The sequence below is a fragment of the Lepidochelys olivacea genome (genome assembly GCF_965140295.1).
Source record: "Lepidochelys olivacea isolate rLepOli2 genome assembly, chromosome: 10".
In the NCBI taxonomy this organism is placed as follows: Eukaryota; Metazoa; Chordata; order Testudines; family Cheloniidae; genus Lepidochelys; species Lepidochelys olivacea.
Window position 1 is genome coordinate 35253819 of NC_140420.1, and position 123516 is coordinate 35377334.

Genomic DNA, 123516 nt, shown 5'->3' on the forward strand with positions numbered 1-123516 from the left:
CATTCAATAAATTTTAAAGTTGTAAACTTTTAAAGTGCTGTGCTTAAAGTGCTGTGTGGCATTTTCCTTCCCTCCTCCACCACCCCTCCTGTGATACCTTGGTAGTCATCTCCCTATTTGTGTGATGAATGAATAACAAATGCATGACTGTGAAGCAGCAATGACTTTATTGCCTCTGCAAGCGGTGATTAAAGGGAGGAGGGGAGGGTGGTTAGCTTACAGGGAAGTAGAGTGAACCAAGGGGTGGGGGGTTTCATCAAGGAGAAACAAACAGAACTTTCACACCGTAGCCTGGCCAGTCATGAAACTGGTTTTCAAAGCTTCTCTGATGCGTACCGCGCCCTCCTGTGCTCTTCTAACCGCCCTGGTGTCTGGCTGCGCGTAACCAGCAGCTAGGCGATTTGCCTCAGCCTCCCACCCCGCCATAAACGTCTCCCCCTTACTCTCACAGATATTGTGGAGCACACAGCAAGCAGTAATAACAGTGGGAATATTGGTTTCGCTGAGGTCTAAGCGAGTCAGTAAACTGCGCCAGCGCGCCTTTAAACGTCCAAATGCACATTCTACCACCATTCTGCACTTGCTCAGCCTGTAGTTGAACAGCTCCTGACTACTGTCCAGGCTGCCTGTGTACGGCTTCATGAGCCATGGCATTAAGGGGTAGGCCGGGTCCCCAAGGATACATATAGGCATTTCAACATCCCCAACAGTTATTTTCTGGTCTGGGAATAAAGTCCCTTCCTGCAGCTTTTGAAACAGACCAGAGTTCCTGAAGATGCGAGCATCATGCACCTTTCCCGGCCATCCCACGTTGATGTTGGTGAAACATCCCTTGTGATCCACTAGAGCTTGCAGCACTATCGAAAAGTACCCCTTGCGGTTTATGTACTCGGCGGCTTGGTGCTCCGGTGCCAAGATAGGGATATGGGTTCCGTCTATAGCCCCACCACAGTTAGGGAATCCCATTGCAGCAAAGCCATCCACTATGACCTGCACATTTCCCAGGGTCACTACCCTTGATATCAGCAGATCTTTGATTGCGTGAGCTACTTGCATAACAGCAGCCCCCACAGTAGATTTGCCCACTCCAAATTGATTCCCAACTGACCGGTAGCTGTCTGGCGTTGCAAGCTTCCACAGGGCTATAGCCACTCGCTTCTCAACTGTGAGGGCTGCTCTCATCCTGGTATTCATGCGCTTCAGGGCAGGGGAAAGCAAGTCACAAAGTTCCATGAAAGTGCCCTTACGCATGCGAAAGTTTCGCAGCCACTGGGAATCGTCCCAGACCTGCAACACTATGCGGTCCCACCAGTCTGTGCTTGTTTCCCAAGCCCAGAATCGGCGTTCCACAGCATGAACCTGCCCCATTAGCACCATGATGCATGCATTGTCAGGGCCCATGCTTTCAGAGAAATCTGTGTCCATGTCCTGATCACTCACGGGACCGCGCTGACGTCGCCTCCTCGCCCGGTATCGCGTTGCCATGTTCTGGTGCTGCATATACTGCTGGATAATGCGTGTGGTGGTTGATGTGCTCCTAATTGCCAAAATGAGCTCAGCGGCCTCCATGCTTGCCTTGGTATGGCGTCCGCACAGAAAAAAGGCGCGGAACGATTGTCTGCCGTTGCTCTGACGGAGGGAGGGGCGACTGACGACACGGCTTACAGGGTTGGCTTCAGGGAGCTAAAATCAACAAAGGGTGTGCCTGTACATCAAGGAGTATTTCAGGCAGGACTGCACGAAGGGTTCCAATAAGAAATGGTGCACCTAAGTTATCGTTGTTATTGGAACAAGGAGGTTAGCCTGGCCTCTGATTGATACATGGTTAGATTTACCTCGCTGCACCTTCTCTGTGACTGCAGTGTGATCTAGACAGGGGAGGAGGCAAATGAGTACAAAACAAATCTGGTCTATTTCTTGTTCTGACCCACTCCATCTATCTTTTACATCTTTGGCTGGCAGCAGACGGTGCAGAAGGACTGCATGCCATCCACATCTCATGGCTGCTTGGCAGAAGATGGTACAGTACGACTGCTAGCCATCTTCATCTCTTGCCTGCCTGGCATAAGATGGTACAATACAACTGCTAGCAATCCTCATCTCTTGCCTGCCTGGCAGAAGATGGTACAGTACGACTGCTAGCAGTCCGTATCGCCTGCCCGCTCACCATAAGACGGTTCAATAGGACTGCAGGACTAAAGAGAATGACCTGGTCAAGTCACTCCAAATTTAGTCCCTGCGCCCATGTCTGCCCAGGCGCTCCCAGCCGACGTGGCCAGGAGCACCTCGGACACGACGAGGACGACTACCAGTCGTATTGCACCGTCTGCTGCCAGAAGGCAATGGGTTGCTGCTACTGTGCAGCAAAGCCGTACCGCGTCTGCCAGCACCCAGGAGACATAGGGTGACGGTTACCTGAGCTGGCTCCATGCTTGCCGTGGTATGGTGTCTGCACAGGTAACTCATGAAAAAAGGCGCGAAACGATTGTCTGCCCTTGCTTTCACGGAGGGAGGGAGGGAACGGGGGCCTGACGACACGTACCCAGAACCACCCGCGACAATGTTTTAGCCCCATCAGAGTGCTCCATTGTGAGTGCTCTGGACAGCACTCTCAGATGCCCGATTGTTTGCCATTGCTCTGACGCTGGGAGGGGCGCTTACAGGGAGCTAAAATCAACAAAGGGGGTGGCTTTACATCAAGGAGTATTTCAGGCAGGACTTCACGGAGGGTTCCAATAAGAAATGGTGCACCTAAGTTATTGTCGTTATTGGAACAAGAAGGTTAGCCTGGCCTCTGATTGATACATGGCTAGATTTACCTCGCTGCACCTTCTCTGTAAGTGACTGCAGTGTGATCTAGAAGAATGAGTCCCCTAGACAGGGGAGGGGGGGAAGCAAATCTGGTCTATTTCTTGTTTTGATCCACTCCATCTATCTTTTACATCTTTGGCTGGCAGCAGACGGTGCAGAAGGACTGCATGCCATCCACATCTCATGGCTGCTCGGCAGAAGATGGTACAAGACTGCTAGCAGTCCGTATCGCCTGCCCGCTCACCATAAGATGGTTCAATAGGACTGACTGCAGGACTAAAGAGAATGACCTGCTCAAGTCACTCCAAATTTAGTCCCTGCGCCCATGTCTGCCCAGGCGCTCCTGATCAACCTCACAGAGGCGACCAGGAGCACCTCAGACATGACGATGACGGCTACCAGTCGTACTGTACCGTCTGCTGCCACAAGGCAAGGGGTTGCTGCTACTGTGTAGCAATGCCGTACCGCGTCTGCCAGCACCCAGGAGACATAGGGTGACGGTTACCTGAGCGGGCTCCATGCTTGCCGTGGTATGGCGTCTGCACAGGTAACTCAGGAAAAAAGGCGCGAAATGATTGTCTGCCCTTGCTTTCATGGGGGGAGGGAGGGAACGGGGGCCTGACGATATGTACCCAGAACCACCCGCGACAATGTTTTAGCCCCATCAGGCATTGGGATATCAACCCAGAATTCCAATGGGCAGCGGAGACTGCGGGAACTGTGGGATAGCTACCCACAGTGCAACGCTCCGGAAGTCGACGCTTGCCTCGGTACTGTGGAAGCGCTCCGCCGAGTTAATGCACTTAATGCACTTAGAGCATTTTCTGTGGGGACACACACACTCGAATATATAAAACCGATTTCTAAAAAACCGACTTCTATAAATTCGACCTAATTTCGTAGTGTAGACATACCCTTAGAGACTAACCAATTTATTTGAGCATAAGCTGTAGCTCACGAAAGCTTATGCTCAAATAAATTGGTTAGTCTCTAAGGTGCCACAAGTACTCCTTTTCTTATTATCTTTGGAGTTCATTATAGTAAATGTAAAAGTTACATATTATTGTGGGCCAGGATGGTCCTATATTGAACAATACGGCAGACAAGAATAATTTTTTAGACAAATATGTGCAAGTTGGATTTCCTGGGAACTAGCTAGGAGGAGGTGAATGGAAATTCCACAGTTCTCCTCACCCCAGTTATGCAAAAATCCAGCCATTTGAAGCTATGCCCTAAAGAACAGACTGTTGTCTTCTGATTACCTGTTCCTGGAATCTGAAGATCAAAGGCTCAGGTCTGTAAGATGGAAAAACTAACCTGTGCATGGATGTGCTTGTCCTGAACTGAAGGTATTATGAGCTTGTATGAGCCTGGAGGACTGACTCCTACCAGAGACCCTGCTGGAGTTGGAGTGGTCTCTGGTAAACTTATTAGCATGTGTGTAGGTTCTCTTATTATTTTTAATGTTTTCTCTGTAGTGCTTTCACATTAAGAATAAATGTGCTTACTTAGAGAGAGCTGTGTGATCATTTGTAACTGTGGTCAATTATGAAGAGAGCCAGAAAAATGTGGACGCTGGCCTGCTTAGGCCCTCTGGCTTGCTGGGAGTAATCGTGTAGACAGGGAACTGTGCAGCCTGGAAAAAACCTGTTCCGGAGAGAGAGAAACATGGCTCTCCCCCTTAGAGAAGTGACAGCAGAGGAGCCAGGAGTCCAGAGTTGGTTCCCTTGCAAGGCCACAAAGGGGGAATACAGGTGCAGTTGCTCTGAATTGTGACAAGGGGAGCTCCATCAGTCATGCCCTGCAGCAGGAGGGTTTATATCCCTTCTGTTTTGTTAAATCCTCTCATGTTACTGTGGGTGGTCTCATTATCAGTGTAAGTATACAGCCCTTCCTGGAGTCCTGCTAAGCTCTTGGCCTCAATTATATCTTGTGGCAGTGAGTTCCACTGACTAATTCTGCACAGTGAAATATTTGGGTACAGGTCACTCTAGCCAGCGGTAGCCAGCAGAACAGCCCCTATGGAAGCACCCAACTCGGGGGGGGGAGGGGCTGCCCCTTCACTTGGGGATGGGAAGTGACCACCCCAAGCAAAGGTGAGGTGGCAGCCCCCTTTAGCCCTGCAAAGGAAGGGGGGGAGGGATGGGTGATGGGAAAGGCGGGACTGAGCTCGCGTCACGCGCAGCTCGGGGAACTAGCCTCCCACGCAGCCCGCCCATGCACAGTGCCAGGTAATCGCCTCACTGTCCTTTACCAACATGGCGGTCGAGGCACACCGCCCGCACTCGTGCGCACTGCGTTACGCCCCGACCGGCGGTACCGCTTCCGCCCCTGTCGATTTCGGATTGGTCAGGCCGCCGGCAACCCGGCCAGCCTCGTTGTGAGTCCATAGGTCGCTTCCGGCGGGGAGGGGCGGAGGCTGCCGTGCCCCCAGAGGCGGAGAGGAAGCGAGGAGGAGGAAGGATGCGCCTGGTGCGGGAGCGGCGGTGACTGCGGGGCCAGGGGCAGCGGCAGCGAGGGGGGCTTCGTGCGGGGACAGCAGCGCGCATCGGTCGGGCAGAGAGGCGAGGGCCACCGGCACCGGGATACAGCCCCTAACCCCGGCCAGGGAGGGACACAGGCCTCCCCAACCCCGCTACAGCCCCCCAGCCGCAACTCAAGGGGCCAGGCCTCTCTCGCAGGCTACAAACCCTTCAGCCAGGGAGGGACACGGGCCTTCTCCCCTTACAGCCCACAACCGCCACTGAGGGGAACAGCCCCTCCCCCCGCCAGGGAGGGACACGAGCCTTTCCCTCCCCGGCCCCGGATACAGCCCCCGCCAGGAAGGGACACAGGCTCTCCCCCCAGGATACAGCCCCCCCCCCCCCCAACCGCCATTGAGGGAGCAGGCCCCCCGCCCCCGATACAGCTCCTCTCCCCTGCCAGGAAGGGACCGAGGCCTTTCCTTCTTCTGATACAGTCTCTACTGGGGGGGGTAATAGGCCTCCCCCAATACAGACCTCCCTGCCACTGCGGGGAACAGGCCTCTCCCTCCAGGTTACAGATCTCTCATCCAGGGAGGGACTCTGGCCTTTCCCCCCAGGAGGAGGAACACACTCCCACCTTCTTTATTGCACCCCCCCCCCCTTCCTTGACAGGGTCCTTCAACCACAGAAAGGGCTATAAGAACTGTATTCCTTCCCCACACACGCGCACAACCCTAGTAAGGGCACAGGTCTCCTTACATCACTGACTGCCCCCCTCTCTACAGAAAAAAAAACAACCTCAGGGTGGGCCTTGGGACATAGGACTTCCCCCTGCACCAACAAGAATAGGCAGGTCCCTACCCCAAGGCAAGGGCATTGGCCTCTGACTTGTTCTCTCCCAAAGAAAAAAGAAGACCAGGCTTTTAGGTGTCTCCCTCTTTTAATTTAATAATTGCTGTACTCCTGTGGAGGGGAGAACTTTTAATGATTCTGTAACTGGCTCTCTCGGGCTGATGGGTTGCTGAGGCTGTGTGTGGGACAAGAGAGGAAGTGTGGGTCTTAGTGTTATTTTTAGGGAGTACTAGGGGGTAGGTTATTTTTAGTTGAATGGGTGGGGAAGACCTGATAAAACTGCCTCTGACCATGACATGAACTGAGTGAGACAGCCATACCTAAGAACCAAATCACCTGAAACGCCTCCTAAATCACCATGGTAAGTGAGAGCAACATTGGCCAGTGTGAAACACAAATGCAAGGGGTGGGTGTATGGTTTGCCCTGTATGAGTACCCCAAGAGCGAGTGGGGTACTAGGTCCTGGGTGGCTGTGAATGGATTCAGGCAAAATGGAGGATAATGTACCTGTATGGGGATATGCATGTACCTGCCTGCAAGGGAATTAACTGCCACTGGCATGCTTGTGTTTCAAAGGGTGAGTATTGATACAGTCCACTGTCAAAAAGGCTCTTCTTGGGATGGAGAGGTGAAGTGTTTAAAATTGGGCTGTGTTAAAGGTGGAGCATGGATATAGGACACAACCAGAATAGTAGCCTGTAACAAAGAACCTTGTAAGGAGTGAGCACTATAGAAATGCCCCTTTTTTCTGCTTGATCAACTGATTCTAATATCAGTCCATTCTTACTGCAGGATGTCTTGTCGGTATACCAGATAAAATACTCTTTTCCCCGTGTGTGACACATGACTGCTAGGTGTGATGCTCTGTCCCCCTCGTGTGGCACTTAGACCACCTAAAGTATTGGTTCTCAACCTATTTACCATGGTGGGCCGCCTATGCAGCTCTTTCTGTTTTATGCCTGAGAATGTTGCATGGGCTGCAGCAATGTGCTAATTGGGCTGCAAGTTGGCCATGGGTTGAGAACGACTGACTTAGAGATTAATGAGCCTGCTAAGGCCTTAGCTAAAAGCCAAGTGGTTTTAGCTCCCTCAGTAGAAACTCATACACTAAACTTCAGAGGTCCCAGGTTTGATCCTGTCATTATTACATATGCACCTGCTAAAGTATTCAAAAATGCATTCTAAAAATAAACTAAACCATATGGTCTAAATTCGGCAATTGGGATCACACTAATAGATTCTTGTGACCACACAGAGCTTTGGGCTGTGCTGGTCTGAGGTCTATGCATGCAGATCCTGTTGCAGAATCAGCCTCAAGTTGGGATTTTTCTTGTAAGCAATTGCTCACAGATACTTAACGTTTGGCTTTTACTTTCAAAAGGACTGTATAAAAGCAGATTCTTCTTACTCAGCAAATCTAGCGTATATTCAGAATTGTACTGCTTTCTTTAGTGAAAACAATTATTCATTGCTTAGTTGTCAAACGCTATGGAAGAGTGAAATGGGTTCTTTCCTTCCCATACATCATAATGTAACAGAAATATTAACCAAGTTCCAGGTATTAGACTGCCATTGTTCTGCATTTTGCTTTGTCCCTGTGATAATCCTATAGCATTTAATGGCGCTGCAAAGGTATAACATAGTTTGACCTACAGGCCTTCGTTCCTGGTGATGTTGGGCAAAAACCGCCCAAAACCCAGCTTGAGTTTAAGCCTACAGTAAGTTTGTGAGGCTGGCTGTTAGGGGTAAAAATATTCTGTTCAAGTTCTTACATTGTCCTCATCACTGTGTTATTGAAATGGCTTCCAGTAGTGCATTAAATGACATTGCTGGCATCTATCATGGCTAGTTCTTTCGTTCCTCTCTCTGACAGAAAACTGCATGAGGACTTTTTTTAATGTATGGGGTGCTGTCATTGCGTTGCAAAGACAAGCTCAAAGAAGTATACCTTGAACTTACATGGTAAGTAGTGAGATTTGAGGTAGTTTTTTGATCCTATAGGGGTTCATTCAACTATCGTGGACCAGCTTCCGGGAAAGCTCTGTCTCTTGCACACAAGCTTTATCCTTGCTATAGGAAGTTCCACAGTGCCATAGGTGTGGAGTTCTCAACCACAGTTCTCCTCAAACTTTAGGCAATCTCTTAGACATCCTGAGTCCCATGTCTTTGAGTACCTTGAAGAAAAGACCTGAACTTTTGAATTAGATGTGATATTTTATGAGGAGATGGTGTAGTGAGCCCAGAACAGGTTTGATGTCTTTATTATAGCCTGGTTTTGCTGAGGAGGCTTGCTGCTGCTTCATTCTGCACTTGTTGTAGTTTACTGAGAACTGACTGTTTCATGCCCAAGTAAACTTCAACGCTGTACTCCCTTTGGGAGGTGACAAAGGTGTGTATTACCAAAGAAAGATCCTGATTCACCAGGATGGGAAGTGGTCTTCTAGCTAGCTGTACATGGTAGAACATGTTGCTTGTGGATGTGGCTCTATTAGTGCTTAGCATAAGTGAGGGGTACCGGAGCACTCCTAAACTGCAAACGGACGTGACCAGTTGTGGATGTACATTTTCAGCCAGAGGAGGATGCCCCGTGGCTGCAAACATCTCAAAATTGTTTTCCTGTGCCAACCAACATGACCTCAGTTTTGCTTGAGTTTAAGTTCAACCAACTATCCTTCATTCATAAGATGATCTCAGCCAAGCATTGGGATAGTGATGTGATAATAATGGAGTCATATGAATGGATAGATGTCACTTGTGTCTTGTTGACGTTTGAGCCCATGATGTTTCATCAGTTCTCCTGTTGATTCCGTGTAAATGAAGAATAGGACCAGAAAGAGAGTTGATCGTGCAACTTTGGAAGTGAGGGATCTGATGGCAGAGGATTCTACGTCACTGACATTTGTGTGCATCTCTCCAGGAAGAACTCTGATCTTTTCAGTACATTCCCCATGACCCTTGCCTCCTCTCTCAGGTGAAAGCAGTATTTCATGACTTTCTGCCTGACTTCAAGATGTCTACTTGTAAGCTGAGCACATGTAATCTGAGATCAGTAAGGCACCATAAACGTGGAACTCTACAATGTCATTTTTCAGAGTAGAACTGTCACTTAATAGGCGAACAAGTGGACTTGCCATTAAATTAATAGCTAAATACATCTGAAACAAACAAAGATAGTACTGCCCACAGTGGCTACCCAGCCTGGGGAAATCTCTGCTTCAGGAGGTTGGATAAATATCATAGCTGTATTTTTAAGAGGTGGAGTAGTCTTATGATCATTTACTTCTCTTAGCATGCATAACTACAGTTTTTCAGGTTTCATGCTTCAGGGTATAAACTAATCATCCCAGGTGTCAGAAGGGAATTCTCCCCTTCACATGCATGCGGAATTATGCATTTGACTAGATGTATTACAGCTTTGTTTTCCTTTTTTCTGAATCATCAAATATTTGCTGCTGCTGGGGGCAGGATACTTCTTATGAGGGTCATGATAAGGCGTGGTAAAGCCTGTTTATAACTATTAACTTTAAGATTTTCCTTACATTCCTACTTTGTGTATTATTTCATTTATGTAGTACTCACCTTTTGTATCACATCTATTCCCACCCAAAAAAAGGCCTTGAGAAAAGTGGTGGAGAGATGCTGTACCACATAATGGAAACAGACATAAATAAATATATTCCCCTGTTAACATACATCCTAATGAAAACAGGTTACTTAATTGAGGTTTAGTTGGATTGAAATTGAAGGAAATAGGGCCAAGAATGGTCATTCTTAAAGCTATTTTTCTCAAATGTGTTTTAATTTTTTTTTAAATGGGCAGGAATTATGGGAATTTCAAGGTGCAGAACAACTTCCACAGTGTAGTACCCTTCATAGCCAATGGGAGAAACTGAATTCATGCAGTCAGTTCAGAAATACTCTTCAAAGTCTCATAGAGCAAATGCTAACGTAGCTAGACCTAATTCTGTTAATGGCTTTAAAAACTAACGGTACCAATTTAAAGTAATTTTGCTATTTCATCGGTAACTCATCAGAGAGCAATGCTGCTGCATTCTGAACTGCAAGCGATAAAACAGCTCTACCAAGAGCTCTTTTAAACAACTAAAAAATAAAGCTGTTGTGGTAGTGGTGTGAGGTGGTCACAGGACAAACAAATGGGTAGAGCATATCACGTAACTTGAAAATAATTATTGTACCATAAGCTTTCATCCTTGAATGTTAATCCCACATCAGTGACACACAATTGTCCATCAGAACGAATTGATTTCTATCTTCTTTCCAGTTACACCAGCAAAGTCAGTTGATTGCTGAAATAGCAGTCAAAGTCAATTATATTAAAAGTAACTTGGGTCCAGCATGATAGAAACAGTCAGCTGAACCCAAACTAAAACCCGTGCAAGATCATTCATGATCCTGACAAGTGCAGTTTTAACTCAGGTTGGATCCAACCCAGGATCTTAGTGCATTTGTCTTAGAAAATACACTATTTTTTTTAGCATTTATTATGCATGAAACATCATAGTACTAGAACATCTCTTCAACCATCGAATTATGACATTCGACTGACCAAAAATGACAGTTTGGGCTGCTCTACTGGGCACTGCCCTATGATATACCAAAGTGTGATTCCTGGTCCTCTGCTTATGTGGGCAGGAGTGTAGAGGGGGATGTACCTTGGTGTTGTCTGGTAAGTGTATTTTGGTTTGTTTTAAGAACAAAACAGCGAAGGTGGGGGGACTTCCTCCCGGAAAACGTGTTTTCTCTTCCATCATCACCTGCTTTAAATACCTCACTTCAGCCCATCCTTTCAGTCAAAGGACTGGAGGAAGGTTGTCCAAAAATACATTGGTGCCAGTCCTTGTTTGCTTCAAAGTGACGTGAAGCACTCCCTCACTTTGGGCAGGTCTACACTAATGCTGTAAGTTGATCTAAGTTGCATTAGTTCAGGTACATAAGTTACATAACTGAAGTTGATGTAACTTAGGTCAACTTACAGTGGTGTCTACATTGCACTGTGTCGACGGGAGCCGCTCTTCCGCCAACATAGCTTCTGCCTCTCGGAGAGGCATGTCTTCACCAGACCCGCTAAATCGACACCACTGCATCCCTCGCAGCCGTGCTGATTTAGCTGATAGCGTAGCTATGGCATTCATTTTTGGAGCAGAGAACTAAGTTCTGTGCTGCTGCTACTAGACGCCAACAGGACATAGAGAAGTAGGAAGTATACAGTGCAAGCAGCATCAGCATGCAAGTAAACAAAGAATGCCTACATAAAACAGGGGTGCATAGGATAACATACCACAGCTTGTAGAAATCAAAATGGACACTGACTGCTTGAGCCTTTTTCCTAAGCTTTGCAGAGCAGGGATCTGTGTGTGTATTTGTGCATGCTATAAAATAACCTTCCAATTGTTTTTGCAACCATATGTGCTATCACTTCCTCCTTTTAAGTAAAAAACTTACTCTGCAGAAATTGGCTGTGACTTAAGCCCCACGTTTGCCAGGAGATGCTGCCTGATTGCCCCGACAAGTAAATGTTAAGTCCTGGGTATTTTGGTCCCTGTCCAGTCTTGCTGGCCAGCTATACGTTATTTTGTTATATAACTACCGAGGAAACCTGCTGCTGTACTGAGGTAGCCTACAATTGTTGCATAAACAGTGGGCTGCTTTCTGTGTCTTAAAATTTTTCATATTTTAAATCCCTTAGGTCATACATAACCTTAAAAAGAGAGCCTTTTTTTAAACCAGTCTAAGACAATGTGGTCTAGTGGATTGACCAAACAAGTCTAGGAGCTTTAGAGTTCTAGCCCCAGTTCTAAAGCGTTACTTCCTTTTTTGACCTTTGGCAATTCATTTAACTTTTTGTACCTCCATAGCCCCATTTTAACAGATGAGGGAAATACTCCATGAAGATTGAGACTTAACTAATTAATGGTTGTAAAGTGGTTTGTATATAAAGTTAAATTCCACTTACCTGACTAATTTATACCTGTTCAGTGTTGCAACAAGATTATCTTGTAGACGTGTCCCAGAATGCATCGTTCCATGATGCGACAGAACTGGCTAGCTGGCTATGTCTGATACAATGCAAACTTTGTCAAAATTCTGCCCTGGCATAGGATAAGGCTGTGAGTTTACAGGCACACAAGTTAATTTTGGAAAGTTAGAGGAAAAGAGGATCAGAACTGAGATTGCAATGGAAAATTAGCTTCAACCTTAACTAGCGGGTGGCACATTTATGTAAACTGAGCTTATTCATTGTATCGCTCCATTCCACCGCACAAGCTCACTGTCCTTTCCATCACCATCTATTTTAGAGACTCCCTGCAGCTTCCCCTAATCTTCCTCTGCCAGGGGTTCTGTGCACCCCTTGTTCCCCCTCCTCCTATACCAGGTTCCCCCATTCTTCTCCCATACCAGCTGCTCTGGTGCACTTCTATTCCCCTCTGTGACTCTCTCCCATTCCCCCATCTCCCATAGCAGGGTTTACCCCCATTCTGTCTGTTTTGTAATGTGGTATTTTTTGATTGTTTCATCTGATCAATTCCAGAATTCCAGGGAATATTCTAGGCATTAGTGGCTAGAACCCTATTGATTTGGGGGAAAATTAGTAAACCAAAAGGAGGGAAATGGAGGAAATGTGAAGCCCCTGCCATCTGTTTAGCACCACCACAACCTTAAAGCATCTCTGCATTTGAAATGCCCATCAAGTTAAGTATAAGGTCTTCACAAGCTCTGCCATCATTAAGAAGCTACCATCTCTTCATAATAAAAGCTTTTACTTTTAAAATAAGTTCACTATCTCTATAGTGCCATAGGCATGCTTTGTGAAAATGAAGCAAGGAGTCGAGTTCAATTGGCATGAGAAACATAATGCAAGTAAATGCTCAGTGTATAGAACAAGAAGCATGGTCAAAAAATTAGGAAAAAATACTTCAAACCGAGAGAGTAGTTTTAAAGTACTTTTATAATAATCATGATTAAGGCTAGTCATTTGTCATGTTCAGTTATATAAAAACTTATGGTTTGTTCATGAAAGGTCAGGGAAGAAGAGAACTGTTAATTTTAAGGAAAGCAGTCATGGTTATGTAGTCAAAGTTAAATATTCTTTATTTGGTATTCAACTAATAGTGTAATGTCACTTAAAATCAGTATCCCTGTTAAGCCAGCAGGTATCCTGCAACAGCAGCAGCAACCCCTGCAGATTAGTCCAAATGTGGATTTCTGTTCTCATTGCCTCAAGTACATCCCTGAGATTAGCTTGGCAGTTCTCTCTGTTCTCATAAATTAGTTCAGCTGTTTACCACCTCATCCACAGACCTCCTCTGCCAAAACAAAACTCTCAGAATGTCAGTTATACATCTGTTGTACTGAGAATTTTGCTTCATAACTTTTTTTAATGGTTTGCTGAATTGACCATTCCAACCAATGATGTGTTTTAAGAGTGTGGAGTTAGCAGTCTGGCTGAGAGAGAGACTCAAAAAAAAAAAAATGCTCATTCAGGTAATACCATCCAAGAAGCAACTTGGTCAGCTGTGCATGCTTTGCTATTTCTTTCTGCAAATTTGAGTTTGATGTTCAAGTGGGTCCTCAAATAAGAGACAGTCTGTTCTCTGAAACACCTGCACTGATGCAAATATCCTTCTCTTAGAATCCTTGAGTAGATGAGCATGTTAAATTTGTTAGGAAAGTGGATTCTACTCACAAGATACCTTTATTTCTCTCTCTTTTCTTTATGAGGTGCTGGGAAAGTGGGATTGTCTTAATTTTATTGCTTAATTTAAATAGGTTTTTATCCAAGTGTCTGATTCTCATTAATTATCCTTAAGGACGGGAAAGGAAGCCTTTTCTTCTCTCACTCCACCAAAAGTCTCTCCTATAGTCTCTTTGAACAGAGCCTCCACAAATTAAAGGTCCCCTTTTCAAGCCGCACAGGCACTTCTTTGTCTAAGAGCTTGTCTACACTACAGAGCTTTTGCTGGTATGCTGATGTAGCCCCTTTGTAGAGATGCAACATACACTGGCAGGCGGAGTTCTTTGGCTGGCCTAGCTAAACCGCCTCTCCAAAAGACATTAGCTTTGCTGACAGAAGCATTCTTCTGTCCGCGTAGTTGCACCTACCCCAGGTGTTATGCCAGCACAGCTAATGTCGGCTAAAGAGGTGATTAGTCAACACTGCTAGCTGACGTAGCTACACTGACAAAACTTTGTAGTATAGACTAACAATTTCTGTCTTTCAAAATTTTCTGAGACCTTTGACTTACGCTCCAATTCTGTGTTTCAACCTCCCCATATTTGTGGCAATATCTACATGTTCGTAGATGCCTGCATCCATTTTGGTGATTTGTTCTACTAGTTCTTCTATGTTTCTAAGATTTTTAATTGTGGCTTGAATTTCATTCTTCATGGATTTTAGTTCAGGAGCAACTTCTTTGTGTCACTTTTGTGGAAAGGGCATGTTTGTCTTTTTCCAATTGATTTTGTGTACTGGCTGATTAGAGAGCCAAATCCAAGTATTGGCAACAGGTGACTTCTGCATCTTATCAGAAAAGTTTTTAAATTTTGGAGGATCTGTCTGACACTTTACGTAGAACTTGTTTTTTTTTTTCTCCCCTTTTATTTATTTTTGCACCTTCTAAAATAAGAGTTTAACAGTCTAACAAAAGAAGAATGTCCCCTTTTGTTGTAGCAACATCAGAAGACAAGTAAATACTTTCTTCTTGTAGATTGAAGATGGCTTGGACAAAATTCAGCAAGGTTCTCTCTCCTTGAGCAGTCAGGCTCTGACAGAAGTGTTGAGAGCAACTTTTCCAGACCTTCAAAGCAGGTTCCTCAAAATACTGTTTTCCCTTTTTCCTTTTCCATTTCTTTGCTTGGGGGGTGGGGGAGAGGGGGTTTTCAGAGTTTTCAGCAGTTCCTGTTGCTAGGGGAAGGAGAATTGAGTTCTTTGCTGCTGCTGCTGCTCCATGATGTTTTGGGGTGAGGTAGAAATAACACGATCCAGTGGCTGAAAATTGAAGCTTAAGACATATTCAGACTGGAAATAAAGCATACACTTTTAATAGTGAAAGTAATTAACCATTGGAACAATTTATCAAGGGTCGTGGTGGGTTCTTGGTCACTGATTATTTTTAAATCAAAATTGGTTAGAATTATTTTGGGAAAGTTCTATGGGCCTGTGTTTATGCAGGAGGTCAGACAATGGTCGCTTCTCACCTTGGAATCTGAGTCTGAGATGCTCCATAGCAAGGACTCTCCTACTCTTATGACTGGAAGTCCCCAAGTTTCAAGCTCCCCTCTGTGGGCAGCTGCAGGATCAGGAGAGTGAGGTTGATCTCTGTGCTGGGGGAGAAAAAGGAAACTGCCTTGCAGGAGCTTTTCCCCAAGGCTCTGGCATCTGCTTGTTGCTTCTCAGTGGTGGTGATCAAGTGGTGGACTGGAGTGCATCAACTCAGGCTGATCCATACCTAGTCATATATTGGCCACTTTGTTATACTTCCTGTTCCTCTAGTTCAGGGGTTCTCAAACGGGGGTTGAGGTTATTACATGGGGGGTTGCAAGCTGTCAACTCCACACATGGTGGGGCTCAGGCTGACAGCCACAGCCCCTCCAGCCCAGCTCCACCCCCAACCCCCTTTGCCACCAGCATTTAAAATAGTGTTAAATATAAAAAAAAAAAAATTAATTTATAAGGAGGGTTGCACTTAGAGGCTTGCTGTGTTAAAGGGGTTGCCCATACAAAAAGTTTGAGAACCCTGTTCTAGTTGAAATGTGGGAGGATCAGCCCTTCACTTGTACATGCATTCTACACATAGTGGGTCCCATCTGCAACTGAAGGAGGATTCAGGTGAATGAGTCCTTCTGTATTTAAAGGGATATTTCCATGGCATTTTTTCTTTGCTTCATCAGTGGACTAGGTACTTACTCTGATTTTGCTGCTCTTGGAACAAATTTTTACAAAAAGAGGAAATAGACGTTTTCCTTGGTAGAGCTCCTTCCATAACGTGAGGTGGTAGCCATCTTGGGGCTTAATATTAGCCACCAACTCCCTGTATATCATCTCAAGACTCTTACTTGGGGCAGGAGTTAAATTAAACACCCTTAGCATTCCTTCATCCTTTCTCTGACACCCCTCCTCTGCAAAAACGTGGTACTGTAATAGTATTATTACTTATCTTGAACCAACTTCTTTAGAAATAAATTAAGTGCAGCCAACGTGTTTGTTGCTGTACAAGTCATAGAACTCTCAGTTCCTGCCCAGAGGATCTTATAATCTAAACATTCCAGTCTGTAGTTCTGTGCCAATAGTGCTCTGTGTGTGGCAGCATGACAAGAGCTTCTGCCCAAGGTGGTAGGTTTGACTCTTAACAGGAATGGATGCCAGAGAACTACCTGGAGAATGTGAAATTGGGATTCCCAGATGCAATTAAAGCTCCAGCATTCATTGCCTTTTGCAAGCTGAATTGATCAGATACTGGATTGTGCTTAAATTGGCAGTTCTCTTCAGGGGAATGTGCTGTACTGTCAGTTTCTTCTTCTATTCAATTTCCATTTGTATTAATGGAAAGCTTTATCAAGTAAATAGGTAGGTGTGTATTTTTAGGGCTCTGTAGGCTTGGATTACAATCAAATGCAAATTAGAGTCCTTGTTTGCTTGTTACTGTGAGAATTGTTTGTGTTGTGTGTTCAGCCAACTTATTTTTTGTCTGTGTAGCTCTCAGTTCAGATTTGTGTTTGCAAAATTGTAGGCTCTAAAGTGTTCAGACTCGTGCTCTTGAAAACGCACTAAAGCAGATTGTACAGTTTGGTACAGGTAGGCAAATGTGATACTGTTAACTCTTCTGCCACCCTCAGACTCTGAACAAAAGAGAGATGTAGCTACTACAGTAGAATAGCTCATTAGAGAGAATCTTCTTTAAAAGCAGTTTAAAATGTGATGTCTTTGTGCTGATGAGGAGGTGGAGCAGTGTTCTGTTTTGAATGTTCAGTCAAAAGCTTTACACACACAAAAATGCTCAGCTGCTGATGACTTTAAATACAAAGCTGGGAGAGTTTGTTTGTTGCGATTCCTCACCTAATTCACATTGTGTACTGTCACTCTGCATTGTTCATATAATCTTCTGTGCCAATCGTGGTGGTTCATCGGGAAAACAAAGATTCCAGACTTTACATTAAAAATCCTTTTTCAATGGCCAAAATATTGGCGATCTTCGGATACATGATGATCTTTGGATACTCTGAACCATTCTTCCCCTTTCTGTTGAATATGGTTTCCTGCCTCTGAGAACTTTCACTTATTTATTCACTCAAAATTCCAATGGACTTGATAAGCTAGAAATGGAAACTAGTTGTACACATTTGTTTGGCCTGTTGTGTGATCTTGTTTGTGCATTTTAGATGTGCTTATCTAGGTAAAGGGGAAATGATCTCAAGCTGTGGTGACTGACTTCTATCAGAGATTGACTTCCTATATTAACGTTTTATTTTTTTTATGGCACCCAGAAGTGTGCTCTGATGCTTTACAGGACTAATAGACAAGGTTCCTGTCTCCAGGATCTTTCCATTCTTATTTTAGGTCTGACACGATGATTTGGGGTAACAAGTAGTAGGGAGGATGTGCAATGAAGGGCAGAACTGCCAAGTTGTTTGATTTAGGCATATGAACTTCCAGATTTAATTAACAGGATTTTAATTGTTGAGTCACTATTCGCAGGTACTGAGGAAAAAGCAAGTCATCTGTGTAGTATCTCACCATCCATAAACTGGCAACTGGGTTAACCACACTGGGCAGGTATTTGGCTTTGTTCAGTGTCTGCTGAGCTCTAAAGAGCATACATCTATTTTACTTTTTCTTGGGTTAACTAATTTGATCCATGCCGTTCATCTGTGATAGCTAGAAAGAAGCAGTTCCACTTGTTGCAAAGAGCTCCTTATCCCATTTACACACTGAAGAAATGTGTAGTGGTTGGAGCTGGACTGTGGGTTCTAGTATTAACTCTATTTACTTTAACCTTGGGCAGGTCATGCAATCTCTGTGCCTCAGCTTATCTATAAAATGATATAGTACCAGGGTCTTCAATCTCTCATAGTGTAGAATACATCTTAATAGTGTTTGTCTTGGACACTTCCCCTCTCATTTAGGATCACACAACATCCTTGTGGCAGCTATAGCAATTGCTCACATGGGAAAGTAATGTATTTTATAATCCTCTCTTAATGCAGCTGGAATCAAGGAGGAAAGTCAGTATCCTGTAACCAGCCAGCACCCCACAGACCACCAAGGGCCTACAGCAGGGGTCGGCAACCTTTCAGAAGTGGTGTGCCGAGTCTTCATTTATTCACTCTAATTTAAGTTTTCACGTGCCAGTAAAGCATTTTAACGTTTTCGGAAGGTTTCTTTCTATAAGTCTTTAATATATAACTAAACTATTGTTGTATGTAAAGTAAATGTTTAAGAAGCTTCATTTAAAATTAAATTAAAATGCAAAGCTCCCTGGACCAGGGGCCAGGACCCGGGCAGTGTGAGTGCCACTGAAAATCAGCTTGCTTATCGCCTTTGGCACGGGTGCCATTGGTTGCCTACCCCTGGCCTACAGATCACAATCTGAGAATGGCTGATGTAAAACTCATTTCATAGGGGGGGTGGCTTATGCTTAATGTTTGTAAAGGTGCCATATAAAAACTTATTTTGTAAATCCATATGCCACTTAGTGTCATTATTCCAGCTCTTCTAGCTTCATTTGGCAGGTTTCTCGAAGAAAATGTGGACCCTGAATATAGCACTTTAGGTGGGGTCTATAAGCGAACACAGATGTTCTTAAAGAGCAATGCAAGGTTTACTGTGCCAGCACTGTTCAGATGGAGGAGGAGGAGCAGGCAACTCCCAAAAGGCAGCTGGATTGTATTTACCATTGGCCCTAATGCAATCATCAGTTAAGATAGAATTTGATCCTGAACATTTGAGCCTTTTTTTTTTTTTTCAAAACATGGCTTTAGGTTTAATTAACTGTGTTTCCAACTATGTCTGTACAGGAAGGTTTGAAAAACATGACACCCCCGCCACACACACACACACACACACACACACACCCCGCCCCTGGTCAGGGGTAGTTAAGATGCTTTTGAATGGACTGTGAAATCTTTATTTATTTATTACCATTATTATTATTGCCACGTGAAAAATGTTTCTCTGGAGTCTGAACCTTGACTATACCTTGGCCAAGAAATTTGGGCCTTGACAAAAAATAATTGATTACCCTAGATATTTTAAAAGCTGGTCGTGCTGGCTTGAGCACTTATGCGTATCAGAAGATGGTATTTTTTTACTTAATAGTGACAAATTTCTTGCATGTGAGAGAGATTTCCATAGCACAGTCCACTCCAGAAGTGGTCAGTCTGTGGCCACTTTTATTCCTTAGGTGACTGCTAAGAAAATGTGTGTTTGTTTTTTTTTAACAGAAAATGAGCTGTGCCCTGGGACTTTTAAATGGAAGTGGTGTTAAATTCCTGGAGCAATTCTAATATGACAGAGCATTCCAAATAGCTGCTGTGTGGCTGCTTAGCAGCTCACATGCTGGCCATCTTGCTATGTCGCAGGTTGGGAGGGAGAAGAGAGTAGCTCTGTTTGCTCCTTCCTCACCTGATGTGTTTAACTTTTGTTGTTGTGAGATACAGGAATAGTTCTTCATAATTTTCTGCAGTGGGTTTTGTCTTAAATAATGGTGTGGAGATAAGTCAGTTTTGCAGATGGGGTGCCATGCTGATGAATTGCTGAAGCTCTGGCTGTTAACATGAATGGAGCAGATCACCAGATTGTGTTTGCAGTCTGCTCATCTATTCAGATATACCGTGCGTGTTAGCTGTTTCTGAACATAAAATGAAGCTTCCTCTAGTTTCGATTCGTTAAACCACAAAGTGCTTGAAGTACAAAAAGGAAATTCAGAATGAAGCCTGAAGAACTCCTTTAATTTGCCAATAGTACATCAGTAATTTAGTACATATAATATAGGGATTATTCTGCTGGTGTATGCACTTGTAACAGGAGACTTGCATTTGAGCATTGTAGATATTTCTCCCACTGTTAAGGAGACCCTTTCAGCATAGTGTCAGCGTCTAGTATTGCATTGTAGACCCATACTGTCTAATGGTATTAGTCATTCCAAAAATGACTAAAAGGTAACATCTAAGTGCCGATTTTAATACTGGTTGTTCCTCTTACAATTCTGCCTCCATGTAGTGCATTTTGACCTTTCTAGAGATGGGGAATTTGGTGCGTAAGAATTTTGCATGCTTGTTACGCTTCATGATCCTACCTTTCATCAATAAATGGTGCAAATTCAGGGGCTATGCTTTAGTTGTATCACAAATTACTGTTTAAAACTGCCATTATCAATAAACTTGCTTCATAATTTGCTCAACTGCATCTAGGGAACTAAAAGTCTGTGAGGGTTTGGCTGGGTTATTAACAAACCTTAACACTAAAGGTCACCTGAGGAAAGTTTATTTAAAAGATGAGATTAAAGTGACCCTTCTAATTTTTTCTGGTTCTAATAGCTTCTTTGGAGTTGTTCATATCCTTGTATTGCCTTCAAGTTCTAAAGGGATCACCTGAAGATTTCCCACCAGTTCTTAATATAAATTGGTTGAGGTGAATAATTTTCATGGTATTTTAATACATTCGATATTTACCTTCAATTGAGTATTCTTAAAAGTGAGCTGCAAAGTGGGTGGTCAGTTGTTGTTGTCTTTTAAATAGCTGTAACATTCAATAAGGAGAAATAATATGGCTGTTAAAATGTATGAGAAATCAGAGCTGTGGCCGTCCTGGTTTCTCCACTAGTGGGTGATGTCTCAAACACCAAAAATGCTATTTTAATAAATAAAATTGATAAATGTTTAAGTTGCATTCATTACATAGTACCCAAAGGCCCAGGCCAACATCAGGGCCCCATTGTGGCTGGTGCTGTCCAAACCCCACAGAAGGCACTCTCTGTGTTGAAGAACTTAATCTAGTTTGTGTGACCATTGGAAAGAAAACTGAAAAGATGGAGAGGGTGATGGGTAAGAAAATGCTTTTACATAGGCTTGGAATAGTTCCATGGTTCTGAATCACTGTTTTAAAAAATCAGCAGTCCCCAGTGGCTTTCTGTGTGGCCATTATCAATTTACTTCTTATGGGCAGTACAGAAATAGATGTTGGGGAGGAATTTGGAGGAGACGGTAGTGCTTCACAAGCTGTTTCACTTCAGTGTTCCATATATAAGGGGGCTGTGTGGAAGAATGCGCAAAGGAGAGAAATGAGGCAGCCAGTGGTTCAGGCTGGCACAATTGTATAAAGTCGAATGCATGCGTCCACACTAAACACATTAATTCGGCGGTGTGCGTCCACAGTACTGTGGCATGCGTCGACATTCCGAGTGGTGCACTGTGGGTAGCTATCCCACAGTTCCCGCAGTCCCCACTGTCCTTTGGAATTCTGGGCTGAGCTCCCATGTCTGATGGGGCCAAATGTTTGTCGTGGGTGGTTATGGGCAAATGTCATCAGTCAACCTTTCCTCCCTCTGTGAAAGCAACGGCAGATAATCATTTCATGCCCTTTTCCCTGGATTGCCCGAGCAGACGCCATAGCACAGCAAGCATGGAGCCCGTTCAGCTCATGGCAGCAGTTATGACCATTGTAAACACCTCGCATGTGATTGTGAAGTTTATGCACAACAATCACCTGAAAAACCAGGTGAGGAGGCGACAGCAGCGCGGTGATGAGGACATGAACGCAAATTTCTCTAAAACCACGGTCCCCAGCAATTTGGAGATCATGGTGTTACTGGGGCAGGCTCATGCTGTGGAACGCCGATTCTGGGCCCGGGAAACAAGCACAGTGTGGTGGGACCGCATAGTGTTGCAGGTTTGGGATGATTCCTAGTGGCTCCGAAACTTTCGCATGCGTATGGGCACTTTCATGGAACTTTGACTTGCTTTCCCCTGCCCTGAAGCGCAAGAATACCAAGATGAGAGCAGCCCTCACAGTTCACAAGTAAGTGGCAATAGTCCTGTGGAAGCTTGCAATGCCAGACAGCTACTGGTCAGTCGGTAATCAGTTTGGAGCAGGCAAATCTACTGTGGGGGTTGCTGTGCTGCAAGTAGCCAATGCAATCATTGAGCTGCCTCTATCAAAGGTAGTGACTCTGGGAAATGTGCAGGTCATACTAGATGGCTTTGCTGCAATGGGATTCCCTGACTGTGGAACCACCAGGGCAGCCAGTACATAAACCGCAAAGGGTACTCTTCAATGGTGCTGCAAGCACTGATGGATCACAAGGGACGTTACACCAACATCAACGTGGGATGGCCGGGAAAGGTTCATGACGCTAGTGTCTTCAGGAACTCTGGTCTGTTTAAACGGCTGCAGGAAGGGATTTGCTTCCCAGTCCAGAAAATAACCATTGGGGATGTTGAAATGCCTATAGTTATCCTTGGGGACCCAGCCTACCCCTTAATATCCTGGCTCATGAAGCCGTACACAGGCACTCTGGACAGTAGTAAGGAGCTATTCAACTATAGGCTGAGCAAGTGCAGAATGGTGGTAGAGTGTGCATTTGGATGTTTAAAGGATCGGTGGCGCAGTTTACTGACTCGCTCAGACCTCAGCGAAACCAATATTCTCATTGTTATTGCTGCTTGCTGTGTCTCCACAATCTCTGTGAGAGTAAGGGGGAGACGTTTATGGCGGGGGGGAGGTTGATGCAAATGGCCTGGCCGCTGAATACGCGCAGCCAGACACCAGGGCGGTTAGAAGAGCACAGCAGGAAGCACTGTGCATCAGAGAAGCTTTGAAAACCAGTTTCATGACTGGCCAGGGTACTGTGTGACACTTCTGTTTGTTTCTCCTTCATGAAAACCCGCCCCCTTGTTGCCTCTAAATTCCCTGTAAGCCACCCGCCCTCCCCCCTTCGATCACGGCTTGCTTGCAAAGGAAGTAAAGTCACTATCGTTTAAAAAATGTGTTCTTTATTAATTGATTATAAAAAGAGGGAGATAACTCACAAGGTAGCCCGGGTGGGGTGTGGGAGGAGGGAAGGAAAAGGCCACTTTAAAATTGTTGAATGACAGCCTTCTGTTCCTTGGGCTGTCCACTGGGGTAGAGTGGTTGGATGCCCGGAGCCTCCCCCCACCCCGCATTCTTGGGTCTCTGGGTGAGGAGGCTATGGAATATGGGGAGGAGGGCGGGCGGGCGGGCAGTTAAACAGGGGCTGCAGAGGCAGTCTGTGATCCTGCTGTTGTTCATGAACCTCCACCAGACGCCGGAGCATGTCCGTTTGATCCCGCAATAGCCCTGGCTTTGCATCATGCCTCCTCTGATCTTCCTGCCGCCACCTCTCCTTACGTTCATTGGCCGCTTTCCTGTAGTCTGCTGTTGTGTCCCTCCACACGTTCTGCTGAGCTCTGTCAGTGCCGGACAACTGCATGAGGTCAGAGAACATTTCATTGCGCGTGCGTTTTTTTTTTGCCACCTTATCTGAGGTAGCCTTTAGGACGGAGGAGGGAGGCTTGAAACATTTGCAGGTGGAGGAAAAAAAGAGAGTGAAGTATTTAAAAGGTACGTTTTACAGAAAAATGGCTATACTCTTTCATGGTGAACAACACTATTCACATTACATAGCACATGTGATTTTTGGTACAAGGTCACATTTTGCATCTTATATTGAGTGCCTGCGGCTTTGGTGTTAGATTACACACTCAGTGCTGGCAACAGAATTCGGCTTGCAGGCGGCCATGGTAAGCCATAGTCTTTCGGTTTCTGCAACCTTCATAACAGCAGCGCCCTCCTCTCCCATACCAAGCAAAGCACATTGAGTGGGCCATTTAGTGCTGCGGTTTTCCTGTTAATGTGCAGCAGCAGAAACAAACTACCTCCCACCCCCCCACCCCCCCCATTCTCTGGGATGATCGCTTTACCCCTCACCCCGCCGCGTGGCTGGTATCAGGGAACATTCTTGCTAGCCAAACGCAAACAGCTCAGCACCAATGCCCCCACCCCCACCACGGTGGCTAACTGCAGGGAGGATTTCTTTTCTGCCATAGGCAAACAGCCCAGTAGGAACGGCCACCACCTCTGAATGCCAGCAAACATCAGGACTGTACGCTGCCAAGCTTTGTCATACAATGATACCAGATTATTTGCTACTAGCATGGTGTGGTAAAGTGTCCTACCATGGTAGGACACAATAAGGCTGCTCTCCCCAGAAACCTTCTGCAAAGGCTTTTAGAGTACCTCCAGGAGAGCTTCATGGAAATGTTCCTGGAGGATTTCTGCTCCATCCCCAGACATGTTAACAGACTTTTCCAGTAGCTGTACTGGCCACGAATTCATCCCAAGTCCTCATGGCTACTTAATCATTAAAAAACGCTTGCTTTTATAACATGTATTATATTTAAAAAGGTCCACTCACCAGAGGTCCCTTCTCCAGCTTGGTTGGGTCGGGAGGGTATTTCAGTCAGGGTGATAAAAAGATCTTGGCTGTCGGGGAAAACGGTGTGCTCTCCTCAAGCTCGTCCTCCCCCTCCTCATCTTCCCCATCCACAAAATCCTCAGCCATGGTGGAGAGTCCACAGAGTCCATCGGAGTCCACGGATGGGGTGGGGTAGCGGTGGCTGCCCCCGCTAGAATTGTATGCAGCTCAGCGTAGAAGCGGCATGTATGGGGCTCTGTCCCAGAGCATCTGTTTGATTCTTTGGTTTTCTGGGACGCTTTTCTGAGCTCCTCTAAGTTTCACGCAGCACTGTGTTGCATCCCTGCTGTAGCCTCTGTCCCTCATGGCCTTGGAGATTTTTTTGAAATGTTTTTGGCATTTCATCTTTTGGAACGTAGTTCTGATAGCACGGATTTCTCTCCCCATACAGCGATCAGGTTTGGTCCATGCTGGAGCTCTTTTTCGATTCTGGGACTGCATGGTCGCCTGTGCTGATGAGCTTGCCTGGCCACACAGGAAATGAGATTCAGAAGTTCCCGGGGCTTTTTCTGTACACCTGGCCAGTGCATCAGAGTTCGGAGTGCTGTCCAAAGCAGTCACAATGGTGCACAGTGGGATAGCTCCTGGAGGCCAATACCTTCGAATTGCGTCCACACTAACCCTAATTCGAAACAGCAATGTCAGTTTCAGTGCTAATCCACTCCTTGGGGAGGAGTACAGAAATCAGTTTTAAGAGCCATTTATGTCAACAAAAATGGCTTCGTTGTGTGGATGGGTGCAGGGTTAATTCGATTTAATGCTGCTAAACCTGACATAAACTTGTAGTGTAGACCAGGTCCAAGGGGGGGGGGGCAGGAGGGAGGTGACATAAGAATGATGTCCAAGATCCTAGTGGTTGCATTTTTAATACACTGGGTTTAGTCCTCTGACTAGTAGGTGGCTAAAATTTCTCAATGCTTGTTAATTTACAGTATATGGTGCGGCCATTTACCCAACACTCACTAGCCCAAGGAATAAGTCTAGTGGCCTCTGAAAAATATCTCTGCTGTCATAACCTCTCAACACATGATGGTATTAAACAAGGCTGGAAGAGTCAAAACAAAGGAATGGGTGTTTGGATTCAAAATGTGACTAGAGTAGGGGTAGGGGCAGATTACTTAACGAGAGATTTTGTCCTTTAGCTTCATTTTGAGAGGGAAGATACCATCAGTATTGTGCCACAAAACACTGGATGAACTGTAACATTCAAGGTGTGTGATTTGCAGGGTATAAAACCATTCTCAAATGTCAGAGGAAACTGCCCCAGCTCTGTCTGACACACAGCTGAAGTTGTATTTGTGGATGCAGTTAATATTTTGTAAGAACACTTAGCTTTTAGTAGGTTTATCTGTTTTTTTTTCTTACCGGGATATGCATGTTTTCAAATTCATACCTAAGGAAAGCAACAAGAGACACCAGCTTCCTCTTAAAAATGTTTGGCATCAGCTTGTAGGCACCGTATTTAGTGCATAGTTCTTGTCCTGATCAATATTCTATCCTGAGCTGTTAATAGCAAACATTAAAAGGTTAACAGCTTGTGTTAGTATGGGAAATCATTAGAGACAAGCTTTTAAAAATATTCACTTCCTTTTAAAAAGCATTAAATCTTGAGAGCAAAACCTGAATAATTCAGTCATCTCTATAGGAACAATGTTTTTTGGGGTAGAGGAACTGAAAGCCTAATATCTAGGTTTAGTTTCGAATTTGTGAAAATTTAGTTAAGCTTTTTACAATGTGAAATGAAGGAAGAAGGTGATACTGGGGAAACAAAACCCAAAAACATTTAGAATGGAAAAGCCTCCCGGGGAACACTTTAAATTGTTTATAGAGTAATAAGTAGTTTCTAATTTTTTCTCAGCCACCGTAGTTTCTTTACTTGGGGAAATAAAAGGGTACTCTCTATCTTGATTGCATCTGAAACAAACTCATATTTAGGATAAATCTGATTCTTTCAAATTCTAAAGCTTTAGACCTTTTTAAGTGGATTCATGCAATGTTGTTGTAGCCATGTTCATCCCAGGATTTTAGAGAGACAAGGTGGGTGAGGTAATATCTTATATCGGAATAACTTGTATTACTGAGAGAGACAAGCTTTTGAGACTACACCAGGGGTCGGCTACCTTCTGCACACGGCCCATCAGAGTAAGCTGCGAGACATTTTGTTTACGTTGATCATCTGCAGGCACGGCCCCTCCACAGCCCCCTGTGGCCATGGTTCACCTTTCCCAGGCCATGTGCTGAGGGTTGCCAACCCCTGGCCTACACAAAGCTCAGCTTCAGGTCTGGGAAACATACTTAGTGTCTCTGACTAACAGCAACTGGTCCAATGAAAGCTATCATGTCACTCACCTTGTCTGCTTAATTGAATATAGGCAGTTTTTGGTGTTCCACTGGATGGTGGTGTAATTCAAATATGAAGGCTCAAATGTTTGCCTGTATTTCGCATCTTGGCATACTTTACTGAAAATGCTGTAAACAGTTTGATTCATAATTAGTTGTCAGTCCCACACTGTCTGTAGCTTTAACCTATAATAATTCATATTATTACTAAAACAATACACTATATATTGCAGTAAAATACCGAATGTGGCTTTTAAATATTAAAAATGTCAGTGACATTATAAGCTACAATAAATCAGGGTTTACAAAATCTGAGCTGTCAATTTTTGGCAAATCTTAATCCTCTGTTGACCTAGAAAATAACTAGAGGTTGGATATGCAGTTAATTGCTGTCAAGCCTTAAAATAAAATGAAAGAATGATAGCGCTGAAATTAGCCTACATACCTAGTTTACTTGAATGCCTGGAAGCTTTTGCGGATGGATGGTCAGTGTTCTAGACTTCACAACTACTTGGTGCCAAACTATAACTTTTATTTCTTTGAAGTAAAGGAGGGAATTATGCTTTTCTGTAACTATGAATCAGTTGTTTTCTAGTCATATAGGTTGAAGACTTTGGATTAGCAGATAACTAGTCTGCGTAAATATCTACACACCTCTAAAAAAATCCTTATAAAACTATCTATGGTAAACTTCATAAGATAATGAAAAGGGAAGGGAGTAGGAATTAAAGAAATGATTCACATTCTTATCACATTTTAATATGGTGTTTTAAGAGGTGTTCTAAATAGGGCTGTCAAATGATTAAAAAAATTAATCGCGCTGTTAAACAATAGAATACCATTTATTTAAATATTTTGGATGTTTTCTACGTTTTCAAATATATTGAATTCTGTTACAACAAAATACAAACTATACATTCAATTTATTTTTGAGTACAAATATTTGCACTGTAAACAAAATAAATTGTATTTTTCAATTCTACCATTACAAGTAGTGTAGTACAATCTCTCATCATGAAAGCTGAATTTACAAATGTAGAATTATGTGCAAAAAAACCCCTGCATTCAAAAAATAAAACCATGTAAAACTTTAGAGCCTACAAATCCACTCAGTCCTATTTCTTATTCAGCCAATTGCTCAGACAAACAAGTTTGTTTACATTTGCATGATGTTTACATTTGTGATGCTGTTTACATTTGTGATACTGCTGCTCTCTTCTTTTTTACAATATTACCTGAAAGGGAGAACAGGCTTTCTTATGGCACTGTCATACCCAGTGTCGCAAGATATTTACTTGCCAGATGGGCTAAAGATTCATATGTCCCTTCATGCTTCAACCACCATTCCAGAGGACATGCATCCATGCTGATGATGGGTTCTGCTTGATAACTATCCAAAACAGTGCGAACCAGTGCATGTTCATTTCATCATCTGAGTCAGATGCCACCAGCAGCAGATTGATTTTCTTTTTTGGTGGTTCAGGTTCTGTAGTTTCTGCATCGGAGTGTTGCTCTTTTAAGACATCTGAAAGCATGCTCCACACCTTGTCCCTCTCAGATTTTGGAAGGTACCTCAGGTTCTTAAACCTTAAGTAGAGTGCTGTAGCTATCTTTAGAAATCTCACGTTGGTACCTTCTTTGCATTTTGTCAAATCTTCAGTGAAAGTATTCTTAAAAATGAACAACATGTGCTGAGTCATCATCTGAGACAGCTATAACATGAAATATATGACAGAATGTGCGTAAAGCAAGAGCCGGAGACATAATTCTCCCCGAAGGAGTTCAGTCACAAATTTAATTCACGTATTACTTTTTAAATGAGCATCATCAGTGTGGAAGCATGTTCTCTGGAATGGTGGCCGAAGCATGAAGGGGCATATGAATATTTAGCATATCTGGCACATAAATCCTTGCAGTGCCAGATACAAAAGTGCCATGTGAACGTCTGTTCTCACTTTCAGGTGATGAAATAAGAAGCGGGCAGCATTATCTCCCATAAATGTAAACAAACTTGTTTGTCTTAGCGGTTGGCTGGACAAGAAGTAGGACTGAGTGGACTTGTAGGCGCTAAAGTTTTATGTTTGTTTTTGTTTTTGAGAGCAGTTATGTAACACACAAATTCTACATTTGTAAATTGCACTTTCATGATAAAGATTGCACTCCAGTACTTGTATGAGGTGAACTGAAAAATACTACTTTTATCATTTTTAAAGTGCACATATTTGTAATAAAAAATAAAGTGAGCACTGTACACTTTGTATTCTGTGTAATTGAAGTCAATATATTTTAAAATGTAGAAAAACATCTAAAATATTTAATAAATTTCAGTTGGGATTCTATTGATCATTGTGATAAATTGCAATTAATTTTTTTAATCACAATTAAATTTTTTTAGTTAATCGCATGAGTTAACTGCAATTAATCGACAGCCCTAGTTCTAAACACTCTCCTTCTAACTTGTATTGCTCAACACTATTATAGTCTGATTACTACTACCCCACAAAGTAGTCAAGGTGGACCAGCTGTGACGAACCTCTCCATAAGACGTGGATCCTACTAGATTCAAACGTTCTCTGGGATCAGTGTGTGGATGTCATGGTGAGATACAGCAATCTGTTTGACTACCAGTGTCCTTGTTCCTAAACACCTCTTGTCAATTGTCCTTTCAGGGCACCATTGTTAACTGGTCAGCTACAATTTATGAAGCAGGGGAATAGGGGGATGAAACATCTTTTGCAAAAAGTTTGGTGTGCTGAATCTGCCTGCCCACCTTATAAATAATTTGTGTACTCCTATGCTGTGGTGAGGCTGAGGCTGGTCACACCTCTGTTGTAGTATCTGGGAAGTTCCAACCAATGGAACTATCTTGGGTGTTCTGTATGCTTTGCAAACAGGATTGATTGGATGTCGAACTTTTTTCCCCCCGGACTGAGATTGCAGGAGGGAACAAGTGTTCTTCCCTAAAAGTTCTAACCAGTTTCTCAATTAGAGATATCTGATACACTGTGGAAGCGTAAGGCTCTTATCCCCTTTGCAGTTAGTGAAAGTGCGTGAGGAATACTTTGGTTCTTTATTGATGGGGATTTTTAATGCCTCCCCCATGGTAAAGTGAATTGCCAGCTTCTACAGAGAATAACTGGAAATCTTGCCAGTTGCAGCCCAGTCTCAAGTCTTTCTGGGGAAGGTCATCGAGGTGAGAGTTGGAGGCTATCTTCAGGAGCACCTGGTGGTCTCTAGTTGTTTGGGGTTCAAACAACAAGACCAGACAAAAGTATGGCAAGGAAATTAGTTTCAGCAGTTTGTCTCCTCAGGGCAGTGCCCAGATTCCATTACTCAGCCTTGAGAAGGGAGTGTATTCTTTCTTATGTCTTGGTGACCCATGTGTGGAAATCATTGCAGCACACTATGTGGAGCTAACCTTGAAAGATACCCAGAAACATTAGCAAATGCAGAATACTGCTGCCCACTTAAGTAGACCTGACTGGCAAGGGTGAATTACACTTGTACTGTCTACCTACTGACAGCTCACTTCTGGAGAAATTCAGGATGCTGGTTTCTGTCTGCAAAGCCCTTAATGGTCTAGGTTCCAGTTAACCTAGGCCATTTCTGCCATGCCACCTTCCTTTGAGAGAAACTTTGAGCTTTGTGTATCTTTCAAGCTGGGGAGTATAACAGTCACGCTGGGGGGTCCTTGTTTTTTTCTGTCCCAAATGTATCTTAGTCTGAGTAACTTTAGAGCACACTTTGAAGTAAATGTTTGTTGGGACTTTCCATAAAATGCAATTCTGAGGAGCCTTGTTGTCCAGTGTGTGGCACTTGCAGGAAGGGAAGATTTTGAGGGGGATACTGCATTGTTTGTTCCTGGTTTGTCCTGTACTATTTCAAACCTATGAATAGAGTACCCATATCCTATAGCAACTGTCCACATGATGAATACATAGATAGCCATGGATGGGATTGCTAAAACTAGCTTTCTCAAAACAAATGTTAACACTAAATCTGTGTTGTATTCTTCAGGTTTTTTATAATGAAAGCATAGATTGAGATTTAAAGAAGGAAAACAAAAAAAGGTGCAGAGAGTTAAGCTCTTGAATATGTGAACTGACTTTCCAAAACTGCAAAGTGCCCAGTATCCCCCATTAGTCATTGGATAAGCTGCCAAGTCCTCAGTACTTTAAAAAAAAAAAAAAAAAAAAAAAAAAGTAACTAGGAGCCTAACTTCAAGCATCTGTTTTCTTAAATTGTCCATTGTGCATTAACAATTCTTAAGACGGGAAGAGCTATCAAGAAGCTTGAAAAGCGTAGAATTGATTGTACCAAAACAATGCAAGTCCTGATGCTCCTGGATGAATATTAGCACTTTTGTGGGTGGGTGGATGCAGTGTAATCTTCTTGTGAGAGACCTTCCTTATTCATTTGGGCAGTGGGATAGGAAGAAAAACACTTCTGCTGTGGAGGAAATTGGCTGCTTCATATTGCTGTGGTCAGAGTTTGACAACTCACAATTCATTCTTCCCTATTTGACATCTGAAGCAGGTATTGAGATGTAAAGTTTGCCCTTCAGTAGCAAGGGATGAATTGCAAGAGTGTACACTAAAGTGCTGAATTTGTACATTCAAATCTAATCGGGTAGCACGTAGGAGAGGGAAGAATATAAAACACTCTACAGAGAGAAAGGAATGTGTGGAAATGTCATTGTGGATATATTATGTAATCAACTTTGATTATTTTCAAAAAAAAAAAAAGAAAAGGAGTACTTGTGGCACCTTAGAGACTAACCAATTTATTTGAGCATAAGCTTTCGTGAGCTACAGCTCACTTCATCAGATGCATGCCAGTGAAGTGAGCTGTAGCTCACAAAAGCTTAAGCTCAAATAAATTAGTTTCTAAGGTGCCACAAGTACTCCTTTTCTTTTTGCCGATACAAAATACTAACATGGCTGCTACTCTGAAACCTTTGATTATTGTGGAATTTTTAAAAAATTGAATCCTCAGACTGAGACTTTATGCCAGGGTGGATTTGATTTAATTTAATGGGGGGAGGGATAGCTCAGTGGTTTGAGCATTGGTGTGCTAAACCCAGGGTTGTGAGTTCAATCCTTGAGGGGGCCATTTAGGGATCTGGGGCAAAAATTGGGGATTAGTCCTGCTTTGAGCAGGGGGTTGGACTAGATGACCTCCTGAGGTCCCTTCCAACCCTGATATTCTATGATTCTGTGAAATCATGATTTAAATCACTAGTCAGGAAGACTCAATTTAATCATGGATTTCTACATAAAAGTGCATTCTTGTTGGTTATTATAACCTTAATCCATATTCTTCACAACTCAGATAGATGTAGATTTCATTTTTAGAAGGTACACATTATACATTTTTAAAGTGATTTATTTTGAAAACTTTTCAGACTAGTTTTACAGCTATATCGGAAAATGAATAATTGTTTGGTTATTTCATTTACTGAAGGTAATTGAAGCAGATATTTATGAAGTCATTGGGAGGTGAACTATCTCCAGTTCAACATGTTAATTATTAATATTTGGAGGATTTTCTTGCCATGTTGTAGTAGGAGGAGAACATCACCAGACAGACATTTAATTTGTTTTATTTAACTAAAACAACAACGTTGTATATTCTGGATTTTTTTCTTCAACAGCAAACATACAATATTTTAACAAAACAAGCATATGAATTTTTGAATTTAGTTAAACATTCAAGTTTTTTAAAATCAGGTTTGTTTTTGTTAAAATTGTTTTTAACTAAAATAGTTAAATGAAATATTAAAAAAAACAACAACAACAACCCAACTATGTCAGCCAGGTCAACTTAAAATATTTGCTTCTGCAGCTAACTCATTTGTCTTCACCTTCATTTTCCTGTTTGTTCATAATCTGGAAAAGAAAAAGAAGCTTTCTTGCTTTGTCAGGTCCCAAACAGTTTCTCAATTTGGAATGAATTAGTCCAAAGGAAGAAAATATTCTTTGTACGCTGCAGAAGAAGCTACTGCTGTTAAAAGTGAGATTATCACTTCAACAGTCTCTGAATCCAAGTGCTTAAGTGACTTCCACCAGTTCACTGGTGTGACTTTCTTTAAAACATCATCAGCAAACATATATTTCTTGAATGGTTCACCCTTAGCTCTCTGAAGTTTATTATAGTTGGCATTATGGAGGGATGATTGCTCGATGTCCATGTCGTAGCCAATTCCTCTTCTTCAGCACTTAAGGTTTGACCCTGGTACCGAATATTGAGAATATTTGCAAGAAAATGAGCTGGAGATAGTGCTTGTCCCAAATGAGCTGGAGATAGTGCTTGTCCCACTCTTTTTTTAAATGCTTGTAATTTAACTCTGTCATTGCATATTTCTCTTTAAGATCTCACTCGGTTCCTTCCAAATTTCAACAGCGTCAGAAATAAAACAGCTGTTTCCCTGCAATTTGTTCAAGGCTACAGAAATAGGCTTCAGGGTGCTCAGCATGTGTTCAACCTTTCTCTTAAGCTCCATGTTGAGAACTTCGTCTGTGACAGTGCCATCTATTTTTTGACGATTTTGTTCACAAACTGTCATCAGATTAGGCCAGTTCTTGATCTAGTGCTCAAAACAGTCCACTACTGAGTTCCATCGCACATCTTGTGGGAGAGTTAGCTTGGTTCCTCCCACTTTTTCAGAGCAGCTACTGCAAAGTAGTTGTTACTGAAGTATTTTGCAATTTCAACAACATTAGCCTTTATTTCTGGAACACTGAAGTCTTTGGCTAGGAGGTGCATCAAATGAGCACTGCAACCGTATGTTATTAGCTTGGGACTCTCTTCTAAATTTCTTCTCATCTTGGATACATTTGCAGCATTGCCTGTCACCAAGCTGCGTACTAGACATTTGATTTTATTTTATCAGTTTGTTATAGCTTTTACTGCTGCTACTTGTAAGTATTCTGCTGTGTGTGCATTTCCTGACGTTATCAGGTGTTTCTGTAAGGAAGACATCCCCTTCTGTTGTCACATAAGCACATACAACAGGATCATTCTGGACCTTGCTGCACCCATCAAGACTCAGATAAACAATTTTACCCTCTAGACCTTTTGCACACTGCTCAGTTTCTTTCATACACTTGATCCAGCAATTTGCCTGTGACGTGTGTGCTCTGTTGGGTGGACTGTATCCTGGTCTTAATGACTGATGAAAAAATTGCCTGGCTTGTTTATGCAACAAACTCTCCTTTCCATATGTTTGAAAACCCACGCTTCATTAACATGGTTCAAGTACCTCTTTTTGTAATCTGCTGGTTCTTATCACAAACTTATCTATGGTTGTTTCTGGATGATGGAGATTTTTTTTTTCTTTTTGCTACAGGTGATAGCCATATATATGTGACATACATGATGTGACAAACACTATCCTTGGCAGATAACTCTGAAACTATAGAAAATGATGGTGAACTTGAAGGTGGATAGTCTTCAGAATCCTGTATGTTGAGGATGGATTCTCCTAAACAAAATAAATCAATGCAGTTATTTAATTATTATTACCATACTGCTCATTTAGTATTACTCATTGCATTCACTGACGCTCAGATCTACTTTAAAGGTGAAATTGTAAAACGATGATCTGCCTATTTCAGCTATTTATTTTTTATCCCAACTGCATCTAAAATGATAGTACCATAGAGTAACAACTATATTTTTTGCTCAAACATGAGAATTCAAGAATGTTCCAGAAGGAAGACAGGCGGTCCTTAGGAAAGAAGTATGAAATAAAAAAGCTTACCAACCTGAAGATCCTGCATGTTCAGATATGTTCCTTTTATCATCTTCAACACAGCTTCCTCCTGAGAGGGAACACTTCTCATGATGTTTCGTTTGGGCAACCTTACATTTCTTTGTTGCACTGTTTGCATTTTGCATGCATGCCTGTCTTACCCACAGGTAGAGGAACTTCATCAAAATATTCCCAAACTGGGTCTCTTTTACGGCCTGTTGCCATTATAGGTTTTCCCTTCTAGTGAGAGAATGATATGGTAGATCTCAAATCAATGAAGGCTACACTCGGAAAGACCTCAAGCCTTCTGGAATATGCTGTTCAAACAGTTTCACTTTTGTTTCTACTGCCTGTCCCTCCCTTCTCACATTTATCTCTAGACAACTTCTCCTTGTCCAGATCTATTCCGCCCCCAACAATCTTCTATTCATTGAACTTTCTGAAACTTTTCACTTTTAGAGAGAGGTAAGGGATTGACTCTGTACATGAATTTGCAGAGGGACAATAGGGTTGAGGTCTGTTATTTCTCACCCCTCTCTCTCTCTCTCTCTCCATTTAAACACTTTTGCTGTTAAGAAGCATGTTATCTCTGGAGACACAAATCCACAGTTTGAGAACTGCAAAACTAAGCATCTCAGATGGTATTTTCTAGACTGAGCACTGAGTCCCATTGGGTAGATGAAAAGATTAACCTAAATCTATACAGAAGCCCCTGGAACCTTATAAGATTGGGGTCCCTATTGGAACTGATTTACAAAGGTTTTCTTAAACATTACATGAATATATTGTCTCATACTATAGAATTCTAATTTATAATCCCTATTCCATGATATCTTTCAGCTATAATGTATCTTAGCTTTAACTATCTTTAGATAGGTTTTTTCCTCAAAAATCATTTTATCAAAAAAAATCCATTTTTTAAAAAATCATTGATTTTTATCCATAGATTCATAGATACTAAGGTCAGAAGGGACCATTATGATCATCTAGTCTGACCTCCTGCACAGCGCAGGCCACAGAATTTCACCCACCCACTCCTGCGAAAAACCTCTCGCCTATGTCTGAGCTATTGAAGTCCTCAAATCGTGGTTTAAAGACTTCAATGAGCAGAGAATCCTCCAGCAAGTGACCCATGCCCCATGCTACAGAGAGAGGTGAAAAACCTCCTGGGCCTCTTCCAATCTGCCCTGGAGGAAAATTCCTTCCTGACCCCAAATATGGCGATCAGCTAAACCCTGAGCATATGGGCAAGATTCGCCAGCCAGATACTACAGAAAATTCTTTCCTGGGTAACTCAGATCCCACCCCAGCTAACATTCCATCACAGGCCATTAGGTGTATTTACCATGAATATTTAATTACCAAAACCATGTTTTCCCATCATACCATCTCCTCCATTAACTTATCAAGATTAATCTTAAAGCCAGATAGATCTTTTGCCCCCACTGCTTCCCTTGGAAGGCTATTCCAAAACTTCGCTCAAACTCCATCCTGCTTTATGCATAAGTATTGCTGCTGTAACCTAGTAAGGGGAGACAGATGGAAAAAGTGGGGTAGCAGTTGGAAGGAACAACTTGAAGATGAAGTTTATTGTGCATGCAACTTTTTTGCAAAGAAGCAAATCTGTATGGATTTAGAAAAACAATAATGGCCTGTGCAGTTGCTTAAAATGGAAAAATGTGATCTACAGCTTGATTGTGTTTGTTTTTAAATATCATTGTTCACCATCAGGATGGCTTTCACAATCACAAGTGGCTTTTTCTATGGAGCATACCAATTTTGAATTACATGGAGGAAGGACAACAGGAAAATGTGTATTTTCTGTTTAGCAGCAGAATGCTAAGTCTTATTAGGTATCCATTATCAGTTGCTAGGAGAACAGTTGTATTTTTCTTAATCTCTTTTTAAATGATTGGTTCTCATTGTGTGAATAAATCTAAATCCAACTTAGTATGTGGGTGGGGTAGCTTAAAACTATCCTCTCCAACTTGATTCTGCAGTGGCGCTCTAGGACAACTGGATGCCTTGTGTGGAGCATGTGGAATTGGGCTTTTGCAGTAGAGAAATTCATACTGCTTCTGTAGGTGGTGCAAACTGATCTTCTCCCAGAAGACTACCTGTAACAGTGCTAGTCTGCCTAAGACTTTGTCTACATTACACAGCTTTTAGCGACAGGGCCGTGTCACTAAGAGTCAGGCAATGTAAATGCTGTTTGTCTGCACTTTTGTTGACAAAATACTTCCACCCCCTATGAGCAGGGTTTGTGTTGTCGACAGGAGTGTGCTCCTGCCAACAACGAGCCATTTACACTGCCACTTGCCATGGCAAAACTTTTGTCTTTTGGGGCTGAGGGGCTTTTTTAAGCACCTGAAAGACAAAACTTTTGTCATTCACAATTGGCACTGTAGGCAAAGCCTTGGTTTATGTGTAATTTTTTTGTGCCTGGCATAGGATTGAACAGTAGATGCCTACCTGTGCCACTACCCTTTGTATAGTCCCGAGGAAGGTCTGGGCTTAAGTCTGTGCTCTTATTAGTGAAAGAGCAATGCGTTAGCTGAAAATATTGGAGAAATGATGAATGGCACGTCTCTTCCATAACAACAAAATCTTAGTGATAAAACTAAAGGATATCCATTATAAGAGTTAGACGAGAAGGGCAAGCACAGTGCCTCCATACTGGTTGGGTCAAGTATCGTCCTAACTCTGGCTCAACGCAATCGTTCCATCTCCAGACATTGCAAAAAAAAGGAATTAGTCCCATTCTCTCGAGGTGGCCTCGAGAGAAATAAAGCTCTAGCTACCTTGTAACTGCTCCATATTGAGCCAGTGTCTTTGAAGTCTTCTAAAAGCCAAGCTGCAGCTGATTGGTGCTGGCAAAAAAGGAAAAGAAATTAGGCAACTCATCCTCCCTGAATCAAATTATTAAGCATTTGTATAGCACTCAGTTGTCAAAGCTCTGTACGAACATTAATCCTTTAAATCCCCCTATTTCCCTATGCCAAGTGGAGTACGTCGGTGGCCCTTTTTTTTTACATATGAGCAGACTGAAGCAAAGAGGTGGTAAACTGACCATGGCCACGTGTTGAGCCAGGGAATAGAGTTTAGGATTTTTAGCATCTAGTCTTATGTTCAATTTGCAATTCCTTAATACCTCTGAATTTCTGAAGTATGTTAATCTGAAGCTGATGTTCATGTAAGAATTATTCTGATGGATGAACTAACATTTGTAAAGAGAACAAGTATCTGTAATTAGAAGGGAGGGGAACTTGCTTTATAAAGTATTGCTCTCATTAACAAGCTTGACTGAACAAATGAGACTTTAAAATAACCTCTGAGGCTTTTTACTCATCCTGGACATATTCTCTGTCAGTAGCTGTTGACTCCTTTCTACAGTTTGTGGATTCCATATTAAATTTCACCCTGTAATATGCTGCTCTTTTGTTTGGTTTCTGAGACTGCTCATCCAGCATGCATTATATGGACCCCTTAGCACTTTGTCTTATAAGGAAGTAAACTTTACTTATAATTGAATATAAACCAGAGGCACTTTCTAACCTACTTTTCCTTTAAATGTCATTGTCAGGCTTCAGAAGAGGCCTCCCTGCGCGCTTTGGAGAGTCTAATGACAGAGTTTTTCCACAATTGCACAACCAATGAACGGAAACGTGAGATAGGTAAGTTCAGACAAACTTAAGGAATGGTCCCTTTTACTTCCCTCAACATTTTTTGGGTTAGATATGTAATCTCCAAGCAACAGCAGCAGAAAACTCCATAGTTCGCTTGTCTGCTCAAGGTGGAAATGGTGAGAAGGGAACTTGTTTCCCAGGCTGATGGAAACTTAGCTAGTTGTGAGGGTGGATACCAACTTCTCTGCCTATAAACTGCTGCACTTCATGAAGAGCCTGTGAAGGAGACTGCTGTGTGACAAGTGATAGAGCAAATACATGACACTTTTTCTGTACTATGAGAAAGATGTAGGAGAGCAGATCCAAAAGAGGAGGCATACATTACCCACACTGACACATTTGGGGTAGCTACTTGGTAGTGCAGAATGGCAGGTGGAAATATATTTGTGTTCCATACTGGTGGATCTGAGCAGATCCATGCTTATGAAGACCAGTAGAAATAACTTGCATAATATGGCAGCAGGATGGATGAATCAGGCCTGCAATACACTGAAAAATGAGGGGATTACACAGTCTTCTGGTTCCTTTCTGTGAGGACAGGCTATGGATTTATAACCTGGGACTTCAGTAATGTAGCCTGTATTCCCTTCAGGTTCACTATACTTGAAAATATATTCTCAGCATGTAAGCACGCTGTCTTCACCTGAAATTTCACTGTCTGGCCAAAAAGGGTGGTGATGACTCCCCCACCCCCGCACATACCCAGTCATTGGAGGAAAGGAGATCGTTGGCAGACTCTTGGGTTTGATGTACTTGTAGAACACAAACCCATGCAGCTTTTCCCCAAGGCCAAACTTTTACAAAAAGAGAAATTGGATGTGGTCGTCCTAGAAACAGAATCTCTCCGAGCATTTAAGAGACATTGTAAAAGATGGGGGATTATAATGCTCCACATCAGTGGTATATGCAGCTCTAAGAACAATTAGCATTAAAACAAAGAGAACTTTACTGCAGAATGTCAGTATGAGGGCAATATGTGGTTTACGTGGACACTTTAGTTTTGTGGCAAGCTCAACTGTGAATCTATCCCGGGCTAGCCTGCCACAGACTGTCCGTGTAGGCTGTATGCATTAACAAATTCATCTAGTCCTCTTTGAAATGGGATTAGGTGAAAACTCCTTAAACTGTTAATGCTTGTCAGCAGCGTCCACATGGACAGTCAGTCTGTGGCTGGCAAGTGCAAGATAGATTCATGCCCCAGCTTGCTGCAAACCGTTCCTGTAGACAAACCCTTAAATTCTACCCAGTCCGTTTTCAAGTGAACCAGTATCCCAACTTTTGCAATTTGTTTTTCTTATTTGTTAGAGGCAGAGCTGGTAGCACTGGTTCTCATTACGGTTTGTCTGACACTTCCCAATATAAGGTGCAGTTTTCAGTTGCTCAGAACTTCGCCAAACTTCAGCTATTAAGCTTGAAATTTTGCAAGCTGGGTGTCTGCCTCAGATTTTCTTTTTTGAAAATGTGAGCAAAAAACAGTTCAGCAATATCTGAAAACATGGCAAATACATTGGCTTGGGCATGTTTTTTAAGAAAGTTCATTAGAGATTTTAGCTTGGCAGCTAAATTCAGAAGATTCCTTCTGCATTGATTAGTCAACCCTCGGGCTGAGGAGGACGTTTCCTGCAACTGCTGCTCCTGGGTGCTGTGAGCTGCGAAGGTGCTGGGCACTGGAGTTGAGAGCAGGGAGACACTCGCTTGTAGTCTTAGTGCTCCCCTACTCCTCTCTGCCCCTTCTCCCGACTTCCAGGCAGCATAGTGAAGGAGAAAGCTGTCTGACTACAATGCAGAGGGGACAAGGAGTCTGAGGTGGAGGAAAGGCTGGGAAGAGGGCTTGGGAATATACTGGAACTGGCTGGGCAAGGAAAGGAGACTGGAACAAGGAGTTGGTAGAAGTGGTGCTGGGGCAGGAGGACTTGGACAAGAAGCCAGAAGTGATGGAAAGGAACAGGCTGAAGAACACAGGTAGAAAAATCTGTGCCCCCCCAGAGCACATTCTTCTACAGAACCTGCAACTGAAACCAAGATTCCTGAATCCAAGTGTTGTTGACAGCAAAGGAATTATCTGTAAAGACCCCTGGCAAAGTAGATCCACCCTTTCTAGTGGCTGGTCCACATAGTGTGACAACCTACTGCTGCTATCTCATCTTACTGCTATCCGTGTCTTATCTTAGGTGACAGAGATCTGTGCTGTGGATCTAAAGGTTCCATTAATTTCAAACTAATCTAACCCAAGTCTGTTGTTACATTATGCTTTTGGGAATGTTAAAATCATACACAACAAATTCTGATACTACGCACCTAGTCATTTGGTTGCATTAAAGGTTTTAGGTAACTTTTGTGGCTGTTTTTGAAGTAGCTCAGGTTGTCTGAGCATTATTAAACTGATAGTTGATAAATCAGATTTGAAAAATATCTGAAGTTCCATTCAGTTTTATGGCGCTGTGGAAACAAATATTGTCTTGGGTCTGAAGACAGCTTATGAATATTAATGCACGTGTTTTGTTGATACTTGATTTTCCCAGAGGAGCTTCTGAATAACTTTGCCCAGCAGATAGGCTCCTGGAGATTCTGCCTCTATTTCCTGTCAAGCACAAGAAACGACTACGTAATGATGTACAGTTTGACAGTGTTTGAGGTGAGACATAAGAAAAAAGGGTAAACTTATCCAGAACACCATTATTGCCTAATTAGTGGATTCTTCTGCATTAACTCTTATTTGGTGTGATTTGTGTTTGAAATAGTTCATATTAACTACGTTTTTTAAGATTAAAGTGGGAACCAACTGAAGTGCACATGGCTTGCTTTTATAGTTCTCTTGCAAAGGGAATTTTTTAAAGTGCAGTTTGAGAGGAAATAAAATGGAATATGAATCCTTGCGTACAGATTGAGAAAGTTGCTTATTGCTGACTTCAAATAGTTAGGAATTGTCTAGAATTTAGGACATCATCTTAGATTTTGGTATAATTCACAGAATTATGAATGGATCCTTCACAGAATAGATCCTTCATATCCTTTACAGATCATAAATGCTAACTCGGTTATGTATAGCTAGATACCACAAACTAGTATAAAGGGTACGACAAAATTCCTTTTATTTTATGGGATCTAAGAGATCTGGTTGACAGCTCATTCTGCTTTGCCTATGAATTAATCAAAGATGTAAAATCACTCTGCTGGAAGACCACATCCCACTTTTTACCTAGCTATGAAAGAGAACTAAGTGAAAGTTTAAAAACCCAAACACTGACTTGTGTGTAAATATCTGATAACTGTTCACAGAATACAATCAACTGATATATCAGTAAGCATGTGAAGTGTCTTGTTCTACCATATTATTCTGCATCCTTACTTTTAGGTCCTCTATAAAATAGTGGTGCAAAGAATCTATTTATTGAATTGCAGTGTCATAGTCTTTACATACTTTACATTAGTTCACTTAAAGCAGTTTTGTCTTGCTCATCTATCACATTCTTAGCTGTGTTGATCATTCGTGCTCTGAGTCTGATCCCAGGAAATGCAACAGGGGATGGTTGACACAGCTCAGAGTAAGGAAAACTGCTCCTCAGTAGGCAAAGGAGTAGCATCCCACCGGCTTCTACTGACATCATTGTGGACAAACCACTTAGGGCAGCCATACCATAAACTTTTACTATGATTAAAAAGAAACTCCCTTACAACTCTTGCTGCAGGTGTACTTTAAGTTTAAGCAGGGGAAAAAGAGTGCTAAGAAAATGAAGCACACTAGGGGTACATTGAAAGTTTTCCCTCAAAACAGCTACCCCAATAAATAAAAAAACTATTCTGGTGATGTCAGATGTGTAGCAATTCCAAATGTTTCCAAAAGGTATAAGGACACAGATAATACATACTAAAGAGATCAAACAAAAAATAATTGAGCAGTGGGGCTGAAAGCTGCATGCTAACTTGCAACTGTCACTTTATGGGATGAACCTTTGCTCCATGGCAACTGTGAGCCTTGTGATGGAGGAGGAAATCTGGAGCTAAGAGGACATGTACAAAAGTTATAGGCCATTGGGATAAAGCAGACTGGGCCATGCCCAAAACGGGGCTTAGTGCTGACCAACTGCCGTCAGTGGCTGGTCTCTCTTAGGTTCTTATACACCTCTCATTACCATAGTATAGTGAGCATTTCACAATATTAAATGTATTTATCCTCACAATTCCACGGTGAAGTAGGGAAGTGCTATTATGCCTTTTTTACAGAGCCAGAGCCTGAGCAACTTGCTTCCTGCATGAAGTCTGTGGTAGAACAGAGGATTGAATCAGAGTCTCCCATGTCCCAGTCCACCACCCTAACCACTGGCACATCCTTCGTCTTAGGAGAAGTAACTAAGACAAAAATAGGGGGACCATACTATTGTCTAAAGAGGAATTTTATGGAGCTACATATTCCAGCAATTTGAATTATTTTCATGGGTTTGGCAACCTAGCTTGATTCCTGCCCCTTTCTGCCTTACTGAAAAATGTAACTCTGAAAAATAATTTTGTCCAGAGCCTAGTAGAACAAATAAATCACTGTCCAGTGCATAAACTCTAAGGAAATAAACTCCAGGTTAGAGATTCAGATCTTTCTATTTAGAACCTGGAATTTCTAAAATTAATTCCAGCTATTGTAGTCCTGTTTGATCAGTTATATGAGAACAGTGAACTTATCAGCAAAAGCAGGACAGTAAACCCAAAACTTATTCTAGGAGGTTTATAGGGTTTATGGGGTATATTTTCTGAAAGAGGTGGAAAAATGAGAAAGTTTTAATGAAATTCTTCCTTCTCTCCCCCCGCCCGTGCCCACTCATCTCTCCTTTCAAATGGAGGCTGCTAGTTGATCTTCTGGGAAAGGGGAACTTGTTACCAGAGACATTGGGCAGGTAGAGGAAGTTACCACTTTAAAATCTCATTTACATGGGAGAAATTTCATGTATACACAGTACACTTCTGGAATTACTCTTAATACGGATTTTTTGTGAGGGTACTCAGTGTTGTGGGTTTTGTCAGTGCCCTGTATTCTTCCTATAAGCAATTCCTTTGTCACTGTTAACCTGCAGCTCTGGACATTGGCTCCCTACCATAAAATTTTGACCTCTTTAGGAGACTTCATGGTGGCTTCAAGTCTAAATTGCATTGAAGCCTGAATACTGTGAATTGGCTTTGTCATGCCGTGAGTAAAGCTTCCCAGCTTTTATAATGATCCTCCTGACTGTATAAGCTATTTGTCTTTAATTTATGCCTGCCGTGTGCTTGAAACTGGGTAGAGCTATTGCCTCAGAAGCAGGCTTCCTGAATCTATTATCCTCAAACATCTACTTAACAGGCTCAGCTACTAATAGCCACTAATGTTCTAGAGCTTCTAAATGGGGTTTCAGCATTGCAGGAAAAATACTTCACAACTCTGCCTTCTTATGGATTTTTGCCATTAAGTGAGTTAAAACTCCTGTATTTTCCACTGAATGCATCCGATGAGGTGAACTGTAGCGCACGAAAGCTTATGCTCAGATAAATTTGTTCGTCTCTGAGGTGCCACAAGTACTCCTTTTCTTTTTACTAAAGTTAGCACTCTTCCATTAAAGGCCTATTGACTTGGACTTTCTAGATTTAAAAGCTTCAGAAGGCCCACACTTCATCCAAAGCAGAACTTGGTTCTCATTCTGCCTTGAAGGAGCTATGATGATTCTCTATTTACTATGATGTTACCCTTCTTAAAAGAGGAAACCTAGCTGTCCTAGGGTTCAGAGGGCACTGAGACTTTATATGCAAAAATCAGGCCTGCTCCAGCCTGAATTGTTTATACTGAGACTCGCCAACCAGTGACTGTTTTACAGATTCTTAAAAACACTGATTCATTCAAGCCATGCTTGTAGAAAAATGATACTAGAATAATGGAAATTGCCTATATTTTTCAGGATAGAAAATTGTTAGTGTACTGTGATGTGAAGCAGTATATGAAAAGGGAAGAACTCCATAAATTTGACATTTGGTCTTTGAGCTTCTCTTAAAATCAACTTGTCTACCTTTAGAGTTCCCTATGTTCTATTTAACACATAATGCTGCTTACATTCAAAGCACTTTACAAATGTTAAGCAATACATCCTCCAATTTTGTAAGGGATATATCCCGCTAACTCCTACCTCAGTTTCTTTATCTGTAGATGTGCCCAGGGCCACACAGAATCACTTTCAAGGTCCAGATTAAGTTCTTGTGCTCTAGATTCTAATTACTTTGATCATTCTATCACGTCTGTTGCAACACTTACCAATAGTTATCTGGTTTTGGCAGTAAATTAAAGTAGCAATACTTGCAACTGCGTCACTTTACTGATTAAGGGTAGTTTTTCACCCATGCACTAGTTGAGGATAACAAACTTGTTGTAAAACTCTGCAAATGAAATGTATTGAAACACTAAATTTTTCCCAAAGCTACTTGCCTGATAACAGATATCTGCTCCTCCATCTGGCTCTCCAGACATCGTGTCTAACCACTGATTGTAATGTTGCACTAAAACCAGTTCTCTTTGTGCTTTTTAAGATCTGCTAAATCAGGATGTGCCTCTCTTTCAGAACCTGATCAATAAGATGTGGCTTGGGGTCCCATCTCAAGATAAAATGGAGATACGCAGCTGCCTTCCCAAACTCCTACTAGCTCACCACAAAACTCTACCTTATTTTATCAGGAACAAGCTCTGCAAAGTCATTGTGGACATTGGCCGACAAGACTGGCCTATGTTCTACCATGACTTCTTCACAAACATCTTACAGGTAAGGATGTCTTTGGGAAACTGTGATGAAATCAGGAAATCTTTGGTGCCACTTCATGGAACACTTTTGTCTAAATTAAAGGCTACGTTTATTGGGAAGACGGAGTGGTCGAGTAAAACCTTTAAGTATCTTATGAATTTATTCATCATTTTTCTTTTGGAGAAAGCTGAAGAGGAAGTAAAATTGCTTTTCATTTCCACCTCCCTTACTTTGACAAATAGTCAGCCATTAGTCTCCTGCATAAATTCCTAGATTCCAAGACCAGAAGGGACCATCATGACTATCTAGTCTGACATCCTGTATAATGCATGCCATAGAACTTTCCCAAAGTAATTCCTTTTATAAAAACATCCAATCCTGATTTAAAAATTCAGTGATGGAGAATCCACCACAACCTTTGGTAAATTATTTCCAATGGTTAACTATGCTCACCGTGAAAAATGTATGCCTTATTTCCAGTCTGAATTTGTCTAGCTTCAACTTCCAGCCATTGGATCATGTTAGACCTTTCTCTTCTAGATTAAAGAGCCTATTTTTAAATATTTGTTTCCCATGTAGGTACTTATAGACCAGGGGTGGGCAGGCTTTTTGGCCCGAGGGCCACATCAGGGTTGCAAAATGTATGGAGGGCCGGGTAGGGAAGGCTGTGCCTCCCCAAATAGCCTGGCCCCCGCCCCCCATCCGCCCCCTCCCACTTCCCGCCTCCTGACTGCCCCCCTCAGGACCCCCGACCCATCCAAACTGCCGTGCTCCTTGTCCCCTGACCGCCCCCTCCTGGGACCTCTGCCCCAACCACCCCCTGGGACCCCACCCCCTATCCAAGCCCCACTTCTCACTGTCCCTTGACACCGCCCCTCCAGAACCTCAGCCTCATCCAATCTCCCCCTGCTCCCCAACCTCCCCTTTTCCCCCTAACTGCCCCCCGGGACCCCACCTCCTATCCAATCCCCCCTGTTCTCTGTCCCCTGACTGCCCCAATCCCTATCCACACCCCTGCCAGCCCCTCCCTCCCCCCGGGACTCCCATGCCCTATCCAACCACTCCCTCTCCCCTGACTGCCCCCCGGAACCCCCTGCCCCTTATTCACCCCCACCCCCTTACTATGCTGCTCAGAGCAGCAGGAGCTTGCAGCCCTGCTGCCCAGCCGGAGCCAGCCATGCCACCCACGCTGCCCAGGCCAGAGTGCTGGTGGCATGGCGTGCTGAGGCTGCGGGGGACAACAGGGGATGGGACAGGGGCTAGCCTCCCCAGCTGGGAGCTCAGGCCAGGCAGGACAGTCCTGCGGGCTGGATGTGGCCAGCGGACCGTAGTTTGCCATGTCTGTTATAGACGGTGATTAAGTTACCCCTTAACCTTCTCTTTGTTAAATAAGCTCCTGAGTCTACTCTATCACGATCAGGCAGGTTTTCTAATCCTTTGATCATTCCCATGGCTCTTCTTTTAACCCTCTCCAATTTATCAACATCCTTCTTGAATTGTGGACAGCAGAACTGGACATAATTCCAGAAGCAGTCACATAAGTGCTAAATAGAGGTAAAATAAACTCTCTACACCTACTCGAGATTCCATTGTTTATGCATCCCAGGATCACATTAGCGCTCTCGGCCACTGTGTCACATTGGGTCCTCATGTTCCACATAAAACTACAAAAAACTAGAATACAATGTAATTCAGTGCATCCCTCTTGACTTTTGGCAACAACTCCTGTTGCCATATTGATTGTGTTGGGAAAATAAGGAGAGGGATTTGGTAGCGTAGCGTGGCTGATTCTGAGCAACACTAAGGTCCTTTTACATCCACTTTTAGGCCCCTTTCCATTGATAGAATGATGTCAAGGAGCCTTAGTGTAAATGTGAAATTCAGGCCTATATAAGAACATAGTAACGGCCATACTGGGTCAGACCAATGATCCATCTAGCCCGGTGTCCTGTCTTCTGACAGTGGCCAATGTCATGTGTTTCAGAGTGAATGAACAGAACAGGTAATCAAGTGATCCATCCCCTGTTGCCCATTCCCAGCTTCTTGCAAACAGAGGCTAGGGATACTTCAAAGCATGGTTTTGCATCCCTGCCCATCCTGGCTAATAGCGGTGCCTGTACTCAATACGCTTCAGTTAGTGAAGGAGCTTTAAGAATTATCTTCTGGGTTTGTTTCAGAACCTTTAATCATCTTTGGTGCACTTTAATCTAGATTAATCTTGTAGGTATTCTGAAAATGTTGAGTAACCATTGTAAATTAACTGTTTAAATGTAGTTTTTTCAAGATTTACTTTGGGTAAGGCTAATAGAACTGAGAGGATAGTGAGAATTTTTATCAGTGCTCTAGAGATTTCTAAATATTTTCATTTGACCGTGTTTGAAACTTGCTTGCATTTTGTGGGGGTTTTCACAAACCGAACTGGTTCACAAAGTAAATTTTAGGACTGTAGCTCATACTAGTTAAAAACTAAATCTAAGCTGATTTTGAGGAAGCAGTCGTTTCATAAAGTCTTGTTCATCCAGTCGGTGAACAGGAACTATGTGAATTAAATGATGATCACAGCTGAAATACAGAATAGTTGGAGCCAGCAATGCACAGGGTGAAATTTGTGAGCAGTTTTGTGTATTTGCAAGTAGCAAACAAATACGTAAATCTGGATGCTTCACAAATATGAGAGGTCTGAATTCAGCTGTTACAGATTGTTCACCTAATAGCTAAAGAAAAGCTTAAATCATTCAGTTTCTACAAGGATCTCCATCTTCTTTATCACTGAATTATAGTTGGCCCTCCAAAACTAATAGAGAAGGTTGCTAGTAGATACACTTATTACTGTAGAATCTAAGCACCTGCTGTAATAGACAGAGTTGCTGCTTTGAACGTGGCTGGTGTTTTAAGACTTTGTCAGCCCATGTGGGAAGGCGGGATAATTGTAATAATGTTATAGTTTAGATTATACCAACACTTCTTTAGTCACAATTCAACAATTTTCAAGCAACTTTATAGTCAGTTTCCCTGGCATGTGTTAAGTCTAAATGTATTAAATAACTTAGGGGGTCATTTTTGTTTTTAAATTAACCCTTGTCATATTTAGGAAAAATACAAACCTAAGTATAAACGTACTCTTTCAGTGATTATAATTGAGGCTTGATAAAATACTTTGTCAATAAGTAACAATACTGTAATGGGATTAGTTACACTAGATCATATATGAGATTTCTGAAGTGTTGTGTACACACAAACTTGCACAGGCTTAATTAAGCCAGTGCAAAGCCTCTGTGTGGTCACTCTTAAACGTAGGGTATGTCTACGCTGCCCATGTTACAGTGCAGCCGCAGCAGTGCTGTGACGTGGGCAGTGTAGTCATGCTTTATCGCTGGGGGAGAGCTCTCCCGGTGATGATAAATAACCACCCCGAATGAGGGGTGGTAGCTTTCTTGCCGGGAGCTGGCTCCTGGCGATAAAGCGCTGTCTGTACTGGTGCTTTTCAGCACTAAAACTTTTGTCCCCCGGGGGTGATTTCGCACACCCCTGAACAACTAAAGTTTCAGCGCTGAAAGTAGCAGTGTAGACACAGCCTTAGTCTACACTAGGAACTTATGTTTGTATAACTACGTTGCTCAAAGGTGTGGAAAATCCACACCCCGAGTGACATAGTTGTACTGGCATAAGTTCCTAGCGTAGACACTGTGATGTTGATGGGAAGGCTTCTCCTGTCGACATAGCTTCCACCTCTTGGGAAGGTGAAGTACCTGTGGCAACAGAAGAAGCAGCACTGTAAGTGTAGACAATCCCTTATTTTGATTGAAGAGTAGTTTATTTGGATTATTTTAAAATTTATTAATTGATTTAAGATAAACCAAAATGAGCCTAATTTAAACTGAAGTGTCCACACAGTCGTCCTGTCCACTGATGTGACTAAATTAATTTAAAATCACATTTTTAGTCAAACTGCTCTTCATGTAGACAAGTCCCACTCCAGTTCTTTAAATCAATTCGCACCTCACCCCTAAAAGTCAAGAGTTCACGTGTTACCACAAATGTATTTTACATTACTTGTCACATTGAGAAATACCAACTCTTCATACACGGTTTCAGTTACTGATGGAAGTCATCTGTTTGCACAATAGCCTCTTTGGTGGTGAAAATAAAACTTATATCCTTTCCAGAAACTGACTTGCCATGTCTTGAATAAACAGCGTTAGACAGCTGTGCACAATTAGAGCTTTGATTTTTGTGACTTATGAACAGGCTTTACCTAGGTTTCAATTACAATGCTCTCTGAACAGGTACTGATTTTTGCAATATATTGTGGGATATCTAAGTGACGAGAGAGCCTATTTTGCATATTTTATTTTGTTTCTCACGTATTCTCTTTTGCTGGGACATGGGGAGTGCTCCCCCATTCTCTCTAGTTTATAGTACAAATCCTTAAAAGAAATATTCAAAGAGAAGTGTATGTGTAGAAAAAAATTATGCTAGACTTTGAAGTACCCAAAAGTGATAAAGTACCTAAAAGGGGTTCTCATCACAATCGTGTTAGGCCACAGCTTTTAGTTGCTTTTTGAACTACTGATAAATTGTTCTATCCACTGTTTCCTCCTCTTTTGATATATTATTTGACCCAATGTTGTCTGCCATTCAAGCCTTAAAATCATATTTGGAATCTGCAGAAGTCTCTAACCTACTTCTTTTTCAGGGAAAGTTTTTTACGTAGTGGAGAAAAGCAATACATTGTATTAAATGGTACTAAGACCCTTGCAGATGATTTTGCTTAAGGATAGTACAGTTCTTCATAGAAAGCTTGATATATTTGTGAAAGTATTAATTCACGTACTGTTAGGATATTGGGTCTCAGCAGTTGCATGCCACTGGTTTTCAATAAACTTCACTGACATCTGAAACTATTCTAGGAAGAAATTTTAAACTATCTTTGAAGTTGACTAAAGCTGTCCAGGTCCCATTTAAATTTTCTCCTCTAGTTTCTGCTTCTCTGTGCCACACACTTGCTTCAGATAACTAATAATGTAAGATCATGTCTGAAGTATGAAGAAGTAGTATATAACTTACACAAAAATCTTCTTTATCTAGAGCTACACAAATGCACAGAAGTTGTTGGTGCTTAAATCTGAATTCTTGTTAATTGGTATAGCTTCATCAATAGAAGAAGCTTGTCACTTTTGATCTTTTTGTAGGTTATATGAAGAGGGTCTATTCAGACTATACTAAGAACACACAACTGTGAAAAAAGAATTGATACACTATAATAAGTTAACTTTTACATGAGCTAATTATAAAAATGTAGGGCTTGAGAGGCCATCTAGTCCATTCCCCTGCACTGAGGGCAGGACTGGTGGTTTTGCCTAATCTGTTGGTAAAAATCTCCAGTGGTGGGGATTTTGCAACCTCCATTGGTGGCCTGTTCCAGAGCTTAACTACCTGTGTAGTTAGAAAGGTGGGGTTTATTGTTTTTGTTTTTTTATATCTAAGCAAAATCTCCCTTGCTCTAGATTGTCTATTACTACTTGTTCTGTCTTCAGTGGACATGAGAACAATTGATCACAGTCCTCTTTATAACAGCCTGTAACATATTTGAAGACCATTATCAGGTCCCCTTTCAGTCATCTTGTCTCAATACTAAACATACCTGGTTTTTTAACCTTTCTCCTAGGTCAGGTTTTCTAAACCTTTTATCACTTTTGTTGTTGCTCTCTGGACTCTCCCCAGTTTGTCCACGTCTTTTTAAAAATGGTTTGTCCAGAACTCAGGCCTCACTAGCGCTGAGTATAGCAAAACAGCTGCCTCACGTGTCTTAAATACGACACTCCTGTTAACACATCCTAGAATGTTAGCCTTTTTTTTTTTTTGCAACTGCATCACATTGTTGACTCATTCAATTTGGGATCCACTATAACTCTCAGATCCTTTTCAGCTGTACTGTTACCTAGCCTGTTCCCCGTTTTGTAGTTGTGCATTTTATTTTTCCTTCCTAAATGCAGAGTACTGCACTTGTCTTTATTGAATTTCATCCTGTTCATGTCAGACCAATGCTCTAATTTGTCAAGGCTGTTTTGAATTCTAATCTTGTCCTCCAAAATGCTTGCAACCCTTACCAGCTTGCTGTCATCTGTGAACTTTAAGCATACTCTCCACTCCATTATTAAAGTCATTAAAGTCATTAATGAAAATATTGACGAATACTGGACCAAGGACAAACAACTGTGGAGCCCCATTAGGTACGCCCTCCCAGTTTGACAGCGTTCCATTGATAGCTACTCTGAGTACAGTTTTTTTAACCAGTGTGTATCCACCATATAGTAGTTTCATCCGATCAGTGATGTCATGATACAAGTGTATGAGATGTCAGTCTAACTCACGTGAGTAAAATGGAGTTGCTTTGATATCTTGTGATGCATCATGATCCACTTGGAAGTTGGCTGCAATTAATCTTTACCACCAACACAAACTAGAACATAAAAAACGTGCCAGCCTGACTGTTGCCCTGTTTGACAGGCCATAATCACTACCACGAGGGTGCTTAGTTTCCAAAAATCAAACTCTTCTACAGTTGCCGTTAGGTTCCATCTGCACTGGCTCTTTTTCACATGCTTAAAGTGTTAAATTGTTTTAATACATATCAGGCTAAACTAGTTTATGATCAGGTCTGGCAAGCTAATATGAATGGAGCAAAAACTACATAAAGCAGATTGACTTATGACTCCCAAAGATTACCCTATTATTGTGCTTTTCTTTAGCTATACTTCAAGAGAGAAGTGAATATCTGGTGTCTGATATTCTAGGCTAGAAGTAAAGGTACCTTTAAGTTTTGAAAACAGTTTGAGGTTCAACACATTCCCCAGTCTCTCACCTCCTCAGTTCTTGAATTTATTTAAATTTAATATGTCAAGGTATCTAAACCAGGCTTTAGATACCTTGAAAACATGAAATGTACAGTAGTGTAATGTACTCTCTCTGGACCCACTTTGTTCTCTTCTGCACCCGTTGGGGAAAGGAAACTTCTCACTTAAAGTAAATGTGATTTACAATAGTATTGAAATGAGTATGCCAGGAGAGACTAGAAAATCCTTAATTACTGTTTCTTTTGATGTAATTTTGGCTGCAGTTAACTTATGATCTAAATTTCCACTGGTGTAGCTGCTTGGCTGGTGGCATACGTTCCTAGTATGAGAGAACTACTTCAGGAGCAGCCTGTCATTTAGAGTGGTCTGTGATGCAGTCCTAATGACGAGCGACTTCCACAAAGGGAGAGGAAACTTGTGAACATGTTGGAGCAGGGAACATGTGTGACGGCATGAAAGCTCTATTGAGATCCCAAGGATTCCCATGCTACTAGGATTGGTACATCGTGATGATCATAAACTGGTGTTTCAGGAAAACAACAATCCATAGTTATATTCCCCCAAAGTATATTGCAAAAAATGATTTAGTGATGAGCATGGCCCCAGAAACTTGGGAGTGTCCATAAAGACTGATCTTGTGGGTTTCTGTAACACTTAATCAATGAACAAAATGCTAGTGACATTGTTCATATCTTGTTTGTTCTTCCAGTTGATTCAGTCCCCTGTGACCACTCCTCTTGGGCTGATCATGCTGAAGACTACATCGGAAGAGTTGGCGTGCCCCAGGGAGGATCTTAGCGTGGCACGGAAAGAAGAGTTACGCAAACTGCTCCTGGATCAGGTACAAACGGTACTTGGGCTTCTCACAGGTAAGTATAACTGCACTTGTGGGGTTAGAACAAATATCTGTCCCCTGCCCCTTTCTGCAACAGTGTGTGAATATGTAAAATGCTGGCAGACTTGCAGCTGTGAAGCTGATCATTCAGTGAAACAAGAACCCCACTAGTTATGTAGTGACTGCTTCCTGGTGGCTGAGTTCTTAATTCTGCTGTGTAAATAGCTTTTTGAATAGCTTATGATGAAATCTGATGACTCAAACTAGATTATGCAGCACAGTAGCTGTAATAGCTGTGCTTGGTCGTCATTGTTTATAAAGATGGACTTGGACCAAGCAGATATGCTCCCATGCATGAGAACTTAGTGTTGTCTTTAACTCTTTATAAATTAAGAGCACTACAAGTTTTATTATGAAGTGCTGTACAAGTTCTAATCTCCACAGCCGCCTGTGAGGATACTTAATTTCTTGTGCTGTCGCTGCAGTAAAAAGGAATAAAGATCTAACCTATACATCTGAAAGTGTCTAGCTCAGATGCACTTAGGTTTCCCAGGTCAATTGCATGTACCTTGAGGTGGCTATCCTAAATTAAGGAAGTTTGGGATAAGGATAGTAGCCCTGTATGAAGTGTCTATGAACCTAGCTGGGCTCACAGCAGTCTCTTCCTCTTTCTTGGCAGGTATTTTAGAGAGCATCTGGGACAAACATAGTGTTACTTCTGCCACTCCACCACCATCCCCATCTTCAGGAGAAAGTGGTATGGATTACTAAAATTTAATACTTAATTTGTATGTATTGGACATAGATTTTGGTTACCCACATAAACCAAAATCGCTAAGGTACCCACAGTACATAGCACAGATCTATCCCTGTCGTAACATTTCCTTCCCAAATAGCGATCCATAGTCAGACAAATGTTTGACTGGAAAGATATGCCTTGTGCTGTGCTCTGAAAGTCAGCAGATTTAGGTGGACAAGGAAGCCTGCAAAAATAGGGGGACCAACCAATCATGACAGGCCAAATTTGACTGGTGTTGCAAGCCTGTGTGCTAGATAGGAATGCCACTCACTCAAATTCAGCCCAGCCGCTCCTTTGCCATACCAATAGGGAAGGGGCTCTACCATTACACCAGCCAACTCCAGTCAGCGCTGTTCCCACCTGTCGCGTCCTTGCCACATTCAGATTCTCAAAAGTGGGGTGTGTGGTGCCGTCTTAAAAAGTATGGGGGCTTGGGGGCAAGGCCCTTTTGCTGGCTTCCCCTGTCTCCGGCACGTATGGGTCCAGTAGAGGAAGCAATCTTTAGGGCTGGGGACTCTCCACTGAAAATGTGCTACTTCCATTCAAGACTGCTTATGTGGCATCTAAGCTGTCAGTGCCTTTCCTGTTGCGGTGGTGCAAAGGAGGAAAGGCTGTTGAAAAATAGCCAGTTCCTAAACTGTGTCTGACATCAGTGTTGGCTTTCATCTATGAATTGCAGCTGTAAGTGCATGGGAAGCCAGGAAAGACTGCAGTCTTAGCTGATTCATAGATTCCAAGGCCAGAAGGGACCACTGTGATCCAGTCTGACCTTTAACTTCTAATATACAGCTGTGGCTTTCAACATATTGGCTATCAATAACATATTCAAAAGATAATTTAAACACATACTCTCTACCCACTGCCCCCTCTGACTACATACACAGCTGCTTGCACAGCACCATTAGGACAAGTAACTGCCTTTAGAGCTTGGCTATGCATCTGCTTTACAGCTGATTCATATACTTGTCTCTCTTCACTAGCTTTGAAAATGGAGTGTGCACATTGCTTAAATGACTAAGATGATGTGCATGTTATAGATAGTTATGCTTTTGCAATTTGGAGGAAAGGGAACTTGTAGATCCAGGAGATTGAACAGGAGTAATTGTTCTGAGGACCATCAGTTTCCTTGCTGTCTCATGTATCAAATGATCCGAGTTCAACTAGGCTTCTTTCTGCAACAACTAAAGAGCCGTAGCCCTTTCTTCCTCCCTTGTTCTGAGAAACAAGAACAAATATTGTGATGCAATTTCCCATCTAGTTGTATAGAGTTTAATTGAAACAGCTGTTAAATTAAAAACCTCTCCGAAGTTGTCTCTACCCTCCACAGAAAAATTTCACAAACTTGTGCTAGTTAAGGATTTTTAAATCTAAAATGTCAAGTCTCATAGAGAAAAGAGGAAATTCTTCTACCAAAACAGTGACTTATTTCTTCACACTAGTGTTGACATGCAGTTACAGTAAAAGCTTCTAGATCACATAATGCATCCTGTGAATTAATACAGTTCTTCCGCTGTAGTAAAACTGAAGATGTGTGTTGGAACAGATTCCACTTTTCTTCTCACTTGCCATTAAGAACAACTACCCTGATGAACTGGTACAGATCACTTCTCTTTGCTCAATCTGCTCTAGTCCGTTTACTTAGGCTGAGTAACTCCAAAGGTTATCAAACCAATTGAAAGAACCAAAACTTACAGTGCAGCAGCTTTGGGGACTGCACATGTTAGGATATTAGTGTATGTATCTGAAACTCCTCTAGAAGAACAGTGGTACCTAGTTGTCAAGGGAAAAATTCTTTAACCTTGTTGCAGGCTAAGTATTTGAAGAATCTGAGTATTAACAAAATAAAACAGTACAAAATAGCGTATTGCAAGAATGAACTGCATTGTTTGGTCTAGATTGGTTCCCTGTGTGTAAGCTTGACACTGATATGGGCATGTCTTCCTTACACTGCTGTTCAACTAGTATATTTTTGTAGTGCAGTATTGATTTACCAAGATTGTCTTTGGAAAAACACTTGATTAATGCTAGTTTGGCATTGCTAGTAGCAAATGACTCAAAAGATTGGAGTGATAAATAACGTGGACAGGGCATTCATACAGAGTAGCATGGATTGCTTGGTAAATCAAGCCCAGTGAAAATGTGTTTTAGTACAGCCAAAGCAAGGCCATGCAGATAAGAACAAAGAAGGCAGACCATGCCTATAGAATGGGGGACTGTATCCTGAATAGCCGTGGTTCTGAAAAGACCTCCATGGGAGTCATAGGATTGAGCAATTCACCATGAGCTCCTGTGCAGTACTGTGGCAAGAAAGGGCTAAGGTGATCCTTGGATGTTTAAACGGGGAGTAGGAAGGTTTTTTTACCTGTGTGTGTGATGTTGGTGAGACTGATACTGGAATAGTGTGTCCAGTTCTGGTGTCCATATTTTATAAAGAAGGTTGAAAATTAGAGAGGGTGCAGAAAAGAACCAGAAAAATGATTTGATGGCTGGAGAAAATGCCTCAGTGAGAGACGTAAGGAGTCCAATGTTTATCTTATCAATCAAAAGAAGATTGAGAAGTGATGTGATTAGTGTACAAGTACCTCCATTGGAAGAAAATACCAGGTACTAAAGGGTTAGCGCAGAAAGGTGTAACCAGAACCAGTGGCTGGAAGTTAAAGCCAGATAAAGTCAAACTAGACTCAGATTCCCAGGCCAGAAGGGACCATTGTCATTATCTAGTCTGACCTACTGTATAATGCAGGCCAGAGAATGTCCCAGAATAATTCCTACAGCAGACCTTTTAGAAAAACATCTAATCTTGAATTAGAAATACAGCACAAGTTTTAACTCTACAGGGTATTAACCATTAGAACAAACTACCAAGGGGGAGTGGTGGATTCTGTCTCTTGTCTACAAATAAGGCTGGATGCCTTTCTGGAAGATATGCTTTAGTCAGATGCAAGTTATTGGGCTCAATACAGGGACAACTGGGTGAAGTTCTGTGGCCTGTGCTTCATAGGAGGTCAAGATTGGATAATTTACTGGTCCCTTTTGGCCTGAATCTTTGAATCTCTAAAACTATGAGATCAAGTACTTAAGCTTGTCAGGTCACATGTGATTCCAGTTCATATAATAAAGCATCTGTGTTTTACTAATGAGACATACAGAGCCTTTAACTTTGATTTTCTATTAGCATAGATGGCCCTTGGCACTTTCCTCTTTTTTTATAAGTTTGAATGTAATTAACTATATACTTAGGTATGAAACTTTCAAACAGGCACGATAAGGGCTGGGATCCTGTATTTAAGCTCTATAAATATGTAAAAGCTGTATTTACAGCCAGAACTCTTTTTTAGAACTTAAGTCTGCAGTGTTTCCATGTTTTTCTAGGAAAAGCAGAGAGAGAGAGAGTTAAGAGCCCTTAAATCTGTTTAAGTGGCATTTATGTACTGTAGTAGCTTCACATTTTCCATACTTAGGGTGTGTCTACACAGCTGCTGGTAAAGCGCAGCCCGTTAAAGCGCTGTGTAGTCGCAGCTCCAGTGCTGGGGGAGAGCTCTCCCAGCACTGTAATAAAACCACTTCTGCGAGGGGAATAGCTATCAGCGCTGGGAGCGCGGCACCATCTACACTGCCACTTTACACCACTGAAACTTGCATTGCTCAGGGATGTGTTTTTTCACCCCCCTGAGTGAAGAAAGCTTCAGCGTTATAAGTGGCAGTGTGGACAAGGCCTAACACTCAAGCTAGGAAACTTCTGCAACCTTAGGCCCTCTGGTGGGAAATACTGGGGTCTTTGAATCAGCAGCATGTTGTTGAATGGTTTAAGTTCTCAGCCGGCCTCTCTTAAAGTGTTGCTTTACTTGAAAGTGACTATGTGAAAACGGTACTACTATAGTCAAATCTGTTTCCTGGATATATTCAGCCATATGTAATGAACAAAGTGAATAACTAAAAAAAACTAAAATGAACTGCCTCAGTTCTACTAACCATGCAGAATTTAACATAGCTAGGGGAGAGTGACTTTGAACCTCTTTCTCCTTGTGCATCAATATAATTGTTCCATAGAATCATAACTTGTTTATTAGTTCTCAGTTGTAGCTGACAGACTCCCTTAAAAGCTATGAGGTTGCATAGTTGTGACTGAGAGCATAATTTCATGACAGTGGGTCTGCTTATGTCCCAGAGGACCGAATCTAATTTGCGCAATGTCTTGCTGGTGGTGTTGCACAAGAAGGTAAAACCCTAGTTTGATTTAGATTCTTTGGTGCATTTGCGGGAGGGGAGAAGGAGGCAGGGGAGCTGAACCAGGTCACGCTTCATTTGCAATGTTAACGTAGATGTAAATAGTGTGAGGCTGTGAGAATCTGGAAGTTAAGATCTAAAGGACAGAAGCATCCAGTTACTCAGCCCAACAGCATGCGTCATTCACAGTGCTGAGAAGCACTTGTCAGAATAAACTGGAAAATGTGTGTAAGCAAGTGTAAAGGGCAGTTCTGAAGCTAGTGGTGATAGCAGCCACCTTGCTAAAAAATGGTGTCACTTGTGTTAGGGTAGAAGATCAATCACAGGTTGTAAATCCCATCAAAACTTCATTAAGCACTTTAAAAGTAATCTACTGAAACAAGATGGAAACTGGATTGTAGTCTCTCATGCTACCAATGTCTCCGATTACTTCATTTTTAATAAGAGGCTAAAAAAGGTAAAATGTGAATAAAAATTTGCACTGTGATATGTCAAGTGCTTATGAAGTTCTACATATTTTGAGATACTTGTTAAATATGATCTAGTCCACATTAGAAATGAATACCTTGTAAATATTATTTTTTGTAAGTAAGCATTGTATTACAGACAGAATCCACAAACTTTATTTTACATGCATGGAAAACATAACTTTGCCAATGATTTCATTATGCAAGTAAATTTTATAGCTGGCTCCTAAACCCTAAAATAGGTTTATAATGAAAATGCTACCAGAGCTTTAATTAAAGCAGTGCTTGTGTGTGCCACACCAGTAAAGCTGGCAATGTAACATGCTGCAGTACAGAGCTGAATTCTAGCTTTCATTCAGTTATTTTATATACCTCCTCTCAACTGCAGTGCCGCCTGCTGCGGAGTGTCTTAGCCAGACTGAAAGGTTTGGTCAGTCTGAAACTTTAGAACACAAAGGAGGTAGCTGAGGTGAGACGGGATTGCCTGGTATGCTTTGTAGAATCCTATCGCTATTAATGGCATGTTGCATTGAATGCTTGTCTTTAGATATTTAACTTGTTAGATGCATAAAGAGCAGCAGTTAAATGCAAAAAAAAAATATTGCTTTTGATTTATGGCCAGGATTTAACTCTGCACATCCAGTTCCCCTCTGTTTGGTATGCATACTGTATTTAGGAGTGCATATGCTTTATTTCCTAGGTGGTGACCTGTTAAGTAGCCTGTTGCAGAGTCCCAGTGCGGCCAAATTATTGAATCAGCCAATCCCTATTCTTGATACAGAGAGTGAATATATTTGTTCACTAGCATTGGAGTGCCTGGCCCACCTCTTCAGCTGGATCCCTCTGTCTGCCAGCATCACTCCTTCACTCCTCACCACCATATTCCACTTTGCCCGCTTTGGCTGCGACACCCGAGCCAGGAAGATGTCTTCTGTCAATGGCAGCAGCCAGAACTCTGTCTTGGGTCAAGAGCGTGGTAGGCTTGGGATCCTGGCTATGTCTTGCATCAATGAACTTATGTCAAAGAATTGCGTGCCTATGGAGTTTGAGGAGTATTTGCTGCGGATGTTCCAGCAGACATTCTACCTCCTGCAGAAGATTACCAAGGAGAACAATGCCCACACGGTGAAGAGCCGGCTAGAGGAACTGGATGAAAGGTAAAACAAATCAACCAGCTAAGTAGCTGTGGTAGGATCTTTTGCTTACTAAAAGACTGTCTATACTGACTTGCTGTCATGCATGGTGTGTTTTAATCACCTTTTTTACAGAGCTCTGTGCTGCTGAAGGAGAGCAGGAAGGTAGGTGTGTTTAGGTAAGTTGGTGGCAGGAGGGTTGATTTTGCAAAGTGACTGGTAGTGTAGGTTTGTATTCTTTCCTATCCTCTTCCTCCCCACTCCCCGATTCGTTACTGTTTGACTGCAGGTGTGAGGTGGCACAAGAGCTGAACCTGCCCTTCATTCAGTTGTAGCAGAGCAACAGAAGAGGCACAGTGAGGTAAAGGAATTGAAGTATTCCCTTTTCAGTTGATATCTGCCATCTGTCTGTTTTAAAGTCATGTTTAAAAGGAGTGGGCGGCATGCTCCAGGTCACTCCATGGCTTTGAAGAGAATGAAACCTGGCCAGTTTCATACCTTATATTGGGACTTGAGAAGCATATCTGTTTTTAAAAAAAAATAAAAAAATAAAGCTTTACAGGATTTTGGAAACTTGAGGTTGCTTGGGGTTTTAATACGCTAATTAACCAGTCTTATGAAAGTAGTCCCAAAATTGAAGGTGCCTTCATGCATTTGTTAATTATAACTTATATCCGTGTAAAGGCTGGATAAGCGGAAGCATCTGGGAGGCTTCTAATTCCTTTTTTCACTTCCAGAGGGATATGAAGAAACTTGTTGCCTAATTCAGTTACGAATATTTGACATCTTTCATGAAGAGATACTTCCACTTGTTTTGACAGGAGGGAAAGTCATGTTGTGTGGTTGAACTTTCCATGGTTTGAAATAGTCATTTGTGTGGCATAGCAGACAATTATGGATGTTAGCTTCTGTTACAGCAGTGCTGTAGGTTTTAATTATGGGAGCTGGGCTGTCTCCTGATGCTAATGTTGGCAGGATACCTTTTCTGATGTTGTAATTACGCAAATGTATCCAGATTCACAATTGTAGCCTGTTGCTGTGGATGCATGGTGATAGAAGTAGATGAGCATGGCACTGCACTACCAAACTTCTACTAAACCTTTGATCTTCTTCCCAGACATGACACCCAAGTTTCAATCAAAAGGTTAATGGGTGTGCACAACAGAGGCACTTTGTAACTTCAACACAGGTGTAAGTCTTGGTTTAGCAAAAACAGGTCAATATATAATACAGATGCAGTGCATCTCTCTCTCTCTCTCTCTCTCTCTCTCTCTCAAATTGCCTTAGATCTTTTTCAGCTGGCTTCTTTAGATATATTTTTGTATATATATATATATATATATATATATATATATATATATTTTATAAAAATGTATATATTTTTGGAATTTAAATCTAGAGTAACAGTGAATTCTAATTATCCATTTTCTTGACTATCCCGTTAGCTTCGACATTACTTGGCTTCCTAAAATCAGGTGTTGGGTAGGGAATTGAAATCTCTAATTACATGTTCATTTGGGCATATGGATAGAGAACAGATGTTTTCAGGAAAGTTAAGCCAAGTTAGTAATACTGCAGTGGGAAAGAGTTCTTTCCCTAGCAGTGTAACAGACTTCAGTGCACAGGGATTTTTCTCCACAGGATATGGAAGTTCTTCTAGAGCCCCGTTTAATTTTTACATGTTGAACACAAAATGAGTGCTTTTGATGGTGGTCATGTTCAAAGATCTTGAGGTCCATAAGTGAATCTCCCTTTTTGTTAGTGCTTAATATGATTTGAATCAGGGATGTAACCTAGATATTTTGGCTTAACTTTATAGACTTCTCTAGCTTTTTCATGAGTAAAACATTCTCTGGACAGGTTGTCCTACAATCTCTCCCTCCTGTGGATTAAAGATGCTGCAGGCTGTCAAATGGTTTTCCTTTCTTTGTTTTAAGGTTAGCTTGATTTGCAAGACTTGAAGACTTGGAATTGACTCAAGTCAAGTTGTCTTCTCACTTGCCATTTTTAACTTGGCATGCTGCTAAACAAAGCTGACATTGTTGCAAAATAGTGTGAAACTACATAGCAATACCGTATCTTCCACCTTTAAAACCTTGATTTCCTTAAAAGTTCACTCTTATCTGGAACAGGAGTGACATGGGGTGATGGTTGGTTACTAGTTACTTTATTTATCATGGAGTTAGCGCAGTTTTGAGCCTTCTTGAACTTGTAAACCAGTACAGAAAATGTTAACTTTAACCACATTTTGCAATATCCTATTTGTGTGGCATTTAATTTCAAGTTTCCAGTACCTTTAATGAAATCCGAAGTGTAGTAACTAAGTATAAATGATAATTCTAAGCTGACGACTGGCTTAGTGGCTCCTAGAGGCCTACATCCATATAAAACTTTCAGTAGATCTTGGCTTAAAGAAAGCACTGAGCTCAGGATAACTGTTTCCCACTAGGTCGCTTTGGTTTTGAAGTATTTGGCCAATGACCAGTACATGCTTAGTGAGAGTCCCTCTTGCCAAGGAGACTGGTGCCAAATGAACTATAAATATAGTCTTACTACCTCATGCATTCCAGCAATTGTGTGGGTGCACAGTTTCATAGTGACCGGTCAGGGAATAATGCAACTTGCTGTTCCTGTTCAGTAATGACTCTCTAGTTTGGAGCTAGCTTTGTTCAACTAAAAGGAACAATTTTTTCTCACAGTGAGGTATGCCAAACAGATACAGTGTTTCCCATCAGCGCAGCTGTAATAAGGGGCTGTCGTTCCTGAATGTCTTAAAATTTTGCCACTAAAATTATTTTGGTGTCTTCAGCTGTGTGATGTTTCTTTTTTTAAAAATTTCTTGAAATACTTTTTGATATTTAAGAACTCTAAACTGTCACATGGGTGGGAGAGATCAACTTTTAAGCAGTGCAGTTATGTAACTACCTCAATGGGATTCTTGGTATTAGAATGTTCCACAAAGCATCCTGTGCAGTGATGGCATACAGAGAGTTGTTTTCTTGCAGTCAATACGTAATTAAAATGATATCCTAAACTCTGGTAAAGCTCCATATTGCACAGTGCATGTTCACTCCACAGTAACAGCCCACACTGCAGTGGCCTTTATAATTGTTTTTTTAGCAATGCTTTCTTGAAGCCTTAACTACTTACACTGCCATGGGAGTGTGTCTAAATTTTGGTGGTAGGTTCCATTGTGGGCCCTTCACTTCATATACTGTAGCGTCAGAAAGACACAGTGTTAATTGTGGAACTGACTAATCCTAGATCTGGGGAAAAAACTGACAAGGAGTGTTTAAATCTTCCTAAAAGAGATGCTCTAGTTCAATCACAAGCTCTTGGACTGGATGCAGGAATTACTAGGTTATATTCGCCCAGTCCCTGGTGTACTTCCTATTTATCTCTGTGACATGGGTGTTGCGTTGGTGTGTTTTTAATACCAGAAAATCAATTCCCAATGTCTGCGTGTATCCCATTCAACAGTATCTCCTGAGTGTTACATTCTGTTGACTAATCCCATCCATATCCATTCAGCTACGATGGGTCTTGCTGCTAGATATATGTAGCACTAAGGGGATTGCTTATCTGAAGGCCTTATTTAATTCATATTGTTTTATCTGAACACTAAAGTTGCTTTTGACTAGACTGTCTTTTCTGCTGTGTTTCAGGTGTTAATGGAATGAAGGGTTGCCCATCCTGTAGGTAATTGTTGCAGGGCTTTATATTTTAATTGTACTACTGGCTATTAAATGTAGTTGGTTTTTTTTAATGAAAAGGTTTTGAGTGAATTTTTCACTATTTCAATGAAATTATTTTCCCCCCATGGCTTCCTTCATGTTTCATCAGTTGTTTTCTCTCCTTTTTCCTTTAGCTACATTGAGAAGTTTACAGATTTTCTGCGTCTCTTTGTGAGCGTCCACCTAAGGAGGATCGAATCATACTCTCAGTTCCCAGTGGTTGAATTTTTGGCTCTCTTGTTCAAATATACCTTTCATCAGGTACAGCACTGACACTGCTTTTATCTTATTCCATCCTTCTTTGTATGTCCTAACCATGCAGGATACGAGTAAAGGATAGCTTATTTCCCAATAGGTCTGATAGCTTAAAGGCAGCCCACTAAAACTTCAGTTTCATGTCTTTTTAGCAATTGAACATGTTATCATGCAGATTTCTACTGGCTTAACACTTTGGGACTTCTTGGAAGCCTTCATTTACTTTCTAATAGCATAACATGCAGGAAATCTTGCTCCTGGCCCCAAATAGTTGAAAAACGGTCAGATCTAGTTATCTTACAAGAATGACTTGGCTGGCTTTTATCTTTGCTGCTGGTTTAATTGGGTTTGAAGAAACTTTTTTGAAAAGTCTCTGTATAACCCCCATACATCTCTGCTGGGGGCTGGCTTTTTTGTCACTTCTGAAACTGTTGCTTTTACAGCTTCTCTGAGGCTTCATGTGGGATGATTTTTATCTCTTTTTTTTTTTTTTTCCCCGACATACCATGACCTAGAGTGAGCGTCACCTTAAACCTGCTACAAGATTAACTGCTTTCACACCATTCAATTAAAGTTACAACCTTATTTGCACTTATAATTATTCATATGTTTTGACTGGGGCAGGAACTGTGACAGGAAAGATACTTGCATAGTTCAAAGCTACAGGGGGAGTTGGTCAGAAGTGGGACGAGAGCCTGGGAGGTCTTGGCTCCCAGTCCTAAGCTCAGACCTCACTCCCCTTTTTACAATTCAGACAAGCAGGGTTTTTACAAGTGACACGGAAAATTCCTCACTAAAGCAAATCTGCATCACTTAATGGAAGTGTCCTTCTATTCTTGAAAGTACACACTAACTCAAATTCTGGCTACACATGGCCTATATTTTACTGCAGTTCACGATGTTTAACATGGGGTTTTGTGTATTTCAGCCTACCCATGAAGGTTACTTTTCTTGCTTAGACATTTGGACGCTCTTTTTGGACTATCTTACTAGTAAAATTAAAAGTCGTCTAGCAGACAAAGAAGCAGTACTCAACAGGTAAGCAATGCCAGCAGCTGTTAACACAAAAGAGCTTCAGAGATACTGCATAAAAATAGCTTTGTCTGTGTGGAGCTCACGCTTGCCTGCTGTTTTATGCCTGAGTCATCACAGTAAGCGTGAGTCTGTCTTGCATTTCCTAATTATTTTATCTGCAGAGACCATCGTAACAAAATGTAGTTGGGGGTGAGAGGTTTTACATGTTTGTGCAGTTCAAGACCTGACACTAAAGTAAAGAGGCAAGAACTGATACTTTGGAGAATAAAACTGTACCCTAGCCTGGCAACATTGCATTATAGAATACTGGGTTGTCTGAATTGTATGTGTTGATACGTGGATGACATCTTGCTGTGTTGGTTAGGTATCTAACAATGACATGTTAGACATAATTCCTGACTTTTGTTGGGACTTTAATATTCATCAGTTTGACTACTAAGAATGCAATATGAATTCTGAAGTTTAGAAATATTGCACACCGGTATCATTTTGCAGTATCGCACTTGAGGAGAAACATTAATTTTTGCACAAAAATAATAAAGCTGTTTAATCAAGCTGCATTTTGTATATAAACTGTATTTTTGCTTTATATAATATGACTATAGGGAAGAAAGATGGTCCGCTGGTTAGGGTACTGACTAGGACTTGGAGAGCTTTGGGGCCAAGTCCCTGATGTACCACAGACTCCCTATGTGACCCTGAGCAAGTCACTTTGTCCCTCTGTGCCTTAGTTTCCGCATCAGTAAAATGGGGATAATAGCACTTCCTGCCTCATGGGGTGTTGAGGGTAAATATTCTGAAGATTGAGGTGTTTGGATATTACGGCAGTGAAGACAATTAAAAGATAGATTAAAAACAACTCACACTGGATGCAGCACATGACTGAACATAAGAACGGCCATACTGGGTCAGACCAATGGTCCATCTAGCCCAGTATCCTGTCTTCCGATAGTGGCTAATGCTGGGTGCTTCAGAGGGAAGGAACAGAACAGGTGATCGTCAAGTGATCCATCCCTTGTCGCCCATTCCCAGCTTCTGGCAAACAAAGGCTTCAGCGCATGGTTTTGCATCCTTGCTGATCTTGTGTTATGAGAAGGAGTAAATACTGCTTCCTTATTTAATTTCTCCACACCAGTCATGATTTTATAGACCGCTATCATATTTCCCCCATCATTTGTCTCTCTTGCAAGATGAAAAGTCCCAGTTTTATTAATCTCTCATCATAGGAAAGCTGTTCCATACCCCTAATCATTTTTGTTGCCCTTTTCTGTACCTTTTCCGACTCCAATATACCTTTTTTTGAGACGGGGTAACCAGATCTGCACACCGTATTCAAGATGTGGGCGTGCCATGGATTTATATAGAGGCAATGTGATATTTTCGGTCTATTACCTATCTCTTTCCTAATGATTCCCAACATTCTGTTCACTTCTTTGACGGCTGCTGCACATGGAGTGGATGTTTTCAGAAAATTATCCACAATGACTCCAAGATCTTTCATGAGTGGTCACAGCTAATTTAGACCCAGTGTATAGTTGGGATTATGTTTTCCGGTGTGCATTACTTTGCATTTATCAACATTGAATTTCATCTGCCGTTTTGTTGCCCAGTCACTTACAGCTTTAAGTGCCATGCTCTTCAAAGGTGATCCTAACTCAAAGCCTTTATGTGGTCAAAATGTTCAGGCAATGGAACTCCGAACATCTGACCCTGTGGGGCACTGTTTCTCAGTTGTATTTTCATTCAAGGGAAAGTTGGGTGGAAGTACAGAAAACACTGAATTTCCATTGTCTAAAATGCTTTGTGGTGAGAATGTTACCACCACTGTATTTTGTTGCTGCTGAAGTATGAGGCAGTGAACATCATTCACTATCAAACAGTTGACAGATGTTTGGTGTCCAAATTATTTCTTTTAGTGGGATTCTTGACTTAATATATTTAAGTGAGCCTATAATAAAGTGGCTATTAAAAACATGATTTTGAAGACTGTTTTTAGATCAGGCTAAAATAAGGTTAAAAATACATGGTATGTTTGTTGAATGACTTAATATACATATGCATAACCGTAGAAACCAGAAAAAAACAAAATTTTGTTGATGACGATCTGTGATTATAACATTTTCTGACAAAAAGTCAAAAAGAAGCTCCGTCATATGCCTAGCTGTAACCCATATACTAGACCAAGAATATAGCTAAAGAATGTTACCATTAATGAATCAGCAAGTTTTATGGTTTATGGATTTTAAAAACAAAGTTACCTGGTGAATGTTTCTCTATTAAGAGAAATGCCTTAATAGCACCATGGGTGTAAGGGAATTGAACCTATAACACAATGCATCAGGTAAGATAAAGTTAGCAGTTTGTTGTCTTTGTCTGCTTATGCTTAAAGCGGAGAGTTCAGCCCCTGTTTCATAGATCCCTTTGCTCTCGCTATCTTGGCAGCTCTGAGCAAATATCTCCGCTCGTGTCTTAAAACTGCTTAGCATGGGGACGAGGGAGACCTGTATTCAAAGTAGGCAGATTTAAAACTCTCCACTACATGTTATGGTCTGTGCTAACTACAAGAAGAACCTTCCTTTCTTCAAGTGATTGTTCATGTCCATTCCAATTAGGTGTGCGCGCGCCGCATGCATGGATGTTGGAAACTTTGTTCCTTAGCAGCTCCCTTCGGGATGGCAGGGGAGCCCCCTAGAGTGGCGCCCTCATGGCAGTGTATATATTACCCTGCCAGCCCGACCCCCCTTCAGTTCCTTCTTACTGTCTGTGGCGGTGCTGGAATGTTTCTCTCTCTCACTTGCGGGTTATCCCTTAGCTTTTCGTAGATAGTTATCAGTTAGCTAGAAATCCATTGTTTCAGGTGTCTGGAAGCTAGTTCCAGCACCAACCTTGGGCTGCAGGGCATGCCGCAAGCCCAGGGTTTCAAAGCTTGCGCCACATGCCGCAAGTCTATGCCCAACAGCGACCCCCACAACTCCTGTCTCCGGTGTCTCGGAGAGTCTCATCAGGCAGAGCACTGCAAGATCTGCAAGGCCTTTAAGCCGCACACCAAGAAAGGAGGAGACTTTCGCCTTAAGCAGTTGCTCATGGAGTCCGTGTTACAACCACCAGCCTCTGACGCACTGGCTTCCTCGGTACGAGGTGCCCCGGTGTCCGTGTGTGAACTGGCACCGCAAATCATCGGCACCGAGACGGGATGACCAACTTCAGCATTGATCCACTTCTCTGGCACTGACTAAGCGGCACAAGCAAGGGGAAAGAGGGCGCTCTCCCCATAGAGCGACTAAGCCTCTCAAAGATACTCCCGGCATGCAAAGACACATTGCGGACCCGAGCCAAGAACTGGCACCGTCGACTCTGGTGCCACAAGCCCCATTGAGTCTGGTACCCTGTGGATTCCGTGCCGACATCGGGCTGGAGGAGATCCTCGAACACCCCTCCCCACCTGACACTTTTGAGGTAGCAAAAGACCTCACTGAGTTGTCGGCGCCAAGCCCCCTCCCATGCAGGGAGAAGCCTTCGGCACCACCTAGAAGCGTGCCGTCCAGAGGGAAGTTGGCAATGGTGCGCCACTTGAGGTTACCTTCTCGGCGCTGCTCATGGCACTGCTCCCGGTTGAGTTTGGTGTCCTATTATTCCCTGGCACCTACAACCAAGCATAAGGTTACGGCATTGGAGCGAACCAGCCAGTGGCGACTGCACGCCGGTCCCCGACACCATTGGTCACCCTGCACCGGAGTACAGCACCGATGGCACAGAGTGTGAGACACCGATCCCGAGATTCCCGGTACCGTTTGCGGTCCCGGTCAGCCAGGCACTGCTCCCCGGCACCCTGCGACCACTCAACATTCAGCACTGCCATGGTCCTCTCAGTCAGCATCCTCTGGATCCGAGGCCAATTCCGTTCTCTCTAGCTATAGTAGACATAGAGCAATAGCTAGCAGAGAATCCCAACCAGCCTGGCAGCCACAATGGCCCCCTCCAGGTCAGTGGCCCTTCTGGACCCCATGGGCCTACCACCAGCAATAGTGCATCTCCTCCAGAGCCTCTAGGTCTGGACAATCTGTGACGCCATTCCAGGTCACCACACAGGCACCAATCAAGGACAAGGGAGGCCACTTTCTCTGGGCCACCCCTGGACCCACAAGAGCAGCCAGTGCCCCCAGGCCCAATACCCGAGGCAGCGCCAAGCTCTGCAACACCTGGAGAGGTGTCAGCCCTCCAGGGCCCTGAAGTGACCCAGGTCTATGGGGACATGCAGAAAGGTCTAGATGAGGACAACCAACAGCACCTCACGTCAGTCTCAGGACCGTCACCAGTAGACCACAGGGTTCACCAAGAGCTGCTCAGCAACATCGCCCTCAATATGGGCATTCAGGCGGAAGAAACAGTCGAGCAGGAGGATCCAATGGTGGACATCCTGGCTCCCGATGGTCCCTCCAGTGTCGCGCTCCCTCTCATAAAGACTGTACAGTCGAATTGCCACACTGTATGGCAGACCCTGGCCTTCATCACGCTGACAGCCAGGGGGGGTAGAAAGAAAATACTTTGCCCCTTCCAAGGGCTACAAGTTCCTGTTCTGCCATCCGACTCCCTGTTCCCGAGTCATTTCAGCAGTCAACGAAAGGGAACGACATGGCCAACAAGCCTCTGCCTCAAAGGCCAAGGAAGCTAAGCGTTTGGACCTCTTTGGTAGAAAGGTCTGCTCCTCCGGGGGCCTCTAGCTACGTATAGCCAACCAGCAGGTTATCCTTAATAGACACAACTTCAACTCTTGGAGGGCAAAAAGAAAAGGAGTACTAGGGGCACCTTAGAGACTAACCAATTTATTTGAGCATAAGCTTTCGTGAGCTACAGCTCACTTCATCGGATGAGCTCACGAAAGCTTATGCTCAAATAAATTGGTTAGTCTCTAAGGTGCCACTTGTACTCCTTTTCTTTTTGCGAATACAGACTAATACGGCTGCTACTCTGAAACCTGTCTTGGAGGGCAGTGTCCAAGTTTAAGGATCGCCTGCCCCAGGACTCTCACTCTGAGTTTGCAACTTTAATGGAGGAAGGGAAGGCTATGGCTAAGACTTCCTTACAAGCCTCCCTCGATTCAGCAGACTCTAGAGCCAGAACCATTGCCTTGGGGATAGTCATGCGATGCACAGCGTGGCTCCAGGCATTGGGCCTCCCTCCAGAGGTCCAAAATAACCTCCAAGACCACCTTTTTGAGGGTTCGGGCCTTTTTTCGGAGCAGACTGACTTCAGGCTGCGTGGCCTTAAGGATTCTAGGGCCACCCTGAAGTCACTAGGAATGCATGTGCCGGCAACCCAGAGAAATGCCCTTCAGGCCTCTGCTGCGGAGGCTGAGGCAATATCAACCCGGACCCAGGCAGGAGCCGTATCGCAGGCGGGGCAGAAATAACAGGCACAGACAGAACAACACACCTAACCAGGACCAGAATAAGCCCCAACCCAGAAACAAGCAAGGGTTTTGAAGGCACGCCTGAGGACAGTGTACCAACCCAGTTCCCAGATCCATCCCCATGGTTTTAAACTGATTATCCCACTTCTACCACGCGTGGTCCCATATAACATCGGACCAATGGGTCTTAACACACAGTACAGGTGGGATACTCTCTCCAGTTTTCCTCCTCCCCTGCCTCCCACCCAACTTCCCTGTCCCTCTTTAGGGACCCCTCTCACGAGCAACTCCTTCTTCAGGAGGTTTGTTCGCTCCTCAAGATAGGTGCTGAGGAGGAGGTTCCGCAGGAGCTAAGGGGAAAAGAGTTTTACTCCCGTTACTTTCTAATCCCCAAGGCAAAGGGGGGGGTCTTCGACCCATTTTAGACCTTCGCGGACACAACAAATTTACGGTCAAGCTCCAGTTCCGCATGGTCTCCCTGAGCACTGTTATTTCCTCTTTGGATCCGGGGGATTGGTACGCTGCCCTTGACATGAAGGACGCATACTTTCATATCGCTATTCATCCAGCACACCGACGCTTCCTCTGGTTTGTCATAAACCAACATCGCTACCAGTTCACAGTTCTCCTGTTCGACACACAGCCCCCCGAGTCATCACGAAATGCATGTCGGTGGTGGCAGCCTTCCTGCGGAAAAGGCAGGTTCGAGTGTACCCGTACCCTGACGACTGGCTTCTCACAGGTCGTTCCAGGGATGAGGTCCAGCCCCACGTGACGATGGTCATGGACACATTTCGCAGACTGGGGCTCCTCCTCAATGTGCCCAAATCTTCTCTCATACCCACCCAAAGGTTAGAGTTTATAGGGGTAGTCCTGGACTCGGTACAGGCAAAAGCGAGCCTTCCAGGGCCCAGATGCCAAGCCATAGAGCAGATTGTAAATTCAGTGCTTCGGTATCCCACTACCATAGTCAGGTGTTGCCTATAGCTAATAGGACATATGGCAGCATGCACATATGTGGTCAAGCATGCCCAACTGTCACTCAGACCCTTGCAAGCGTGGCTCGCACTGTCTTACCATCCGTACAGAGACCCCCTGGACCTTGTGGTGACTATCCTGGCACAAGTGCTACAATCCTTGCGCTGGTGGCTGGATCAACCAGTGGTCTGTGCAGGGATACCCTTCGCCAAGCCCCAACCTTCTCTGAAGTTCGTAACAGACGCATCAGATCTGGGCTGGGGCGCACACACAGAGGACCTGAGGACACCAGGCTTGTGGTCGAGGGTCGAGATACCTCTCCATATCAACCTGAAGGAGCTCAGGTTAGTCTAGCCTGCCAAACCTTTCACGCCACATTACAAGGTCACAGCATGACAGTCCTGACAGACAACACCACTGCCATGTTCTATATAAACAAACAAGACGGAGCCCGCTCCTCATCTCTTTGCCGCGAGGCTCTTCTTTTCTGGGACTTCTGTATAGCCCGATCCATTCAGCTCGAAGTATCCTACCTTCCAGGAGTGCAGAACGAGCTTGCGGATTGCCTCAGCAGGTCTTACCACATGCACGAGTCGGACATCAGACAGTCAGTCTCCCAGAAGTGGGGTTAATACCATGGGGCGGGGTATGCCTTCCCTCCTATCCTGCTTGTCCACCGGGTCCTCCTCAAAATTCGCAGAGACAGGGCGACGGTAATCAGTCTTGGCCCCAACAGCATTGGTATACAACCCTATTAGAGCTGTCCGTAGACACCCCGATTGCCCTGCCCCTCCACTGAGATCTGATCACGCAGGACCATGGGCGCCTCCTTCACCCGAACCTGCAATCTCTGCATCTCATGGCGTGAAAGCTCTGCTGCTAAATTCCATGGAGAGCCAGTGCTCTGTCGGTGGGACAGGTTCTCCTCGGCAGTAGGAAACCTTCCACTAGGGCTACCTACCTCGCGAAATGGAAAAGGTTTTCCTGTTGGTATGAACCCAAGCATCTTCAGCCACTCCAGGCTACCATCCCAGTTATTCTAGAATATCTCCTATACCTTAAGCATCCGGGTCTATCCCCTTCCTCCATCAGAGTACACCTGGCAGCCATTTCAGCTTTCCAACCAGGGGAGTCTGGGTGCTCGGTATTTTTTAATCCCATGGTGGGGCGATTCCTCAAAGGTCTGGAGAGGTTGTTCCCGTATTTCTTGCCCACCTATCCCAACCTGGAAACTAAACTTTGTCCTCTCCAAACTCATGAGCCCACCATTTGAGCCCCTGGTCACTTGCTCCCTCCTCTACCTTTCTTGGAAGGTGGTGTTCCTGATGGCCATTAATGTTCCATTACATTGGCAAGGAGGGTGTCCGAGCTGAGAGCCCTCACCACTGAACCGCCTTACACAGTGTTTCATGGGGACAATGTGCAGCTTAGACCACATCCTAAATTTCTCCCCAAGGTGGTCTCCCAATTCCACATGGGTCAGGACATTTGCTTACTGGTGTCCTTTCCAAAACCCCACAAGAGTCCGAGACACCACAGCCTACACACACTGGATATCCAGAGGGCCCTGGTGTTCTACATAGAGCGAACAAAACCTTTCTGCAAGTCGACCCAATTGTTCATTGCCATAGCTGACAAAATAAAGGGTCTTCCTGTCTCTGTGCAGTGCATATCGTCCTGGATCGCAGACTGCATTTGCATGTGCTATGAGTTGGCCAAGGTCCCAGCCTCAGCAATTACAGCCCATTCAACCAGAGCACAAGCATTTTCGACAGCCTTTCTGGCTCAGGTCCCTATCCATGAGATTTCTAAAGCAGCCACCTGGTCTTCAGTGCACATGTTTACAGCCCACTATGCTGTTAACCAACAGGCCAGAGATGATGCGGCAGTCGGCAGAGCTGTTCTTCAGTCAATCGTTCCATGACTACTACCCTCCTCCAATGGTAAGCTTGGAAGTCACCTAATTGGAATGGACGTGAACAATCACTCGAAGAAGAAGAAAAGACAGTTACCTACATTTTTGTGACTGTTGTTCTTCGAGATGTGGTGTTCATGTCCATTATAATACCCACCCCCCCCTTCCTCTCCGTCGGAGTCAACGGCAAGAAGGAACTGAAGCGGGGTCAGGCCGGCAGGGTAATATATACACCGCCATGAGGGTGCCACTCTAGGGACTCCCCTGCCGTCCCGATCGGAGCTGCTAAGGGAAAAAGTTTCCGACATCCATGCATGCGATGCATGCACACCTAATTGGAATGGATGTGAATAACACATCTCGAAGAACAACCGTTACAAAAAGATAGGTAACAGTCTTTTCCCAGTGAGCATGCTAAATATAAATAACTGATGTGTTGCCAAAAAAGACATTCTGACATTCAGACAGGAACAAGTGCAAAGCTAGCTAACCCAACCAGCCCGTGTCTGTTCAGCCCTGGGAGTTGCTTTATTGGATTTTTCAGATGCGTTCAGATGTGAGAGCTTGCTAGTCCAGTCTCAATAAACTGTTCACCAAGCTGCACACAATTATGCCGAATTTTCACTCTTCTCCCTCTTTTCCCACAGTGATCATGGGCACATGCCTTGCCTAGTTATATCTATTCATTTTTTGTGATATAGGAAAAAATCAGAACAATATTAGCTTTTTTTGTTGGAGATAGAGTATCTTTCTTTGATGATCAGAAATGCTATGAGCTGCCTAAACTTGTATTGCTCTTTCTGCAAAGGCGCCTGTTTTTAGCTAAAGCTTCTATGGCTCTATCAAATAGGCAGACTGTTGTAGAAGTGTTTGTGTCTTAATTTGATGATGTAGGTGTGGTTACACCACAGGAACAGCATGTGAAACTTCCTGTTCCCTGTGGTTTATGAATTTTACATTTTATCCAGTAGCATAACATACAAATTACCAAATCCAACTTTACATCATTTTTTTCAGTAACACGCGAGTAGTATAGTAATCCTTCAGTGAAAACATCTGGCTGCTCCGTTAGGGGCACAGTTGGCTGGACTGTCCCTTACATTGCACTATGCTCTGATTCTTCTTGTTACTAGTATAGAGAAATTCCTAGCTTTCCAGTCTGCTCTTTCATGGAGAAAGACATGACCTGAGACATTCTTCAAAGCAGTTGTTTTCTAAAAGGATGGTAGGAAACGTTGGGTCTCCAGAGCAACTTGACAGTCCTGTGTCACTGCTGGTGGCTGCTGGCTGTGTTCAAGCCCGGGGCTGTTCTGTGTTGATTTTGCAATTTGGCATTACTCATGGTTGATTGTGTGGGGAAAAAACTCTTTTGACTTTTGTATGCTACATTGCAAATACCTTGAGAGTAAATCAAATCTGTTGCTGGCAGTAGTGCTATAGTAGGGGTGAAAGAATTATCATGACTTTCTTCTTGGACAATAACTGGTCAACTTCAAAACAGCAAAACAAGTCCAACATCAGTGGGAGCTACAAGGCACTAAGCACTTAAGAAAATCAGGCCACTTATTTAGATGCCTAAAGATAGGCACTTACGGGTTTGAAAATCTTAGCCTAAACCATGTGAAGGCACTGGAAGACATAAGTACTCTGGGGTTGACCTTCTAGTTTAAACCGTTACTACCTGGCCCACAATCCTTCTAAATATCTGAACCTTTGCTGTATAGCTAAGACTTGAGGATTGGTTTTCTCACCCCACCCGTTTATACAAGTTGTTCTCTCCCTTGGACAAAGGTTAATCAGAATAATGTAGTCAGAGCAAGTGGTGTTGCAGTTTTGAAGTTTATTTAATTGGTTGCCTATCTGTATTATAGGATTTTGATAACTGTGGTTGGCATCTCTGCTTGGCTTTTTAGTAACAAGAAGCAGAACTTGATCATTGGTTATAACCCATCTCTGCAGGTCTATGTTGGATATTAGACCTACGCTGGATATTCAATATTTCACTAGGAGGGTGGTGAAGCACTGGAATGGGCTACGTAGGGAGGTGGTAGAATCTCCATTGTTAGAGGTTTTTAAGACCCGGCTTGACAAAACCTTGCCTGGGATGATTTAGTTGGTGTTGGTCCTGCTTTGAGCAGGGGGTTGGACTAGATAACCTCCTGAGGTCTCTTCCAGCGCTAATCTTCTATGATTTAAAAGCACTGTCCACTCCTTGAAAGAGGCACAGTTAAATGGCTACTAGCAAGCAGGAGCCACACAATTAGTAGCAAGTCCTTTCAAAAGGAGACCATTCATTTAAAGCCTGTCCTGTCGTGCTTCGCTGTCTTACAGATCTTCTTTCTCTTCAGCTCCCTCTATTGCTGTTAGTTTCCTGTCTAGCTTTCAAAGTTGAGTGGGTTATTGGTTCTTAGTGCAGTTTCTCTGCATCATCCTATGGCACATATTTCCGTTTAGAAAACCTGTTTACAATTTAACACTGCTGTGGCTGACTGGTTTCTCCCCAGCAAACAAGTCTGTAAGGCAGCATTGTAGGTCCTGAGATGCAAAAGTTTACCCTAAGCTGATACAGGACCTGCCACTGCTCCTCACTGGAAGGGGGTGAGGGTTCGCAAGAGTATTCTGCTAGAATTCCCATTCCTCAGTCTTGTGCTTTTTCTTGTGGCAGGTACGAAGACGCTTTGGTTCTACTGCTCACAGAGGTTTTGAATCGAATACAATTCAGGTACAACCAGGCACAATTGGAGGAACTGGATGACGAGACTCTAGATGACGATGTAAGAAACTGAGACTTGGTAGGAAAACTGCATGCCTAGACGCTAAACTGCTGGGTTGTATTGAGTACCTCTGAAACCTCCTTCCAGGATCTACGTGTGGCACCTTAGCGACTAACCAATTTATTTGAGCATAAGCTTTTGTGAGCTACAGCTCACTTCATCGGATGCATACTGTGGAAAATACAGAAGATGTTTTTATACACACAAAATCATGAAAAAATGGGTGTTAATCACTACAAAAGGTTTTCTCTCCCCCCACCCCACTCTCCTGCTGGTAATAGCTTATGTAAAGTGATCACTCTCCTTACAATGTGTATGATAATCAAGGTGGGCCATTTCCAGCACAAATCCAGGGTTTAACAAGAACGTCTGAGGAAGGGGGGGGGGTTAGGAAAACAAGGGGAAATAGGTTACCTTGCATAATGACTTAGCCACTCCCTGTCTCTATTCAAGCGTAAGTTAATTGTATCCAATTTGCAAATGAATTCCAATTCAGCAGTCTCTTGCTGGAGTCTGGATTTGAAGTTTTTCTGTTGTAATATCGCAACTTTCATGTCTGTAATCGCGTGACCAGGGAGATTGAAGTGTTCTCCGACTGGTTTATGAACGTTATAATTCTTGACATCTGATTTGTGTCCATTTATTCTTTCACGTAGAGACTGTCCAGTTTGACCAATGTACATGGCAGAGGGGCATTGCTGGCACATGATGGCATATATCACATTGGTGGATGTGCAGGTGAACGAGCCTCTGATAGTGTGGCTGATGTTATTAGGCCCTGTGATGGTGTCCCCTGAATAGATATGTGGGCACAGTTGGCAACGGGCTTTGTTGCAAGAATAGGTTCCTGGGTTAGTGGTTCTGTTGTGTGGTATGTGGTTGCTGGTGAGTATTCGCTTCAGGTTGGGGGGCTCTCTGTAGGCAAGGACTGGTCTATCTCCCAAGATTTGTGAGAGAGTTGGGTCATCCTTCAGGATAGGTTGTAGGTCCCTGATAATGCGTTGGAGGGGTTTTAGTTGGGGGCTGAAGGTGACGGCTAGTGGCGTTCTGTTATTTTCTTTGTTAGGCCTGTCCTGTAGTAGGTGACTTTTTTAAAAATCTTGTAGGGTTTTTTTAGCCCAACTCATGATTTTTCAAGTGCTTGGGGTTTGCAATCCTGCATCTTAATCAGTCACTGTTCCTCAGACATTCTTGTTAAACCCTGGATTTGTGCTGGAAATGTCCCACCTTGATTATCATACACATTGTAAGGAGAGTGATCACTTTAGATAAGCTATTACCAACAGGAGAGTGGGGTGGGGGGAGAGAAAACCTTTTGTAGTGATTAACACCCGTTTTTTCATGATTTGTGTGTATAAAAACATCTTCTGTATTTTCCACAGTATGCATCCGATGAAGTGAGCTGTAGCTCACATAAGCTTATGCTCAAATAAATTGGTTAGTCTCTAAGGTGCCACAAGTACGCCTTTTCTTTTTGCGAATACAGACTAACACGGCTGTTACTCTGAAACCTTCCAGGATCTGGTCACTTTTTCAACATACAGGCTAGACCACTATTTCACCCTAGTAATTTTCACCTCTTGCTGACATCTCTTGTATCTTAACAAGAAAAGGAGTACTTGCGGCACCTTAGAGACTAACCAATTTATTTGAGCATAAGCTTTCGTGAGCTACAGCTCCGATGAACTGAGTTGTAACTCACGAAAACTCGTGCTCAAATAAATTGGTTAGTCTCTAAGGTGCCACAAGTCCTCCTTTTCTTTTTGGGAATACAGACTAACACGGCTGCTACTCTGAAACCTGTATCAACAGTTTCAGTGCTGCTAGGATAATACATGTGTCTAAGCAACTTGTCAGCATCCCAACCATTCCAAATCAAGAGCATTAAGGGATCAGCAGCGCTATGATTCCCCACTTAGCCTCTCTGAACCTAGATTTTACGTGCAGAAGTATGTTCAGTTCTAGGCAGCTGTTATGTGCATGAAGCAACAGTGCTGTGTGGGTTTTGAGGTTGAAAGAAGCATGAAATGTTTTCACTAATGGACTTTGTGTTGCTGTCCTGCCTGACTGTTTTTAGTCTACAGTGGAGGCAGAGAATTTCCATTATAGTGCAGCAGATAAAAGGAAACAGAAAAAAATCAGCTTTAATTTAAGAGCCATTTGAACTCTACTCTTTCCATTTGCATATGAAAAGGAGTACTTGTGGCACCTTAGAGACTAAGCTGTAGCTCACGAAAGCTCATGCTCAAATAAATTGGTTAGTCTCTAAGGTGCCACAAGTACTCCTTTTCTTTTTGCGAATACAGACTAACACGGCTGTTACTCTGAAACCTGTCATTTGCATATGGTTTTTCTTCTCTGAAGTGACGTGGTAGCTGTAGTGAGTCTAGATGATGATTTAGAGTGATGAGTAAGCTGGTCCTTAATGATATGGCTGGGTTGGGTAAAGAGGCTGTGTCATAAATATAAAGGGAAGGGTAAACCCCTTTAAAATCCCTCCTGGCCAGAGGAAAACTCCTCTCGCCTGTAAAGGGTTAAGAAGCTAAAGGTAACCTCGCTGGCACCTGACCAAAATGACCAATGAGGAGACAAGATACTTTCAAAAGCTGGAAGGAGGGAGAGAAACAAAGGGTCTCTGTCTATCTATATGCTGCTTTTGCTGGGGATAGACCAGGAATGGAGTCTTAGAACTTTTAGTAAGTAATCTAGCTAGGTACGTGTTAGATTATGATTTCTTTAAATGGCTGAGAAAATAATTGTGCTGAATAGAATATTTCTGTCTGTGTATCTTTTTTGTAACTTAAGGTTTTGCCTAGAGGGATTCTCTATGTTTTGAATCTGATTACCCTCTAAGGTATCTACCATCCTGATTTTACAGAGGGGATTTCTTTATTTCTATTTACTCCTATTTCTATTAAAAGTCATCTTGTAAGAAAACTGAATGCTTTTTCATTGTTCTCAGATCCAAGGGTTTGGGTCTGTGGTCACCTATGCAAATTGGTGAGGCTTTTTATCCAACATTTCCCAGGAAAGGGGGGGGTGCAAGTGTTGGGAGGATTGTTCATTGTTCTTAAGATCCAAGGGTCTGGGTCTGTAGTCACCTAGGCAAATTGGTGAGGCATTTTACCAAACCTTGTCCAGGAAGTGGGGTGCAAGGTTTTGGGAAGTATTTGGGGGGAAAGACATTTCCAAACAGCTCTTCCCCAGTAACCAGTATTTGTTTGGTGGTGGTAGCGGCCAATCCAAGGACGAAGGGTGGAATATTTTGTACCTTGGGGAAGTTTTGACCTAAACTGGTAAAGATAAGCTTAGGAGGTTTTCATGCAGGTCCCCACATCTGTACCCTAGCGTTCAGAGTTGGGGAGGAACCTTGACAGGCTGTGAAAAGTAAAACAAATTGTGGGCTTGTCGCAGAGGGAAACCAGGCTGTTAGAGTACAGTCAGTCTATTTTGCTATAGAGAAACTGATCTTATGTATACTTCAGCAATAACCATTGTTTGTAGGAGTTGGGTTTAGTTCCTCTGTGTTTTTAAAATACACCCTTTTTTAGACCAAGGCAGAAATTGGTTCTTTGATTTGGGATACTGTTGTCATATTACACATGCAGACACTTAGTCGTTATTTGATATTGGATCTTTTTATCAAGGGAGGGCATGTTTAAATGGAAGACAATGTTTGAAAATGTGCTCTAGAAAAACACTGATGCGTTCCAGGATAAGAGCATACAGACTAATAAAGGACACCCCAATTACTAGAAGGCCAGAAAGTGATATGACCTGGATGCACAATTACTTAGCATAGTTAACAGCATTTGTCAATGAAAACTTGCAAATCTTAACTCCAGCTCAGATTGCTGACAAAGTAGGAAACTTCTATAAACTGTATTGTTTCAATTCTCAGATGTTCAGACAGAAGCAAACCCTGGTAGGTACAAGTTAATCATTTCTCAAGTACTTACGGCCTACCAGCTTGTTAAATATAGGTCAGCTGTTTCCACTTGGAGGGAAATAAGAGGTGTTCTTTCTCCACACAGCAGCAGACTGAGTGGCAGCGGTACTTACGCCAGAGCCTAGAAGTAGTGGCAAAAGTCATGGAGCTCCTGCCGACTCATGCCTTCTCTACACTAGTAAGTAGTCATTCTGCTGAGAAGCCAAGATGAAGCAGCTTTACACCATATGACATGATATCCGCTCTCAAGATTTTGTTGTACAAACACTGGTAGGTTGCTGTGCAATGCTTACGGAGAAGAGGCACAGGGATGTGCTTTTGGATTCAAAACTTGGTAAAATCCAGGCCATAAATTTAAAAGGGGAAAGCTTCAGATTTTCTTCTGGGCTTTGAGAAGTTTTCTACCATATCTTGAAGAGCATGCCAGAGCACACTTTTGTGCCTCACTCACTGAATGTACAGGGGCATTTGAAATTTGGATCAGTCCAGAGGTGAAAACTGGGACAGAGCTGCACACTTTGCTGTGACCTTCAGCATATTCATCCTGGCCTTTCCATAAGGTGGAGGTGCTGCACATAAGGCAAATGGTGAGATGATGTTCCCAGGAGGGTGGAATGTTAACTTAGAATACATGGCAGTACATAGATGAAGATCATAGGAGATGGGGCTCTGCAAACCACAGGGAGGCAGAAGCAAGAAGTACTGAAAATTAGGGTTGTCAATCGCAGTTTACTCACGATTAATCTTTTCAAGTTAATCATGTGAGTTATCACGCTGTTAAACTATAGAATACCAGTTGAAATTTATTAAATATTTTGGGATGTTTTTCTACATTTTCAAATATACTTATTTCTAATACAACACAGAATACAATGTGCACAGTGCTCACTTTATATTATTTTTATTACAAATATTTGCACTGTAAAAATGGTAAAAGAAATAGTTTTTTAATTCACCTCATACAAGTACTGTAGTGCAATCTCTTTATCATGAAAGTGCAACTTACAAATGTAGAGTTTTTTGTTACATAACTGCTCTCTCTCAAAAAAAAGTAAAACTTTAGAGCCTACAGGTCCACTCAGTCCTCCTACTTGTTCAGCCAATCACTAAGACAGACAAGTTTGTTTACATTTACAGAGTTGCTGCTGTTTGCTTCTTATATACAATGTCACTTGAAAGTGAGAACAGACATTTGCATGGCACTTTTGTAGCTGGCATTGCAAGGTATTTATGTGCCAGATATGCTAAACATTCATATGCCCCTTCATGCTTAGGCCACCATTCCAGAGGACATGCTTCCATGCTGATGACGCTTGTTAAAAAAATACTGTAATTAAATTTGTGACTGAACTCCTTGGGGGAGAACTGTATGTCCCTTGCTATTTTACCTGCCTTCTGCCATATATTACATGTTATAGCAGTCTCGAATGATGACCCAGCACATGTTGTTCATTTTAAAAACACTTTCACTGAAGATTTTGACAAAATGCAAAGAAGGTGCCAAAGTGAGATTTCTAAAGATAGCTAGAGCACTTGACCCAAGGTTGAAGAATCTGAAGTGCCTTCCAAAATCTGAGAGGGATGAGGTGTGGAGCATGCTTTCAGAAATCTTAAAAGAACAACACTCCGATGCGAAAACTACAGAACCCAAATCACCAAAAAAGAAAATCAACCTTCTGCCGGTGGTATTGGACTCAGATAATGAAAATGAACATACGTTGGTCTGCACTGCTTTGGATTGTTATCGAGTAGAATCTGTCATCAGCATGGACGCATGTTTCCTGGAAAGGTGGCTGAAGCATGAAGGGACGTATGACTCTTTAGCACATCTAGCATTTAAATATCTTGTGATGCTGGCTAAAACAGTGCCATGCGAACTACTATTCTCACTTTCAGGTGACATGGTAAACAACAGGCAGGCAGCATTCTCTCCTGCGAATTGTAACCAAGTTTGTTTGTCTGAGGGGTTGGCTGAAGTAGGACCGAGTGGACTTGTAGGCTCTAAAGTTTTACATTGTTTTATTTTTCAATGCAGTTATTTTTTGTACATAAGTTTACATTTGTACGTTCAACTTTCATGATCGAGATTGCACTACAATGCTTGTATGAAGTGAATTGAGAAATACTATTTTGTTTTTAGTGCAAATATTTGTAATCAAAAATATAAAGTGAGCACTGTACACTTTGTATTCTGTTATAATTGAAATCAAGAATGTTTTGAAAATGTAGAAAATATCCAAAAATATTTAAATAAATGGTATTCCATTATTGTTTAACAATGTGATTAATCGTGATTAATTCTTTTAATCACTTGACAGCCCTACTGAAAATTTGTCTTCTCCGTCTGTGACAATGTCACTATCTTGGTCTTTATTAAGATGGCAGTGCTGTGAAATAGCCTTTTCTTGTAGCTGTGTGGGAGAAAATCAGTTAGAGTGGTTCTCAAGCTGCTAATCTTGGAGAATGAAACTATTGGGTTCAGAAGTGTAACAATTAGTATTGTTCAGTGCTCTTTCTGGATGGGAAGAAAAGGTGTCTGAACTCACTAGGATCACCTGAGAATGTGTCATTACTCTACTGTGCTATGTCATGGAGCTGACTACACATCTGAAGGCATGGAACACATTCCGTGCAACGCAGAAAACTTGTGTTTGGGAGAAGAGCCTGAAGCTCACTTGCTTTGTCTTATCGTTGCACATACTGGTATTTCATCTAAAGGGACATTGTCAAGTACCAAAAGCATGTTTGTGAAAATCTTTTCTAAGACTAGTGCTAAAAAGTCATGGAAAGATTTCTGTTTAATTCCAATGAAAAATTGTTTGTATGAATAGAAATGTTCCCCTGCAGTGTTTGCAGCACATTGTTAATGCATGAGTCAGCTAGTGAACCTTAATACAAACAAAAGTGAAAGGGCTTTGTTTCCTTTCACTGTAAGCGCAGGGTGAAATGCAGAAAGCAAACAGCATTTGGTGAGGAACACATGGTTTTAAAAAACCTTTCTCTGTGTTGTTAATATTGGACTTTTAAAAAAAGTTCTAACCGTGTGGCTGTGTTCCTTCATAGGAACTCCTGTTTCAGTATCAAGTATCTTTCCTTAGAGCCCTGCTCAGTTCATTCTAGGACATTAGATAACACCAAGAAACACTTAATGAGTCTCATACGCATGTTACAGTAGTCTGTGAAATGCTCTTGTAACATGTGACCAGCCTTTAGACCACAAATCAGTAAGTGAAATTGATTCTAGAACAATGGTTCCCAAACTGGGGTTCGCGAAATGTTACAGGGGGTTCTTGGGAAAAAGTTCCCTAAGGGTGGACAGAGTTGTCCCTAGGGAGCATGGGACCAGCAGCCCAGAGCCCCTGGACTTCAAGAGCTAAGCAGATCAAAGCAAGCATATCTATCACACTGAGGAGAATTAAACTTCAAGGCTCCTTATAAGAAATGGAAAAGGAGGTGGATATTTTTTGCTGTTTTTAAAATTAAATAGGCAGCTAGTATTGTTTTTAAAATTATTATGAAAAACAAGTTTAAGCTTTGTAGTAACGTGTGTTGTGTGCCTGGACGGCTCAAGACCTGAATGCGTATGTAGGAGGAACTCTTTGAGTTGGCTTCTTAAATACCTTCATACTGTTTCACATCTGATACTCCGTGATGAAACACAGGAGCCTTGTCTTATAACAGGCTTATTCAAAGGTGATACAAGCTATGAAAGTGAGATCTTGGAACAGTGTTGCCGTTTTCATAATGTAATAAAAATACTATAATGATGAATAATAATTAATAATAAATAGTGTGTAATAAGCATGATATAAAAATAAATTTTATATTTCCAAGATCACTGCTTTTATAATTTATACTCCGGTAAAGGAGAAAATCCCTGGAAATATTCATTTTTAGGAGGGGGTTCAAGAGGTTTGACATATTAGTGAAAGGGGTTCACAGGTTGTTAAAGTTTGGGAACCACTGCTTTAGAATAAACTGAGTGACTGTACATCATGTCTCTAATCTGTTGGACGTTCTGCATGTGGTGTCTGGCACTGGGGAGTGAATGACCACACTTCAGCAGAGGGGATATCTAGGTTTGTGTAGAGAAGAGAAGTGCCAATAAAGTCCCAAGAGTTAAGCTGCTAAAACTATTATAATATTATATTATTATTATATATTAGCATAAGCCATGCATAAGGCTAAGATTTAGTCATGGGTATTTTTGGTAAAAGTCGTGGACAGGTCAAGGGCAGTAAACAAAAATTTATGGCCTGTGACCTGTCCATGACTTGTACTATATACCCCCCGGCTAAATCTTGGGTGCTCTGGAGGTGGGGTGCTGGGGGTGTTCTAGAGGGAGGGTACCAGGGATGCTTTGGAGGAGGAGCAGGGGGCGGACCAGGGAACTGCTGATGCTCTGGGGCAGAGGGTGGCCTGGGACCATCGCTGAGGGTAGGGCTGGGGGGGGGGGGGGGGGGACAATAGCCCGAGACTGCCCCAGCAATGGCCAATGTGGCTGGCTTGGGTAGCCCTGGGGTCAGTCGCACTGGTGGCTGCAGAAGTCAGAGGTCCCAGAAATCACTGAATCCGTGACAGACTTGCAGCCTTAGCCATGTGTACTTTTGACTGCATTCAAGGCAGGAGAAAGTTCTTGTTCGTAAACCTCTGTCCTTGCTTGTAGGAATCGGAGGAGAATTATTCCAGGTTAAAAGGAATGGAAAAGGGCCTCTTCCCCCCCCCCCCCCCCGCTTCCCGGATATATCTGTTAGAAAAGCTAGATCTTGAGTTCCAACTGAATACACTAGGGTTGACTTAGCCACTAGAAATGTGAATACCCTACAGTATGCACTTCTAGAGTAACATGGTCTGTTGGGGAACCAGCCAAGATATTTCCTACACTCTGTTTTGTGTGTAGCATCTCCCTTCACGTTGGCAAGTTAGTGTTCCTAGTAATTGGTAATGCAGCTTGCCAGTGACTTTTGTGTTATGGGGGAGTTCAATGCTCTGAATACCTGGCCTCGGAGATAGCCTCTTACACAGGATGTTCATTCCCTTGGTTCCTTTCTTTGTGGGTATCCATCCACTTGTGTTATAGTTAGCAGCTTGTTAGCAGAGTGGCTGCAACATTCCCCCATATGCTGCATCAAGGAAGGACTGAAAACGCTTGGACTCCACCTTTTTTTTCCTCTCTCTCCAGTGGAAGATATTGGGGGTGGCATTTTTAACCGTTTTAAAGAGGACAAGCTGATGTAGATGGTGCAATGCAAGCTTTCCACATCCATCCCTGCATGTGCACCTCAATCCTGATCTGCAACCCCACCTTCTTTTCACCCAGGGTCCCGTGCAGGGCTGCATGTGCATTTCAGTAATGACTAGCAACATGGTGTACTGCACCACCACTGCTCTTCTCAGGTAGCCAGTCATGTCAGCATTGACTACCAGTGTTGATGTGGAAAGGACAGCTGTTACTTGAGGAATTTCTCTAACACAGGGACCTTTCTGGTTTTGATGCTAGCTGTCTAGAATAGAAAAGCGTAGGGCATCAAATCCTCCAGAACCTACAATCCTTCCCTTCTTCCAAATTCCTTTTGTAAGACTAATTATGGGGAGAAGGAGGAGAAAATTGGAAGTAATTGTCCTCTGGCCCAAATTAATTGAATGGAGAAGCATTAAGTGTCTCTGCTTTAACATTAAAATCACACCTTTGTGTTGTGTCCCTTTTTTTCCCAGTTCCCAGTTCTGCAGGATAACTTGGAAGTATACCTGGGACTACAGCAGTTTGTGGTCACTTCAGGGACAGGTAATACCACTCTCCAGTGTTACATTTCTGAGTTCTTTATACACTTACTTAGCTGTAAAAATGTTGTATTCATGCATTAAGCTCTTGCTTGCTGTCAAACTGTCCATTACTACTTCAGCATCAATATTCTAGAGGTTAACCCTAAAATTCTTCACACCTGGATGCTTACACACACTGCATAAGGGCTCAGCATTCAGAAATATGAGTTTGGTGTTTGTTCTCTGAGGAATCTGCTTTCTGGTTAGAAATATGGTTTATATTGATATGTTTTCTCATTGATTCTGGTACTTGAAACAGGAAGACTGGTGGGGAGCACAGAGATGTAGCATGGTTGATATAGGTAAATGACTGTCAGCTTTTCCACTGGAAACTCCATTCAGAAAGGGCTCGTTTTAATTTGGTTTGGGCTTAAACTCAGAATCAAGCTCTCAGAATGTGGAAGCATTTTTGTTTAGGATTAAATGAAAATTAGTTGAGAATACTTGAATGAGAAGATCAAGGAGACAGTGGCATTTATGCTAGTTTGTGACTCTCTGCTAACTGCCATTCCAAGAGCCTGTGTGTCTTGGTGGGAAGAAGGAATAAAACTATTCCCAACCTACCAAAAGAGTTTAATCCTGAAGAGAGAAACAGGACCCTCTTTCAGGCTGTTGGCTCGCCTTGTGGGCTAGCTGTTTGACAGCTGAGGAAAGGGTGGGTGGGGATATTAACTGGTTGAGAGATTTAATTGGGGGGTGTACAATTTATACTAGCTAGACACATGTTTTTAACCCTTTAGAATGTATCACTTCATTAAGCCTTCTGACATGGCTGTTAGAAAAATCTGCTGTATGCTAAATATCACAAGACGTTCATGTTATCCACATCATCACTTAGAGAAGTTAAACACAAACCACCTAATATATTAAAATACGCGCATGTTAAATGCACTAAATCACTGCAGTGTATGCTGATGGCAAGCTTCATTACTTCTAAGCTGTTTAACTGTTACAATTCTGGCCCTGGCTCCCAAGTATTTTTTTTCTGGTACTCTGGCTGCCCCAGTGGGTCAGTAGAGTACAGTGATTTATTGCACAGACAAGGCTCCAGAAGCTTACCATGCCAGATATTAGCAATTTGTGGATTATGTTCTGCACCCAGGTTTATGGCCTCTTCCGACCTAGAACTGTCACTACACATGTTCATGGAAGGCTTATAGACAAGGGTGTATAACAGAAGTTGGTTCAGGAACTGGCTTTTCATCTAAGAGGGGCATGGATCAGAGCAGACAGCTTAGACTCAAGTACAGCTTCAGGATCATACTATAAGGTGCCTGTTTTAGCAGTTTCACATCTTGCAATCTTGATGGAAATAGCTCCTACATTTCAACATCAGTGCTGAGACTAAATTGGCATGAGTGAAAAAATATGTTGTTTTAATGTTCAATTGTTGTCTGAACAATTGAAAGGAAAGCAAGGAAAATTCTTCAGCTGTCCTCATTGTCCTTAGGCCTGTGCATTATAATATGTATTTTCCAGCAGAGTGTCCCATGCTAGGTGACACTGTACTACTGGGAAAATAGAAATAAACATCTACATTATCCATATCGTGTTATAGCCTAGTCTATGAAAACAAAATTCCAGGATTCAGTATGTTGCATATATCTGGGTGCTGTGACTGTAGATAGTTAGCCACACATTGTGTTTGCCTCTGAATTTAATTCACCCAGGTTACAAATGTGGTTTTGTTGTTGTTTTTCTAGGAATTTTTGTACTCTGTTGCTATACAGACAAACAGCAGAGGGAGCCAAACTAGCAACCTTATTCCCAGAGCTGGGATCTTCATTTTTTTTAATGTCAAACAGTAACCAAAAAAAGACTTCTGTTAGCTACACTTTCATCCAAACAAAGAAAAATGGCTGGGGAACTTTATTTTCAGTCGTCTTTAAAGAGAATTACAATGATGGGGAGTGAGAACTTAAATCTATCTGCAAAAACTATATTTGACAGCGTCCATTTAAACTTATTTTATTCATTCTTTCCATCATTTGTATGGTGCTCAGAGCTGAACTGTGACCCATGGGATAGTTAATTTAAAGAGACTGCTTGTAATTAAGTTAGCACAAAGTCTGCATTTCCTGTAGTTACATAATTGGGTTTCTTATCTGAAAGAGCTGTATTTATTACAGATATAGGTTACATGTGCTTTGTGCTTTAATTTTATAATATTTGAGGGGGAGAGAGAGGGAGGGAGACACTCCAAACTGCCTGAATGTTAATCAGTGGTTAACAGCAAACCGAAGAGCGTTTACACTTGAATCTTGCCTTGCTTTATGGCTAACGGACCACAATGTCATTTCAGGTCAGAGGCTGAATATCACTGCAGAGAATGACTGCCGACGCTTGCACTGCTCCCTACGAGACCTTAGCTCCCTGCTGCAGGCTGTTGGCCGTTTAGCCGAGTACTTTATTGGGGATGTTTTTGCTGCCCGGTTCAACGATGCCCTTACAGTAGTGGAGAGGTAGGCAAAAGGTTACTGCATCAGGGAATAGTGCTGCCATCCCTCCACCAGTGCAGAGGAACTGTTTACGACTTTTAAGGCCTGCCACCCCCACAATGAATAGCAAAAAACACAAACTACCTTCTGCAACAGAGTAACTGGAATGCCAGTCTACCAAATGCCAGAGGTATTGCTTCACCAGTGCTAAATTTCTCAAATATACTCCTGTAATCCTTTAAATACATATTTTAGAGATGAACATCTAAGTAATCAATTATTGCTTAATTCTGAACAATTATTGGGGAAGTCGAGTCCACTCTTATGATGTAACTGCAACTATTCTGATCTAATGGAACTGAGGATATAATTTAATTACTTCAGGTATTCATCACCCAAAACAAAATCTCCGTTGGATGTCTGTCTGTCTGATAAAGTACATGTAAGAGCTGGAAATCAGATTTCCATTTGACTCTTCTCAACTCCCAAATAAGCATATGTTTAAACACAGCTTATACATAGTCCTGTGCTTACATTCAGAAATACTGTACCTATTCCCTTGCATCACAAGCAGACTTGGTCTAAATGGCCCTGTTGTGCTAGACAATCTAGAGTGAGAGTGTGTGTGTGTGTGTGAGAGAGAGAGAGAGCATTTAGTCAGTGTGCAGTCTAGCTGAGTGCCATGTTATGATAAAGTATATCCTGGTTGTTCTTTATGTACACGCATATCTGTATTTTACAATTCCTACACACTCCTTGATTTGCTTCTTCATTGGCAGGCTGGTCAAGGTAACACTGTACGGGTCCCAGATTAAACTGTACAACATTGAAACTGCTGTGCCATCTGTATTGAAACCTGACCTTATTGACGTGTGAGTATGAGACTTTTACTGCAAAACCAAAATTATACCATAGGCTTCCAAAGGGTTTTCCTGCTATTGGTGTTCACAGGACCAAAAATCATGAGTGGAAGTGTCTGAATTTAGGTCCCTTATTTCTTTTCCCTAGTGGGGAAGCATTGGAATCCCAAGGACTTGTCAGTATTTTTCTCCACTTACTTTCCATGCCAGGTGATACACATTTATCCTCCAGTGTCTCCTAGCTGACCATGAAGAAGCTTTATGGTCACAGTCCCCAGATCAAGGCTAACCAGCTGCTCTTCGTACTCAGACCACTGTTTCCGCCAATTCATGTTCGTAGCCCAGCTGCCTAGTTTCATTCATATGAGATTTAAATTAAAAAAAAGATCAGTTAGGGTCAGAGATGAAAAACAGCTCCCATGTTGGCTCTAAATGCAAGCAGTGATAACAGCCCATAACACACCTTGTACTGACCACAAGGAAGCTCAGTTCTCTTGAAGTGTTAGGGTAATTAAAGTAATCATGTAAAAATGGTAGCATCTTACATGCCTGCTCTGGGTATGTAGTCTGAACTTACGTAGCAAATGTTTTGTTACTTCTGTTAGTGCCTGTACTACTATGGGAAAGTGAGCCAGGTTCTATTCTGGCCCAGGCATCAGCAGAACTGGTAACCAAGTTAAAATTCCAGAGCTAAATGCTGCCCTCTGCTAAATTCTGCAATCCCACTTCAGATAATGCACTTGCATGGGTGTTACTAAGGATGGGAATTTAGTCCTCAATCTTTATTACTGTTTGGTACATGAGCCAGAACACAGATTAATTCTCAGATTTCAGGATGAGTATGTGCCTTTGTAATCTATAAAACCCATTTCTATCAAGTTATAAAATGAGGAAATTTGATCCACAAGTTAAAACTTGAAGAGACTCCACATTTAAAATAGAATACCACTTTAATGGTCTTCATCTCTCCATTCTGCTCTGTTGAACATGCCTTTTTCTACCAGCTGACCTTGTGAGCAGGGTTTAAACATGTCCTTTTGAAAAGTTTCTTTTGATTTGTGATTGCATGCTGGTAATTTGGTTTTATCACATAGTCCCCTGAGTCTCTCTGCTATTAATCCAAACTTAGTGTTGCTTACATTAGGTTCAAACCAAGCTTAACTTTTCCATGTTAAATAGCTCTATTGTCCCTTTCTCATAACAGCCCTGCCAGTCTGGAATTCTTCTGGATTTGTTGGCCTGTTTTCATCTACTTGCTATCAATAATTCCAATCCTCCTGTCAGTCAAAGCAGAAATCCATATTGCTCTAGTCTGACATCAATTTAAGCCATGCTTACTTCAGTCTGTTACTGAAGTTAAGGGGAGATAAGATTGAGGTCTATAAAATCATGACTGGTGTAGAGAAAGTAGATAAGGAAATGTTATTTACTACTTCTCATAACACAAGAACTAGGGGTCACTAAATGAAATTAATAGGCAGCAGATTTAAAACAAACAAAAGGAAGTGTTTCTTCACACAATGCGCAGTCAGCCTGTGGAACTCCTTGCCAGAGGATGTTGTGAAGGCCAAGACCATAACAGGGTTCAAAAAAGAACTAGATAAATTCATGGAGGATAGGTCCATCAATGGCTGTTAGCCAGGATAGGCAGGGATAGTGTCCCTAGCCTCTGTTTGCCAGAAGCTGGGAATGAGCGACAGGTGATGGATCACCTGATGATTACCTGTTCGGTTCATTCCCTCTGGGGCACCTGACATTGGCTACTATCGGAAGACAGGATACTGGGCTAGATGGACCTTTGGCCTGACCCAGTATGGCTGTTCTTATGTTCATAGAATATCAGGGTTGGAAGGGACCCCAGAAGGTCATCTAGTCCAACCCCCTGCTCAAAGCAGGACCAACCCCAACTAAATCATCCCAGCCAGGGCTTTGTCAAGCCTGACCTTAAAAACCTCTAAGGAGGGAGATTCCACCACCTCCCTAGGTAACCCCATTCCAGTGCTTCACCATCCTGCTAGTGAAAAATTTTTCCCCAATATCCAACCTAAACCTTCCCCACTACAACATGTTCTTAAGTTGTGTAACTTTCACCTCCATCTTCTTTCCCTCAGCACTATCCGTGAGGATCATTCTGGTCTGTTGCTTTTGACATGGCATTGAGCCTGAAACAGAGCACTTGAAACACCAATCCAGCAGTTTATTTTAATTTAACCTCTTGCTAACTTTCCTGTACTCCTGACAGATGCACAGTGGAGCTATAATAGCACAAGGGTGCAGTTATGCCACCTATCTCAACGCACTTGGTGGGTGCAGGTACTAGGGCAAATGCCAGTGCCGTCCTCAGGCATACGCAGCTGCGTAGGGCACCATGAAATTTGGGGCACCAAATTGCCTGAAATTGCGTGGTGTCCTAGGCAGCTGCGTGCTGCATATGCAGCAACACAAGCCCTATCCCCTGGCTGCCCCCTCCCCCCCCAACCCCATGGGCTGCGCCCACTGCAAGGGGCAGGGCTGTCCCTAGGGGAGTGTGGGGCTCCGGACAACTCCCTCCGCCACACCTCTTACCCTCCCCCCCGCTCTACCCCGGCCCACCCCCATTCTACCTCTTCCTCCAGTGACCCCTTAGCAACCTGGCCCCAGCCCGCTCCACTCCGCCAGCTCCCAGCTGCGGCGCTCCACTTCTCGCTGCCAGTGAGTGCAGGGAGGTTGGAGAAAGGACGTCCCCCGCACTCGCCGGCAGTGGGAAGCGGAGCGACGTGGCCCCAGCCCTCTCCACTTCCCTTGCCCCAGCCCCAGCCTTGTCGCTGTGGGGGTGGTTAGGAAAAGGTCCCCCGCCCCACCGACTCACCAGTGGTGGGAAGCGGAGCCCTGCGGCTGGGAGTTGGCAAAGTAGAGCTGGCTGGGGCCAGGCTGCTCCACTTCCTGCCGCTGACAGTGAGTGCGGGGGTGGGATCCCTTCCCCGAGCGACACAGCTGGGGCCTGGGCAAGGGAAGTGGAGCGGGCTGCTCCCGGTCCCCCACTAATCCTCCTGGCTACTATGGGCCTGTGGAGCCCCCCAAAGTGCGCCCCCACAGCTCCTGCCTCCCAGACCCGGGGCCGTAGGGCACCCAAATGGCTAGGGATGGCCCTGGCAAAGGCAACATTTTAAAGTAACTGAACTTATTTACTGTTGATTGAACTCCCAATTCATGTGATAATCCCTGGCAAAAATAGTCTAGAGTTAAGCTGTAGACACTGAGGGAGGTGCGCAGTTTAAAACAACAAGAAACAAACATTATCTTGGCAATACAAAATTAAGATAAACCTAAAGTCAGCAAGATGTAAACTTCTTTCTCTGCTCACCTTCCCCCTGTGAACACCCAACAGTGGGATGGAGGTTTTGATAAAGCCATTCAGTTTGCTGCCACAGGCAGCAGAGATCTTACAAATCTGCTCCATGTGCTTTATTTGCACATTGTGCCAGCTACATAGAGGGAATGCTGGAGTGTGGGGCTATGGTTTAATGCATAAAATATCTGCCCATGTGAAGCCCACCGCCAGAAGTCCTTGGCATGTAAGCGCTCTAATTTTTGGTCCAACCCTCCATCTTCATAGTTTTACAAACAAGGTCTTAAGTCTTGCTGTATGACAACTTTCACGTTTGAAATCCTGTAAACTCCTGGGGAATGAATCTAACCAGGTGTCTTTCAGTGAAAGGTGCAGCACTTTGTTTGACTGCATCTGGCTCGGAAGAAAAGCTTACTGTAGTTATTTAAAGACTCCCTTCTGTTTAAAAGATGTGGAAGTGTGCAGACTTGACTTCCGTATTCTGGTTGATAGACCAGTTAAGTTACTGGTCAGTGTTTGATGTTGTGATATCTGCAACCTTGAGGCTCAGAGTATTGCTTAGTTTTCAGTTCTATGGGCAGAGTTAAGGTGGATTGAAAAACTTCAAGTATACTTTCAATCCAAGTATTTGGAGTATTCAGCTCCAAACTTTCAAGTGACTTAAGTACAGCCTTTGCGTTGAATTTTCAGGCTTTGTAATGTTTGGGGGGGGGGGTGTTTGTGTGGACTAGAACATTCTCAAGGGAGTCCCCTGTAAGTAACTGATAGGTGTTTAGTCTTAAAATTTACCTTAAAGTTCCCAGGCTGGGAATTTCCTTAGGTGTCTAAAATATATATTGAATTGTTCAGTGATGGGAGTCCTGCAGTCTCCAACCTGTGTGGGGCCAGCCGCCAAACTGTCCTGGGAGCAGGGTTCCCTTTCTACCACCAGTCAAGTGGATAGGTACATAGGGATAGGACACGTAAAATGAAACTAGCTGGTTTGGGGAGTAGTCCCTAGACTGCTAGAGGGGTACCCACTCTTCACATGGGCAAGAGCCGGTCTAGTGTCCCTCCCCATTCTCCCATCTTGACTGCGTGCTGCTTCTGCCCCTCCATCCCTGTTGTGGCTGTTACCATTGAAGCTATGCGGAGTTAAGAACTCTACAGAATTCATCATGTCACCATAAATTGCTTTTATTTCCTCCCACATGCACACCTAATAAAAACCGTTACAAACGAGACAGATATCTGGCCTTATCAGGTGCTTAAATATGGCCATGAGTGTGGTTTCAATCAGATTGAATCAAGCTTAGAGGTGGAGGGATAGCTCAGTGGATTGAGCATTGGCCTGCTAAACCCAGGGTTGTGAGTTCAATCCTTGAAGGGGCCATTTAGGGATCTGAGGTAATAATTGGGGATTGGTCCTGCTTTGAGGACCAGGTGACCTCCTGAGGTCCCTTCCAGCCCCGATATTCTATGAAGCACATACCAAAGAGTTTTAAGGGGGAGGGATAGCTCAGTGGTTTGAGCATTGGCCTGCTAAACCCAGGGTTGTGAGTTCAATCCTTGAGGGGGCCATTTAGGGATCTGGGGCAAAAATTGGGGATTGGTCCTGCTTTGAGCAGGGGGTTGGACTAGATGACCTCCTGAGGTCCCTTCCAACCCTGATATTCTATGATTCTATGAAGCTTGGCCAACTGTTGTGCCAAAGGAAGTTCTGGAAATGTTCCAGAAGTGCAGCCATCCTATTTTTCTCTCTCTCAAAAAAGTCAGGTCCAGTTTGCCTTAAAGTTTCCAGAAATTCTAATGCACATGTTAAACTTCAGACATGGACAGTTCTGGATGTCTTATAATGGGAAAAGCTATTGTCCACCTTAACTCCGGGGAAAAGAGTGCCTCTCCGTAATACATCATCAGAGCTACTTTACTGTATTCGAGACTTCTGCCATCCTGTTGTGGTTCTTCTGGAATGCCCTTTATCACATCTTTGTTATAACTGTCTCTCCCTCCTTCCAGCCATGCTCAGTCGCTGGCAGCATTGCAGGCTTACTCTCATTGGCTAGCCCAGTTCTACAGTGAAGTTCATCGGCAGAATCCAGAGCAGATCATCTCTCTAGTCTCCACCGCCCTGGAAGCAATTATTCCACTCATCAGCTCCAAGGTACCTTCATCAAAAAAGGCGAATACTTCTCTGAGAAACAAGAGGATAAAACCTGAAATTAACATCCAGCCTTCCATGCAGATGCTACTCTTGTCTCTATGCATTTAGCAGGTTGGCCCTCAGGACAAGTGAATCTGCAGATGAGAGGTTCTGTTTGTTTGCCTATGCAATGCATTTGTCTGCTTTCCAAGAACATGGTGAAAAACTTGGTGAGGTGTGAAGGTAGTGTCACTGAGACAAAAGCTGCCTTAAATAGCATCCTAGAAATAAATGACAGAGCTGCAAGAGCAGCCTCTTAAATAAAGATGGATTAATAAAGGTCTAATTATATTGTGGCTCCTTTAATCTGGGAGTTGAGAAATCTTCACACTCGGTGGTAAGGGGTTGACCTGTGTTCTGATTAAAGGCCACTGAATACTGACTTGTGCTTGAAGGCTAGTTTGTGTGAATATTCTGTCTGTCCGATTCAGTGTGCTCTTGAATACCAGTGCTGTGTCCCAGAAAGTCCACTGTCTCTTCTTGATGCTGTGTGGGACTGAGTTACTGCAGAGCCTAAGAGAACATGCTTTCTTTTTCAGGTGCAAGAGAAGTTGCTGTTGTCTGCATGCCATTTGCTGGTCTCGTTAGCTACCACAGTGCGGCCAGTGTTCTTGATTAGAATCCCAGCAGTACAGAAAGTTTTCAACAGGATCACAGATACCTCAGCTCAGCGGCTTCCTGATAAGGTGCTGTTTGACTCTAACACAAATGCAGAATGTCAGTTTAATTCGGTGCCCTGAGGAAACAATATCACAGCTTTTACCACCATGGTACATCAATTTCAGGGAAAGAGACGTTACTCCTGGATTCTATAAACATTACATGCAGCAATCTGAGTGTCTTGGATACGTCCGTGGCCTTTAATGTTTAGAGTAGAAGTACTAAAAATGAGGAAAAACATAAAATTCACAAATCTCATTAAACAACAACTTAACTTCCCATAACTTGTACCTGATGTCCTGGCTGTTTTATGATGGCAAGAGCTCTGAATTATCTACACTTGATAGTTTTGTTTCTGAACCTCTGCATTCTAGGGCTGACTGTGACTCATGGGGAGGAATATTTCCATTCAGATTCCTTAGTCTGCATTCCCAGTTTAAATGCTGATTTGTATTAAGTAGTACTTAAAGGCCCTGGCAAAGATCAGGATCTCCTTGTGTTGAGGACTGTACAAACCTATTGTCCCAAAGAACTTGCAATATAAATAACAAGACAGACCATAGGAAGGAGCAAGGAAGTGTTATCCTTGGGCTTGTGTACACAGTGCTGTGGACTGTAGAGGGGCCAATTGCAGAGCTCACCAAAGTGTTGCAATCTAACTGCCCTGTTTGGACACTAGTGGTACAAACTAAAAGGTGCCCAGTTTGTATTAACGTATGTCCCCTTTCAAACAGGACTCTGTTAATGTAAGCTAGATAGCTTTTAGGATACATCTACGCTGCAGTAAAAGACCTGTGGCGCAGCTACAGCTGGCCTGGGTCAGGTGACTCTGGCTGTGGGGCTATAAAATAGCGAAGGGGAGGAGGATCTCAGAGCCTGGATTCCAGCCTGAGCCCAAACATCTACATTGCTATTTTTGTCCCTGCAGCAGGAGCCCACTGAAACACTCTGTGCTGCGTTTTTTTTATTGCAGTATAGACATACCCTTGGTTCATGCCAGCAGTGTCCACACAGGGCAGTTAGATCACAGCACTTTGGTGGGCTCTGTAATTCACATCACTGTAGTCCACGCTGCTGGGCAGTGTAGACAAAGCCCTCATTATTCAGATGCAGAACTGAAGCACAAAGATTGAGTGAATTGCTCAAGGTTACCCATCCGATGAAGAGGGATGTAGCCCATGAAAGCTTATGCTCAAATAAATTTGTTAATCTCTAAGGTGCCACAAGTCCTCCTGTTCTTTTTGCAGATACAGACTAACACAGCTGCTACTCTGAAACCAGAGTCTGGGAACTGAATCCAGATCTGAGGCTGGGTCTAGTGCCTTAATCACAATACTCGCCTTCCCCTTCTAGTTTGTAGAGCTGCAAGATTTCAGCTGCATGTTGAGTTTAATGTCTCTTTTATTAAACTTGATTTTCAGGGCTTATGCTAGAATCGCACTTCCATATAAAGTGAGAGAGGTCTCCCTTAAATGAGGCAATAGCAGGTTCCTTAAAGCTGCATTGTTTCAAGGCTTAATGTTTCGTTGATTCCAGGCCCAGGTGCTGGTGTGCAGAGCGCTCTCAAATGTGTTGTTGCTGCCATGGCCAAATCTCCCAGAGAATGAGCAGCAGTGGGCAGTTCGCTCAACCAACCATGCCAGTCTGATTTCTGCCCTCACAAGGGAATACCGCCATCTGAAATCCAGTGCCATCCTGCCACAGAGGAAAGTGCGGTTGGAGGACAGTAAGTGCTCTGTTTCCTGAAATGAGCCATCCACCAGGGCAGCTGCTGATAGGGAATCATTAAGCAGAGTTGTTTCAATAACTGCACTAGCTGGAAAGCCTGTACTCAGAGACTTATTTGGGGGGCTGAGGTGTGAACAGTTAGATCAAATGACTATTTATGCGACTGTGCTTCCCACCTTTTCAGTGAGTGTTTTAAAGGGAACTTTTGCTCCAGTGAGTTGTCAGTACACTTCTTTGCTCTGAGAGCAGGATCAAGTTGTTGTTGGGACGGGTTGGATCACAGAAACCCCCTTGGGGCTGCCAAATTATATGCCAAGACTACTTCTGCCCCTGCTTTCCCTGCCAGCTTGGGACTCTACCCTGAGTTGTTGAGGCAGACACGCCAGTCTGCTCCAACACAGACCCAGGGTCTGAACCACGTGCCCCAAACCTGCAGACTCAACTGAAAGCAGCTTAAGAAGTGTTCCTGTCTTTAACACTCAGATGCCTAACTCCCAATGGGGTCCAAACCCCAAATAAATCAGTTTTACCCTGTATAAAGCTTATACAGGGTAAACTCATAAATTGTTTGCCCTCTATAACGCTGATAGAGATGCACAGCTGTTTTCTCTCCCCCCACCCCCATAAAGCTGACAGAGATATGCACAGCTGTTCTCCTTCCCCCCTCCCCCTGGGTATTAATACATACTCTGGGTTAATTAATAAGTAAAAAGTGATTTTATTAAAAACAGAAAGTAGGATTTCAGTGGTTCCAAGTAGTAACAGACAGAACGAAGTGAATTACCAAGCAAAATAAAATAGAATACGCAAGTCTATGTCTAAGAAGACTGAATACAGATAAAAACCTCACCCAGGAAGCTTCCTTTTACAGACTATTCTCCCTCTAGTCTGGGTCCAGCAATCACTCACACCCCCTGTAGTTACTGTCCCTTGTTTCAGGTATCCTTGGGGGTGGAGAGGCTCTCTTTAGCCAGCTGAAGACAAAATGGAGGGGTCTTCCACGGGCTTAAATAGACTTTCCCTTGTGGGTAGAGACCCCCCTCCTCTCTCCTATGCTAAGTCCAGCTCCAAGATGGAGTTTTGGAGTTACATGGGCAAGTCACATGTTCATGCATGACAGTTTTTACAGGCAGCAGCCATTGCTTACATGCTACCTTGAACGTCCTTAGGTAGACTTTTTATGTGGATTGGAGCCTTCCAAGATCCATTGTGCGTTAAGTGCTTCTTGATTGGGCACTTAACTTGCAAATTCCTTTCTGAAGAAGTTGACCAAATGCCTTACTAAGTTTGTTTTTAAATAACCAAGAATACAGCCAATATTCATAACTTCGAATATGATAATGACACATGCATATGAATAGGATGAATAGATTCAGTAGATCATAACCTTTACAGAGATGTTACATGGCGTATGTAGCATAAAACACATTCCAGTTATGTCATATATACATTCATAAACATATTTCCATAAAGCCTTATGGGGGCACCGTCACAGTCATTTTTAACCTTCTAGGCAAGAAAGATTACATTATAAAATACTCTAGCTCGCTAATGCAATAGTTTGGGGGGCTACCATTAGGCTGTCATTCTGGAAATCTGGGTTGGAGGTAATGTTCCCAAAGATTTCAGCTGTGAGAAAATAGTAAGGATTTTGTCAAGACTGAGATATAGAGAACCCTTGTTGGGGTCGGGGGGTTGAAATTTCATGTTCTCTGCTAGCTAAAAGGGTTCCTATGCATGTTGTGGGGCTTTAGTTTTGAGGATCATTCTACTAAATACTATTTGGAATCCTACATTATCACTTACAGCTACAGTATGGACACAAGGTGTTCTTCGTCGAATGATTGCTCATTTGTATTCCACAATAGGTGTGCGTACTTGCCACGTGCACCAATGCTGGAAGTTTTTCCCCTAGCAGTGCCCATGGGGGGAATGCCCCAGCGACCCCTGGAGTGGCACCTCCATGGCGTGGTATAAGGGGAGCGGCACGCTCCCCCTACCCTCAGTTCCTTCTTGCCGCCAGCGAAGGTGCGTCGGAACTGCTCTGGTCAAGCTTAATGCTGTAGCTCATCCCCAGAACTGCTTGCTCGTTCAGTCTTAATACCTGTAGTTAGTTAGCTGTTTAGTTAATTCAGTTAGAGCGCTCAGGCTGGGGCATGTCCCGGGTTTTAAGTCGTGCGACACTTGTAGGCGATCTGTGCCAAGGAATGACCTGCACGCGGACTGTCTCCGCAGTTCGGGAGAAGCCCATATCCACGATCATTGCAAAATTTGCAAGTCGTTTAAGCCTCGGACCAAGAGAAAAAGGGACATTAGGCTCCAGGCTATTCTGATGGAGTCGGCGCTGACCCCAACTTCAGTGTGCTGCTCCGAGTCGGCACCGCGGTGTCAGTGTGCGGCGACCTGCCGGCGCTATTGACCAGTTGGCACCTCTCCCCATCTACGGGGAATGCCCAGAAGGCTAGAAATACACCGCTTTTGCAGCAGCACTGAAGTAAACCTGGAACAGAGGCTAGACCCATGTCCGGCAGTCCTCTATCCCCACCGGCCTCTAGACCTCCAACTCAAGTTGAGCGGAGTAGCCCGGCCTATTCAGAGCAGGCCTCCCCAGATGTCTAGATGCCCTCCACACCGGAAGCCCTGCAGGTGGCCTGGGACGTTATGTCCATGCCGGTACCAGGAGCACCGCCAATGTTGGCTCCACACTTCAGAGGCAAGCCACCGCTGGGATCTCCGAAGTCGCCCCCGTCTCAGTCGAGAGAATGTTCCAAACTCCGTTCACCGTCTAGTGACCATTCAGGGCAAAGTCCAAGTGCATTGCCCTTGACTCCCACTACACTGTCTTGTTGGGTTCCATCCGACCGAGATGCTTGGCACCGCTCCACCTCAAGGAGCGAATACCGATGGGACCAAGGCAGACGTCACCAAAGGACAGGTTTGAGACCCTGAAGGGGCTCATCGACACAGTCACAGTCCTGGTGACAACAGCCAGAGCATGCCTCTAGCTCTTGGGTCACATGTTGGCGTGCATGTACGTGGTCCGGCACGCCAGACTCAGGATGCGGCCCCTCCAGTTCTGGTTGGTCTCAGAGTTCTCCCAAGCCAGGGACAGGATGGACAAAGTCCTCACCATACCCGACTCGGTGATTGCCTCCCTACGGTGGTGGTCTGCCCCAAGCAACATGCTCCAAGGGGTCCCGTCGCTGGAACTGGTGTCCAATGCATCGGACCTGCGTTGGGGGGCCCACATGGGGAACATTCAGACCCAAGGTCTGTGGTCAGCTCAGGATTTGACCCTACACATAAATGTCAAGGAGCTCAGGGCGGTACAGCTGGCGTGCATGGCCTTCCGCTCGCACCTGGAGGGCAGGGTGGCCAGAGTCCTCACAGACAACACGGCCTTGATGTTCCATATCAACAGGCAAGACGGGGCCCAATCCTCTGCCGCGAAGCCCACAGGCTGTGGGATTTCTGTATAGCCCACATCATCTGCCTAAAGGCTTTCCATCTACCGGGCGCCCGGAATGCGCGGGTGGATCGCTTGAGCAGAGATGTCTCCTCTCAGCACGAGTGGTCTCTCCACCCAGAGGTGGCTCACAGGCTTTTCCAAGTGTGGGGTACTCCCCCGGTGGACCTGTTCGCAACTCAACAGAACAGGCGCTGTCTCCGGTTCTGCTCCAGTGGTTCTGATGCCTTTCTCCTGTCCTGGTCAGGCCAGTTTCTTTGTGCCTTTCCCCCGTTCCCACTGATCAGCAAGGTCCTGGAAAAAAATAAAGACGGACAAGGCCCGGGTCCTTCTGATTGCCCCGGCATGGCCCAGGCAACATTGGTACAGGACCCTCACGGACCTGGCCGTTACTCCACCATGGTCGTTGCCATTTCACCCAGACCTGCTCTCCCAGGACCAGGGCCGCCTCCTCCATTCCAACCTAGCAGCTCTCCACCTCATGGTGTGGCTGCTCAATGGTTAGGTACAGAGGAAAGGACATGCTCAGAAGGGGCTCAATCCATGCCCCTCCATGCGCTGCTCCTGCTTGGCAAAGTGGTCCCAGTTGTCCGGATGGGCAAATGAGCGGGGCGTTTCCCCGGTGGCTGCCCCGATCCAGCTTATCCTGGACTACCTTCTCCACCTTAGAGCCCAGGGCCTGGTGCCCTTGTCAGTCAAGGTGCACCTGGCAGCCATATCGGCCTTCCATCCGCCAGTGCAGGGTCGTACGGTATTCTCCCATGCTACTGTGACTGGCCGCTTCCTCAAGGGGTTGAACCGTCTCTTCCCTGTATGCTCTGCCCCCGGTCCCACAGTGGGACCTAAACCTGGTCCCACCTCTCATGGAAGGTGGCCTTCCTGGTCGCAATCACGTTGGCCAGGTGGGTCTCGGAGCTCCGAGCCCTCATACACCATTTTCCATAAGGACAAGGTCCAGCTCCTCCTGCACCCTGCATTCCTCCCGAAGGTGGTCTCCACCTATCACATGGGTCAGGACATATTTCTACTGGTCCTCTGCCCCAAGCCCCTCATGTCCAGTGAGGAGCGCCGTTTCAACACGCTCGATGTGTAGTGGGCTCTGGCTTTCCACCTTGAGTGGACCAAGCTGTTCAGAAAGTCCTCACAACTGTTCATCACCTCGGCTGAGCGCATGAGGGGTCGGTCAATCTCCACTCAGCAGCTCTCCAACCAGATCACTTCGTGCATCCGTACCTGTTATGATCTGGCAGGTATCCCCCGCCACCAGTTATGAAGGTGCACTCGACTCAAGTGCAAACCTTGTCGGCTGTCTTCTTGGCCCACGTCCCCATCCAAGGCTGCCACGTGGTCTTCGGTTCACATGTTCACCTCGCACTGTGCGATCATCTCCCAAACCAGAGATGAGGCCGGGTTTGGCAGGGCTGTACACCGTCCTGAGAATTTGTGAACTCCTACCCACCTCCAACAGATATAGCTTGGAATCACCTGTTGTGGAATACACATGAGCGATCACTCGAAGAAGAAAAGACAGTTACCTTTTCTGTAACTGGTGTTATTCGAGATGTGTTGCTCATGTCTATTCCACATCCCGCCCTCCTTCCCCTCTGTCGGAGGTGTCTGGCAAGAAGGAACTGAGGGTGGGGGGAGCGCGCAGCTCCCCTTATACTGTGCCATGGAGGGGCCACTCCAGGGATTGCTGAGGCGCTCCCCCTTACGGGTATTGCTAGGGGAAAAACTTCTGGCACTGGTGCACGTGGCGAGCACGCACACCTATTGTGGAATAGACATGAGCAACACATCTCGAAGAACACCAGTTACGGAAAAGGTAACTGTCTTTTCAAAGCTGGCACATTCTGGAGAGCAGTGGTCTGCTTTATATACGGTACAAGTGTGTGGGGGCTGGGCTGTCTCAATCCTAAAAGGACAGTTGCTACTAATCAGAAACCTGCTGTGCAGCTTGAATTGGTCCAGTGTTTTCTCTCCTCCATTGGTATTTACACAGTGCTGGCTTGCAATGTCTTCACTGCTGTTGCCATTGTCATGAGTACTAAATTGACCCAGTGTATCCCATTGTTCCAGCATGCTTGTTCTTTGTTTTCTTCTTGTTTGGTGTTACTTTAACTAGCTGTATGTTTAAATGAGACCACTAATCTGCCTTCTCTGTGATCCCATAGTCTGCCTCTTAGTAGAAGCAGTAACCATTTGGACAAGCAAGGTACTTGAACACATGGCTAGCACTAAGCATGTGAGTTGTTGTCTTCAGTGAGCCTGTTTGCTTAAAACTAGGCACACTCTCTGAAGGTCTTTTTGCATTGGGAACTTGAGCTGGTGTATAGTCATCTTGTCTGTGGAAAGGCTTCTAGGTTTTGACTATTGTAGATGTGGATGTGTGATTTCTGCCACCTGGTTAGTTTTCTTAATATCCCTGGAAAATCTCTCATAAGTCTTTCTTCATCTTGATTTGCAGCCAAAGTGATCATCCACCAGACACTTAGTGTCTTAGAAGACATTGTGGAGAGTATCTCTGGAGAGTCTACCAAGTCTCGGCAGATCTGTTATCAGTCACTGCAGGAATCCGTGCAGGTCTCACTAGCCCTCTTCCCAGCTTTCATTCATCAGTCAGGTATAACAATAGGACAAGCTTTAATGCTGTGAGTAGCTCTTATGAGCTACTGATAAATGCCCAAGGCCCATTCTGATAAAATTAGCCTTGGCACATACATGATATGCATAGATTTGTTTGCCCAAGTGGAATGTGAATCAGTACCATGGGCAGCTGTTTAATTAGGAACTTTCAGGTTAAGCTGCATCTTGGATCAGGAAAGGGTCAGAGGACATTTGATAGGGCAATGGTCTTAAATTGCTTAAACAACTGGTATTCCAGCTGACGAGGACATAGTCATGAAAGCTTGTAACATACTGAATCCTCAAAATTCCCTATACCTGCTCCTCGGGAATGGTCCCTTGCACCACACACTATGGAACAAACCAGGCTAAGGGTTTAAAAACAAAAAATGTTTTTTTTGCATGTAATGTTATCTGGCATTTACCATTTCTTCAGAATGGTGAAGAGGTGTGGAGGTGTAGCCCCGTTCAGACCAAGGCAGACAGTTCTTGAGACTGCTTGTGAAGCAAAGAATCCTGGGTCAGAGCCAGGCCCCAAAGGTCCTTGCTAACCAGTCTTATCCTGAGCAAGACCCCAGTTAATCTTGAGAAGCAGGCTTTGTATCACACTCTGGCAGCTGGAAGCTAAAGCCCCTAGAATACCCAGCACCTCACCTTAAAAGAGGCACCAGGGCAGCCAAGTGAGACCCTCATGGGTCATATCTAGTACCCCAAAGAGAGCTGGCAGCTTCTGCAGTGGAGCAGGAATACAAAACTGTTTCCCTTGGCTGTGTAGAGAAGTAAAGAGTTGGGGGGTAGGGGGAAGAGTAAGAGACAGGATAGAGGACAACTTTAAATGCAAACAAAATCCAGTAGGGTGAGCTGGGGTCCCAACTCCGTGATTAACCATTCTGGTGAATAGCTAGCAGACAAGGGAACAGTGAAATTACCTTTGTGAACAGTCTCATGCAGTTGCAATATTTATCCATGGTTGGACGTGCACAGTGAAAGAATTGAACAGATACAGCTTAAACATGGTTACCCAATCAAGTGTGTGAGACAGGGCTAGCACAAGACTTTGACTCTGCAGTGATGATCAGTTAAGCACACAACCATGTGCTGGGAATTACCTCTGAATTCAGCCAAGTGTCTTTAATAATTACAAAAATCAAACCAGTCAGTTTCCTTTTTCTCCTCCTCCCTTCCCCCGCCTCTTAAAGGTGCGTAGCTTTTGAATTTCATGTTACTTCCTGTTGATCCTGTATAAGCAGTGAACTGACAGAGCGTGGCCCAAGAGTAACCTCAGTACCTTCCATGTTGGCTCAGACTAATTAAGTGGGCTCTCTACTGTTAGCACTGTATCATGCTGGCTGGATGTATAAAAGGCCACTCCAGTTTGCCTCTTCCACCAGGTGTCAGGTTATAAACCTTTGGCACCAGCCCTTAGTCTCACTTACAATGGCAGCCCTGCTGGTAATCCCAGCATGAATAAGTAAAGGGGAATCCAGCACAGGAGGAGCAGATCATCAACAAAACAAACATTTGCAGTGCTTTACAGCTGTCTCGTTAATACCTTCCCTTGCCTTTTTTCTTTCTATTATAGATGTGACAGATGAGATGCTGAGCTTCTTCCTCACCCTCTTCCAAGGACTGAGGGTACAGATGGGAGTACCTTTCACTGAGCAGATCATACAGACCTTCCTAAACATGTTCACCAGGTATCTGTCACCCCAGTTGCCTAACTGATGAAAAGTTATTTCTGGACCCTGTGTGAGGAAGCTCTTTACCTTGAGAACTTCTGCTGTATGAGCAGCTTGCTGATTGGCCACTTCTCTAAAGTATCCATTAATATTTTCACCCCCTCAAAGTGTCTGGATTTTTTTCCCTGTCCCAGGACGGAATCCATTGGGGGGAAGGAGGCAAAAATGCTTCTGAAAAACTCCAGATGACTTGGAGGGAGGAGGCAGGTTACAACACTGGGGGTTGGTCCTGGGGCTGGTTTTGTTCAACATCTTCATTAATGATGTGGATGATGGGATGGGTTGCATGCTCAGCAAGTTTGCGGATGACATTAAGCTGGAGGGAGAGGTAGATATGCTGGAGGGTAGGGATAGGGTCCGGAGTGACCTAGACAAATTGGGAGGACTGGGCCAAAAGAAATCTGATAAGGTTCAACAAGAACAAGTGCAGAGTCCTGCACTTAGGACGGAAGACTCACATGCACTGCTACAGGTTGGGGACTGACTGGCTAAGCGGCAGTTCTGCAGAAAAGGACCTGGGGATTACAGTGGACAAGAAGCTGGATATGAGTCAACAGTATGCCCTTGTTGCCAAGAAGGTTAACGGCCTATTGGGCTGCATTAATAGGAGCATTGCCAGAAGATCGACGGAAGTGATTATTCCCCTATATTCAGCACTGGTGAGGCCATATCTGGAGTATTGCATCCAGTTTTGTGCCCCCCACTACAGAAAGGATGTGGACAAATTGGAGAGAGTCCAGCAGAGGGCAATGAAAATGATTAGGGAGCTGGGGTACATGACTTATGAGGAATGGCTGAGGGAACTGGGGTTATTTAGTCTGCCGAAGAGAAGAGTGAAGGGGGATTTGATAGCAGCCTTCAACTACCTGAAGGGCGGTTCCAAAGAGGATGGAGCTGGGCTGTTCTCCATGGTGGCAGATGACAGAACAAGGAGTTATGGTCTCAAGTTGCAGTGTGGGAGGTCTAGGTTGGATATTAGGATAAACTAGGAGGGTGGTGAAGCACTGGAATGGGTTACCTAAGGAGGTGGTGGAATCTCCATCCATAAAGGTTTATAAGGCCTGGCTTGACAAAGCCCTGGCTGGGATGATTTAGTTAGGGTTGGTCCTGCTTTGAGCAGAGAGTTGGACTAGAGGTCTCTTCCAACCCTAATCTTCTGCGATGCTATGACACAAGAAGCTATCCTCTGCCAGTGAACACAAATCACATTCCCAAGCTCCTCTCATAAATAGGTGGGAACAGATCTTGTATGAACAAAAGGGGGTGTTTTGCTTCTCAGAATCTGAAACAACATTCAGGAATTGATCTCTGCCTCCAGCATAGGCCTAGACTGGGAGCTTCTACGTCTGTGAAGGAAAGAACCTCTCCAGGCTGCTGCACCTTGCATGTGACCATGAATTCGCATCGGTGCCTTGATCAAGAAAGGATAGCCTTTCCAGCTGCAGGATATGTGCTGCTGCCGTTTATAGTGGCCTAGCTGGATGGAGGAATTGACTGCCCACCAGTCATTAACCTGGGGCCTGCACACGAATGCTGTGAGACATGTTAAGGAAATGGCAAAGCTATTGTAATACCTTATGGTTTCATCTAAGACAAAAGAAATATTGCAGAACTGACTTCATGACCTTGTTCTTTGTTGCTCTTTAAGGTCTGGATCAGGAGAATATTGAGTGTGCCCTAATCATCCTAAATCTATGGAAGCCGGGGTGGTTTTGTGTCACTTCGTCAGAGCCAGCTCCCTTCTGAGATTGGCTGCAATCAGTCTATAGCAACACCTCAAACTAAATTAATGGTGTTTGTCTGCTGCCGTTGCCTTCAAATGTTTTAATTTGACTAAACATCTCCCTCAGACTTCTGACAGTGTCAATGACTTTCTTTGTGTCCTAGAGAGCAGTTAGCAGAGAGCATCCTCCACGAGGGCAGCACTGGCTGTCGTGTGGTTGAGAAGTTTCTGAAGATTCTGCAAGTGGTAGTACAAGAACCAGGCCAAGTGTTCAAGCCTTTCTTACCCAGCATCATCTCGCTGTGCATGGAACAGGTCTACCCCATCATTGCAGAGGTAGGACAACTCCCATACAGCAGGTGGAGTTAGTGTCCAGTTAAAATCCTGAGCTGGAGAAGCAATTTTGTTTTTCTTCATGCTGTTGCAATCTGAGCCACTAGATGGGGTGAGCTGGGACAGAATTACTGTTAAATCTGGAGCCTGATGGGGGCTGAGGTCATTGCATGGTAGCTGTGAAGATAAATTTTCAGATATGTTCAAGGCAAGGCTTCAGGACTCACTACATGTACAGTGGGTTTTTTGCATAGCCCAGATGAGCATTGGGTCTCATGCTTACCCTAGAGGAAAATAAGCTTTAAGTTCTTGGTCATCATCTCAGCCATGTCCTTGCTATAATGTAGCACCTCTGGTCTGAAATACTGTTCTGGATGACCACCTGCATATTTTGGGGAAGAGCTGTTGCGTAGTGGGATCCACTGAAGTAGCTGCTTTCCACCAAAGCAGTCTGTTCTAAGATTCTGTTTCTCCCCCAGCGCTCATCTCCTGATGTGAAAGCAGAGTTATTTGAGCTGCTTTTCCGGGTCCTCCATCACAATTGGCGGTATTTCTTCAAGTCTAGCGTTCTGGCAAGTGTCCAGAGAGGGATAGCAGAAGAACAGATGGAGAATGAAGCACAGTTCAGTGCCATTATGCAGGTAACTCAACAACTCTCACAACTTGAGAACTTAGGATTTCCTGATGGAAGTTTTGTGTTGTAGTGACCAGACAATTAGAAACTCTCAGGGTTGACTTAAACTAGATTTAACGTGTTGAGTTCTTGTTGCACAGCTATGGAAATGTTAGCTCACACGTGGGATGTATGGTTGTGTAGACAAGATGCAGAATATCTTACCCTTTAGAACATAAAGGGATAATAGGCATCTCAAAGGGTCACTTTCTCGATGTGGATTTGTGCTGTACAATGATGCAGCACACCCCACATCCAGAACTAAAGCATCATTGTTCCCTTTACTGCCACACGTCTCTTGAAGTGCAATAGGGCAATCTGGTAGTGATGAAAGCTTGTATGGTACTAAGGTGTCTCTTCTGGGTTTACATTGACTTGTTACTATAAGATGTTCCACTGTATCTGGGTCCACCACATCTAGGAAAGAACAGTTACTGGATATTCTGTAGCAGTGGTGAGCAACTTGGGGCCCGTGGGCTGCATGCGGCCCATCAGGGTAATCTGATTGCGGAACGCAAGACCTTTTGTTTAAGTTGACTGTCCACAGGCACAGTCTCCCGCAGCTCCCAGTGGCCGTGGTTTGCTGTTCCTGGAAAATGGAAGCGGCCGGCTGCAGGGATGTGCTGGCCGCCGCTTCCTGCAGCTTCCATTAGCCGGGAACGGCGAACTGTAGCCACTGGGAGCTGTGGGGGGGCCGTCCATGCAGACAGTCAGCGTCCGCAAAATGGCTCATGGCCCGCAATCAGATTACCCCGATGGGCCGCATGCGGCCGGCAGGTTGACCACCACTGTTCTATAGGCTCTGGTCCTATGAATAGAGAAGGGAAATGAAATATAATAGCCCACAGGTAAAGCCTATAGGATTCTTTCCAGCCTGGGCAGCCAGAGTCCTAAAAAGTATAAAACTTCCTTGTTTCAGGTTTTACTCTGGCATTTATCAAAACTGCTCGAGCCTGTGGGTACTTACTACTTTAAGAGCAGGATTAGCTCTCCAAAGGGTTTAACGCAGCTTGCAGCAAAATTCAAAGCATCATCCCAATCAATCACCCAGTCGGGCTGCCTGATGCAATGCTCTGTACCTTCAGCCTACTTCAGAGTAAACAGAGCCTTGCGCCATGCCCTGGGAGCTCTCAATATCTGGCAGGTCCGCACAGGGCAGAGAGTTCCAGAGGGCAGGGCCATCCACTGGGAGGTCAGATCAGAGGCCTGGCCACACAACTGCCTGCAAATGAGCACTCACAGGAGCGGTCCTCTCTGTAGTATTACAGGTGGAGACATTTCTCTCTCATTCAGAGAGTTAAACCCTGTATTGAACTTTCTCTGCGTCCTTCCCCTTTCTGGTATCTTACGTATGTGGATAATTAGTACATGGCAAGCAGGGGTTTAAATCTTCAGTGCAGTAGCCTGCAGCATGCTAACTGGCCATGTGGACTCTGCTGCGGCACATGGACAGTTCCATAGTACGCTGTGCCCTGCTGCTGTTGACCAGGTCCACACGGCCAGCCAGTGCACAACAGGCTGTAGATTTACAGCCCAGCTTGTCAAGCACTAACTCTCCAAACAGAGAAGCCCTTAATTTCCACTGAGATCTACTAGGGCTCATGGCACATCTCTGCGTTACTACCCAGGCTATGCAGGGCTGCCTGAGCATGTTTGTTCTTGCCCCTTCTCTGACAGTGTAACTGAACTGAACCTTTCAGCTGCACCTTTCTAAAGTGCCTTTACTCAGTAATTGAATATTAGCTGTCTTTTGGCCAGCGATTTCGGGCGACTTGGTTTTACTAGTTGGCTCCTGTTAGTTAATGTTCTGCAAATGTTCTCTATGGTAAGAACAGCCTGTGTTATCCAGCGGAGTGCCAGCCGTATCAGGTCAGAGTCCAGGACTGCAGCTGGATTTTGAAAAATGCTGGGTCGTTTTTGACCATTAACACTGAGTTGCATGGCTATCAAGGGTAATCTAGTTTCCTGTTACGTGATGGAAGCTGTGGTACCCTATGGGAGGCATCAGGTAGAACTTTTCTACATCCCATTCCTTGTACAATATTAAAGCAGCTTAGTATGTGAGACTGTCATGCTCCTGAAGCCTCAAGTCTTGGCCTCTATCTGCAACAAGATACTAGTCCAGTCCAATCCAGCAAATTTTGTTCCTAGACCCCTTGTGGCTTGTCTTTCAGCTACCTGCAGTTCCAGTTCCTTTTCTTTTATTACTCACAGTAGGAATGTGTTATATCTGCCTATTGTCCTGGCCTCTGGGCTTATCCAAATGTTTAAAACAAAACCTGAACATGTGTACTCTCCCTCTTCCCTCCCCACCCCCACAAAGAGCTGACCAGATGAAAACACCTCATAATCGAGACCAGTGGTTCTCAAACTGTGTATCAGGACCCCAAAGTCGGTCGCTACTCCATTTTAATGGGGTTGCCAGGGCTGGTTTAGACTTGCTGGGGCACAGGGCCAGAGCCAAACTCTGAAGGCTTCAGCCCTGGGTGGCGGAGCTCAGGTTACAGGCCCCCTGTCTGGGGCTGAAGCCCTTGGGCTTCAACTTTGGCCTCCCTGCCCAAGGCACTGGGATTTGGGCTTTGACCTCCCTACCCAGGGTAGCGGGGCTTGGGCTTTGGCTCAGACTGCAGTTCCCCCTCTGGGGTTCATGATGTAATTTTTATTGTCAGAAGGGGGTTGCAGTGCAATGAAGTTGGAGAACCCTTGGACTAGATCAGATCCTCCCATACAGCCAACAAACTTGGGTTCTAGCTGACTACCAAAGGGAGACAATTTCATCACCAGCCATTCCTCCAGTGAGAGAACACTGGCTTGAGCTCTCAAGAGTCTCAATCAAAGGATTGTTCAGAGTGTCTCAGATGTGCTTAGACTTCAGTTCAAATTCGGTCATTTTTTCTGGTCTGGTATCTGCATGGTTTGTTAAGCAATCACCTCTGCTCTGAGAGTTGACTGGAGTTAGGAGTGTCATGAGAGGCTCTTGTAACTCCTAGGGGGTTTGTCCCTGGGACATGGGCTCTTCGCTACTCTGAATGGGTTTTGCACTTGATAGGGCTCTGCCTGTATCCTTGGTGTCTGGATTATTAGATACAGGGGTGTCTCCCTGAGCTCCTTGAGAATATTTCCTGATGAAAGCTGAGAATCGGTCCTGTTTGGCAGGAACATTACTTGGAGGGTGAGGAAGGGAAATGGTTCCCTTTCTGGACTGCCAAAGCTGAAAGCTCAGCTTCCCACATTGCCGTACACTAGGTTGGCTGTGTGTGTGAGGTCAGGTTCACAATGAAGGCAAACAGCTGGGGCCGGAGGGGTTGACCAAGACAAGTGTAAATGGATGTGGCTCAGATTAACAGCTGGAAGGGTGTGAGTGAGGTCCTAAAAAAGAGGCAGGTCTTTCAAACAGCCTTCAGATTCTGCGTTGGGGAGAAGTGGTGGTTGAGCTTTTAGGGGCTGAAGCGCTAACTCTGCCGTCTGGGCTGACTTCTCCAGGTGTCTGTTTCAAAGGAGACCAGTCACTTGCCCTCCCAGCCTGGGCACTAGGTAGCAGTTCCCTGCAGGAGAGCGCGAGCAGGATTAGGCAGTATGTCTAGTATGTGAATGGGAGTTGAACCTGAAAAGCTCAGACAACACAAGCCTCTGGGCTGACAGAGGGCCCTGCCAAGTGGTATGTACTCTGATGCTAGGAGATCCAGTCGGGCACCAAATACTCCAATATATAGATCTACCTTTGGCCAGCACTTGATGTCATATACTCCAGTTCTGTCTGGCAAACCTGCATGCTGGTCTTTAAGCATATTGTTACTCATTCCATCTGCTAAGATCTGTCTTTTTCCATAGGCATTTGGCCAGTCCTTCCTGCAGCCTGACATACACCTATTTAAACAGAATCTCTTCTACCTGGAGACACTGAATACCAAGCAGAAGCTATACCACAAGGTGAGTGCCAGTTGGTCAACTCCTATGTGTGCTGTGTGCAGCAGCTAGAGGGCACTGTGCTGGGACCTGCTATATACCAAGTCCTGAGCCACTGCTCAGCTGAGCAGTGTGACAGTATTATGGTCTGGTATCTTGTGAACCTGGATTGCTAGAAGTTACTGCTTGATGGTACTGGAAAGCTGCAACTCCAAGCTCTAGGTGGTATACAGCACCCCCAGGAGAGGTTTTGGAGTAAAGGCTGTGGGCAGGGGGTGCAGCAGACCTTGACTCCTCATCTTCCTCCAGAGGTAGTTCTGCGAGGGGCACAGTACAGATTAAATCAACATTCCCCTCAGTCTGTTGCACTGGTGTCTGGTACAGAAGTGATGCCACCTCTGCACTGGTCACAGCAAAAACCTCGTGGGCTCTTCATTGACAGTAGGGAGGAGGATGGAAGGAGTCACCCCAAAATGGGGGGGGAGGAAAGGATTCACTGGGACAAATCTTCCCCCTTCCTTGAGCAGAAGGAGCACAGAATAGGTGAGCCCCCACCATCACTTAATCGCTCCATGTTATGGAGAGAGGAGAAGAGACCAAGTCCAGGATAGGAGCTGCCTTGTGGAGGCAGAGGAAGGAAATTTGCAATCTATCCCAACAGCCAGGAAGGACTGGACTGGAATGAATGGAAGGACCAAAAGCTATTGTACTTAGGGGTTTGAGCATGGCAAAGGATGACTTTGGGTGCTGGGGTTTGGACTAGGTCTGTCAAGCAATTAAACAAATTAATCCGATTAATTGCGATTAACCGTGTAATTAAACAACAATAGAATACCATTTATTTTAAAAATTGTGGATGTTTTCTACATTTTGAAATATATTGATTTCAATTACAACACAGAATATAAAGTGTACAGTGCTCACTTTATATTTATTTATTATAAGTATTTGCACTGTTAAAAGAAATAGTATTTTTCAATTCACTTACTAATACAAGTACTGTAGTACAATTTCACTATCATGAAAGTTGAACTTACATATATAGAATTATGTACAAAAAAATCTGCATTCAAAAATAAAACAGTGTAAAACTTCAGAGCCTGCAAGTCCCCTCAGTGCTACTTCTTGTTCAGCCAATTGCTCAGACAAATAAGTTTGTTTACATTTGCAGGAGATAATGCTGCCTGCTTGTTGTTTACAATGTCACCTGAAAGTGAGAACAGTTGTTTGCATGGCACTGTTTTAGCCAGCATCACAAGATATTTAAATGCTAGATGTGCTAAAGAGTCATATATCCCTTCATGCTTCAGCCACCTTTCCAGGAAACATGCGTCCATGCTGATGACAGATTCTACTCGATAACAATCCAAAGCAGTGCAGACCAACGTATGTTCACTTTCATTATCTGAGTCTGATACCACCGGCAGAAGGTTGATTTTCTTTTTTGGTGGTTTGGGTTCTGTAGTTTTTGCATCAGAGTGTTGCTCTTTTAAGACTTCTGAAAGCATGCTCCACACCTCATCCCTCTCAGATTTTGGAAGGCACTTCAGATTCTTCAACCTTGGGTCAAGTGCTCTAGCTATCTTTAGAAATCTCACTTTGGCACCTTCTTTGCATTTTGTCAAATCTTCAGTGAAAGTGTTCTTAAAATGAACAACATGTGCTGGGTCATCATTCGAGACTGCTATAACATGAAATATATGGCAGAATGCGGGTAAAATAGCAAAGGACATACAGTTCTCCCCCAAGGAGTTCAGACACAAATTTAATTACAGTATTTTTTTAACAAGCGTCATCAGCATGGAATGCTGGAATGGTGGCTGAAGCATGAAGGGGCATATGAATGTTTAGCATATCTGGCACATAAATACCTTGCAATGCCAGCTACAAAAGTGCCATGTGAACGTCTGTTCTCACTGTCAGGCGATGTAAATAAGAAGCGGGCAGCATTATATCCTGTAAATGTAAACAAACTTGTTTGTCTTAGTGATTGGCTGACCAAGAAGTAGGACTGAGTGCACTTGTAGGCTCTGAAGTTTTTTACATTGTTTTGTTTGAGTGCAGTTATGTAACAAAAATATCTACATTTGTAAGTTGCACTTTCACTACAGAGATTGCACTACAGTACTTGTATGAGGTGAATTGAAAAATACTATCTTATCTTTTTTGCAGTGCAAATATTTGTAATGAAATGAAAGTGCATATTTTTAATTACAACACAGAATGCAATATATATGGAAATGTAGAAAAACATCCAAAATATTTAATACATTTCAATTGGAATTCTATTGTTTAAGTGCGGTTAAAACTGCTATTAATCGCAATTCATTTTTTGAGTTAATCACGTGAGTTAACTGTGATTGACAGCCCTAGTATGGACTCATCAGTGGAGGAAGGCTAATGATCTCTGTGTGAAGCATTTGACCCTCACCTTGGCAGGCTGCAAGGTATTTGACCTTTAAAATCAAGTCATTGTGATTTGTCGTGTTGAGTTCCCCCCACTTCAGTTCTGGCATATTGGCCATTGTCTTGAAGGACTGGAGGTAGAATCTGGGGCTTAGCCCTCCTGGCTACCAGATGAAAGCAGAGACCCCAGGTTAGGACCAGCTACCACAGAGGAACTCTGTCCTTGACCTGTGTCAGTAGCGATGCCACAGCAGGCTGTTGTGGCTGGTGCAGTAACTAATCTTCAAGACTTGTTGGAACCTCTGGCATTGGGTGGGAGTCATACGGGCTGGAGTGAGAAAGGGACTTATTGATCTCCTGCTCAAGGAGTGGATGTTTAAACTGCCTTTGTTCTTCTGAGTCCATAACCACTGAGCTGAATGGGGCCAAATTCACCCCTGCCTTACACCAGGGATTAATTTGGCTCACTGTTCCAGTCCCTGCAGACTCAGCACTGCTACACTGGGTGTGTTCTGCACGGTCAAAAGGAGCTAGCAGCTTCTGTTCCTAAGTGAAAGCTGAAATCCTAGAGAAACCATTGAGGCCTCCAGCAAAGTGGTGGTCAGATGCAGCTGTGCTTACTGCCTTGGTCTGGCCTTCGCTGTTAAGAACTGCTTCTCCCCTTAGTGGGCACACTGACATGGCACTATGTACTGGCTCAGTCTGACCCTGCCCAGGGGGCTTGGCAGCTTGGGAGGATATGACTGAGTGTGCTTCTCTCGCCCTGCAGAAGATCTTCCGGACAACTATGCTGTTTCAGTTTGTGAATGTGCTGCTTCAGGTGCTGGTCCACAAATCGCATGACCTGTTGCAGGAAGAAATTGGCATTGCCATCTACAACATGGCCTCAGTGGACTTTGATAGCTTCTACTCGGCCTTTCTCACAGAGTTCTTAGCCAGTTGTGACGGCGTGGACTCCAATCAGAAAAATGTACTGGGAAGGAATTTCAAAATGGACAGGGTAAGGGGAGCAACGCTGCAGAGGGGTTACCTCTGAGCCAGGTACTAGCATGCATCACAGCAGAGTTATATCATGACACATTCACTACCAGCTGGAGACCTGACCCCTGCGAATTCCCCACCAAACAAAAGGGATTTCTCAGAATCGTCACTAAAGACGTGTGGCATTCCTATTGTCCTCTGTGCCTGCAACTGGAATTTCCTAGGGCTGCTAGCAAATCCAGCTGCTGTCTTGTCTCTGATTGTCTACCCAGCTGTGAATGAATTGACATATTGGGGGAATAAACTTCACCTGTGGCACTTACTCACAGGGCCAGGACTTACTTACACTTGTTCTGGAACAAGGTCACCTTGCCCAACCAAGAGCTACCCTAGCAATTTACCTGCAGCTCAAGAGCTGTAGCAAAGATGTATAAAATAGTGTAGCTGCAATCTCATCCATCTCCTGCAGGCCTTTTGGATAGAGCTGGAGTAAGTGGGGGGCTCTAATCTCCCCAATGTGCACATCCTTATGAATAGGGCTGTCAAACAATTAAAAAAATGAATCTCGATTAATCACATGATTAAACAATAATGGAATACCATTTATTTAAATATTTGTGGGTGTTTTCTACATTTTCAAAGATATTGTTTTCAAGTACAACACAGAATACAAAGTGTACAGTGCTCGCTTTATATTTTTGATTACAATTATTTGCACAAAAAACAGAATAAATAGTATTTTTCAATTCACCTAATACAAGTACTGTAGTGCAATCTCTTTATTATGAAAGTTGAACTTACAAATGTAGAATTATGTACAAAAAAAACTACATTCAAAAATAAAACAATCTAAAATTTTAGTCTGCAAGTCCACTCAGTCCTACTTCTTGTTCAGCTAATTTCTCAGACAAACAAGTTTGTTTACAGCAGGAGATAATGCTATCCACTTCTTGTTTACAATGTCATCTGAAAGTGAAGAACAGGCGTTTTCATGGCACTGTTGTAGTCGGTGTTGCAAGATACTTACGTGCTAGATGTGTTAAAGATTCATATGTCCCTTCGTGCTTCGACCACCATTCCAGAGGACATGTATCCATGCTGATGATGGATTCTGCTCGATAACAGTACAAAGCAGTGCGGACTGATGCATGTACATTTTCATTATCTGAGTCAGATATCACTGACAGAAGGTAGATTTTCTTTTTTGGTGGTTCGGGTTCTGTAGTTTCCGCATCTTTTGCTCTTTTAAGACTTCTGAAAGCCTCCTCCACACTTCATCCTTTCAGATTCTTAAACTTTGGGTCCAGTGCTGTAGCTATCTTTAGAAATCTCACACTGGTACCTTCTTTGCATTTTGTCAGATCTGCAGTGAAAGTGTTCTTAAAATGAACATCATGTGCTAGGTCATTGTCAGAGGCTTCTGTAACAGGAAATATATGGCAGAATGCAGGTAAAACAGAGCCGGGGACATACAGTTCTCCCCCAAAGAGTTGAGTCACAAATTTAATAAACGCTTTTTTAACGAGCATCATCAGCATGGAAGCATGTCCTCTGAAATGGTGGCTGAACCATGAAGGGGCATACGAATCTTTAGCGCATGTAAATACCTTGCAATGCCAGCTACAAAAGTGCCATTAAAATGCCTGTTCTCACTTTCTGGTGACATAAATAAGAAGAGGGCAGTTATCTCCTGTAAATGTAAACAAACTTGTTTGTCTTAGCAATTGGCTGAACAAGAAGTAGGACTGAGTGCACTTGCAGGCTCTAAAGTTTTAAAGTAAAAGTTCTAAAGTAAAAGTTCCAACCTTTTCACTTCCAGAGTTGCTACATTTCCCTGGGCCACTTCCCCCCAGCTCCCCCACTTCTCTCTCTCAATGCCTTCTTCACCTTTACCTTAGGGCTCCCTTTCCAGTGGCTTGAGGGTGTCTTCATTACCGAGCCCTTCAGCTGCACTTGCTCTCCTCTGCCTGACTGGAGTGAGCCCTTTTATAGTATCAGAGGGACCTTAATTAGAGTCTGGTGTTCACATTAGCTTAACAGCCTCACCTGACTCTTTGCAGGCTAATTGGAGTCATGTGCCCACCCTAGCCTGGAACAGCCCCTGCTCTGGTCAGTCAGGGAACAGAAACTGCTTATCCAGTGGCCAGTATATCTGCCTTCTGCTACTCTGCTGTACCCAACTTGCCTGGGTCTATCACGTAATATATATATATATATATATATCTCTGCCTACTGTATTTTCCACTGCATGCATCTGATGAAGTGGGCTTTAGCCCACAAAAGCTTATCCTCAAATAAATTTGTTAGTCTCTAAGGTGCCACAAGTACTCCTCGTTCTTTTTGCTGATACAGACTCACATGGCTACCACTCTGAAAACTGTTTCTTTTGTTTATCATATTTATAATAAAAATATACACTGATTTCAATTACAACACAGGATACAATATACATGAAAATGTAGAAAACATCCAAAATATTTAATAAATTTCAATTGGTAATCTATGGTTTACCAGTGCAATTAATCGTGATTAATTTTTTAAATCGTAATCAGTTTTTTTGAGTTAATTGCATGAGTTAACTGCAAGTGACAGCCCTACTTATGAAGTATACCTGGCAATGATTACAGACCAACTTCCAAGCTCCTGGGAGCGCACATGGCCTTTGGGTGCTCCTGATCTAGAAGGGGATTTGTATGGAGGGAGGCAGGAAACCTGGAAGAAATAAGATTGGCCCTACTGGGTCAGATCAAAGGTTCATGTAGCCCAGTATCCTGTCTACTGACAGTGGCCAGTACCAGGTGCCCCAGAAGGAATGAACAGAACAGGTTAACATCAAGTGATCCATCCCCTGTCACTCATTCCCAACTTCTGGCTAACAGAGGCTAGGGACACCATCCCTGCCCATCCTGGCTAATAGCCTTGATTTCCTTGTTGGCTTCTAATATAGCCAAATGCAGTTGGAAAATAGGAGTTTTTGCTTCCATGTGTCCTGTCACACTAGGAAACTTGGGAATTGCCCTGTGTGGCTCCACTGCAAAGAAGCACCCAGGTTGCTGTTCTAGCAGATGGCTCCTCCCCTGGCCAGATGATACCAGCTCATGTTCTGCGTGCCTAGGCACACTAAGAAATCAGTCCTGTAAATAAAACCCAGGATTTTCAAGCTTCTCTTGCAGGCAACCCCATTCTCAATAACTAGCCATTAGATTGAAGCACTATTCCAGGCAGAGAAGTGGCTTCTCTTAATATGAGATTTCAATAAGAGCATATTTACATCAAGGATTTGCCCTGGGATCAAGCTGTGGGGGGAACTGCCATAAGGTATTCTTCTGGCATCTATGGGAGAACTGGATTACAGGTGAAATAAATAGGGGCTTTTGTCTTTGCTCATTGATTTACTAGGACAATGCCAAATACTGCTCTCTGTGGTAAAACAGGTACTTGCAGGCCCTACTCCATTGTCACTGTAACTGTGTTGCTTGATCTTTCTCCAGGACCTGCCATCTTTTACCCAGAACGTGCACAGACTGGTGAATGACCTGCGTTACTACAGGCTCTGCAATGACAGTTTGCCACCTGGAACTGTGAAGCTATAGTTTCTGCACTGGACTCGTATTGATCACTGTAAAGAATGGATTTGTACTTCTTTTGTCACCACTTCCTCTCCTCCCTGCTCTCGTCAGTACTCGAGGATGATGCAGTGTCTTGTGCATGGGCACATGTTCTTGGATTCACGCACCACCATGCTTCCTTACCCAACCCAGAAGCCTCCCCACTGAGTCAGCAGCACTGCCCGCAAGAATGCGTCTTAACGCCAACCGTAGGGCATTCCCATCATATGAAAAGTCATCTTGCTGGGTTCTTGTTTTACTAATGTAGCACTTCGTTGCGTCCAGAGATTTCAGTGAATCGTCTTGACAAATCTTGTGTGTGTCAATCATGAGGCAGAAACGCCAAAGACTACTTCAGACATTCGCACCTTCGCATCATTCCACCTTCCCGCCCCTGCCCTGCTCTTGGAGGAGAATTGTGATGTCGGGACTGGTTCGGCACTTGTGTCACTCCCTTTTGTTTTAAACTGCCTTGAAGCCTCCCTGCTATTTTCAGGGATTTAGAAACTTGAGGGTTTTTTAATGTTTCCTCATCATTCCATTGTGATACTAAAACAACATGCTTAATGGAAATAAAGTGCTTACTTTGTTGTTTTAAATAGCTTCTTAGCTCCATCAAGTTGCTTTACTAGTTGGAAAAGCATTTCTTACCATGGGAAGTATGAGGGGGAGAGGCACTGGGTTCTTGCCCTCCTGCCCATCCCAAAATGGGAAGACATCTTCAAAGGTGCATGATGCTGCAGCATGGGTTACCTGGATTCAAGGTTAATAGACCAAGGGGTTTTTATCTTGGAGGTTGAGCGGCGGGTAAAAAGTTCAACAGTCTCCATTCTGACTGGGCCAAAGTTTATGATGGCCCCAGTAGCACATTTGTGCCATGGTTAGGCAACTGGGACATGGTCTTTGCTTTTATGGTCTCTAATTTCTGTGACGGTCCTGTCTGAAGTATTACTTCATCATCTGATCCCCACTAGGGTGGTGAGGCCGTCCAGAGCCAGGGTTGAATGATTTGCATACCCTTGATGTTCATGGATTCACGTGCCACCACTGAGGAAGCAGTGCTGCTTGTTGGAAGAGAGCAGTTGTTTTGGTGCATCCTGAAATCTCAAGCTAATTTCCTTTAGGTGGTGCATACCTGAAGGAGTTTCCACCTAGAAAGATGTGCAGGTTGATCTTGCACTGTAGTGTTGGCAAAGGAGACTCTTAACAAGGAGCCTTGCAGTAGCATTGCCAGTGTGCACGGTGTTCCTAAACCAGGCATTTTTGGGGAGCAGGAATATTCTCATATCCAGGTAGGGGGGAGAGAGCGCTCAGTCCTATTTTGGTTCTAAGAGCTCCACTTCCATCTTGTGTTTCTGAAAACAGTCCCCTCACTTGTACAAGAAGGTAGCTGGCTGGGTGCTCAGGGCCTTGGCAATGCCTGTGTGTGCACTGAAGTTCATCCAGTGGGGGTTGACTTCTGCCATGGACACAGCACAGCCATTTCTGTGCACTGCTTCCCAGGCTGGCACCCGTTTTGCGTGTCTTTGCACAATACTTAGAAGTCATAGTCAAAATATTGACTTGGGATGAAAGTGCATGTTTTCCCCTGTCTGAACAATTAAGCAAGGGCAGGACTCTGGAAGGAATCCAGGCCTGGATGATAGTGACTGGAGTTCATACTAAAGCTACCAAGCTTTATTCACCCATAAAAAGAATCAAAAAGTCCACAAAGGCAATTGTTTGCACTTTGTAGGTCACCTGTAAGGTGGCTAGTCTCACCAACCAAAGAAGGTGTTCATCTGTGGTTCATAAGATCCCTATATCTGTGACTGACATTATCTGAAATTGCTAAACTCTAGCATTTGTCTGTCATCCATCTTTGTCACGCAAGGCCTATGCCAGCATATCTGAGGTCACTATAAGTTCAGGCAGAGTTGGTCTTCCATGATAAAAGCTTTGGTATCTGGTGGTAATTGAAGAGACTGGTCCTTTTATTATGTTGGCTGTCCCTTCCTTACAATAGTAAGCAGATTTTCCAGACCGTTTCCTAGTATGCTTCCACGTCCTGACTGGCAAGCAGATGACCATGCATGTTAATCAAGTGTATCTGCTGTCCCTTCCCGTCATTGCTGTGGGGCATGGGAGCAACCCAGTGGCTTAACCTCCAACCCTGCTGGCAGAGAGATGCCAGCGCAGAGTGGGAAGGTTAACGTTACAATTTGTAGGTGAGAGACAATCCACAGTGAATTAAGCTTTATTGTGAAGGGGGGATGTTTACACTAACCACTGGAGATCACTGTGAATGGACTCTACTTCAGGGAGTGGGGTGACACTCAGGCTACAGGGACTGGGTGAGAGGGTACCGGGAACATAGGGCCATGTGCGTTCCCTTTGTGATGTCAGGGGTGACACTCAGGCTACAGGGACTGGGTGAGGGGGTACTGGGAACACAGGGCCATGTGTGTTTCCCTTTGTGATGTGTCAGCACCAGGGTAGAGTCCTTGATACTTGGCTTCTTTAAAAGAAAACAACTTTCCTGGTGCCACTGTTCTGGGAGCAATGACCTGCTGCATTGCAACAAGCTGTGACATTTGCCCCTTGGAACGCAAGGGGACCGTAGATCAATGACCAGGTAGCTCTTTGGAGAGTGTCTGCGCTGGCTTCACTCAGATGAAAAGGTTTAAGGGACCAGCATAGAGAAGCTGAGCACAGTGAGAACAGGCCAGGAATATGACTACTGATGGACTATCAAATGGCCTTGCTTTGGAGCTGTGTGTGGACTGGAAAGGGGAAGGAGGCACCTTCTCTTCCATTAATGAGAGCTGCTCCAGAGCAGAATTCCCACACTGTTGCTTTAAAATTTAGTAGCTCTTTTCCAGTTGTTTTGGGAGAAAATGGACCGGTCTTTATGGATGAAGCTCTCCTTGTTATCTGGCTTGAAGGCAGGGCTACTTCAGAGCACATCCAGCAGCCCCTTTGCATGTCTGTGGTTGTATTGACAAATGCAAGTGGGATTATCTGTGGATAAAAGGCTTGGTGTATTTGGCCTTTCAGTCTCTCCTAATGAGATTAATTCCTCTGTAACAGAGCTGCCTCTTCCTTCTGCCATGAAACCAAACTCCCTTGTACACACGCTGATACCCTGCTGTTGTATATCGGGATCATCTGGAAAGAGGTGGGAGATGGAGAAAAGCCCTTCATCTTTGTTGCCCATTTGAATCAAAAACTCCTGTCAATTTCCCAGTGGCTGCTTGTTCACATCCACTAGTGCTCCTTTGTGGGCAATCTGAGCAGAGAAGTTATGGGTCAACGGGACCCTGAGAGGGAACTCCCATTTCATTTATGGGTTGATGCATCCACCAGCAGTGTGATGTCAGGAAGTTTGTGACTACCTTTGCTGACTCCGCATCACGTCTGCAGTGCTTAGTCTGTTTGTACATCACCCTTCTTTTCCACTTGCAGTAGCCTTGACTATTTCAGCATGTGGCTTCCACTTTCGGGAAGTGGGAAGCAAGATCTCGATGGAGTCTATCCCTGGTCTGTCCCTTTCTCAGCTGTTTATGCTTCCAGCATGCAGGGGACAGAGTTGCAGATATCTCAGGCCTCCTGTCTCCACTGCCTCTGCTTTCTTCTTGCCTTCTAGGAAGGAGACAATGAAGGAGACAGAAGGAAGAGGCAGGTCTGGGATCAAAAGGGAAAGTGGTGGTGACTGCCTCTTCTCTGGTCATTTGCCTCATCTATGGTCAGAATGTAATGGGTAGGCTGATGATAGCTGAGACACTGTTCTTCCAGAGCTGTGCTGGCTTTGCAGGGATTGTATCAGTTTGCTGTCAGGACAGTGAGAGACTGGCCAGAAGGTGCCCAAGGAGCAGGTCTTGAGTGAGAGGGGGCATTTATACACAACCACTGTCTTTAATCCACTGTTGCACTTGGAGAGGGATTGGGCATCAGCTGCATTTCCCTGTCCACAAAGAATAGCCCTGCTCCTGGGTATGTGACCAGTCCTTCACCTGCTTGGTCATTGCCTCTAGACCCTAAGAGCTTTGGAGCATTTTTCCTCAGTTGTTGGTCACCACCAGCGAAGTATGAGGTCTTCCTCTAAAGCCCTTTCCCTTTTTCTCTCTCATTACCCCCAGCTCTTGTCTTTGGTATTTCGCCAGCACCGTCCAGAGCAGATAGCCAGACTCCTCTCTCGATTTCCACTAGAGTGCACTGGGGCTGTTACAGATGGGGGAGGATGTTGGTTGGCCCAGCCTTGCTCAGGTGCAAGTGCTATCCGCTAGCTATCCTCTCTGGAGGGCTGTCTTACTGCTGAAGACCAACCTGTGCAGCAGGGAGATTTTGAAAACAAGGTCGGACTTATGGGAAGAGTCAAATCAAGGGCACACGGGTTTGCTGTGTGCAGTGAGTGATCAGGAAGATTAGGTTGTGTGCTCGCTTCTTAGGAGGGGACAGAGAAGTATTTTTGAAGGCTGTGGCAGTTTGACTTGTAGGGGCAGTTTGGCTCTTAATGCCACTGGGACCTGAAGAGGGGGCATTGTCTTGAGTTCTGATGTAATAGGAAACGTCTGAATAACAAGATTCACAGCTGTAGAGCACATGCTGCATACTCGCTCATCAATAACACGTGATGGATACTGTATGACTTGTATGAACAGTACAGCAGCAAAGAATGGTCTTGTGGATCTGTCCCAGGAGTGCGAGCCCAGAGATCTGGGTTTGTGACCTTGAGCCAAAGCACCTAACTCTTCTGCATCTCAATTACCCCATCTGGGCAAGTCTGTTGTAGGGCTTAATTCATTGTTTGTAAAGGATCTTGGAGATCCAGTGAGCACTATATGAGCGCAACGTAGTATTAATTAGTGCATGCATACAAATGTGACAGGAGCATTCTGGGAACTAGTTCAAATTACCTCCCTTTTAAAGAAAACACTTAATGACTACCATTTTCCATTAGCTTGGAACTGGTTAAATAGAAATGTTTGACTCAAACAGTTGTCCTAAGAAGTTGTCTCAGGAATCTTGTGTGTGGGAAATAAAATTCATCCAGTTATCAAATTAATTACAGGAAATTAATCCCAGCTCTTTTGTGGTTTGCTGTCCCTAGAGCCCCTTGCTGAGCTTGTGATGGTCACCATTAAAACAGCAAAATTTCCCAGCTGTCACCATGCTCTCTTAGCTGAGTTACTGCAGTAGTTCCCTATGATTTACTGTGAGCAGTAACAGCTCTGTGACCGCTACCACTGTCAGGAGTGATTGGTCTTTTAATGGTGACCAGAGATTTATAAAAGCAAACCATCTTCTGTACAAAAGATCCACGAGACGCTTTTGTGGTGACTGCACCTCTGGTACCATGCACTAGCCGCCATCTCCTGCCTGTTGGTGCACAGGGAAGTGGATTGGGTGGCAGGAGGACCTAACTTCTGTTCCCAGCTGTGCCTTGACTTTGTGCAACCCTTGGCACGTTGTTTCAGTTTCTGTGCCTCTGTTTGTAACAGGGAGATGATGCAAAGTGCTAAGTG

The 123516-nt window shown here is 43.7% G+C and overlaps 1 protein-coding gene across 3 annotated transcripts; it reads left to right on the forward strand.

Moving 5' to 3' along the window:
• Nucleotides 1–5239: 5239 nt before the first annotated feature.
• On the forward strand, nt 5240–118611 carry XPO6 (exportin 6). Of its 3 annotated transcripts, none has more exons than XM_084641313.1 (24): nt 5241–6489; nt 38314–38404; nt 40939–41051; nt 44989–45186; nt 52732–52891; nt 53537–53614; nt 59051–59507; nt 63352–63478; nt 64401–64510; nt 75476–75584; nt 79619–79711; nt 85249–85318; nt 87659–87818; nt 88574–88666; nt 93981–94125; nt 94704–94850; nt 96361–96550; nt 102486–102641; nt 104226–104340; nt 106270–106441; nt 106918–107079; nt 110943–111041; nt 114193–114423; nt 117896–118611. In XM_084641313.1, exons 1-24 carry the CDS (start codon nt 6487–6489, stop codon nt 117995–117997), a joined length of 3381 nt encoding a protein of 1126 aa, XP_084497439.1. In that variant the 5' UTR covers nt 5241–6486; the 3' UTR covers nt 117998–118611. The 3 variants fall into 3 exon arrangements, with proteins under 3 accessions (XP_084497441.1, XP_084497439.1, XP_084497440.1); XM_084641314.1 differs by having other exon boundaries at nt 79622–79711; XM_084641315.1 differs by lacking the exon at nt 102486–102641 and having other exon boundaries at nt 5240–6489.
• Nucleotides 118612–123516: the final 4905 nt, after the last annotated feature.

Bases quoted from the DNA above. Each gene is read 5' to 3' on its own strand.
- XPO6 (XM_084641313.1), top strand. The intron at 38,405-40,938 runs GTAAGTTCAGAC...TGATTTTCCCAG, and splicing joins TGAACGGAAACGTGAGATAG to AGGAGCTTCTGAATAACTTT. The intron at 85,319-87,658 runs GTAATACCACTC...ATGTCATTTCAG, and splicing joins TGTGGTCACTTCAGGGACAG to GTCAGAGGCTGAATATCACT.